General features: G+C 47.2%; 1 protein-coding gene across 3 annotated transcripts; it reads left to right on the top strand.

Annotated features, from left to right (window-relative positions):
• The first annotated feature begins 26,016 nt into the window (after positions 1–26,016).
• Positions 26,017–139,843, top strand: LOC141088386 (transmembrane emp24 domain-containing protein 11-like). Of its 3 annotated transcripts, none has more exons than XM_073574402.1 (5): positions 26,017–26,284; positions 114,310–114,410; positions 115,232–115,357; positions 128,091–128,237; positions 139,649–139,843. In XM_073574402.1, the coding sequence occupies exons 2-5, from the start codon at positions 114,336–114,338 to the stop codon at positions 139,796–139,798; spliced, it is 498 nt and encodes a 165-aa protein (XP_073430503.1). In that variant the 5' UTR covers positions 26,017–26,284; positions 114,310–114,335; the 3' UTR covers positions 139,799–139,843. The 3 variants fall into 3 exon arrangements, with proteins under 3 accessions (XP_073430503.1, XP_073430501.1, XP_073430502.1); XM_073574400.1 differs by lacking the exon at positions 26,017–26,284 and adding an exon at positions 111,597–111,820; XM_073574401.1 differs by lacking the exon at positions 26,017–26,284 and adding an exon at positions 114,050–114,170.
• The last annotated feature ends 4,336 nt before the right edge of the window (positions 139,844–144,179 follow it).

Raw genomic sequence — 144,179 nt, 5'->3', positions numbered from 1 at the left:
GGTGGATTGTTTATGGACCTTTTAGTTTTGCCTATAATAAAGGTCTTGGGATTGTTCACACTTCCCTCGCTCTGTTGATTGTGTGGTATCGGAGAAGGACCCCGTGACAACTGGTGGCAGCAGTGGGATCAACAGAGTGTAACCCAATGGAGAACCACCCACAGAGTGAGTACAGAAATTGGACTGTATCCAGTTTACAGGAGAGAGCCAGAGACCTGGGCCTGAACTACCAGGGACTGACTAAAGAAGCCTTAATTGATCTACTGGTGGGTGGTAGCCCAGCCACCTTCTTCCAGATGTCTGAAGGACAAGCATTGGAGACAGGGATCCCCACCCCAAAAAGCCAGTGGTTGATGTGGTTTGAAGAAGAGATGGCGGTTCTGGACCCAGGCATCTCTCAGGAGTATAACGAAGAGGCTGCCCACTGGGCACCGCAGAGACAAGGAGCAGTGGAGCTTTAAAGAGGGTCTAATGTAATGTGGAGTGGAAACCCAATGATCCGGGAGCCTGTACGGATCACCCGGACAGAGTTTAAGCCATTTGATGAGGCTTCCGGAGATGTGGAGGGGTTCTTCAAGGACTTTGAGCAGCAGTGTGCTGTGATGGAGGTGCCCCACTCCGACTGGATGCGTTTGTTAGTGGGACTCCTGAACGGAAGCATGGCAGAGGCTTACCGAACCATTGACTCACAGTGGAATTGGGATTATAACACTGTAAAGCGGACTATCCTGGATTACCATGCTATCACCCCAGACTCATATAGGGCCAAGTTCCGAGACCTCCCATGCACCACGGGGGATAGTTTAGTGTTATGAATAAGTCACCGAGGAGGAAAAAACAAAAAGCAAGCTAAGCCCAGAAAATCGGAGAGGTTGGTAACTAGCGGATTGCAGACCCCTGATCCTATCCACAACAACTAGCAGTAGCTGTGGAACGTGCCTACGGTGGTCCTAGATGCCTCGTCATGGCCAGAGAACTAAATAAGCCTAAAGAAAGAAAGTGAAAATCTAAACTGCCCCAGAGCAGACCCCAAAGCAATAGACAGCCCCCAACATGTATTGTCGGTGAAACAAGATGAAAACACAGACACAGGTAGAAAGATAGGCTGAGCAAACGATGGGGCCCTCGCTAACTAGAAAGGACAGGAAAGAAAAGCTGCTGTCTGCAATCACGCAAAAAACCCTGCCAAAAAGAATGTCCAACACGTCTGATAGAAAAAGGCCCTGAAGTCGCTAGACTTCAGAACACTATATCAGCACTCAGGTATATTCTGAAGACAGAGCAAAAGAGATCAACTGATCAGAGTCAAAATGGGATGGCTGGCTGAACACAAAACCTAAGTAAACCAGACAAAAACTCATATGAACAATAGCAGAGAAAACTTAGCTTTAGGAAGGCAGGAACCAAACTGGAAACCAGGAGCCACAGTCAGGAAAAATCACCAGCAAGAAACTAGGGAGTCGGCTGCCTTAAATCCAATCAGAAACTCCTGATGTCCAATCACAGTCCTCTTCCTCAGGTGGCCGGTCTCTGCCATTTAGATCAGCTTCATTACCTCCCTTCACCAACAGAGGGAGTCCAGATAGAGAACTCACTACTCCTCTGTCAGCACAGCCAGCTCCATAACTCTCACCAGAAGCCAGAGGCAAACCCGAAAATGAGCTCACAACAGTTTAGGATGTACACACATAAGATGTCCCAGGCATGTCGTTGATGGCTGGAAGCAGAAAACGCCTTTACTGTGGAAGATGTTATACAGGCGTTTCTTATAGAACATTTTCTGGTCAAGTGCCCCGCAGAGGTACGGGAATGGGTCCGGGAGCGCACGCTGTGTACCGTGGATAGAGCTGCAGCCCTGGCCGATGAAGCCCTTACTATCCAACCGCAATGGAGGAGGCTTCTGGTCAATGAACCACGGCTTGCTCCCGCGCCCCGTCCCCCTCCGATTATATCTGCCCTTCCACCTAGTCGTAAGCCGATGACAATCACGCCTCACAATCCTGGACCCCAACAGTTCTGACCATGACCTGCGGGTATCACAGAGAGGAGATGTTATGGGTGTGGGCAACCTGGACATTTGCAGTTTGGCTGTCCCTCAAGTATTCGGAGGGAGCCCCACCTCGTCCAGTGCATCTTATGCACTCCATCCCGCCTGAGGAAGAGCCACCCCCACCAGAGTGGACCACTGACCACGGCACCATAGATAACCCTCCTGGAGTGTACGGTACGGACTCCGGCCTTTGTCCTTTAGCTACCCAGAGCAACGGCAATGCCACCTGCAGGATGTCTTAATTGATGGATACAAAGTGTCAGGATTTAGAAACACTGGGGCATTCCTGACTAATTCACCAGGGTCCGGGAATTCCCATTGTCTTGGTGGGGGGTGCCCGCAAAGATATACAGCGACCTTCTGTGCATTTGGATTATGGTTATGGAGAAAAACTGTGTTGGATTGTAGTTATGGGAGGACATTCTGCAGATATCCTCCTTGGGAACGACATTGGGGAGTTACAGTGCCAATTTGTGGGAGCAGTCACTCGTCTACAGGCCCTTCAAGCACTTCGTCATCTGGACCTCACCGGGGAGCAACCACCACGAACCGCATCAGAGTTGGTAAGCGATACGTTCGCTGCTACTACATTGGGAGAGTCTTGGGACACAGAGGAGTTTAGGAGAGAAATAGAGGGCAACTACCTTAGCAGCCCTTAAGCTAAAGGCAGAAATTGGGCACATGGGAGATAATGGGGATGGCTTCACTCGAGAAAACGGACTGTATTATCGTGTAACAAAGGTCAGTGACTAGAGTTGAGCGAAACGGGTCAGTCAAACTCAAAAGTCGCCGACTTCAGCTAAAGTCGGGTTTCGCCGATCGAAACCAGACCATAGCGTGAAGTCGGCCATGAGGTCGCCGATCCGAGCGCCAAAGTCGCGTTTCAAATAATGCTTCCAGCGCCTTTTCTCAGCCAATGATGGAGGACGCACACTGTGGGCAACGCGATGACATGGGCAGCGGCCACCACCATCTTAGAGAAGGGCATTGAAGTGATTGGCTGGCTTTGTGTGGTGTCACAGTGGCTATAATAGGCCGTGAACGCCGACCGCCATCTTACTTCTGCCGATCTTAGAATAGGGAGAGGTGCTGCTGCTGATTCTGACTAGGGAGAGCGTTAGGCAGGGAAGAAGAAAAAAAAATAGCTTCTGCTGATAGCGCTTTTCACTGTACAGTTAGTGTGCAGTGAAAGGAGAGGATTTTTGTTGTGTGCAGCAGCGCTGGTGGTGATTAGGCTGCCTTTTAAGGCTACCTGATAGCTGCATTGCTGTGTGCACATTGCTGTTCAAACTGCTTTTTTCAAAGCACTTCAACTTTTATTATTTTGTTCTGCTCAGTTACCGAGCGTTCATTTCTTCACACACCGTATAGCAGTGTACGCTCCTCACACACTACCGTGTACTGGCTGGTATCATGGACAAATACAAGCTGTGTGTGACTCTGGAAAAACAAACCGAGGAGATTTTCCATTTTTCCAGACCTACACCATATAGAGCTGTCTGCTTTTCAAACAATTTCGTATATCTGCTGTTTGATCACGGTCAAAACTATACAGAGACAGTGTGTGTCACTCCGTATAAAAATGGATGGAGATTTATAATTTTCCATACAGACACCGTATAGCGCTGTACGCTCCTCACACACTACCGTGTACCGGCTGGTATCACGGACAAATACAAGCTATCTGCGTTTGACTCTGGAAAAACAAACCAAGATTTCCCATTTTTCCAGACCTACACCGTATAGAGCTGTCCGCTTTTCAAACAGTTTCGTATATCTGCTATTTGATCACGGTCAAAACTATACAGAGACAGCGTGTGTCACTCCGTATAAAAATAGACGGAGATTTACAATTTTCCATACAGACACCGTATAGAGCTGTCCGATTCTCAAACAGTATTGTATATCTGCTGTTCGTATTACAGTCACATCTATACAGAGTCAGCGTGTGACACTCCGTAAATACATATACAGACATTTCCATTTCTCCATACACTGTATTGAGCTGTCCAATTCTCAAACAGTATTGTATATCTGCTGTTCGCATTACAGTCACATCTATACAGAGTCAGCGTTTGTGTGTGACACTCCGTAAATACATATACGGAGATTGTTAGTTACACAAAAAACGTATACAGCTGTACACTTCTGATACAGTACCGTATATCTGCTTGTTGGATTACGGTCAAATACATACTGGGTGAGCGTCTGTGACTAACAAAATGTATACGTAGATTTAATTTTTTTAATACACCTTACACAGCTGGACGCTCCTCATACAGTACCATCTCTCTTCTGGTCATTTTGGTACATTTTCCTAAACATGAAGAAGTATGGTGGAAGAGGCCGCGGATGTGGGCAGGGGGGCGCGGCTGGTACTGATCGTGGTGGTGCAATGGCTGGCAAAAGGACAATAGCAGTTAAGGCAGGAGGTGTTGAGCCTGTGTCATCATCTGGCCCAAGAAGGCCTGTAAGCTTCCTTTTTCTTGGAGTAGGAAAACCGCTTTTAAAGCCGGAGCATCAGGAACAGGTTTTAGCGTACATTAGAATCATAGAATCATAGAATCGTAGAGTTGGAAGGGACCTCCTGGGCCATCTGGTCCAACCCCCTGCTCAAAGCAGGATTCGCTAAATCATCCAAGTTAGATGTCTGTCCAGCCTCTGTTTGAAGACTTCCATTGAAGGAGAACTCACCACTTCTCGTGGCAGCCTGTTCCACTCATTGATCACTCTAACTGTCAAAAAGTTTTTTCTAATATCTAATCTGTGTCTCCTCCCATTCAGCTTCATCCCATTGCTTCTAGTCTTTCCTTGTGCAAATGAGAATAAAGTTGATCCTTCTACAATGTGACAGCCCTTTAGATATTTGTAGACAGCTATTAAGTCTCCTCTCAGTCTTCTCTTTTGCAAACTAAACATTCCCAAATCCTGCAACCTTTCCTCATAAGACAGGGTTTGCAGACCGGTCACCATTCTGGTCGCTCTTTTCTGAACTTGCTCCAGTTTGTTGATGTCTTTTTTAAAATGTGGTGCCCAAAATTGGACACAATATTCCAGATGAGGTCTGACCAAAGAGGAGTAGAGGGAAATAATTACTTCACGTGATCTAGACTGTATGCTTCTGTTAATACATCCTAGAATTGCATTTGCCTTTTTTGCTGCTGCATCACACTGTTGACTCATATTCAGTCTGTGATCTATTAGTATACCCAAGTCTTTTTCACATGTGCTGTCACTTAGCCCTATTCCTCCCATTCTATATATGCTTTTTTCATTTTTATTGCCCAGATGTAGTACTTTGCATTTCTCCCTGTTAAAAACCATTCTGTTAGTTGCTGCCCACTTCTCCAGTTTATTTAAATCTTTTTGAATCCTCTCTCTCTCTTCTCTAGTATTAGCTATCCCTCCTAGCTTTGTGTCATCAGCAAATTTAATCAGTTTACCCTCAATTCCTTCATCTAAATCGTTGATAAAGATGTTGAACAATACAGGGCCCAGGACAGAGCCCTGTGGTACCCCACTTGAGACATTCTTCCAACTGGATGTGCAGCCATTTACGACCACTCTTTGGGTCCGATCACTAAGCCAGTTATGAATCCACCTAACAGTTGCCTTGTCCATTCCATACTTAGTCATTTTTTCAATAAGGATTGTATGAGAGACTTTGTCAAATGCTTTGCTGAAGTCAAGATATACTATATCTACAGCATTTCCTTGATCCACCCAATCAGTAATACCGTCATAGAAGGAAATTAAATTAGTCTGACATGACTTATTAGTTACAAACCCATGCTGACTCTGTTTAATCACTTCATTCTTATCCAGGTATTGACATACATGTTGTTTAATAATTTGTTCAAAGATCTTTCCTGGTATAGAAGTCAGACTCACCGGCCTATAGTTGCCTGGGTCCACCTTCTTCCCCTTTTTGAAGATAGGAACAACATTTGCTCTTCTCCAGTCTTCTGGCACATCTCCTGTTCTCCAAGAATTTTCAAAGATTATGGAGAGGGGTTCAAAAATTTCTTCTGCTATCTCCTTCAGTACTCTGGGGTGTAATTCATCTGGACCTGGAGACTTGAATTCATTTAGGTTAGCTAAGTGTTTCCTCACTATCTTTCTGTTTATAGATATCCTGGATTCTTCTATTCCCTTAATAGGACAGTGAATAACAGTTGATGTTACATTTCCTTTCTGAGAGAAAACAGATGCAAAATAGGAATTTAAAAGTTCAGCCTTCTCAACATCCTGTCTTACCATTTCATCATTTTCATCCTGTAAAAATCCTATAGCATCTTTGACTTTTCTTTTACTTTTGACATATCCCCAAAATCCTTTATTATTGCTTTTGACATCACTTGCAAGCCTCAATTCATTTTCAGCTTTAGCTAATCTGATTTGTGCCCTGCAGGTTCTGCAGACAGCATTATATTCTTCTTTAGATATGCCTCCCTCTTTCCATTTTATAAACATTTTTTTCTTCCTTTTTAGCATGTGCTTAAGTTCTGTGTTCATCCATCCTGGTTTCCTTAAATGCTTCCTATTCTTCCCTCTTTTCGGAATTGTTAACAACTGTGCTTTGAGAATTTCATTTTTCAAGATTTCCCATCCTTCCTGGACATTTTTGTCTTTAAGGATATCCAGCCATTGGATCCCTCCAATTCTCTTTCTGAATCCCTTAAAATCTGCCTTTCTGAAATCTAACCTTGACGTCTGAGTCTTCACAGGTCTTCCGCCTCTAGTTATCCAAAATTCTAAAATAGCATGGTCGCTACCTCCTAGGGTCCCAGCCACTTTTACCTCCTCAACCATTTCCTCCCTGTTTATAAGGATTAGATCCAAGGTAGCAGTTCCCCTTGTTTTCTCCTTTACCTTTTGGAAGATAAAGTTGTCAGCAAGAGAGGCTAAGAATTTCCTTGACCTGTTAGTTTTGCCTGAGAGAGATTCCCAACAAATGTCTGGATAGTTGAAATCTCCCATGACAACTATGTCATATTTTTTGGAGAACTTGGCCATTTGATGCATAAAGAGTTCATCCATATCTTCAGCTTGCACAGGCGGCCTGTAGTAAATGCCTACAATGGTGTCCTTTCCATTGTTCTGTCCTTGTATTCTTACCCAAACAGTTTCCACAGAACTCCCAGTCTCTGAAGCTTCAATCTCTGTGCAGATATACGCATTTCTAACATACAATGCGACACCCCCTCCTCGTTTATCAAGTCTGTTTCTTGCAAATAAGTTGTATCCTTCTAGTCTTTTATTCCAATCATGTGTATTGTCCCACCAAGTTTCAGTGATTCCAATGACATCATATTTCTTTTCCTGTGTTAGTAGTTCCAATTCTCCTTGTTTGTTGCCCATGCTTTGTGCATTAGTATAGAAACATTTTAGTTTGTGATTGGTTTCTCTTTCTCCAATATTTTTATTAATTAGATTCTTTCGTCTTTGTTCTTCCTTTCCACTTCTAATAGCAGAGTTCTCAATAGCATTTGTCAGGTGTATGGCTTTTTCTGGTCTTTTGCTTCCCTTCCCATGTTGTTCTAGTTTAAAGCTCTCCTTACAAGTGTAGCAAGGCGACTTCCAAATACCTGCTTTCCAGTCTTCGTAAGGTGCACCCCATCATCATTGCCGAAGCAGCCACCAGCTCTATTGCCTCCTCTTCTGAACGCTCAAAACCTGCAAGCACGGAGTCATCAGTGCAGGGTTCTGGTCAGGAAAAACCCCTTTCCTTGTGTCCTTCACCTCCACCAAAAGTTTAGGATGCAGCAGCCCACACTTCAGATTACTCTATGGAGCTCTTTTCACATACCATGCCTGGGTTATCCAGTTAAATCCTGAATTCCCCAGTCCAAGATGAATCTGACATGGAGTGCACTGATGCACAGCCACTGCTAGATGATTCTGCTTGTACATTGACCCAGAGCACTACATTGTCCTCGCAGTCTACTGAGCCAGAATCTGACCCTGATGAAACTGAGGTGCCCCTTCCCGCATACTATACACATGGTGACACAGAGGAAGGTAAAGAGGAAGGTGCAGATGACTTTGAAGAGGAGGTGATGGATGACCCAGTTCTTGACTCGGATTGGCATCCATTGGGGGAGGAGGGTGGTGCTGTCAATAGTTCAGATAAGGAGAAGGATCCGCAGCAGGCATTGACATCGCAGCAGCGGTTATCTGGCAGTCCCGTAGCTGTCCAAAAATGTGGACCAAAAACTAAAAGAGTTGCAGGACACCTTGGCCAGACGGTCAACTTAGCACAGCGTGCAAGGCCAGAAAATGTATACCCTAGTAGGAAGAGTGCAGTGTGGCACTTCTTTGTACAAAATCCTACTGATGAGGCAAAGGTTACCTGTAAGAAGTGCGGAAGGACCTTTAGCCGAGATAAACAACTCAGAAATTTGAATACCAGTTGCATGCTTAGACATTTAATCAACATGCACTTGCAAGCGTGGACGGACTACAAAACCTCAGGTAGCACATGTGCACCTGCTCCGACTGAAGGCAGCCAGCAACGCTCCATCACTTCCCCCACTGTAAGACCACTGCCACCGTTAAGCACACCGCCAGCACTAAATGTTGAGGTGTCGTCGCATGGCCAAAGCACTCAGGAAATCACAATGGTTTTGCAACTCAACACTGAATCTAGGCCATCACCACCAATACCATCACCAACCCCCTCTCACTCCATCCAGTCCACCGCTACTTCCCCCATATGCAGCTCTTCAGTCCAGCTCATCCTACCAGACACTGTGAGTAGGACAAGACAGTACTCATCCTCTCATCCGCATAAACTGTGTTTGAATGACTACATTGCCAAACTAATCTCATTAGAGATGATGCCCTACCATTTGGTTGAAAGCAAAACTTTCCGCGAGCTCATGGCCTACGCAGTCCCACGTTATGACCTACCCAGTCAGCATTTCTTTTCTCGAAAAGCCATCCCAGCCCTCCACCTGCATGTGAAAGACCGCATTGTCCATGCACTCAAGCAATCAGTGAGTGGAAAGGTGCACCTCACAACAGGTGCATGGTCCAGTAGGCATGGCAAGGGCCATTACGTGTCCATCACTGCGCACTGGGTTAATGTGGTGGATGCAGCTCCACAGGGGACAGCGGTGGTGGAACAGTGCTGCCTAGCCCACGATATAGGAAACAGTTGGCTGTAGGCTTTCGTCCCTCCTCCTCCATAAGCGAAAGCTCGTCCACAGAGCGCAGTCGCACGAGCACTCCATCCGCAGCTGGTAGTGTTGCACACGAGGTGTCCCACTATCGAACAGTGGTAAGCGTCAGCAGGCTGTGTTAAAGATGATGTCTTTGGGCGACAACAGACACACCGCGGAGGTACTGGCCGAATACTTGCAGCGACAAACTGTCATGGCTGGGCAGTCTACATCTTGAGCCAGGCAAGGTAGTCAGTGATAAAGGCTGTAATTTTGTGGCAGCCATAGCCCTTGCAAAACTCACACACATACCTTGCCTGGCTCACATTTTGAACCTGGTGATGCAGTGCTTCCTTAATAATTATCCAGAGTTAACATCCCTGCTCCATAAGGTGCAAAGACTGTGGTCGCACATCCGTCGCTCGCCCGTACACTCCAGTCGTATGCAGAAGTTGCAGCGATTGCTCGACCTCCCCAAGCACCGCCTACTCATAGACATTGCAACAAGGTGGAACTCCACCCTGCACATGGTTGAGAGGCTGTGCGAACAGAGGCAGGCTGTAATGCATTTGTGGGAGGACACACGGGCAGGCAGTTTGAGGGAAGACATGGAATTGTTGGGTGTGCAGTGTTTTGAGGAATGCACACGGCTGGTAAGCGCAGACGATGCCATCATAAGCATGAGCATCCCACTTATGCGGCTGCTCATGCAAAGTTTGACGCACATTAAGGATCTGGCGTCTGCAGCAGAGGAGTAGGAACAAGAGCAGGAGAGAAGCCTTGCTGACAGTCAGCCATTATCTGGTCAGGGAACTGTCCTGGATGAGGTGGAGGAAGAAGCGGAAGGAAGAGGAGGAGGGGGAGGATGAGGGGGATGATTATTTTGGGCAGGAGGATGCTTTTCAGGGGGCAAGAGAAAATGTTGGCGTTCCAAGGTCAGGTACAGTGTTTGTGCGTGACTGTAGGGATGTGGATTTGCCAGAAAGTGCTCCTTCACCCAGCAGTGGCAGTGCATTATTGACACCTGGAACATTGGCCCACATGTGCGATTATGCCTTGCGGATCCTAAAAAGGGACCCCCACATTGCCAGAGTGATGAAGGATGATAACTACTGGCTGGCCAGCATCCTCGATCCACGCTACAAAGGCAAATTGCACAACATCATGCCACAGGAGAACCTAGAGATAATATTGGCAAACAAACAAGCAACTCTTGTAAACCGTTTGTTTGAGGCTTTCCCAGCACACAGCAGTGGTGCTGGTTCTCCCACGAGCCGTAGTGGGCACAATGGAAGAGGAGTTTGTGGTGCACACAGCAGAAGTGGCGTTGGTGACAGGAGTTTCATGACCATGTTGTGGACTGATTTCTCAAGTACCGCTCACACGACTGCTAATACTGCATCGATTCAAAGTGACAGGAGACAGCAGTTGTCAACTATGGTTACAAACTACTTCTCCTCCCATATGGATGTTCTCCCTCACAGGTCATTCCCCTTTGACTATTGGGCCTCTAAACTGGACACCTGGCCTGAATTGGCACAATATGCCTTACAGGAGCTCGCTTGCCCTGCTGCTAGTGTGTTTTCTGAAAGAGTCTTCAGTGCTGCTGGATCAATCCTGACAGAAAAAAGGACGCGTCTGTCGACCCAAAATGTTGATGATCTAACCTTCATTAAAATGAACCATGTTCAAAGTATTTTGTCCCACCTTCCCCTGATGACACACAGGTTGCCAGAAAACTGCCTCGCTTTTGTCCTCCTCTTCCTCGGACTTGCCCAATTCTGCCATTTGCAGCTGCTGAATGTCCAGCCTACACATCAACATATGCCATTTTTTAAACCTCCCTAACTGGGCTGCCCACCCCCCCAAGGGCTGGGGTCAACACCTGGCGCACCCGGGCAAGTGCCGTTGCTCTGAACAGGTGGATGGGCCCACTGATGGCCGACGGCACTGGCACAGGGCCCCTCATAGTACAATACAGTGTCTCTGATGGTGGGGGGCCCACTCACCGTCAGACACACCAGCGTACTATGAGGGGCCCTGTGACAGTACCATCGCCCATGAGTTCGCCCCCCCTGCTTGGTCAGGGACACAGCACTTGCAAGTTGCAATACTTACCTCTCCCTGCTCCGCCGCTGTGTAGTCTGGGCAGTTAAATCCTTCACAGGGACGGCAACTAGAAATTTGGTGTATTGATCGATGATGGTTAAGATGTAGCTATGGCCTGTCCTGCTGGCCTCTACCTTCAGATGATCAATGGCTACCATTTTTAATGGACGTCAACTTACAAGCGGATGCAGTGGTGCTTTATGATCATCTTTCACAGTTGTGATAGTCACAGACGTGTGACATTCCTGCCACCATTTTTCAATGTCTCCTCTCATGCCAATCCAATAGAATTGCCTATGTCCTGTGGTTTCTGTCTTTTGCACTCCAAAATGACCATACACATCATGATAGGCAGTGAGGACCATATCTACATCTCTCCCTGTGATTACAATTTGATGGACAGGAGTAACAGTGATGTGATCCACGCTACTGCGATAACGCAATCCTTTCTTCACAAAGAACCGTTTTCCCTGTTTCCACAGACACAGTAATTGAGGGTCTACATCACCTCTGCAACATCTACCAGGAAGTTTTCCCGCGAAGAGTAATTCCCAAATTTCTGCTAACACTCGACTTTACGTCTGTACTTGTATCCATGTAGTTTCCAGTAGTGGAGAATCTGGACTGGCTTACTGAGTTTGAAATATATACGAAGATTTAAAAGTACCATAACAGTGTATACTGTTGTACGCTTCAAATACCTTTCCCTTTTTCTACTTTTTAAATTCTGGTGTAATACATACTGAGCCTGTGAGTGTCTGTGTCTGACTCCGGAAGTATAGACGGAAATTTACAATTACCCCTAGACTGGATACACCTAGTATGTGCTGATACAGTACCTTTGTTCAAAATTTTGTATTACGGTATCATCCATGGTGAGTGAGCGTGTGTGGTTTACGCCTTCTATATATACGGTGAATCGGAGATACCAATTTTTACCCTATACTCGATACAGCTTGTATCTTGTTATACAGTATCTTTGTTCGACATTTAGTATTACGGTCAAATCCATACTGAGTAAGCGTCTGAGAGTGACTACGGGACTATGTATACGGAGATTTCAATTGTACCCTATAATATATATACTTGCTATCTTGTTATCCAGTACCTTTTTTACAACATTTTTTATTATAGTCAAACTCAGACTGAGTGAGCGTCTGAGGGTGACTCCGGAAATATATACCGAGATTTCAAATTTTGCCAATACTGTATGCAGCTGTACGCTTCTGATACAGTAACCTTTTTTGCTATTTAGATTCTGGTGTAATCCATAATGAGCCTGTGAACGTCTCTCTGTTTCTCCGGAAATATATTTGGAGATTTAAGATTACCCCAACACTGTATACAGCTGTACGCTTGTGTTACATTACCCATTTACAGCTTTTCATATTCTTGTGTAATCCATACTGGGCCTGAGAGCGTTTGTGTCTGCCTCCTGAAATATATACGGAGATTCCTAATGTTTACACTATACTACCGTGTATCTGGTGATACTGTACCTTTTTTCAACTTTTTATTTTTTTGTGTAATCCATACTGAGCCTGTGAGCGTCTGTGTATGACTCATGAAATATATACGGAGATTTACTGTTATCCCTAGACTGTATAGAGCTGTACGCTTCTGATACAGTACCATATATCTGCTGGTATTTTGGGTCCATTTTCCAAAACATGAGGAAGTATGGTGGAAGAGGACGCGGACGTGGGCGTGGGGGGCCACCTGATACTGATGGTGGTGGTAGTGCATCTGCTGGTAGTGCCAAAAACACAATAGCAGCTAAGGTAGACTGCTTTTAAAGCCGGAACTGTTTTTGGCTTACATTGCTGAAACAGCCTCCAGCTCTATCGCCTCCCCTTCTGAAGTTTCAAAAAATGCAAGCACTGAGTCGTCAGTGCAGGCTTCTGGTCAGGAGCAACCCCTTTCCTTGTGTCCTTCCCCCACACCAAAAGTGAAGGATTCGGCAGCACACACTTCATATTATTCCATGGAGCTCTTTTCATATACCATGCCTGGGTTCATTAAAAATGGGGCCCATCATATACTGGAGCATTCCAAATGGGGGACATCAGACACTGGAGCAGCATTTACGGGACCCTTTATACACTGGAGCATTAGAAATGGAGCCCATTATATATGGAGGATTATTAGGGCCCATCATACACTGGAGAATCATTCATGAGGCCCATCATATATTGGAACATTCTAAATGGGGCAGATCAGACACTGGAGCAGCATCTATGGGGCACATTATACACTGGAGTATTAGAAATGGGGCCCAATATATATGGAGCATTAGTAGGGCCCGTAAGACACTGGAGCATCATCCATGAGGCCCATCATATACTGGAGCATTCCAAATGGGGGACATCAGACACTGGAGCAGCATTTACAGGGCCCATTATACACTGGACCATTAGAAATGGAGCCCATTATATATGGAGCATTATTTGAGCCCATAACACACTGGAGCCATGGTCCATGGGGACCATCATATACTGTAGCATTATGTGGAGCTTATCATATACTGTATTGAACATTATATGTGACCAATTATTCTGTATGGAGAAATATATGGGGCTCATTATTCTGTATGGCGCACAATGTGGTGGCCATACTGTATGGAGTAATATACTGTCCTTTTTTTGAGCTATTGTACAATTTACAATAGATATCAGTCATGTCATGTAAGCAGTGAAGCATTTGTCAATGTACTATACCTATATTTCTGTGCCGTATCGGAGCATCATGAGTTGTGGTATGTGTAAAGGGGCGCACTGACACTCTTTGGCCCAGGGCACACGAAAACCAGGAGCCAGCCCTACCCCCCCACAACTTTATCCAAATAACTCCCAGTTTTCAATGCGTAACTATTATTATGAAGTAAATTAAGGTTGCCAAACTTCAGTAATAAGAATTGATGTTTTGGCACTGAAATGGGCACTGTAGGTGTGTTTACTGTCCTCCACTCCCTGCCGACTTTGCTTCCCCATTGATTTGCATTGGGTTTCATGTTTCAGTCGGCCTCCGACTTTTCTCTATAGTCGGCCGATTTCGTTCGACCCGACTTTTGCGAAAGTCGGGTTTCATGAAACCCGACTCGACCCTAAAAAAGGCAAAGTCGCTCATCTCTATCAGTGACAATGGCAACCCTGACCCAACGACCAGGCAACTCATTGTTCCTCAGAAGTACAGGGCACAGCTACTCCAACTGGCCCATGACATCCCCTTGGCTGGACATCAAGGGAGGAAAAGGACTGAAAAGAGACTCACCCAAAGTTTTTACTGGCCTGACATTTCGCAGTCAGCAGCCCATTATTGCCGCACCTGCGATGTGTGCCAGCGAATGCGGCATCCAGGAGCTCGACATAAGGTACCCCTGCAATCCCTGCCCATAATTAAAGAACCATTTCAATGTGTAGCTGTCGACATCATAGGTCCTCTGGCCCACCCCAGCCGGTCGGGGAAAAAATATATCCTGACAGTGGTGGACTATGCCACTTCGTATCCTGAAGCTGTGGCCCTGTCCAGTATTACAGCAGTAAAGGTAGCCGAGGCCCTTGTTACCATCTTTACCCGGGTAGGGTTTCCTAGTGAAATATTATTGGATCAAGGCACTCAGTTCACGTCAGATTTGGTCCAGTCCCTATGGCATACCTGTGGTGTTTGAGCCATTTGCACCACCCCACACCACCCGCATACCAACGGACTATGTGAACGCTTTAATGGAACCCTAAAAAATATGCTGAGGGCTTTTGCTGACGTTGAAAAATCTGGGAAAAATACTTGCCACATCTCCTCTTCGCCTATCGGGAGGTTCCCCAAGAGTCCACAGGGTTTTCTCCCTTCAAACTACTGTATAGGCGGAAAGTCCGTGGGCCTCTCACTCTTCTGAAAGAACTTTTGGAGGGAGACATCTCATATACCGGAATGCCCATCGTTCCCTTTGTTCTAGAGTTCAGAGACCGTCTCGCCCAGCTAGCTACCTTGGCAAAAGAACCACAGAGAATGGCCCAGTCCAGGCAAAAAACCTGGTATTACCGTAATGCCAGGACCCGGGAATTTATGGAAGGACAACAAGTGCTCATGATTACAGCATCCCCTGCCAACAATCTTCAAGCAGTGTGGGAAGGCCCTTATCAGGTTGTCAAGAAAATTAATGACACTAACTACGTTATTGCCCTGGACTCTAGTGGTTGACGACAGAAAACCGTCCACATTAACATGCTGAAAGAATACCACGACCGATCTCTGCCTGTTTTAGCTGTGTGCCAACCACCTAGTGATACCGCCGCCGACGAGTGTCTCCCTGATCTTCTCCAGGTCGCCCAAGCGGGATCACTGGAACAAGTGCCCCTGGGCTCCCATTTATAGGATATACAAAATGACGATATTGTCGCCGTACTAAGGCCGAGGGCTGCTGCTTTCTCCTCAAAACAGGGGAAGACTACTCTCACCAGCCACCATGTGGAAACCCCCGGACAATGCCCCATCCAGCAGGCTGCATACCGGGTTCCAAAGGCTGTTCAAGGCATGAAAAAGGACGAACTGGAGGAGATGAAATGACTGGGAGTTGTTCAGCCATCTCACAGTTCTTGGGCCTCTCCTGTCGTCCTGGTCCCCAAGAAGAATGGTACAGCACAATTCTGCGTTGATTACAGACGATTAAATGATGCCACAAAGAGTGATGCTTACCCCATGCCCAGGATTGATGATCTATTGCAGGGTCAGACTGGGGTGTCTGGGGCCCACCAGGGGAATGGACTCTAGGGGCCCACCCTACACTTATATGCAAATATCTGTCAGTTGTTATCCCCATTATAGTGGAGCATCGGCTGTAAAACACAGGAGGCTCCTGCACATCTACTGTGCGCCCCCATAACTGGGATGTATAATTACAGTAGCTTACATTAATGGGGTTCTTTGGTTAAAACAAGTTATCACCGATCCATGGGCTCCACAGGATAGGTGATCGCTTAGGTCCGACCATTAGAAACTGCACTGATCAGAACAATGAGGAAGTTTTATCGTTGATAGGACACTTATCCCCATTTTAAAATGGAGCGGCAGGTGGGATATCTGACCGAAGCTCCATTCATTCTCTTTGGGGATTCTATAAAAAAACAAGTGCAGCCACAGAGGGAATGAATGGATCAGTGATCAAGTCAGACATGCCACTCCAGTCTAATGGGGATAAAAGCTCCACATTCTGCCGATTGGGTCCACATAGTACGCCATACAATATTATGGGCAACCACGTAGTCCACCATACAATATTATGGGCAACCACATAGTCCACCATACAATATTATGGGCAACCACATAGTCCACCATACAATATTATGAGCAACCACATAGTCCGCCATACAGTATTATGGGCAACCACATAGTCCATCATACAGTATTATGGGCAACCACATAGTCCGCCATACAGTATTATGGGCAACCACATAGTCTGCCATACAGTATTATGGGCAACCACATAGTCCGCCATACAGTATTATGAGCACCAACATAGTCCGCCATACAGCAATACAGCATTATGGGAAACCACATAGACCGCCATACAGTATTATGAGAACCACATAGTCCGCCATACAGTATTATGGGCAACCACATAGTCCGCTGTACAGTATTATGGGCACCACATAGTCCGCCATACAGTATTATGGGCACCTCATAGTCTGCCATAGAGTATTTTGGGCCCCATAAAATGCTCCTTCATACAGTATTATGGGGCACCTGCTCCTTCATACCTTATTATGGGCCCCCTGCTCCTCCATGCAGCACATTATGGCCCCGCTGCTCCTCATTGCAGCACATTATGGCCTCCCCTGCTCCTCCATGCAGCATACTATGGCCCTCCTGCTCCTCCATGCAGCACATTATGGCCTCACCTGCTCCTCCATGCAGCAAATTATGGCCTCCTCTTCTCCTCCATGCAGCATACTATGGCCTCCTCTGCTCCTCCAGGCAGCACATTATGAGCCCCTGCCCCCCCCTGCAGCATACTATGACCATGCAGCACATTATGGCCTCACCTGCTCCTCCATGCAAATTATGGCCCCCCTGCAGCACACTATGCCCCCCCTGCTTCTCCATGCAGCACATTATGGGCCCCCTGCATACATGAAAAAAAAAAAAATCAAGTACTCACCTCTCCCGTTCCCACCGCAGGTCTTGTTCACTCAGTGTCTCTCCAGACTCTGCAACACTCAGGACAGAGAGGCTGAGCATGCAGTGATGACATCATAGCTCCCTCTGCCCTGAGACATCGCAGAGTCACAGGGCACAGAAGACACTGCGGCTGCCGGAACGAGGAGAGGTGAGTATTAGAGGGGGCCCTGATGCCAGCACTGGTGCCGAGGGAGGGCCACAACTCACTGACGTCTGACCCCATGCTGTCTGTCCCACTCCCGTTCACCCAGGGCCCCCAACCCCTACCTGGTTCGTCGGGTGGTGGTGTTGCCTCCGGCCCTGGTCTTAGCGGTGGGTCGGGACAGTGTGCATGCGCCCGTGCGCCTCTGCCTCCTTCAGTTTTAAAGAGCCCGCGTCCTTAATTTTTTTTTCTTCCTCTTCCTCTCTGGGGCCCAGGGACCCCGGAGCCTACCGGGCATTTCACCGGTATCCCAGTGGGCCAGTCCGACCCTGATCTATTGGATCATCTGGCCAGTGCCCAATTTGTGACCACGTTAGACTTGAGCAAAGGGTACTAGCAGATACCCCTAACGGAGGACGCTCGGGAGAGCTCGGCCTTCATTACTCCATTTGGGCTTTTTGAGTTCCTGGGAATGCCCTTTGGGATGAAAACTGCCCCTGCTACTTTCCAGAGACTGGTAGATCGACTGTTAGAACAATGTCAGGACTTTGCCTGTGCTTACTTGGATGACATTGCCATTTTTAGCACAACCTGGGAGGAACATCTTAAACACTTGGGCATAGTGCTAGACTGTATACTTACTGCAGGGCTGACCACTTGCCCTGATAAATGCCAAATAGGGATGGCTGAGGTACAGTACCTCAGGCATAGAGTAGGGGGTAGGACCCTAAGGCCTGAGCCTGCCAAGGTGGAAGCAATTAGCAACTGGTGTAGACCCCAGACTAAAATGGAGGTACTTGCATTTTTAGGAACTGCTGGTTACTATCGAAAATTTGTTTCTAATTTCAGCACCTTGGCCAAGCCCCTAACCGCAAGAACATGCCTAGGAATGTGACGTGGACGACTGCATGCAAGGATGCCTTTTCAGAGTTAAAGACCGCCCTCATCACTGCTCCTATCTTGGCTGCCCCTGATTATATGCGCAGGTTCCTCGTGCAGACAGATGCATCCACCTTTGAGATTGGGGCAGTACTTAGCCAAGTGAATGCCGCTGGAGAAGAACATCCTGTTGCTTTTGCCAGTCTGAATCTACTGGACCGGGAAGTTGCCTATGCCACTATTGAAAAGGAGTGCCTTGCCATCGCATGGGCGCTAAAAAGATTGCAGCCATACTTGTATGGCAGACTCTTTACAATTGTTACAGACCACAACCCCCTCACATGGCTGTACCGTGTATTGGGGGACAATGGAAGATTGCTGCGGTGGTGCTTGTCCTTACAACCCTACAGCTTCACCATCCAATACAAGCACGAAAGCCAACACCAGAATGCCAATGGACTCTCTCGACAAGAAGAACCATAGGCTCCCCAGGCCAACCTACCCCTGCCACTGTACAAGGAACTATAAATGATTAAGAAATGTGGACTAAAGTGAGCAGGCCAGAGGTCTGTGTAGACCTCATGGCATGCTCACTTATTATGAGGGGGAAGAGATTATGATGGTATGATATGTTATGTGGGTATCATTTTGTGTCTATTTATATTTTACAGATTTCCATAGTGTTCTCCTGTTGCCCTGTATCATTCCGTGTATTCCCCATATCGTCTAGAGTGTCAATTACCTTCCAAAAGTCTGATAATTGAATTAGCTCATTTACTGTCTGCGGTCTGACTGTATCTATGCCTCTTGATGAACCCCCTGCAGTGCCTTAATCCTCAAGGCACCTTTGTCAGGACTGGGAGGCCTGAAAACCACCCCAACCTGTCTGACTACCCCTGGACATAAGAAGGGGGCTGGGGAGGATAGGAGCTGCACAAGTCAGACCCTGTGTGGTGATAATCATGTGAAGTCAGCACGTCAGAGAGAAGGGGAAGCATATGGACCCATTTTATCCTCTGTCTGCTGGATTATTGGACTCTCATCTCCTTGGACATTCACCCTGTTACTGAACTGCATTCGCGTTCTGGACTGTTGTATCTTCAGTGAGGTGGATTATTTATGGACCTTTTAGTTTTGCCTATAATAAAGGTCTTGGGATTGTTCACACTTCCCTCTGTGACGACCGTCTGGTGCGAGTCTGGACTGCAATTGAGACAGCACCCCAAGCAACCTCGAGACCCTTTACCCCTATACAGGGATCTGGATTTACAGCAGAGCCCAGGAGGTAGCTGTCTATATAAGAGCAGTGGACCAGAGCAGGACGGTCGCCAGAAAGGGATAAATTAATGGAACCGAAGTAATCAGGAGTCCAGGTCTAAACCAGGCCGGGCGGCAGAGGTACAAAATCGGCAGACAGTAGCAGAGTCAAAATCCAGGCCAAGGTCAGAGTCTTAAACCAGGAGGGCAACAGAGGTACAAAATCAGCAGGCAGTATCAGTGTCAAAATCCAGGCTAAGGTCAGAGTCAGCAATAGCAAATAACACAGTAGCACACTGGGGAAACCAAGACTATATCTGGCGGCCTGCAAGACAGGCCCCAAGATATTTGAAGGATCAGGCTATCCCTCACAGGCTCACAGTCTGATGACGTCATTTGGACCGCCCCCAGGACCAGGCCAGATGGTGATGTACCAACCCCTTCATGACTGACAGAGGAGCGGAGCCTGCGCCCACCAGATGCCTGCGCAGGAGCCCATTCTCTGTCACCACCACCTACGGGCGAACCACGGCACCTCCTAGTGGTCGAGGCAGGAACAGCCGTCCCCGAGTCTGACAGCGACGTGACAGTCCAGCGCCTCCCAGTGGCCGAGACCGGAACAGCAGTCCTCGAGTCTGACAGCAACATGACAGTCCGGTGCCTCCCAGTGGCCGAAGTAGGAACAGCTGTCCCTGTTTCTGATGGCGATGTGACAGTCCGGCGCTTCCCAGTGGCCGAGGCAGGAACAGCAGTCCCTGTGTCTGACGGCGACGTGACACCCTCGCTCTGTTGATTGTGTGGTATCGGAGAAGGACCCTATGACAGAAGACTTGACTGATAATTTTCCTGAGGGGCGGGGGGCAGGGGGTGAGCTCCACCGCAGGTAGAACATTTGTGTTTATACTTACAAAACCCAAATAAACAGCAGTGTCCCTCATTGAATAACCAGCAGGCACCAGGTCTCCGGACGGCCACTGAGTTGTGACTTGCTGCTGCTGCGGGGTGACTAGTGGCCGGAGTTGGAAAGCAGGGCTGTTTTTGAGACAACATTAACCTGATCGAAACATCAGTAGCTTTTACCCCCCCAACCTATTTCAGTCTGTAGGGCCAGCCGCCTCCGGAACTCCTCGTCGTACCGCCACCAGACCTGATAAATGAACAAATCAGAACACCGTTCTGGGTGCTTCTGGCCCATAACACAGCCGAAAACAGAAAAAGCTTGTAACCAATTGCTCATGGTTTTTGCAACCCTTTGCCTGCTCCTGTCAAACGGTACATCTCTTCATTCTCCTCTCCTTGTCAACCGTATGCTGGTCCACCGATGTTAAAGACCAGATATCAATATAACTGTTCGACCATATTTTTTCTCTAATCTCATTATCTAAATGAGAACCTAGCGGGCTAAGTCCACAGTAAAGAGAATCTTTAAATATGCTAGCTAGCGGTGGCTCATTTTTTCTTTCCAAATTCGTTGGATTCGCTTGCTGCCTGGTGTAGAAAATCGCTCAAATAATGCCTTAACCCCTTTACTCTCAAGGGTGGTTTGCATGTTAATGACCAGGCCAATTTTTACAATTCTGACCACTGTCCCTTTATGAGGTAATAACTCTGGAACGCTTCTATGGATCCTGGTGATTCTGACATTGTTTCCTCGTGACATATTGTACTTCATGTTAGTGGTAAAATTTCATTCATATAACTTGCGTTTATTTGTGAAAAAAATGGAAATGTGGCGAAAATTTTGAAAATTTTGCAATTTTCCAACTTTGAATTTTATGCTCACAGAGATATGGCACTCAAAAAACTTAATAAGTAACATTTCCCACATGTTTACTTTACATCAGCACAATTTGGAAACCAAAATTTTTTTTGTTAGCAAGTTATAAGGGTTAAAAGTTGACCAGCGATTTCTCATATTTACAACACCATTTTATTTTTACGGACCACATCACATTTGAAGCCACTTTGAAGGGTCTATATGATAGAAAATACCCAAAAGTGACACCATTCTAAAAACTGAACCCCTTAAGGTGCTCAAAACCAGATTCAAGACGTTTATTAACCCTTCAGGTGCTTCACATGAATTTTTTGAATGTTCAAAAAAAATTACTTCAGGTTCAATTTTTTTATTTCACCAAGGGTAACAGGAGAAATTGGACTGGAAAAGTTATTGTGCAATTTGTCCTGAGTACATTGATACCTGATATGTGGGGGAACCACTGTTTGGACGCATGGCAGAGCTCAGAAGGGAAGGAGCGCCGTTTGACTTTTTCACTGCAAAATTGGCTGGAATTGAGATCGGACGCCATGTCGCGTTTGGAAAGCCCCTGATGTGCCAAACCAGTGGAAACCCCCCAATTCTAACTCCAACCCTAACCCCAACACACCCCTAGCCCTAGCTCTAACCCTAACCCTAGCCCTAATGGGAAAATGGAAATAAATACATTTTATTTTATTTTATTATTTTTCCCTAACTAAGGGGGTGATAACGGGGGGTTTGATTTACTATTTATGGCGGTTTTTATATTTGGCAGCTGTCGCACGCTAAAAGACGCTTTTTATTGTAAAAATAGTTTATGCATCACCACATATTGAGAGCTATAATTTTTCCATATTTTGACCCACTGAGTCAGGTGAGGTCTTATTTTTTGTGGGACGAGTTGACATTGGTACCATTTTCGGGCATGTGACATTTTTTGATCGCTTTTTATTCCGATTTTTGGGACGCAGAATGAACAAAAACCAGCATTTCATGAATTTCTTTTGGGCGGTGCGTTTACACCGTTCCGCGTGCAGTAAAATTGATAAAGCGGTTTTATTCTTCGGGTCAGTACAGTTACAGCGATACCTCATTTATGTTGTTTTTTAATGTTTTGGCGCTTTTACACAATGAAAACAATTTAATTTTAAAAAAAAAATTATTTTTGCATCGCTTTATTCTGCAAACTATAATTTTTTTATGTTTTCGCTAATAACGCTGTGTGGCAGCGTGTTTTTTGCGGGACAAGATGACGTTTTCAACAGTACCATGGTTATTTATATCTGTCTTTTTGATCGCGCGTTATTGCACTTTTTGTTAGGCGGTATGATGATAAAGCATTATTTTTTGCTTCTTTTTTTATTTTTATTTTTTAAGGGGGTTCAATAAAGGGGTTAACTAGTGGGACAGTTTTATAGGGCAGGTCGGTACGGACGCGGCGATACCAAATATGTGCACTTTTATTGTTTTTTTTATTTCCAAAAAATGAATTTATTAGGGAATTTTTTGTTAAATTTATTTAACGATTTTTTATAAATTATTTTTACACTTTTTTTTCTTTTTGAACTTTATTACATTGTCCCAGGGGGGACATCACTGTCATGTGACATATCTCTGATCTGTCACATCACAGATCGCTGTGACAGATCAGCGATCTGACACAGGCGCTGCACAGGCTTCCTTGTGCCTGCGCTCTGCAGGCAGTGAGGAAGCCAGCTCCCTGCAGGCCCCCGAAGGTCCCCCCCACCGTATTGGATCTGGGGACCTGCAGGGAAGGAGGCCCCCAGAGCAGCGCAGCACATCGCGCTGCTCCGGGGGTCTCAGGGAAGCATGGAGGGAGCCCCCTCCCTGCGCGCTTCTCTCCTATGCCGCCGGTACACTGCGATCATGTTTGATCACAGTGTGCCAGGGGTTAATGTGTCGGTTGCGGTCCGTGACCGCCCCTGACACCTAGTGCCGTGTGTCAGCTGTGATAATCACCTGACACCCGGCCGCGATTAGCGGCGCTCTCCCCGTGAGTGCCGCTGATCGCGCTAGATGTACTTGTGGCGCCCCTGAGGGTTCCATCGCCACAGAGGTACTGTACCTCCTCCTGAGGTGTGGTACCCCACCATCCAGGTAAGGTGGAGACACCTGACCACACTCCAACACCTGCACCCCACACCACAAAGTAGTGTAGCAAAGCACCTTCGGCGGCTCCCTGCTTGGAGTGTAGCATAGCACCCCTTGGTGGCTCCCTGCTTGGAACACGAAACGTGCTGGGAGGTGGGTGGAGTTTAGTTCACGCAAAAGAGCGGGAAGAGTTGAGTGAGTCATTCAGTCAGTCATTCAGTCAGTGAGTGAGGATGTAGAAGGACAGAGTGTGAGACAGAGAAGATCCCCGGGAGAGGGATGGAAGAAGGAAGTGCTGCAGCAGGCCACAGTGATCTGGGTCTGCTGGCACAGGAAAGAGACAGAGAAAGGAAGCTTGATTCTCCTTTGGGAAGAAGGATTAGCATGGAACATAAGGAGAATAAGAGAACAAGGACCAGGGTTAGAGGAGAACCCTTTTCAAGTTCTTAGCGCAAGGCCGGGGTCCGGTCCCCGAGGTTGTATGGATACTAATGGTCCTGCAGCAGACACTGGAGGAATAGAAGTAGTGACCACTTTATTCCCACACAAGGCTTTGGGGGCACAACAGCAACAACATATTAGTGAGCCGGGACTTAGTAGCAAGGAGTCCCCGAAGCAGGCTACATCTGTCTGCCGTACAAGTAGAGTTCATAGGAACATCTGACAGGAGGAACTCCAGTGTAACTCAGTACTAGGAGTACTTCATTCAAAGGCGCTCTAAGAGGAGATGTTCAGAAAAGGCAAATATGTTGTCGGAGTGTTGGAAAGGAGTACTTCATCTTGCCTGGAAGTTGGCTGAGCTTCTGACCCGGAGGACATGACACGGATGCGGGCACCTGTACCTGCAACAGACTGAGTAAAGCTTTGGAACTACATGCCCTGGTGTCCTCCACTTATTCCTGCGCCAACCTGCCCAGCACGGCTACATCCCTTGCGCCTGACACTACACCATCTATGTGTCACTTCACCTACACTGCCCTGGGACTACAGCCCTGCCTTTGGAGGGCTATAACATCACTGCTGCACCACAACATCTGTCTCAGAGGATCTGTCTGCAGCGTCGGCTTACATCTCTATTGCCGAACACCACAGGTGCCGTCACGAATCACTCATCATAAGCACACTGAACATTCCCCTTTTACAATGGGCGCCCAGGGCCACGGCCGGGTCCCAGCTGCCGTGACAACTCCCATTGAAGCTCATCGGGCCCGGTACCGAGTACCCCACAGCCCTGGGAGGGCGACCCATACTATTCCGTCCTTGGGACTTAGGTCCCAGGTCACATGGATGGAGTAGTATGTCTAATGTAGGAAAGGGGTTAACAGCAGGTAATAGTTCCGGATTAGCATTTTTTCCTGCAAGAGAAAAATTGCATTCTCCTAAAACTGCCGCAGGAGGAGGGGCTCCGACTGATGGAGGAACTCCATCACCTGGCTCAACAGATGCGTAGGTAAGGGCCAGGCTTGAAGCCCTGGATAACTCTCTCGGTTCAGCCAGGCTGGAAGCCCTGGCTGCTGGTTCCGACTCACGTCTCTCGCCCCGAGAGCAAAGCCGATAATAGGATCTCACCGATGCGCTCGAAGACCCTGACGATGACGTAGAGTGTCATCTTGAGGACCGTGACCTACGACCCCTCCTGTGAGACCTGGACCTCTGACGTGCATGCGAGGAATGCTTGCTACATCAGTGTAAGGAGCTATATCTATGGCTATGATAACGGTATGGTGACTTTGATGAGGTTGAGCTAGAACCCCGGCGTCTACGCCTATATGGTTCAGCTTCATTGGATACATCCATGGCCAAAGCAGATGGAACCACCTGGGGCTGCGCAGAGGTTACAGTGACTCCAGATGCGTCCCTGCCAGCATCAGCAACACAGGGAACAGCAGCTGCCTGTAAAGGTGACACGCCTGTGTCCTGCTGCATCTCAACTGGCCTTGAGTCTGAGGTGTCCTCTGCCGAAGAAGCAGTATTGCCTTTGGACCCCATCTGCCCTAAAGATAGTATCTGCTGGGGTGTGTGAAATGGCTCTTGCAGGGCTAGTAATGGCGCTTTATTAACGGCACCAAATTCACTCCTTGTCCCGGAGAGGGGCTTCACTCCTTGCTAGGCCTGAATGAGGCAACGCTGGCCAGGGATTTATCAGAGCAGGGATTGTTGGCTGGGATAGAGTACGCACCGCACTACCGCCTGCACGGCGCGCCTGCAATCTCCCTGCAGACCCGGTGGGGAACAGCCACTGTTACCGGAGTCCCGGCAGCCTGAACTACAATGGATGGAGCGTCGGCCGCTGAACCGAGGGTGGGCGGAGCTACAACGCCTGCCCGGCGCTTGCGAGAGTGCCTGGCCGACACAGCAGCGGTGGGGATAGGGCTGGAGCTGTAGAGAAACCTGGTGGGAGGGCGGGTGCGCCGTGCGGACCGCCGCCGACCTGATGCCACAGCCACGAGAGAGGAAATATGTGCACTGAGCCCTGAAATTAGGGCCTGCACCCATTGCTCACCCTCCTGCGCTGCCCTGTCCCATAGCAACTCCAGCAGAGGATCTGTCACAGCTCTTCTCCAGACAGTGCTGACGAGCACCTCCGGGACCCAAAAGAGAAGAGGAGGATCTACGCAGCTGCTGCCATTAAATACCAGGTACTGGTGGGGGGGTTGAGAATAGCCCTATGGGCTATCATTGGCCAGCCTAAAACGAAGGGGCACCGCAGTCAGTGGCACATTCCTTAGATAGTGCTGTGCCATCCATTCAGTGCTGGGGTCCTGGGTTCAAATCCCATGAATGACAACATCGACAAGAAGCTCATGTGTGTTTCCTCCCACATTCCAAAGGCATACTGAGAGGGAATCTAGATGGAGAGCCTCATGGGGGAAAGTGCTCAATATCTGTGAAACACTGCAAAGTAAAATAGTGCTATTTAAGGCCTGTTTCACACTTGCTTTTTTTTGCAGCGCGTTTTTCCCGCAAAAAAAACGCATTGAAAAACGCATACAAAAGCATACAACTGCTGCGTTTTTTTCAAGCATTTTTATGAGCATGCATGAAAAAAACGCAGCGTTTTTAAGCGTTTGTATGCGTTTTTAGTGCGTTTTTACCGCGTTTGCGTTTTTTTCCAACATTAGGTGGCCACTCACACTAACCCAAACCATGACTTTACTAACCCTAACCCTGACCCTAACCCTAACCCTTAACCAAACCATACTTAACCCTAACCCTGACCCTAACCCTAACCCTAACCCTGACCCTAACCCTAACCCTAACCCTGACCCTAACCCTGACCCTAACCCTAACCCTGACCCTAACCCTTAACCAAACCATACTTAACCCTAACCCTGACCCTAACCCTAACCCTAACCCTAACCCTGACCCTAACCCTAACCCTAACCCTTAACCAAACCATACTTAACCCTAACCCTGACCCTAACCCTGACCCTAACCCTAACCCTAACCCTGACCCTAACCCTAACCCTGACCCTAACCCTAACCCTAACCCTGACCCTAACCCTTAACCAAACCATACTTAACCCTAACCCTGACCCTAACCCTTAACCAAACCATACTTAACCTTAACCCTAACCCTAACCCTGACCCTAACCCTGACCCTAACCCTAACCCTAACCCTGACCTTAACCCTTAACCAAACCATACTTAACCCTAACCCTGACCCTAACCCTAACCCTAACCCTAACCCTGACCCTAACCCTAACCCTAACCCTGACCCTAACCCTAACCCTAACCCTAACCCTTAACCATGCCATACTTAACCCTAACCCTGACCCTAACCCTTAACCAAACCATACTTAACCTTAACCCTAACCCTAACCCTGACCCTAACCCTAACCCTAACCCTAACCCTGACCCTAACCCTTAACCAAACCATACTTAACCCAACCCTGACCCTAACCCTGACCCTAACCCTAACCCTGACCCTAACCCTAACCCTAACCCTGACCCTAACCCTTAACCAAACCATACTTAACCCTAACCCTGACCCTAACCCTAACCCTAACCCTAACCCTGACCCTAACCCTAACCCTAAACCCCCTTAACTAACCCTAACTTTACCCAAACCCCTAAATTCCATTGTCTAAACTAATGGTAAAAAAAAAAAGCATGTGCAAAAAAACGCATACATAAGCATGCCAATGCGCACATATGCTCACCATAGACTTATAATGGGTGTCTTGCTGTAAAAAAACGCATTGCGCGCGCATGCGTTTTTTTGAGGCAAATCGGACGCACAAAAAATGCAACAAGTTGCATTTTGTGCGCCCGAGCGCATACCGCAAAAAAACGCATGCGCGGTAAAACGCGTACAAACGCATGTGTGTGCGCACATAAGCGCATCCCATGCAAAGTATAGGAAAAAAAAACGCATGCGCTATTTAGCGCTAAATTACCGCAAAAAAAAACGCAAATGTGAAACCAGCCTCAGCAAAGCATAATAACTAGTGATGAGCGAGCACTAAAATGCTCAGGTGCTTGCTGCTCGGGTTGACCATATTGGAATGCTCGGCTGCTTGACACGAGCAATGAGTCCAATGTAAGTCTATGGGAAACTTGAGTATTTTTCTGGTGGCCCCCCGGGGGACTTTAGAGGGACTATAAAAATTGCAGAAATCGATGGGAAAAGTGCTCAAATGACATGGGAACATCATGGAGAACACTCCTGGAAGCATTTCTGACTCCCAGGTCACTGCTGTGAAAATGTTGTCAGAGTCTTACGCCACTTTCACAGGCGCACAATAAAACATACAAAGCTAAAATGGATTTTCCTGGGAAATATGTTAAGGAACATCCCTTTCAGGGTAACGACTTGTATATAAGGCAAAAAAATAACAAAAAACAAAAATGATCCTCCACACCTTGGGCTATGCTCACACGTAGCGTTTTTATGTGTTTTTCAACTTTTAGCATCGCTTTCAACCAAGACAAATGCATTCACTGGGAAATGTCATTTTAACATTTTACAACCTTAGCTGGCCATGTGGTGTGTGACACAACATCAGACACATCCTGTTTCATTTATGGAAGAGGGACTCTGAAAGTCACAAAGCCTATTTTTATAGGGCCATCAGGAGGCCTTTACTATTTATCTATCAGCCAGCTATGCTTTGTTGTTCCCATTATTAAACAATGGGTCTCATATACTGTTATTGCCTATGTGTGGGGAGGCGGACCCCCATATAGTGATTGGGCCGGAACCAAGGGGACCGCCATCAGAGTTATTGAAGGAACCACATCAGGAGGATTACAAAGGGAGACATGCGACTGAAGTTGTCAGGGCAACAGGGGGCGGGGCTAGGGTAAAAGGAGCAGGGGGCGTGCTGCGGTGGCAGTTGAGAGAGAGCGAGAGAAAAGGCTGGAGGCAGGGTGACTTGAAGGGGCACTCAGAGGAGCCTGAGAGTAGAAAGCTGCGCATTGACCGACAAGAGAGACGTGAGAGACTGTTACCAGGGACTGCTCCCCGCCCCCGTTCTGAGAGAATTATCCCCGCTGCCCCCCGCATTGGTGGGAGAGGAACTTTACCTCAGGTTGTGTCCATGAGTACACGTAACAGGTCACAGAGGCCTGGACACTTCCCCCCAGCCTTCCCCCATCGTGCCGACCCGGCCTGAAGATGCGCCACCTTGTCACAGGTGAGATAAAAGGCCCACTACCCCGGCTTTGGGAGAGACTCCTTGATAAAGGACGGCTACAGGTGATCTGGGGAACTGCATCATCACCGCGCGCCACCATCATCGCTTACTTCAAGGCCTGTTGCGCCAAAACCGGCATCGTTTTCTTCAGGGCCTGTTGCGCCCCACCGGCATCGTTTTCTTCAGGGCCTGTTGCGCCCCACCGGCATCGCTTTCTTCAGGGCCTGTTGCGCCCCATTCCTTCCCGGAGTAGCGAGGCTTCAGGACAGCCGCCTCAGCGACCTCTACGCACCGCGCTCACGAAACTAGCAGTTCCTGGAAGGCTAAGTGGCATTATAATCTTGTTAAGATTGTTGAGTCCCTGCGTGGACTGTTTGTTTTTGTCCTTAATTTATGTTTGTTCAGCCAAGCCCAGTGACTACAGTTAGATAAAAGTTATTTCGCGAACCACCATCCGTCTAGTGTCTCGTCACTGCATCCTGCGAACCTGCTCAACCCTACACTTGGCGTAGTCGGCAGGATGCAGTCCCTGAGCACAGACAGTGGTGCCCCAGATCAGGGTAGAGTTGTAAACTCCTCAAATAAGGAGGGTCCCCGTATCAGTATATCCTTGGGGGCAGCGTCGGACTGGCCCACCGGAGAACCGGTGGATTCTCCGGTGGGCCCTGGCATCTGGTGGGCCCTGGCACCTGCTGGCATACAGGGCCAGCAGTTGCCAAGGGCCCCCGCTGCTCCAGGGGCCCCCAGCCAGTGGTGTGTCGCACACCATGCAGCTGCTATGGGGGCCCCTGCCAGCGGAGCAGCAGTGGGTGTCAGGAGGCAGGAGCCCCTGTCCCCGCTGCTAAAGAGAAATGAATATTCACTGCGAAGCAGTGAATATCATTTCAGGTCTCCACCCCCAGAGGCCCCGCCCCCAGCCCAGTAAGCTGCTCTGCAGACTACAGCTGTAAATCAGGGCCGGCGCCGCCCTCAGTCCCCTCTGCTCCTGGCTCACAGCCAGTGCGCGATGACGTCACTACATCGCGCACCCGCTGTGTGTCTGGCAGAGGGGGCAGCTCCTGACACTGAAGCCGGGATCAGCGTGGGAGCGAGGAGGAGAGGTGAGTATTGTGTTTTGTTTTTTATCTCTCTCTCTCTCTCTCTATCTGTCTCTCTCTCTCTATCTCTATATCTCTATATATCTCTCTCTATCTCTCTTATATCTATCTATCTTTCTATCTCTATCTATTATCTATATCTATCTATCTCTATATCTATCTCTATCTATTATCTATATCTATCTATTTCTATATTTATCTCTATCTATCGCTCTATCTTTATATCTATCTTTCTATCTCTACATCTATCTCTATATCTATCTATCTATCTTACTCTATCTATCGCTATATCTATTATCTCTATATTTATTATCTATCTAGCTACCATATATATCTATCTATCTTTATCTATATATATCTCTATCTAATATCTATATCTATCTATCTATCTCTATACCTATCTATCTATTTATCTATCCGTTATCTATCTCTATATCTTTTCTCTGTATCTATCTATCTCTATATCTATTTCTCTCGCTATCTATCGCTCTATCTCTATATCTATCTTTATATCTATATATATATATCTATCTCTATCTATCTCTATATCTATATCTATTTCTCTCTATATCTATCTCTATATCTCTCTCTATAGCTATCTATCTATATATCTCTATCTATCACTATATCTATCTCTCTGTATATCTATCTATCGCTCTATCTCTATATCTATCTTTCTATCTCTATATCTATATATGTATCTATCTATCTTTCTCTATCTATTTATCTCTATATCTTTATTCTGTATCTATCTCTCTCTATATCTATATCTATCTATCTCTATATATATCTATATCTATTTCTCTCTATATCTCTCTCTATATCTATCTATCTATTTATCTCTATCTCTATATCTATCTCTCTGTATATCTATCTATCTTTCTATCTCTATATCTATCTTTCTCTATCTATCTATCTATTTATCTCTATCTATTATCTATATCTATCTCTATCTATCTATCGCTCTATCTCTATATCTATCTTTCTATCTCTACATCTATCTCTATATCTGTCTTTCTATCTATCTCTATATCTATATCTATCTATTATGTCTATCTATCTAGCTATCTCTATTATCTATATCTACCTATCTCTATATCTTTCTGTCTTACTCTATCTCTATATCTATCTGTTATCTCTATATTTATTATCTATCTTTATCTATCTATCTCTATCTATTATCTATATCCATATCTATCTCTCTATCTATTTATTGATCTCTGTATCTATCTCTCTCTATATCTATCTCTCTCTATATCTACCGCTCTCTCTATCTCTATCTATCTTTATATCTATATCTATCTATCTCTATATCTATATCTATCTACCTATCTATATATCTGTTTCTCTCTATATCTATCTCTATATCTCTCTCTCTATAGCTATCTATATATTATCTCTATATCTATCTATCTATATATTATCTCTATATCTATCTATCTATCTCTATATCTATCTGTTATCTCTATATCCATATCTATCTCTATATCCATATCTATCTCTATATCTATCTATCTCTATATCTATCTTTCTATCTAACACCATATCTTTATATCTATCTCTATATCTCATTATCTATCTATCTCTATCTCTCTCTTTATCTATCTATCTATTGATCTATCCATCTATCTCTATATCTATCTATTATATCTATCTATTATCTCTATTATCTATATCTATCTATCCATCTATCTATCTAGCTATCTCTATCTATCTCTATATCTCTCTATATCTATCTTTCTAACTCTATATCTATCTATCTCTATACATATCTCTATATCTAGCTATTATCTCTATATATATCTCTATATCTATCTTTCTATATCTATCTGTCTCTATATCTATCTATCTCTATATCTATTATCTCTATATATATCTCTATATCTATCTTTCTATATCTATCTATCTCTATATCTATTATCTCTATATCTATCTATCTCTATATATATCTCTATATCTATTTTTATTTATAGCCATCTATCTATATATATTTATCTCTATATCTATCTATATATGTCTATATTATTATTATTATTATATCTGTATATCTCTGTCTATTATCTATCTCTATCTATTATCTATCTCTATATATCTCTATATATTTCTATCTATAGCTATCTATCTATCTATCTATCTATCTATCTATCTATCCATTATCTATTTTCTATCTATCTCTATATCTATCTACCTATCGATCTATCTATCTATATTTCTTTCTATATCTATCTTTATATCTATCTCTATCTATCTCTATGAATCTTTCTATCTATATCTATCCATTATCTACTTTCTATCCATTATCTACTATCTATCTCTATATCTATCTATTTCTACATCTATCTTTCTATCTATATCTATCTAACTCTATATATCTATATATCTATATAGCATTATACCCTATGAGGAGGCAGCATTATACCCTATGAGGGGGCAGCATTATACCCTATGAGGGGGCAGCATTATACCCTATGAGGAGGCAGCATTATACCCTATGAGGAGGCAGCATTATACCCTATGAGGAGGCAGCATTATACCCTATGAGGAGGGCAGCATTATTCCCTATGACGGGGTGCATTATTCCCTATGAGGGGGGTGTATTATACCCTATGAGGGGGGCAGTATTATACCCTATGAGGGGGCAGCATTATACCCTATGAGGGGGTGCATTATTCCCTATGAGGGGGGCAGTATTATACCCTATGAGGGGGGCAGTATTATACCCTATGAGGGGGGCAGTATTATACCCTATGAGGGGGTGTATTATACCCTATGAGGGGGTGCATTATACCCTATGAGGGGGTGCATTATTCCCTATGAGGGGGGCAGTATTATACCCTATGAGGGGGGCAGTATTATACCCTATGAGGGGGGCAGTATTATACCCTATGAGGGGGTGCATTATACCCTATGAGGGGGTGCATTATACCCTATGAGGGGGCAGTATTATACCCTATGAGGGGGGCAGTATTATACCCTATGAGGGGGGCAGTATTATACCCTATGAGGGGGGCAGTATTATACCCTATGAGGGGGTGCATTATACCCTATGAGGGGGTGCATTATACCCTATCATTATACCCTATGAGGGGGGCAGTATTATATTCTATGAGATGGCTGCATTATATTCTATGAGATGGCTGCATTATATTCTATGAGGGGTCTACATTATATTCTATGAGGGGGCTGCTTTATATTCTATGAGGGGGCTACCCCAACTCCTGCTACATAATTAAGACATGTACAACCTTATATTATACCCGGATATTAGTGTGTTTTACCGCACAATTGGTGGTCTGGTATTTAACTCTATGCAGCTACATAGTGGGCCCCAAGAATGATTTTCTCTGGTGGGCCCAAGGTGTTCCAGTCCGACGCTGCTTGGGGGCCATGCTGAACAACCTGCCTAGATTTTCCGGCTCCAATACTATGTTATGGAGCTGGACAGAGCGAATGCGGGGGCTCTTCCGGATGCATCCTATGACCCCTGATCTGGAGGCCGAGGTGGCAATCATGACACTGGATGGGGAGGCGCGGAGGTCTGTGATGTTGAAATCTCCGGGGCACCGCAACACGTTTGAAAAAGTGTTACAGATAGTAGAACAGACCCATGGGGACCCTACAGATGTGGGGGAGTAAAGAACCCGTTTGTCGGATGCAAGTAGAGGGGGAGACGGTCACAGAGTATATGAATCTTCTCCAAGAATTGCATACGGCTATAGAAAGGAAAGATGGAGTAGGGGTAGGACATGTTGACATTACCCTACGTGATCTACTGGTGACTGGACTGCGAGATCCACTAATAAAGCAGGCATTACAGGAGAAGATCAGAATGAATCCTCAAATAGACTTTTCAGAATTGGGAAGTCAGGCACGGGTACGAGAGCAAGAGCAAGGGATCGTGGTCCCCGTGGTGAAGGTCCGAGGTGTGGAGGCCTCCTCAAATGCAGGTGAGGAGCCTCAGTGGGTGGAGGAGATGAAGAAAGAATTGAAGAATATTAAGGGCGAGTTGGCCGAAGTAAAGAGAAGAACCGAAACTGGGACTGGGCGACCTAGCTTTAATTCCGGCCCCAGGGGGCCACGTTCCCCGCGGGGGGGAAGCCTATACCAGCTCGGTGTTATGAATGTGGAGAACCAGGCGACTTCGCCCATGAGTGTCCGCGGCGTGGGAAATACCCACCCCGGTGGCCATTAAACTAAAGGGCTCCGGGCTGGGGGAACGCCGCTCTGAGCCAAGACCACAACTAGGGGTGGTGGAAGTCCCGAAGATTTGGTAGCAAAGTGTCCGGTAGTTTGGGCAGAAGTAGAGGGCCGGGCCATCCGGTGTCTGGTGGATACGAGGTCACAAGTAACCACTATGCCCGCAGCGTACTTTCAACAAAACTTTCCGGAGGCAGCAAGGCCTCAGTGGGGGCCCATGATTAGACTAGTTGCCGCCAACCAACTGCCGGTCCCGGTTGCCGGGGTAGTGTGGGTGCAGGTGACGTTGTGCGGTAAACCCCTTGGCCGCAGAGGGGTGTTGCTGACTAAAGGAGAAGCTGATCAACGAGACCCCATCACCCTAGGCATGAATATTTTAAAAGAGTTTGGTAACTTGTTGCTTAATGATCCCACACAAAAGATACTGAAGCAGTGGGGTTCTCGCACAGCTCAGGGACAGGTATTCCAACAGCTGGTGCGAGGTGCGTGGGTGCATCAGGACTGCCAGGAGGGTGAGGCTCTGGGCAAGGTCATCGCGTCAGCGGCACCCCTGCTTGTGCTACCTCCTGGACAGACAGTGGTGGCCCTGCCAATTCGGGCCCCGATACCTTTGGAGGGTGTGGAGGTGCAGGTGGAGCCGTGTCACTCAGAGCACTTACCTCCTGGCATACTGGTGGCCCATTCCCTCGCTACGGTGCAAAAAGGAACCGTCCTGGTACGCTGCATTAACCTTGAAGACCGAGATACCATTCTGAAAGCACGGACTGTACTGGCCAAACTAGTAAAGCCTTTAGAAGAAGTGCTGCCCGCTCCTGCGGTTCAATTACGTACGAGTACACCCCGAGGATCCTTGGGAGGTAACAATACGAACCTTACAGGCCCACGAAGTCTCGGCACAAGAGAAGGGCCGAAATATTTTGGAGCAGATGCGGGCTGAGCTTTCTGGACTAACTGCAGCCCAACTTTCACATGTAAAAGCATTGCTGGGACAGTACCATGAAGTATTTGCTAGCCATGAGGACGACTTTGGGTGTACCACCGCCATCACTCATGAGATCCCCACAGCAGGAGTGGCCCCTATCCGAGAACGATATCGACAGATTCCGCCACAACTCTATCAAGAGGTGAAAACTTTGCTGGCCCAAATGCTGCGAAAAGGGGTGATACGGGAAAGTCAAAGCCCCTGGGTGGCCCCAATCGTGTTGGTCCGGAAGAAAGATGGTACACTACGATTCTGTGTGGATTTTCGTAAATTGAATGCTTGCACTATTAAAGACTCATACCCATTGCCCCGCATAGAAGAATCCCTGTCTGCATTGGGCAAGGCAACATATTTTTCGACCTTGGACTTGGCCAGTGGGTACTGGCAGGTGCTCATGTCTGAAGAGGACAGAGCTAAGACGGCGTTCATAATGCCCATGGGACTGTTTGAGTTTAATCGGATGCCATTCGGGCTGGCCAACGCCCCCGGGATCTTTGAGCGATTGATGGAGCGATGTCTAAGGGATCTCAATTTTGAGGCCACGTTGATCTACCTGGAAAACATCATTGTCTATGCCGCCTCCTTCGAGGACCACCTGAAGCGGTTGGGACAGGTACTCAGCCGCCTGCAAAAGTACGGGTTGAAGGTGAAGCCTCAGAAATGCCACCTATTTCACTCTCAGATTGAGTATCTGGGTCATGTCGTTTTGGCAGAGGGTGTGAGGCTATTCCGGGAGAAGACTGCTGCTATCCAGAAATGGCCTACCCCCGAGACGGTGAAAGACGTGCAGGCTTTTCTGGGGTTAGCTGGATATTACCGTCGCTTCGTAAAGAATTTTGCACGTCGAGCTCGAGCCCTGCATGACCTGCTGAAGGGGGCTCCCGCTGGGGCCAATGGGCAGAAAGTCCAGTGGCAACACCCTCAGGAAGAGGCCTTCCGAGACCTCAAGGCTGCACTTTCGGATGCCCCAGTGTTGGCTTATGCGGATTTCTCTCAGCCGTTCATCCTGCACACTGACGGGAGTCTTCACGGGCTGGGGGCTGTGTTGCCACAGGTTCAGGATGGCCGGGAGAGGGTGATCGCATATGGAAGCCGTTCACTCCATGACTCCGAGAGTAACCCTGACAATTACAGCTCTTTTAAGCTCGAGCTCCTCGCAGTGGTGTGGGCTATGACGGAGAGATTTGCAGAGTACCTAGCGGGCTCCGAGGTTTTAGTGCGAACCGACAACAACCCACTGGCTCATTTGGAAAATGCCAAGTTGGGGGCTTTGGAGTAGCGATGGGAGGCCCAGATGGCGAAGTACAATTACAAGATTATTTACAAAAGAGGGGCCGACAATGTTCATGCAGATGCCCTCTCCAGGATTCGACATACAACTCCCGGACAGAATCGAGACGAAGAATTAGAAGGTGAGGAAATACCGTTCGTTCTTACCGCTGCCGTGCTCACCAATGTTGATTCAAAAGTATCTTCCCCAGAGGCCCACAGGGGCATCCTGGAACAATCTCGGGATAAGTGGATACAACAGCAACAAGAAGATGAAGAAGTTGGACTTCTCCGGACATGGGTCGCCGCTGGTCAATTACCCTCTGATACTCAGCGGCAAACTTTGACCCAAGACCTGTCGCTGATGCTGCGACAATGGGAGAGACTGATTATCCAAAAGGGACTACTGTACCGTAAAATCACTTTGCAAACAACCTCAACGACTGTGTGGCAGGTGGTTACGCCCGGAGCTCAACTACACGAGCTGGCTCGAGAGGCTCACGAAAAAGGGGCCCACTTTGTAGTCAAAAAGACTTTGCAATGGTTACAACAGAAAGTTTATCACCCACGCTTGTCGGCTGTTGTGGACGAAGTTTGCCGTATCTGCCGCTTATGTGAATTGGCCAAACCGCCCGCTCAGAGAGCTGCAACACAGACGATTGTGACTTCAGCACCCCTTGAGCTCCTGACGGTGGATTACCTGAACATTGGTCCCTCATTCCAGGGATACGAACACTGCCTCGTCATGGTGGATCATTTCACCAAGTTCGCTGTGGTCACCCCTACTCGAGACCAGACCACGGAGTCGGCCGCCTCCGCAATTTGCAGAAATTTTATACAAGGCTGTCCTCAGCGTATACATTCCGACCAGGGAGCATGTTTTTTGGGGAAAGTTATGGAGGAACTACATCATCTTTTTCGGATTGACAAATCCCGGACCACACCATATCACCCGCAAGGGAATGGGGCTTGTGAGCGATTTAATCGAACATTGATTCAAATGCTACCCACTCTGGAGAGTGACAAGAAAGCTCGTTGGCCTGAATATGTTTCTGAATTAGTATGGGTTTATAATAATCGGGTACATCGAGTTACGGGCTATACTCCTTATTCCCTGCTGTTTGGACGAGAGGGTAAAGGGATCACGGAGGTAGAGTTGGACCCCGAAGAGCATTGGCCCTGGACCGGAGTGTCTTCTTGGGTCCGAAATCATCGTCACAAGCTGCAAACTCGTCATCGAATTGTACATACCAAACTTCAAGACTGGGAACACCCAGGGAAGAATACAACTTCCCCTCCTCATCTCCAAAGCGGGGACCGTGTGCTTGTACTGGATCAACGCCACCAGAACAAACTGGAGTCACGTTGGGAAGAGAGTCCTTATCGGGTACTACGCCGTATCCATCCAGAAGGACCTGTGTATGAAATACGGCCTGAGCAGGATGAAACACTGCCCAGCCGCATTGTGCATCGTAATATGTTACGCCCGTGTATTTCCACCGACCCGAAACAACTGGAACCCGTCCCGTTGACATCCGAACCGGAGTCCATATGCTGGGACTCGGACGACGAGGATTTCCATCCAGACCCCAAGGGCCCTCCACCCAATAATGAGCCAGTTGACACAATTAACCCGCCTGCATCATGCAGCCCACCGACGTTCACCACCCCAGAAGATTCCACCCCAGTCGAACTTAGACGCTCCGAGCCGTCAACAGCCGGCAAACCCCCCGAACGGTATGAACAAGACCAGTTTGTATGGCAACGAATCTTGACACCTTTACAGGCCAATCTCAATAGACTAACACCCTCGCCCGAGGACTGGTGAGCTTACAGGGTGGGAGAATGTGGGGAGGAGGACCCCCATATAGTGATTGGGCCGGAACCAAGGGGACCGCCATCAGAGTTATTGAAGGAACCACATCAGGAGGATTACAAAGGGAGACATGCGACTAAAGTTGTCAGGGCAACAGGGGGTGGGGCTAGGGTAAAAGGAGCAGGGGGCGTGCTGCGGTGGCAGTTGAGAGAGAGCGAGAGAAAAGGCAGGAGGCAGGGTGACTTGCAGGGGCACCGAAAGGAGCCTGAGAGTAGAAAGCTGCGCATTGACCGACAAGAGAGACGTGAGAGACTGTTACCAGGGACTGCTCCCTGCTCCCGTTCTGAGAGAATTATCCCCGCTGCCCCCCGCGTTGGTGGGAGAGGAACTTTACCTCAGATTGTGTCCGTGAGTACACGTAACCAGGTCACAGAGGCCTGGACACTTCCCCCCAGCCTTCCCCCATCACGCCGACCCGGCCGTCACCGGCCTGAAGATACGCCACCTCGTCACAGGCGAGATAAAAGGCCCACTGCCCCGACTTTGGGAGAGACTCCTTGATAAAGGACGGCTACAGGTGATCTGGGGAACTGCGTCATCACCGCGCGCCACCATCATCGCTTACTTCAGGGCCTGTTGCGCCCCACCGGCATCGTTTTCTTCAGAGCCTGTTGCACCCCACCGGCATCGTTTTCTTCAGGGCCTGTTGCGCCCCACCGGCATCGCTTTCTTCAGGGCCTGTTGTGCCCCACCGGCATCGCTTTCTTCAGGGCCTGTTGCACCCCACCGGCATCGCTTACTTCAGGGCCTGTTGCGCCCCACCGGCATCTCTTTCTTCAGGGCCTGTTGTGCCCCATCGGCATTGCTTTCTTCAGGGCCTGTTGCGCCCAAGCGGCATCGCTTTCTTCAGGGCCTGTTGCGCCCCACCGACATCGCTTTCTTCAGAGCCTGTTGAGCCCAATTCCTTCCCGGAGTAGCGAGGCTTCAGGACAGCCTCCTCAGCGACCTCTACGCGGCCGCGCTCACGAAATCAGCAGTCCCTGGAAGACTAAGTGGCATTATAATCTTGTTAAGATTGTTGAGTCCCTGCGTGTACTGTTTGTTTTTGTCCTTAATTTATGTTTGTTCAGCCAAGCCCAGTGGCTACAGTTAGATAAAAGTTATTTTGCGAACCACCATCCGTCTAGTGTCTCGTCACTGCATCCTGCGAACCTGCTCAACCCTACATATGCAGTGAGTGGCAGGGCTGCCAAAAATTTGGACGCACCCCAATAACCCTTTGAAGAGACATACAGGAGGCCCACCTGAAAGCAATGTTCCCATTATTAGGAAGTTGATACAATTTCAACATTTCCATTTACTTATCTAGACACGATATCTAATTGGCGGTATACCTTGTGTAGTACGGGTAGACCTGCGTAACACTGGTGTGATTGGGAATCTTACTGGTTGTCTGGCGCTAACTGCTGGTGTAGTTAAACTAGGTAGTATTCTCCTACTGACTCTTAGTCTCACCATGGGTATGACAGATTCACCATTGGCAGGGCGAGGGTTCTCTGGCTCCACTGCAGGTATGGCATCTGCAACCTGAACTTCTTGATTTTCAGAGTTCTCAGGAGTCACTTCTTCTTGTACTACCAGTTGGAGGAATGTCAACACTGGCACTATAGCATCATTTACTTTAGTCCAATTTGCAGGGAATTCTCCAAGTATGGTGCTGACCTTTTCTTCTTCTATGAGTTGGACGTTATCTTGTTCTTCCATTCTTTCTCTTAACTGGTCAGGGCATAATTTCAAATGATCCCTGGATACTGATGCTGAGGTTTCTCCTCCATCTTTACTAATAAGGCACACCTTGGTATTGTCAAAGTTTGAGGGTAGAATGGCATAAGGCTCAGCTTCCCATTGGTCATTCAATTTATGCAATCTTCTTTTCCTCTTTAAGACTTGTTCTCCTGGTGACAAGGGAACTGCCGGTGCATGCTGATTGTAGTTCCTCTCCTGCTTTTGTCTTGCCTGAACTAAACTCTTTTCCACACATTCTTGTACTCTTCTGTACTGTTGCTGCCTCTCTGTATCCCAGTCAGCATCTGGTGACGTCACCTCAGGTGTCAGAACTCCCATGTCCAAATCAATAGGCAGCTTACCAGGCCTTGCTCTCATTAGGTGGGCTGGCGTGCAGGTGGTGGAATTCACAGGAATGTGGTTGTAGAGGTCTACCAGATCTGGCAACTTTTTTGGCCACAGATTCCTCTCTTCCAAAGGCAAGGTCTTCAGTAGGTCAATCACTACCTGGTTCATCTTCTCACACATGCCATTGGTCTGTGGGTGGTATGGTGTTGTCCGGATCTTCTTACAACCATACAAGTTACAGAATTCTTGGAACACTTCTGCCTCAAAAGCTGGACCTTGATCTGTAAGCACTTGCTCAGGATATCCATGTGGTCTACAGAAGTGTTGTTGGAAAGCTCTGGCTACTGTCCTGGCTGTTTGATCTTTGACAGGCACAACTACCAGGAATCTTGAGTAGTGGTCAACGATGGTAAGAGCATAGATGTAGCCCGACTGGCTTGGGACCAACTTCACATGGTCCAGGTCAACCAACTTGAGTGGCTGCTTTGTCACTATTGGCTGTAGAGGAGCTCTCTGGCTGTTTTGATCCTTTCAGCGCAGGTTACATTGTCCACACTCCCGGCACCACTTTTCAATGGCTTTCCTCATACTAGCCCAATAGAATCTCTCCCGGAGGAATGCTTCCAACTTCTTCCATCCGAAGTGGCCAGCTCCATTGTGGTATGCTTCCATGAGCATTGATGCCTCTATCTTTGGGACTATCACCTGCCAAACCAGCTCATGAGTGCGGGCATTGATACTCCTCCGACACAGCTTTCCTGCATATATGAACAGCCGACCTCTTTCCTTCCACAACTGCAGGGTTTCTTCAGGAGCATCCGACTCTGGGCGTGAGTCAGCTTGTGACAGTAGCTCCTTCACCAGGTGGACTGCAGGGTCATTATCCTGAGTTTCTGCCCAGTCATGATGGGGCAATGGATTTAGGGTGACCTCTTTCAAGCGAGACCATCTGTTTCTCACTCCTTGGGCACGTTGGGCTGCAATTGGCCAGTGGAAGGGAAGTAACGCTATCTCTTCAAGAGCCTCAGGGTCTTCTCCTGCATCTGGCAGATTAGGCATTCTGGACAGTGCACCAGCATTGGCATTCTTGTGCCCTGCTCGGTACTTGATGGTAAACTCATAGTTAGACAGCCGAGCCATCCATCGCTGTTCCAGTGCACCTAGTTTTGCAGTGTCCAAGTGAGTCAACGGGTTGTTGTCCGTGAAGATGGTAAACTTGGCTGAAGCTAGGTAATGCTTGAATCTTTCAGTCACAGCCCAGACTATGGCGAGGAACTCCAGCTTGAAGGAACTATAGTTGTCTGGGTTCCTTTCAGTGGGACGAAGCTTCCTGCTGGCATAGGAGATCACTCTTTCTTTGCCATTCTGTACCTGTGACAGTACGGCTCCCAGTCCCACATTGCTGGCATCAGTATACAACACAAAGGGTTTGTCATAATCTGGGTAGGCCAGAACTTCATCTCCTGTGAGAGCCATCTTTAGTCTGGTGAAGGACCTCTCCAACTCCTCAGTCCATTCAAATGTGGAACTTTTCTGTTTGGCTTTCTTGGACTGTCCCACCAGGAGATTTTGCATAGGAGTGGCTATTTCAGTGAAGCCTTTGATGAACCTTCGGTAGTAGCCTACCAACCCGAGGAATTGGCGTACTTCATGGAGGTTGCTGGGCTTCGACCAGTCCCGGATGACTGTGACCTTGTCAGGATCTGGTGCCACACCTTCTGCACTCAATACATGACCGAGGTACTGTACCTTGGGCTTCAGGAGGTGGCATTTGGAAGGCTTCACCTTTAGGCCAAAGTTGGACAAGGCTTCAAACACCTCAGCCAGGTGCTCCAGATGGTCTTCATAAGTCTTGGAGAAAACAATGACATCATCAAGGTATAACAGGACTGTCTCAAAGTTCATGTGTCCCAGGCAGCACTCCATCAGCCGTTGAAATGTTCCTGGGGCGGTGCAGAGCCCAAATGGCATATAATTGAACTCACAGAGACCCATTGGGGTGGTAAATGCTGTTTTCTCCTTGTCTGCCTCTGCCACGGGAACCTGCCAATACCCACTAGTGAGATCTAAGGTGGAAAAGTAGTTAGCAGTTTTAAGTGCAGCTAATGACTCTTCAATTCTGGGTAATGGGTAGGCATCTTTATGTGTAATGCTGTTAATTTTTCTGTAATCAACACACATTCTCATGGTACCATCCTTTTTGTTTACAAAAACTATTCGAGCTGCCCAGGGGCTACAACTGTCTCTGATAACCCCTGCTTCCTTCATGTCTCTCAACATCCCTTTTGCACATTGGTATTGTGTTGGGGGTATAGGCCGGTACCTTTCTTTTATGGGTGGATGATCTCCAGTGGGGATATGATGTTGAACCCCTTTTGCCTGCCCAAAATCTAGTGGGTGTTTACTGAATACCCGCTCATATTCTTGCGTCACTCTGTAAACCCCATTTTTCTGGTATGAAGGTGTAGAGTCAGTCCCCACCTGCAGTTGCTGGCACCACTCCTCCATCTGCTTCACAGAGCCATTGTCCTCGACCTGATCGGATGAGTTCAAGGGCTCTGCTGCCTGCAAAGAGTTGTTATTAACAGTGAGCAGCTTAGCAACTGTGGCGTATCGAGGTATTGTGGCCTCCTCCTCCCCACAATTCAAAAGGCATACAGGTAATTTCCCTTTACGTACAACAACTACCCCTCTGGCTGTCAGGACAATGGGTCTGCTATCAGAGTATACTGGCTCTACCAATGCCTGGTAATCCTTTCCTCTGAGGCCTATGGCTGCCTGACACCAAATCAACATTTCACATCTGGGGGGTATTGCAATGGGGAAAGCATCACTCACTCTGACACTACCAATTTCTCCGCCAGAGAGTTCTACCTGCTGTCTTTGCATCAGGGCCTTGATCTCCTTTTGCAGGACTCGTTGCTCACTGGAACCAGCAGTCTCAGCCACCTGTTGCAACAAGACAATAACCTCGGAAAGACAATTTTCAATTACATTTGTACCAAGAGTCATCATGGGATTACATTCTCGTCGATCAATATCCACAACTATCAGACCTTGAGATTTCAACTCCACCCTCCCCACTTTAACAGTAATTTCTTTACATCCCACATGTGGTAAAGACTGACCATTACTGGCAACTACTGTTAGTTCATCAGTTGGGCCACGGGTGAGATCAGAGTCAGGCCAATACCGCTTGTAGAGAATATAGGGCATAGTGGTCACCTGGGAGCCAGTGTCCATCAAAGCGTTCATGGGGATGCCGTCATTCACCACAGGAAGGACCGGTCTCCCTCCCACATACTTGGCTCACCAGTTCCTTGGGCCTTGTGGTCCTACTCCTGGGGGTTGGCCCTCTGCCCCAGGGATTGCTCATTTAAAGGACAAAATCTTGCAAGATGACCTGCCTTGCAGCAGCGACGACAGATGGGACGTCCGTCCTGGTCATAGCAGTCGTTGTTCCTACCTCGGAGTGGTGGGGTTCTCCTCTTCCGCAGCCACGGGACATCCTCTGAACTGGAAACAAGCTGGATCTTCTCTTTGGAGGACACCTGCAGGGACTGCACGGTTTTAGTAAGTGCAGCCATACCCCTGGTCAACTCCTGGACCTGAAGACGCAGCTCTTCAGTTGGATCTTTATCCAGAGCCTGTGCATCAGCCTCCACAGGGATGGAAGGAAAAGATGTTGTTTCTTGATGGTAGGTGATAGCTGGGTGCCTAGGGGGCGCTGGACGGCTGTCAGTTGATTCCTGCAGGACCCGAATAGCCCTGTCCTTAAAATCAGCAAAGTCCAGATCAGGGTTTTGCAGGGTTATGATGTGCAACTGTCCTCTGTGGGTACTGGATAGGAGTCCTTCAATGAACTGCTCCTTTAACAGTTTATCGTCCCCTTTCACACTGTCAGGATCAACTTGCTTTACTGCTCGCAGCGCCTCCTGCAGGTTAAGAGCATAGTCCCTTATACTGTCCTGCGTTCTCTGCTTACATCCAAAGAATCGCATCTTAATTTCAGCTGCAGTGCGGGTGTCAAAGGTGCTTCTTAGCTTGGCCAAAATCTTTTTAACAGTCTCTTTGTCAGTGTCCTGCCAGGCTTTCACCTCTCTCTGTGCTGCACCCGTTAGCTGTCCAGTAAGGATGCTCACTTTCTGGCTTTCAGACAGAGGGTATACTTTAAACAAACTGCACAGTCTCTCTTTAAATTCACTCAGGGTATGTGACTCACCCGAGTAGTGCGGTAGCCAGGCCGCAACCGGAAGGTAGGGCATAGACAGCGGCATTATGGGGACCGCTGCGGCGGGCGCTACTCCTTGCGGCGCTGTGGGGTTGGCGGCGGCGTCCGCCGCTGCATTGCTGCGTGGCACAGACATTCTCTCCCCCCCTAGTTAACGTTAGCCAGGGCCGGGGGTTGAGTGAGCTTACCGGCGGCCACTTCGCAGGCCTGATGCTCCGGGCTGTAGGCCTCAGCTCCTCCCACTTCTCACACGCTGTCCTCTCTTCCAGCGCGGCTCTTCTCTTCTTCGCGCTCTGCGGCAGGCTCCGCCCATGAAGGCCTGCCCCTTTTCTTCCCGCACGCCAATCAGCGGGATAATGGCGGCAATGGCGCCAACTTCGCACACAGTTTATAGCACACAACAGTCTCTGGCATACAGGACCCGGGGATACCAGGCTCCGTAATCCTGTTCGTGACGTCAAGTTGGGTCGCCCTCCCAGGGCTGTGGGCTACTCGGTACCGGGCCGGTGTCAGCGGGATGTGTCACAGCAGTGGTGACCCGGTCCGTGTCCCTGGGCGCCCAAGTAATGGGGGAGATTGAATGGTGGAATGTAGTTGATTAGATGAATAGTTCGTGACGCCACCTGTGGTGCTCGGCAAGTGAGATGTTAAGCTGACGCTGCATGCAGATCCACTGGGACAGATGGTATGGTGCAGCAAAGATGTAAAAGCTCCCCACAGGTGAAGCTGTAGTCCCAGGACAGTGTAGATGTGGTTGGCACGGGGATGTAGCAGTGCCAGAAGGGTGGGAAGCAGACAAAGACACAGCCACAGCAAGGTGCACTTTCTGTACCTTTACTTGATAAATGCAGTCCAGGGTCCTGATTACAGATGGTACCGGAGCAGGCTAGCCTGGAAGCAGCTCAGGATTCTCTCTCAGCAGATGGGCTGTGCAATCTCCTTCCCTAGCGCTTATTTGAGTGAAGTACTCCTAGTACTGAGTTACACTGAAGTTCCTTCTAATTATCTTCTACTAGCACTCCTCGTATGGCAGACAGCTGTAGCCACTATTCCTCTCTTGACTCACTCCGTGCTGTTGTGACTCCGAGTCTTAGATGGGGGTAGGGCATTTACAGCTTCCTACTCCTCTGATGTCTGTTGCAGGACCATTAGTATCCGTACAAATGTGGAGACCAAGCTCCAGTTCATGCGCTCTCACTGGAGATGAGCCTTTCCTCTCCGCTCGATCTCTGCGCTTCCTCCTCATGTCTGCACACTTCACCCTCCTCACACTAACTGACAATTCCGGTTCAGAGTCCCCCCTGCTGGCCTGGAGTGGAACGGTGTTGCATGCATAGGTTAACTGCGAGAGAGACCCTTCACTGCTTCCAAGCCTGGCATTACCCTCCCTGGAGGAAGGCAAAGCCACTGTGGCGGCCATACTCCTGGGGGCGCCACAGAACTTCATTGTTCATGCTGAAGCATCTACAATAGAATATTGCAATGTTGATGCTTTCCCAACGGTGTTTGAAAGGGTCGCCGAGAGGGAGAAACTCCTGCCAGAGCAGTGGGAACAGGTAGTGGCGCCATACTTGGTGGGGGAACCCCAGAAAGCATACTATGATTTAGTATGGCAACTAAAAACGGAGATTCTTGAACGCTTGGGGGTAACAATGGCTCTCATGGCCTTGCGGGTTCACTGTTGGCCGTATCACTGGGACAAACCACCACACTCGCAAATGTTTGACTTGTTGCACCTGGTCCAGAAGTGGCTGCAGCGAGCGTTCTCTATGCCTGCGCAGATGGTAGAACGGGTGGTGATGGACTGGTTTTTGCACTTCCTGCCGAGGACCGTACAGACTTGGGTTGCTCAGGGTGATCCCCGGAGTGCCGATGAACTGATCGGACTGGTCGAGAGATACCAGGGGATGGAAGGTTCCGTGGGAAAGAAGCCCACTCCATACTGGGGGTCATCCCAACAGGGGGCAGAAGCCCAAAAGGGTGTGTGTCTCCCATAGTGTTTGCCTATGCAGTGAATGCTTGAGCTGGCCCAAATTTGGACGCACCCCAATACCCCTTGGAAGAGACTTGGAGGAGGGCCTCATAAAATAATTTTCCCATTATTAGAACTGGGTGTCCCATACTGATTGACTATGTAGTGATTGCAAGGGCTACCAAAAATTTGGACGCACCCCAATACCCCTTTTTCGAGATGTGGAGGAGGGCCTCATAAAAAATGTTCCCATTAGAAAGGAGCGGGTCTCCTATACTTGTAATGCTCCTGCACTAAGTGTATGGGCTGACAAACATTTACCCCTGGGGGGTATACATGAACATACTGTATAACCATTTTTTTGGTACGGGCATCATAAACACCCTTTTAAAAAATTTATGTGGGTGTTGCATCACGGACCACGGTCACCTTGGTGAACTGGTGGTGTAGGGTGAGGATGAGGAGAAGGAGGAGGGCAACATCAAATAGCAAAAATCAGCAAGCATATACCCATGTGTGGGTGTGAAGAGGTGCATGGGAATAGATCTCACAAGAAAAGGCACTGGATTTCAGTTTATGTTATGCGGCTATCATTCGGTGATGTTGAGAAGTTTGGCCAAATCAAGCCCTTGATCATTTTTATAGTCAGCTTGTCAGCATTTTCAGTTGTCAGGTGGATGCGCTTATCAGTTATAATTCCACCAGCGGCACTAAATACCCGCTCTGACAAAACACTAGCAGCAGGGCAGACCAGTACCTCCAAGGCGTGGAGAGCCAGTTCATGCTGCGTGTCCAGCTTGGAATACCCAACAATTATAAGGCACAGATGAATCACGGAGGATGTTGGAACAGTCACCAAGGTACTCCCTTAGCATCTTCCAAAACTCTGCACTCCTTGTGAGAGTACCCCGTGCCTCAGGAACCTGTGCGATGGGAGGGTCTGAGAAAATGTTATGTGCATGCCGCTAGGTTCAGATAGGGGAGGGACAGGTCTCATGAATTCTTTGAAACTCTGGGGGACCATTACTCAGGGCAACCATTTACTGCAGCTTCCTCAGTCACAAGATGGATCCACTTGCTCACATAGATACAATTGATACGAGATGAACAGTATAGTTTAATGTCACAGCACATTCAGTACAATTCACGTCTCTTAAGCATAGGCGTCATAAACAGTACAGCTGCTTCTTAGAGGCACATTGATTAACAGTCTCTTTTTATAGCACAGTTCTGCACAGATCAAGACTCTTTACTAGAGTTGAGCGACTTTTGGTTTTTTAGGGTCGCGTTTCGTTTCGTGAAACCCGACTTTTCCAAAAGTCGGGTCGAGCAAGATCGTCCGATTATAGGGAAAAGTCGGGGTCGTCCCGAAACACGAAACCCAATGTAAGTCAATGGGGAATAAAAGTCGGCAGTGAGAGGAGGACAGGAAACACACCTACAGTGCCCATTTGAATGCCAAAAGCATCAATTCTTCTTACTTAAGCTTGTCAACCTTAATTAACTTCATAATACAAGTTACGCACTGAAAAATGGGGGTTATTTGGCTAAAGTTGTGGGGGGGGAGGGCTACCTGCAGGTTTTCATGTGCCCTGGGCGAAAGAGCGCCCCTTTAACACATACCACAACTCATCATGCTCCGATACGGCAGAGAAATAGCGGTATAGTACAATGAAAAATACCTCACTTTTTACATCTCATGACGAGGCCCATCTATTTCTCCATACAGAATCATTGGTCCCATATAACGTTTGAAACAGTATATGATGAGCTCCACATAATGCTACAGTATATGTTGGTCCCCATGGTTGAAGCTCCACTGTCTTATGGGCCCAAATAATGCTCCAAACATAATGGGCCCCATTTCTAATGCTCTAGTGTATAATGGGCCCTGTAAATGCTGCTCCAGTGTCTGATGTCCACCTTTGGAATGTTCCAGTGTATGGTGGGCCCCATCTATCATTCTCCAGAGTATAGTGCTCCCCAAAAATTGCTGTCCCAACATTGAAAACAATCAAATAAGTCTCCTCGCTAGGGAATCCCTGGACTAGTCTGGACTCCTCGTCGTCCCCATCTTCCATCTCACTGCACAGTATTTCAACCTTGCAAGTGCTGTGATCCTGAGCAAGTGGGGGGGCCCACTCGTTGGCGACGGCACTGGCACAGGGCCCCTGATAGTACGGTGGTGTGTCTGATGGCGGGTGGGCCGAACCTGCACTTTCATCTGCAGCTTCCTCTTTGTCACCGTGTAAGATGGAACTGTATATGTGAAGGGTAACCTGAGTTTCATCAGGGTCAGATTCAGGCCGTGTAACGTGACAGGGGAATGTAGTGGTCTGGGTCAATGTACCAGCAGATTCATCGAGCAGTGGCTGGGCATCAGTGCACTTGTGTCGCCCCCAGGAGTACAGTCGCCACAGTGGCATTACCTTCCTCCTAGGGAGTGTGATGTCATGCTTGGGAGCAACGAAGGATCTCTCTAGCAGGTTAACTGATTGGGCGTCGTTATTCCAACGAGTCATGACCCTCCAAACAGCGTTCATGAAGGCAAAGTGTTTGTTTTACGTGGGCAGTATGGTTGCAAAGCTGAACCTTAAAGGAATGTCCAGAAGGGCACCACCAGGAGTGGAGCCTACGGTTAAATTCGACTCCACCTGGGAAACCTCAACCATGCCAGCTACAGAACAGATGCACACATTGCAAGCTTAATTCCGTTAACGAACGAGACTCCGTCATGCCCCGCGGTCCGAGTCCGGCTTACTAGAGGGACACGTGAGGCTCTGGAACATGAGATTGGCCAATAACTGGTGTGTCATGCCCTTACATGTCCGTGGCTGCATGTGCGCTACACTGAAAAGGCCAGCGTTTGTCGCTTACAGGTGCAGATAACCCGCTGAACAACGTTAGTGATGGGGATCACTGAGTGATTACAATTATTACCCGCGAACAATGATTTCCCAGTAAGTGCAGGTCAACTGCAGTTCCGGAATTAGGCCTAACCATCATTCCTGAAAAAATGAAAAACTTACGTGTGCAAACCACAGGTGCTGTAGCTTGCCAGCCGTTCTCACGCCCAGTATGGATTACACGTGATTGCACAAAGGTTAGAAAGGGTACCGTATCCCCAGATAACATGTATGGATAGCGTACACATTCAAAATATATGTCTCAGGAGGCAGGCTCAGACGGTGTTAGGCCCAGTATGGATTGCACGTGATTGCACAAAGGTTAGAAAGGGTACCGTATCCCCGGATAACATGTATGGATAGCGTACACATTCAAAATATATGTCTCAGGAGGCAGGCTCAGACGGTGTCAGGCCCAGTATGGATTGCACGTGATTGCACAAAGGTTAGAAAGGGTACCGTATCCCCGGATAACATGTATGGATAGCGTACATATTCAAAATATATGTCTCAGGAGGCAGGCTCAGACAGTGTCAGGCCCAGTATGGATTGCACGTGATTGCACAAAGGTTAGAAAGGGTACCGTATCCCCGGATAACATGTATGGATAGCGTACACATTCAAAATATATGTCTCAGGAGGCAGGCTCAGACGGTGTCAGGCCCAGTATGGATTGCACGTGATTGCACAAAGGTTAGAAAGGGTACCGTATCCCCGGATAACATGTATGGATAGCGTACACATTCAAAATATATGTCTCAGGAGGCAGGCTCAGACGGTGTCAGGCCCAGTATGGATTGCACGTGATTGCACAAAGGTTAGAAAGGGTACCGTATCCCCGGATAACATGTATGGATAGCGTACACATTCAAAATATATGTCTCAGGAGGCAGGCTCAGACGGTGTCAGGCCCAGTATGGATTGCACGTGATTGCACAAAGGTTAGAAAGGGTACCGTATCACCAGGATAACATGTATGGATAGCGTACACATTCAAAATATATGTCTCAGGAGGCAGGCTCAGACGGTGTCAGGCCCAGTATGGATTGCACGTGATTGCACAAATGTTAGAAAGGGTACCGTATCCCCGGATAACATGTATGGATAGCGTACACATTCAAAATATATGTCTCAGGAGGCAGGCTCAGACGGTGTCAGGCCCAGTATGGATTGCACGTGATTGCACAAAGGTTAGAAAGGGTACCGTATCCCCGGATAACATGTATGGATAGCGTACACATTCAAAATATATGTCTCAGGAGGCAGGCTCAGACGGTGTCAGGCCCAGTATGGATTGCACGTGATTGCACAAAGGTTAGAAAGGGTACCGTATCCCCGGATAACATGTATGGATAGCGTACACATTCAAAATATATGTCTCAGGAGGCAGGCTCAGACGGTGTCAGGCCCAGTATGGATTGCACGTGATTGCACAAAGGTTAGAAAGGGTACCGTATCCCCGGATAACATGTATGGATAGCGTACACATTCAAAATATATGTCTCAGTAGGCAGGCTCAGACGGGGTCAGGCCCAGTGTGGATTGCACGTGATTGCACAAAGGTTAGAAAGGGTACCGTATCCCCGGATAACATGTATGGATAGCGTACACATTCAAAATATATGTCTCAGGAGGCAGGCTCAGACGGTGTCAGGCACAGTATGGATTGCACGTGATTGCACAAAGGTTAGAAAGGGTACCGTATCCCCGGATAACATGTATGGATAGCGTACACATTCAAAATATATGTCTCAGGAGGCAGGCTCAGACGGTGTCAGGCACAGTATGGATTTGACGGCCCAGATTACACAGCGGAGGAGCAGGGAGAAGTAAAGATTGCAAATGCTGGGGCCCTGCCCAAGCAAGGGGGGCCCACTCGTGGTCGTCGGTACTGGCACTGGGCCCCTCATAGTACAGCGGTGTGTCTGACGGCGGGTGTGCACCACCACCGTCAGAGACACTTGATTGCACTATGAGGGACCCTGTGCCAGTGCCCGCGCCCAAGAGTCGGCCTACCCACCTGTCCAGGGCAACGGCACTCGCACGGTGTCGTGCGCTAGGTGGTGACCCCAGCCATGGGGGGGGAGGCAGCACAGTTAGGGAGTTTTAGAAAGTGGCATATGTTGATGTTGGACATTCAGCTGATGCAAAAGGCGAAATAGGTGAAGTCCCATGAAGAGGTGGACCAAAGCAAGCCATTTTTCTGTCACCCTATGTGTCATCAGGGGAAGGTGGGACAAAATCCTTGGAAACCCATGCATGGTTCATTTTAATGAAGGTTACATCATCCACATTTTGGGTTGCCAGACGGGTCCTTTTTTCTGTCAGGATTGATCCAGCTGCACTGAAGACTCTTTCCAATAGCACACTTGCAGCTGGGCAAGCGAGCTCTTGTAAGGCATATTGTGCCAATTCAGGCCAGGTGTCCAGTTTAGCGGCCCAATAGTCAAAGGGGAATGACCTGTGTGGGAGAACATCGATATGGGAGGAAAAGTAGTTTGTAACCATGGTTGACAACTGCTGTCTCCTGTCACTTTCCATCGATGCAGTATTACCAGTTGTGTGAGCGGTATTTGAAAAATCAGTCCACAACATTGTCATGAAACCCCTGTCTCCAACGCCAATTCTGCTGTGTGCACCACGAACACCTCTGCCAAGCTGCCCCCGGCCCGTACGGCTCGTGTGAGAACCATCACCGCTGCTGTGTGCTGGGAATGCCTCAAGCAACCGATTTACCAGAGTTGCTTGTTTATTAGCCAATATTAGGTCAAGGTTCTCCTGTGGCATGATGTTTTGTAATTTGCCTTTATAGCGTGGATCCAGGATGCTGGCCAACCAGTAGTCGTCATCGTTCATCATTTTGGCAATGCGGGGGTCCCTTTTTAGGATCCGCAAGGCATAATCTGACATGTGGGCCAATGTTCCCGGTGTCAATGATAAACTGCGAGTGCTGGTTGGAGGAGCACTTTCTGGCAAATCCACATCCCTCCAGTCACGCACAAACCCTGTACCAGACCTTGCCACGCCAACATTTTCACTTGCCCCATGAGATGCATCCTCCTCCCCTAAGTAATCATCCCCATCATCATCCTCCTCCTCCTCTTCTTCCTCCACCTCGTCCAGGAGAGGTCCCTGAGCAGACAATGGCTGAATGTCATCAAGGATTCCCTCCTCCTCTTCCTCCTCATCAACATTGGCTGCAGACGCCTGCTCCTTAAGGTGCGTCAAAGTTTGCATGAGCAGACGCATAAGTGGGATGCTCATGCTTAGGATGGCGTCGTCTGCGCTTACCAGCCGTGTGCATTCCTCAAAACACTGAAGGACTTTACAGAGGTCTTTCAGCTTCGACCACTGCAGACCTGTCAACTCCATGTCTGCTCTCAAAGTGCCTGGCCGTGTATCCTCCCACAAATGCATTATGGCCTGCCTCTGCTCGCACAGCCGCTCCACCATGTGCAGGGTGGAGTTCCACCTTGTTGCAATGTCGATAATGAGGCGGTGGTTGGGAAGGTGGAGCAATCGCTGCAGCTTCTGCATACGAACGGAGTGTACAGGCGACCTGCGGATGTGCGCGCACAGTCTTCGCACCTTCTGGAGCAGGGCTGTTAACTCCGGATAATTTTTGAGGAAGCACTGCACCACCAGGTTCAAGGTGTGAGCCAAGCAAGGTATGTGGCTGAGTTTTGAAAGGGCTATGGCTGCCACAAAATTACGGCCGTTATCACTAACTACCTTGCCTGCCTCAAGATGTACACTGCCCAGCCATGACTCAGTTTGTCGCTTCAAGTACTCGGCCAGCACCTCGGCGGTATGTCTGTCACCCAAACACATCATCTGCAACACAGCCTGCTGACGCTTTCCACTAGCTGCTCGATAGGGGGACACATCGTGTGCAACAGTGGCAGCTGCAGATGGAGTGCTCGTACGACTGCGCTCTGTGGACGAGCTTTCGCTTCTGGAGGAGGAGGAGGAGGAGGAGGAGGAGGAGGGTGGAACGCCTACAGCCAACTGTTTCCTATACCGTGGGCTAGGCAGCACTGTCCCACCACCGCTGTCCCCTGTGGACCCTGCATCCACCACATTAACCCAGTGCGCAGTGATGGACACGTAACGGCCCTGGCCATGCCGACTGGACCATGCATCAGTTGTGAGGTGCACCTTTCCGCTCACTGACTGCTTGAGTGCATGGACAATGCGGTCTTTCACATGATGGTGGAGGGCTGGGATGGCTTTGCGAGAGAAGAAGTGGCGACTGGGTAGGTCATAGCGTGGTACTGCATAGGCCATGAGTTCGCGGAAAGCTGTGCTTTCCACCAACCGAAAGGGCATCATCTCAAACGAGATTAGTTTGGCAATGTGGGCGTTCAAACCCAGTGTACGCGGATGAGAGACTGAGTACTTTCTTGACCTACTCATAGTGTCTGGGAGGGTGAGCTGGACTTGAGAGCTGCATATGGTGGAAGTAGCGGTGGACAGGGCGGACTGAGAGAGGGTTGATGATGGTGATGGGGTTGGTGTTCTTTCTGATGGCCTAGAATCAGTCTTTCGTTGATATAACAGTGGGATTCCCTGACTGCTGTGGCCTTGCAATGACACCTCAACATTTGCTGCTGTGCTAACCGGTGGGCTTACAGTGGGGGAAACAATGTAGCATTGCTGACTACCTTCGTTGTGATCAGTTGCACATGTGGCACTTGAGGTTTGGTGTTGTGTCCACGCTTGCAAGTGCATGCTGGTTAAATGTCTAAGCATGCAACTGGTATTCAAATTTTTCAGATTTTTCCCTTGGCTAAAGGTCTTTGCGCACTTCTTACAGATAACTTTGGCCTGATCATGAGGATTTTGTTCAAAAAAGTGCCACACTGCACTCTTCCTACTTTGGCAGACATTTTGCGGCCTAGCACGCTGTGATCTTTTGACCCTCTGGACAAGCTGTCCAGCAACTATTTTGATGTTTGGAACCTGTCTTTGGAGTGCTCCGGGCCTGCCAGATAACAGCTGTTGCGATGTCGATGTCTGCTGTGGATGCTCCTCATCTGAGCTATTGGAAGCAGCACCCTCTTCCCCCAATGGATGCCAATCTGGGTCAACAACTGGGTCATCCATCACCTCCTCTTCTATGTCATGTGCACCTTCCTCTGTGTCACCGTGTATGGTGGTATAGTGTGCGGGAAGGGGCACCTGAGTCTCATCAGGGTCAGAATCTGGCTCTGTACACTGCGAGGACAATGTAGTGCTCTGAGTGAATGTACCAGCAGAATCATCCATCAGCGGCTGTGCATCAGTGCACTCCATGTCAGATTCATCTTGGCCTGGGTAATTCACCATTTCACTTGATAATCCAGGCATGGTATGTGAAAACAGCTCCATGGAGTAACCAGTAGTATGGCCTGCGTCATCCTTCAATCTTGGTTGGGGTGAAGGACACAAGGAAAGGTGTGGTTCATGAACATGAGTCTCCAATGACGACTCAGTGCTTTTACTTTTTACAACTGAAGAAGAGGAGGCGATAGAGCTGGAGGCTGAGTCAGCATTGTAAGACAAAACTTTTTCCTGATGCTCTGGCTTTAAAAGCGGTTTGCCAACTCCTAGAAAACTAAGCGTTCGAGGCCTTATGTAGCCAGACGATGACGCAGGCTCAACACCTCCTGCATTCGGTCCTATTTTGCTCTTGCCACTACCATCAGATCCACCACCAACACCATCATTACCAGCTGCCAACCCCCGCCCAATTCCACGGCCTCTTCCACCAGCCTTTCTCATTTTTGATAGAAATGTAGACAAAATCCAACAAACTATATAGTATGTAAAACAAGGTGTCTATAGGACAGGGGAGATTTTGAATTTCTGCACACACTTTTGGACACTGGACACTTTTGGATTGTGTGAGGCCCACTGATATCTGAGCGCTATGTGACAGGCTCGATGGCACAGCTGTGACCTAAGTGACTAGAGAATAAGTGAGATTTTGAATCTCTGCACACACTTTTGGACACTGGACACTTTTGGATTGTGTGAGGCCCAATGAATATCTGAGCGCTATGTGACAAGCTCGATGGCACAGCTGTGACCTAAGTGACTAGAGAATAAGTGAGATTTTGAATCTCTGCACACACTTTTGGACACTGGACACTTTTGGATTGTGTGAGGCCCACTGATATCTGAGCGCTATGTGACAGGCTCGATGGCACAGCTGTGACCTAAGTGACTAGAGAATAAGTGAGATTTTGAATCTCTGCCCACACTTTTGGACACTGGACACTTTTGGATTGTGTGAGGCCCACTGATATCTGAGCGCTATGTGACAAGCTCGATGGCACAGCTGTGACCTAAGTGACTAGAGGATAAGTGAGAGTTTGAATCTCTGCACACACTTTTGGACATTGGACACTTTTGGATTGTGTGAGGCCCAATGAATATCTGAGCGCTATGTGACAAGCTCGATGGCACAGCTGTGACCTAAGTGACTAGAGGATAAGTGAGAGTTTGAATCTCTGCCCACACTTTTGGACACTGGACACTTTTGGATTGTGTGAGGCCCAATGAATATCTGAGCGCTATGTGACAAGCTCGATGGCACAGCTGTGACCTAAGTGACTAGAGAATAAGTGAGATTTTGAATCTCTGCACACACTTTTGGACACTGGACACTTTTGGATTGTGTGAGGCCCACTGATATCTGAGCGCTATGTGACAAGCTCAATGGCACAGCTGTGACCTAAGTGACTAGAGGATAAGTGAGAGTTTGAATCTCTGCACACACTTTTGGACACTGGACACTTTTGGATTGTGTGAGGCCCAATGAATATCTGAGCGCTATGTGACAAGCTCGATGGCACAGCTGTGACCTAAGTGACTAGAGAATAAGTGAGATTTTGAATCTCTGCACACACTTTTGGACACTGGACACTTTTGGATTGTGTGAGGCCCACTGATATCTGAGCGCTATGTGACAGGCTCGATGGCACAGCTGTGACCTAAGTGACTAGAGAATAAGTGAGATTTTGAATCTCTGCACACACTTTTGGACACTGGACACTTTTGGATTGTGTGAGGCCCACTGATATCTGAGCGCTATGTGACAAGCTCGATGGCACAGCTGTGACCTAAGTGACTAGAGGATAAGTGAGAGTTTGAATCTCTGCACACACTTTTGGACATTGGACACTTTTGGATTGTGTGAGGCCCAATGAATATCTGAGCGCTATGTGACAAGCTCGATGGCACAGCTGTGACCTAAGTGACTAGAGGATAAGTGAGAGTTTGAATCTCTGCCCACACTTTTGGACACTGGACACTTTTGGATTGTGTGAGGCCCAATGAATATCTGAGCGCTATGTGACAGGCTCGATGGCACAGCTGTGACCTAAGTGACTAGAGGATAAGTGAGAGTTTGAATCTCTGCACACACTTTTGGACACTGGACACTTTTGGATTGTGTGAGGCCCAATGAATATCTGAGCGCTATGTGACAAGCTCGATGGCACAGCTGTGACCTAAGTGACTAGAGGATAAGTGAGAGTTTGAATCTCTGCACACACTTTTGGACACTGGACACTTTTGGATTGTGTGAGGCCCAATGAATATCTGAGCGCTATGTGACAAGCTCGATGGCACAGCTGTGACCTAAGTGACTAGAGGATAAGTGAGAGTTTGAATCTCTGCACACACTTTTGGACACTGGACACTTTTGGATTGTGTGAGGCCCAATGAATATCTGAGCGCTATGTGACAAGCTCGATGGCACAGCTGTGACCTAAGTGACTAGAGGATAAGTGAGATTGGATTGCTTTTAAAAAAGCAGTTTGCGGAGCAGTGGGTAAACAGCAATGCCAGCCTGTCAGGAAGCCTTAGAAGGCAGCCCAACAACCAACACCACTGATACACCACTATATAGCCTCCCCTTGCACTGCACACACAGTGACTGGTGTGTTGTGCAGGCCAAATCGCTAGCAGCAGAAGCAGTTTTTTGGTCTTCTTCCCTGCCTAACGCTCTCCCTACAGAATCAGCAGCAACCTCTCCCTATGCTAAGATCGGCAGAAGTAAGATGGCGGTCGGCGTGCACGCCCTTTTATACCCCCTGTGACGCCCACCAAAGCAAGCCAATCACTTGCATGCCCTTCTGAAAGATGGTGGTGACCCGTGCCTATGTTATCACGTTGCCCACAGTGTCCGTGGATCCTGATTGGCTGAAAAAGAGCGCAAAACAAACTTTTGAAACCCGACTTTGCCAACTAGAGTTGAGCGAAACGGGTCGAAAAAATTCAAAAGTCGCCGACTTTTGGCAAAGTCGGGTTTCATGAAACGAAACCCGACCCTAGGATGAGGTCGGCCACGAGGTCGGCGACTTACGCGCCAAAGTCGCGTTTCAAAAGTTTGTTTTGCGCTCTTTTTCAGCCAATCAGGATCCACGGACACTGTGGGCAACGTGATGACATAGGCACGGGTCACCACCATCTTTCAGAAGGGCATGCAAGTGATTGGCTTGCTTTGGTGGGCGTCACAGGGGGTATAAAAGGGCGTGCATGCCGACCGCCATCTTACTTCTGCCGATCTTAGCATAGGGAGAGGTTGCTGCTGATTCTGTAGGGAGAGCGTTAGGCAGGGAAGAAGACCAAAAAACTGCTTCTGCTGCTAGCGATTTGGCCTGCACAACACACCAGTCACTGTGTGTGCAGTGCAAGGGGAGGCTATATAGTGGTGTATCAGTGGTGTTGGTTGTCGGGCTGCCTTCTAAGGCTTCCTGACAGGCTGGCATTGCTGTTTACCCACTGCTCCGCAAACTGCTTTTTTAAAAGCAATCCAATCTCACTTATCCTCTAGTCACTTAGGTCACAGCTGTGCCATCGAGCTTGTCACATAGCGCTCAGATATTCATTGGGCCTCACACAATCCAAAAGTGTCCAGTGTCCAAAAGTGTGTGCAGAGATTCAAACTCTCACTTATCCTCTAGTCACTTAGGTCACAGCTGTGCCATCGAGCTTGTCACATAGCACTCAGATATTCATTGGGCCTCACACAATCCAAAAGTGTCCAGTGTCCAAAAGTGTGTGCAGAGATTCAAACTCTCACTTATCCTCTAGTCACTTAGGTCACAGCTGTGCCATCGAGCTTGTCACATAGCGCTCAGATATTCATTGGGCCTCACACAATCCAAAAGTGTCCAGTGTCCAAAAGTGTGTGCAGAGATTCAAACTCTCACTTATCCTCTAGTCACTTAGGTCACAGCTGTGCCATCGAGCTTGTCACATAGCGCTCAGATGTTCATTGGGCCTCACACAATCCAAAAGTGTCCAGTGTCCAAAAGTGTGTGCAGAGATTCAAACTCTCACTTATCCTCTAGTCACTTACGTCACAGCTGTGCCATCGAGCCTGTCACATAGCGCTCAGATATTCATTGGGCCTCACACGATCCGAAAGTGTCCAGTGTCCAAAAGTGTGTGCAGAGATTCAAACTCTCACTTATCCTCTAGTCACTTAGGTCACAGCTGTGCCATCGAGCTTGTCACATAGCGCTCAGATATTCATTGAGCCTCACACAATCCAAAAGTGTCCAGTGTCCAAAAGTGTGTGCAGAGATTCAAACTCTCACTTATCCTCTAGTCACTTAGGTCACAGCTGTGCCATCGAGCTTGTCACATAGCGCTCAGATATCAGTGGGCCTCACACAATCCAAAAGTGTCCAGTGTCCAAAAGTGTGTGCAGAGATTCAAAATCTCACTTATTCTCTAGTCACGTAGGTCACAGCTGTGCCATCGAGCCTGTCACATAGCGCTCAGATATCAGTGGGCCTCACACAATCCAAAAGTGTCCAGTGTCCAAAAGTGTGTGCAGAGATTCAAAATCTCACTTATTCTCTAGTCACTTAGGTCACAGCTGTGCCATCGAGCTTGTCACATAGCGCTCAGATATTCATTGGGCCTCACACAATCCAAAAGTGTCCAGTGTCCAAAAGTGTGTGCAGAGATTCAAACTCTCACTTATCCTCTAGTCACTTAGGTCACAGCTGTGCCATCGAGCTTGTCACATAGCGCTCAGATATTCATTGGGCCTCACACAATCCAAAAGTGTCCAGTGTCCAAAAGTGTGTGCAGAGATTCAAACTCTCACTTATCCTCTAGTCACTTAGGTCACAGCTGTGCCATCGAGCTTGTCACATAGCGCTCAGATATCAGTGGGCCTCACACAATCCAAAAGTGTCCAGTGTCCAAAAGTGTGTGCAGAGATTCAAAATCTCACTTATTCTCTAGTCACTTAGGTCACAGCTGTGCCATCGAGCCTGTCACATAGCGCTCAGATATCAGTGGGCCTCACACAATCCAAAAGTGTCCAGTGCCCAAAAGTGTGTGCAGAGATTCAAAATCTCACTTATTCTCTAGTCACTTAGGTCACAGCTGTGCCATCGAGCTTGTCACATAGCGCTCACATATTCATTGGGCCTCACACAATCCAAAAGTGTCCAGTGTCCAAAAGTGTGTGCAGAGATTCAAACTCTCACTTATCCTCTAGTCACTTAGGTCACAGCTGTGCCATCGAGCTTGTCACATAGCGCTCAGATATTCATTGGGCCTCACACAATCCAAAAGTGTCCAGTGTCCAAAAGTGTGTGCAGAGATTCAAACTCTCACTTATCCTCTAGTCACTTAGGTCACAGCTGTGCCATCGAGCTTGTCACATAGCGCTCAGATATTCATTGGGCCTCACACAATCCAAAAGTGTCCAGTGTCCAAAAGTGTGTGCAGAGATTCAAACTCTCACTTATCCTCTAGTCACTTAGGTCACAGCTGTGCCATCGAGCTTGTCACATAGCGCTCAGATATCAGTGGGCCTCACACAATCCAAAAGTGTCCAGTGTCCAAAAGTGTGTGCAGAGATTCAAAATCTCACTTATTCTCTAGTCACTTAGGTCACAGCTGTGCCATCGAGCCTGTCACATAGCGCTCAGATATCAGTGGGCCTCACACAATCCAAAAGTGTCCAGTGTCCAAAAGTGTGTGCAGAGATTCAAAATCTCACTTATTCTCTAGTCACTTAGGTCACAGCTGTGCCATCGAGCTTGTCACATAGCGCTCAGATATTCATTGGGCCTCACACAATCCAAAAGTGTCCAGTGTCCAAAAGTGTGTGCAGAGATTCAAAATCTCACTTATTCTCTAGTCACTTAGGTCACAGCTGTGCCATCGAGCCTGTCACATAGCGCTCAGATATCAGTGGGCCTCACACAATCCAAAAGTGTCCAGTGTCCAAAAGTGTGTGCAGAAATTCAAAATCTCCCCTGTCCTATAGACACCTTGTTTTACATACTATATAGTTTGTTGGATTTTGTCTACATTTCTACCAAAAATGAGGAAGGCTGGTGGAAGAGGCCGTGGAATTGGGCGGGGGTTGGCAGCTGGTAATGATGGTGTTGGTGGTGGATCTGATGGTAGTGGCAAGAGCAAAATAGGACCGAATGCAGGAGGTGTTGAGCCTGCGTCATCGTCTGGCTACATAAGGCCTCGAACGCTTAGTTTTCTAGGAGTTGGCAAACCGCTTTTAAAGCCAGAGCATCAGGAAAAAGTTTTGTCTTACATTGCTGACTCAGCCTCCAGCTCTATCGCCTCCTCTTCTTCAGTTGTAAAAAGTAAAAGCACTGAGTCGTCATTGGAGGCTCATGTTCATGAACCACACCTTTCCTTGTGTCCTTCACCCCAACCAAGATTGAAGGATGACGCAGGCCATACTACTGATTACTCCATGGAGCTGTTTTCACATACCATGCCTGGATTATCAAGTGAAATGGTGAATTACCCAGGCCAAGATGAATCTGACATGGAGTGCACTGATGCACAGCCGCTGATGGATGATTCTGCTGGTACATTCACTCAGAGCACTACATTGTCCTCGCAGTGTACAGAGCCAGATTCTGACCCTGATGAGACTCAGGTGCCCCTTCCCGCACACTGTACCACCATACACGGTGACACAGAGGAAGGTGCACATGACATAGAAGAGGAGGTGATGGATGACCCAGTTGTTGACCCAGATTGGCATCCATTGGGGGAAGAGGGTGCTGCTTCCAATAGCTCAGATGAGGAGCATCCACAGCAGACATCGACATCGCAACAGCTGTTATCTGGCAGGCCCGGAGCACTCCAAAGACAGGTTCCAAACATCAAAATAGTTGCTGGACAGCTTGTCCAGAGGGTCAAAAGATCACAGCGTGCTAGGCCGCAAAATGTCTGCCAAAGTAGGAAGAGTGCAGTGTGGCACTTTTTTGAGCAAAATCCTCATGATCAGGCCAAGGTTATCTGTAAGAAGTGCGCAAAGACCTTTAGCCGAGGGAAAAATCTGAAAAATTTGAATACCAGTTGCATGCTTAGACATTTAACCAGCATGCACTTGCAAGCGTGGACACAACACCAAACCTCAAGTGCCACATGTGCAACTGATCACAACGAAGGTAGTCAGCAACGCTACATTGTTTCCCCCACTGTAAGCCCACCGGTTAGCACAGCAGCAAATGTTGAGGTGTCGTTGCAAGGCCACAGCAGTCAGGGAATCCCACTGTTATATCAACGAAAGACTGATTCTAGGCCATCAGAAAGAACACCAACTCCATCACCATCATCAACCCTCTCTCAGTCCGCCCTGTCCACCGCTACTTCCACCATATGCAGCTCTCAAGTCCAGCTCACCCTCCCAGACACTATGAGTAGGTCAAGAAAGTACTCAGTCTCTCATCCGCGTACACTGGGTTTGAACGCCCACATTGCCAAACTAATCTCGTTTGAGATGATGCCCTTTCGGTTGGTGGAAAGCACAGCTTTCCGCGAACTCATGGCCTATGCAGTACCACGCTATGACCTACCCAGTCGCCACTTCTTCTCTCGCAAAGCCATCCCAGCCCTCCACCATCATGTGAAAGACCGCATTGTCCATGCACTCAAGCAGTCAGTGAGCGGAAAGGTGCACCTCACAACTGATGCATGGTCCAGTCAGCATGGCCAGGGCCGTTACGTGTCCATCACTGCGCACTGGGTTAATGTGGTGGATGCAGGGTCCACAGGGGACAGCGGTGGTGGGACAGTGCTGCCTAGCCCACGGTATAGGAAACAGTTGGCTGTAGGCGTTCCACCCTCCTCCTCCTCCTCCTCCTCCTCCAGAAGCGAAAGCTCGTCCACAGAGCGCAGTCGTACGAGCACTGCATCTGCAGCTGCCACTGTTGCACACGATGTGTCCCCCTATCGAGCAGCTAGTGGAAAGCGTCAGCAGGCTGTGTTGCAGATGATGTGTTTGGGCGACAGACATACCGCCGAGGTGCTGGCCGAGTACTTGAAGCGACAAACTGAGTCATGGCTGGGCAGTGTACATCTTGAGGCAGGCAAGGTAGTTAGTGATAACGGCCGTAATTTTGTGGCAGCCATAGCCCTTTCAAAACTCAGCCACATACCTTGCTTGGCTCACACCTTGAACCTGGTGGTGCAGTGCTTCCTCAAAAATTATCCGGAGTTAACAGCCCTGCTCCAGAAGGTGCGAAGACTGTGCACGCACATCCGCCGGTCGCCTGTACACTCCGTTCGTATGCAGAAGCTGCAGCGATTGCTCCACCTTCCCAACCACCGCCTCATTATCGACATTGCAACAAGGTGGAACTCCACCCTGCACATGGTGGAGCGGCTGTGCGAGCAGAGGCAGGCCATAATGCATTTGTGGGAGGATACACGGCCAGGCACTTTGAGAGCAGACATGGAGTTGACAGGTGTGCAGTGGTCGAAGCTGAAAGACCTCTGTAAAGTCCTTCAGTGTTTTGAGGAATGCACACGGCTGGTAAGCGCAGACGACGCCATCCTAAGCATGAACATCCCACTTATGCGTCTGCTCATGCAAACTTTGACGCACCTTAAGGAGCAGGCGTCTGCAGCCAATGTTGATGAGGAGGAAGAGGAGGAGGGAATCCTTGATGACATTCAGCCATTGTCTGCTCAGGGACCTCTCCTGGACGAGGTGGAGGAAGAAGAGGAGGAGGAGGATGATGATGGGGATGATTACTTAGGGGAGGAGGATGCATCTCGTGGGGCAAGTGAAAATGTTGGCGTGGCAAGGTCTGGTACAGGGTTTGTGCGTGACTGGAGGGATGTGGATTTGCCAGAAAGTGCTCCTCCAACCAGCACTCGCAGTGCATCATTGACACCGGGAACATTGGCCCACATGTCAGATTATGCCTTGCGGATCCTAAAAAGGGACCCCCGCATTGCCAAAATGATGAACGATGACGACTACTGGTTGGCCAGCATCCTGGATCCACGCTATAAAGGCAAATTACAAAACATCATGCCACAGGAGAACCTTGACCTAATATTGGCTAATAAACAAGCAACTCTGGTAAATCGGTTGCTTGAGGCATTCCCAGCACACAGCAGCGGTGATGGTTCTCACACGAGCCGTACGGGCCGGGGGCAGCTTGGCAGAGGTGTTCGTGGTGCACACAGCAGAAGTGGCGTTGGAGACAGGGGTTTCATGACAATGTTGTGGACTGATTTTTCAAATACCGCTCACACAACTGGTAATACTGCATCGATGGAAAGTGACAGGAGACAGCAGTTGTCAACCATGGTTACAAACTACTTTTCCTCCCATATCGATGTTCTCCCACACAGGTCATTCCCCTTTGACTATTGGGCCGCTAAACTGGACACCTGGCCTGAATTGGCACAATATGCCTTACAGGAGCTTGCTTGCCCAGCTGCAAGTGTGCTATCAGAAAGAGTCTTCAGTGCAGCTGGATCAGTCCTGACAGAAAAAAGGACCCGTCTGTCAACCCAAAATGTGGATGATCTAACCTTCATTAAAATGAACCATGCATGGGTTTCCAAGGATTTTGTCCCACCTTCCCCTGATGACACATAGGGTGACAGAAAAATGGCTTGCTTTGGTCCACCTCTTCCTGGGACTTCACCTATTTCGCCTTTTGCATCAGCTGAATGTCCAACATCAACATATGCCACTTTCTAAAACTCCCTAACTGTGCTGCCTCCCCCCCCATGGCCGGGGTCACCACCTAGCGCACGACACCGTGCGAGTGCCGTTGCCTTGGACAGGTGGGTAGGCCGACTCTTGGGCGCGGGCACTGGCACAGGGTCCCTCATAGTGCAATCAAGTGTCTCTGACGGTGGTGGTGCACACCCGCCGTCAGACACACCGCTGTACTATGAGGGGCCTAGTGCCAGTACCGACGCCCACGAGTGGGCCCCCCTTGCTTGGGCAGGGCCCCAGCATTTGCAATCTTTACTTCTCCCTGCTCCTCCGCTGTGTAATCTGGGCCGTCAAATCCATACTGTGCCTGACACCGTCTGAGCCTGCCTCCTGAGACATATATTTTGAATGTGTACGCTATCCATACATGTTATCCGGGGATACGGTACCCTTTCTAACCTTTGTGCAATCACGTGCAATCCATACTGTGCCTGACACCGTCTGAGCCTGCCTCCTGAGACATATATTTTGAATGTGTACGCTATCCATACATGTTATCCGGGGATACGGTACCCTTTCTAACCTTTGTGCAATCACGTGCAATCCATACTGGGCCTGACACCGTCTGAGCCTGCCTCCTGAGACATATATTTTGAATGTGTACGCTATCCATACATGTTATCTGGGGATACGGTACCCTTTCTAACCTTTGTGCAATCACGTGCAATCCATACTGGGCCTGACACCGTCTGAGCCTGCCTCCTGAGACATATATTTTGAATGTGTACGCTATCCATACATGTTATCCGGGGATACGGTACCCTTTCTAACCTTTGTGCAATCACGTGCAATCCATACTGGGCCTGACACCGTCTGAGCCTGCCTCCTGAGACATATATTTTGAATGTGTACGCTATCCATACATGTTATCCGGGGATACGGTACCCTTTCTAACCTTTGTGCAATCACGTGCAATCCATACTGGGCCTGACACCGTCTGAGCCTGCCTCCTGAGACATATATTTTGAATGTGTATGCTATCCATACATGTTATCCGGGGATACGGTACCCTTTCTAACCTTTGTGCAATCACGTGCAATCCATACTGGGCCTGACACCGTCTGAGCCTGCCTCCTGAGACATATATTTTGAATGTGTACGCTATCCATACATGTTATCCGGGGATACGGTACCCTTTCTAACCTTTGTGCAATCACGTGCAATCCATACTGGGCCTGACACCGTCTGAGCCTGCCTCCTGAGACATATATTTTGAATGTGTACGCAATCCATACATGTTATCTGGGGATACGGTACCCTTTCTAACCTTTGTGCAATCACGTGCAATCCATACTGGGCCTGACACCGTCTGAGCCTGCCTCCTGAGACATATATTTTGAATGTGTACGCTATCCATACATGTTATCCGGGGATACGGTACCCTTTCTAACCTTTGTGCAATCACGTGCAATCCATACTGGGCCTGACACCGTCTGAGCCTGCCTCCTGAGACATATATTTTGAATGTGTACGCTATCCATACATGTTATCCGGGGATACGGTACCCTTTCTAACCTTTGTGCAATCGCGTACAATCCATACTGGGCCTGACACCGACTGAGCCTGCCTCCTGAGACATATATTTTGAATGTGTACGCTATCCATACATGTTATCCGGGGATACGGTACCCTTTCTAACCTTTGTGCAATCACGTGCAATCCATACTGGGCCTGACACCGTCTGAGCCTGCCTCCTGAGACATATATTTTGAATGTGTACGCTATCCATACATGTTATCCGGGGATACGGTACCCTTTCTAACCTTTGTGCAATCACGTGCAATCCATACTGGGCCTGACACCGTCTGAGCCTGCCTCCTGAGACATATATTTTGAATGTGTACGCTATCCATACATGTTATCCGGGGATACGGTACCCTTTCTAACCTTTGTGCAATCACGTGCAATCCATACTGGGCCTGACACCGTCTGAGCCTGCCTCCTGAGACATATATTTTGAATGTGTACGCTATCCATACATGTTATCCGGGGATACGGTACCCTTTCTAACCTTTGTGCAATCACGTGTAATCCATACTGGGCGTGAGAACGGCTGGCAAGCTACAGCACCTGTGGTTTGCACACGTAAGTTTTTCATTTTTTCAGGAATGACGGTTAGGCCTAATTCCGGAACTGCAGTTGACCTGCACTTACTGGGAAATCATTGTTCGCGGGTAATAATTGTAATCACTCAGTGATCCCCATCACTAACGTTGTTCAGCGGGTTATCTGCACCTGTAAGCGACAAACGCTGGCCTTTTCAGTGTAGCGCACATGCAGCCACGGACATGTAAGGGCATGACACACCAGTTATTGGCCAATCTCATGTTCCAGAGCCTCACGTGTCCCTCTAGTAAGCCGGACTCGGACCGCGGGGCATGACGGAGTCTCGTTCGTTAACGGAATTAAGCTTGCAATGTGTGCATCTGTTCTGTAGCTGGCATGGTTGAGGTTTCCCAGGTGGAGTCGAATTTAACCGTAGGCTCCACTCCTGGTGGTGCCCTTCTGGACATTCCTTTAAGGTTCAGGTTTGCAACCATACTGCCCACCTAAAACAAACACTTTGCCTTCATGAACGCTGTTTGGAGGGTCATGACTCGTGGGAATAACGCCGCCCAATCAGTTAACCTGCTAGAGAGATCCTTCGTTGCTCCCAAGCATGACATCACACTCCCTAGGAGGAAGGTAATGCCACTGTGGCGACCGTACTCCTGGGGGCGACACAAGTGCACTGATGCCCAGCGACTGCTCGATGAATCTGCTGGTACATTGACCCAGACCACTACATTCCCCTCTCACGCTACACGGCCTGAATCTGACCCTGATGAAACTCAGGTTACCCTTCCCATATACAGTTCCATCTTACACAGTGACAAAGAGGAAGCTGCAGATGAAAGTGGTGGTTCGGCCCACCCGCCATCAGACACACCACCGTACTATCAGGGGCCCTGTGCCAGTGCCGTCTCCAACGAGTGGGCCCCCCCTGCTTGCTCAGGATCACAGCACTTGCAAGGTTGAAATACTGTGCAGTGAGATGGAAGATGGGGACGACGAGGAGTCCAGACTAGTCCAGGGATTCCCTAGCGAGGAGACTTATTTGATTGTTTTCTATGTTGGGACAGCAATTTTTGGGGAGCACTATACTCTGGAGAATGATAGATGGGGCCCACCCAGTGGCGGATTATAATGAGGTCAATTTGGGCAGTTGCCCCAGGCCCAGTGGGGTTAAGGGGCCCACAGCCCAGGCCAGTAAATTGCCCCATTATAATCCGCCACCGCGCAGGGCGGGATTATAGGCAGGGCAGGCGGGGCTTCAGCCCCGGGGCCCCCACCACAAGAGCTTCTAAGGGGGCCCCCACCACATTCCTGCTGGCTGCTGCAATGGCACTCCATCTTCTCCCCACCTAAAAGTGAGTGACCGTGGGGGCGGCATTATGTGCTCTGCTACCAGCAGCATCTACAAGTAGCCTGAACGCTGATGCTGCTGGTAGCGTGCAAAGGCTTGTGATGAGATCACAGGAGGTAAGGTATCAGGGCCTGCGATCATGTGACCCCTGTCTCCTCCCCTCCTGTGACCTCATCACAGGTCCTGTGCGCACAGCACTGACAGCACTGAGAGCAGCCATGTATGTGGAGTGCGGCTCTGCGGGTGGAGGTCGGTGCTGGAGGCCCCATTATTCTCTATGTGGAGTGTAGCTCTGCGGGTGGAGGTCGGTGCTGGAGGCTCCATTATTCTCTATGTGGAGTGTGGCTCTGCGGGTGGAGGTTGGTGCTGGAGGCTCCATTATTCTCTATGTGGAGTGCGGCTCTGCGGGTGGCGGTCGGTGCTGGAGGCCCCATTATTCTCTATGTGGAGTGCGGCTCTGCGGGTGGAGGTCGGTGCTGGAGGCCCCATTATTCTCTATGTGGAGTGGGGCTCTGCGGGAGGAGGTCGGTGCTGGAGGCCCCATTATTCTCTATGTGGAGTGTGGCTCTGCGGGTGGAGGTCAGTGCCGGAGGCCCCATTATTCTCTATGTGGAGTGTGGCTCTGCGGGTGGAGGTCGGTGCCGGAGGCTCCATTATTCTCTATGTGGAGTGTGGCTCTGCGGGTGGAGGTCGGTGCCGGAGGCTCCATTATTCTCTATGAGGAGTGGGGCTCTGCGGGTGGAGGTCGGTGCTGGAGGCTCCATTATTCTCTATGAGGAGTGGGGCTCTGCGGGTGGAGGTCGGTGCTGGAGGCTACATTATTCTCTATGTGGAGTGTGGCTCTGCGGGTGGAGGTCGGTGCTGGAGGCTCCATTATTCTCTATGTGGAGTGTGGCTCTGCGGGTGGAGGTCGGTGCTGGAGGCTCCATTATTCTCTACGTGGAGTGCGGCTCTGCGGGTGGAGGTCGGTGCCGGAGGCCCCATTATTCTCTATGTGGAGTGCGGCTCTGCGGGTGGAGGTCGGTGCTGGAGGCTCCATTATTCTCTATGTGGAGTGCGGCTCTGCGGGTGGAGGTCGGTGCTGGAGGCTCCATTATTCTCTATCAGGAGTGGGGCTCTGCGGGTGGAGGTCGGTGCTGGAGGCTCCATTATTCTCTACGTGGAGTGCGGCTCTGCGGGTGGAGGTCGGTGCCGGAGGCCCCATTATTCTCTATGTGGAGTGCGGCTCTGTGGGTGGAGGTCGGTGCTGGAGGCTCCATTATTCTCTATGTGGAGTGCGGCTCTGCGGGTGGAGGTCAGTGCTGGAGGCTCCATTATTCTCTATGTGGAGTGTGGCTCTGCGGGTGGAGGTCGGTGCTGGAGGCTCCATTATTCTCTACGTGGAGTGCGGCTCTGCGGGTGGAGGTCGGTGCCGGAGGCCCCATTATTCTCTATGTGGAGTGCGGCTCTGCGGGTGGAGGTCGGTGCTGGAGGCTCCATTATTCTCTATGTGGAGTGCGGCTCTGCGGGTGGAGGTCGGTGCTGGAGGCTCCATTATTCTCTATCAGGAGTGGGGCTCTGCGGGTGGAGGTCGGTGCAGGAGGCCCCATTATTCTCTATGTGGAGTGCGGCTCTGCGGGTGGAGGTCGGTGCTGGAGGCTCCATTATTCTCTATGTGGAGTGCGGCTCTGCGGGTGGAGGTCGGTGCTGGAGGCTCCATTATCCTCTATGTAGAGTGGGGCTCTGCGGGTGGAGGTTGGTGCCGGAGGCTCCATTCTCTATGTGGAGTGTGGCTCTGCGGGTGGAGGTCGGTGCCGGAGGCTCCATTATTCTCTATGTGGAGTGTGGCTCTGCGGGTGGAGGTCGGTGCTGGAGGCTCCATTATTCTCTATGAGGAGTGGGGCTCTGCGGGTGGAGGACGGTGCTGGAGGCTCCATTATTCTCTATGTGGAGTGCGGGTCAGTGCGGGTGGAGGTCGGTGCCTGAGGCTCCATTATTCTCTATGTGGAGTGTGGCTCTGCGGGTGGAGGTCAGTGCTGGATGCTCCATTATTCTCTATGTGGAATGCGGCTCTGCGGGTGGAGGTCGGTGCCGGAGGCTCCATTATTCTCTATGTGGAGTGTGGCTCTGCGGGTGGAGGTCGGTGCTGGAGGCTCCATTATTCTGTATGTGGAGTGCGGCTCTGCGGGTGGAGGTCGGTGCTGGAGGCTCCATTATTCTCTATGTGGAGTGTGGCTCTGCGGGTGGAGGTCGGTGCCGGAGGCTCCATTATTCTCTATGTGGAGTGTGGCTCTGCGGGTGGAGGTCGGTGCTGGAGGCTCCATTATTCTCTATGTGGAGTGGGGCTCTGCGGGTGGAGGTCGGTGCCGGAGGCTCCATTATTCTCTATGTGGAGTGGGGCTCTGCGGGTGGAGGTCGGTGCCGGAGGCTCCATTATTCTCTATGTGGAGTGTGGCTCTGCGGGTGGAGGTCGGTGCCGGAGGCCCCATTATTCTCTATGTGGAGTGCGGCTCTGCGGGTGGAGGTCGGTGCTGGAGGCTCCATTATTCTCTATGTGGAGTGCGGCTCTGCGGGTGGAGGTCGGTGCTGGAGGCTCCATTATTCTCTATGAGGAGTGGGGCTCTGCGGGTGGAGGTCGGTGCTGGAGGCTCCATTATTCTCCATGTGTAGTGCGGCTCTGCGGGTGGAGGTCGGTGCTGGAGGCTCCATTATTCTCTATGAGGAGTGGGGCTCTGCGGGTGGAGGTCGGTGCTGGAGGCTCCATTATTCTCTATGTGGAGTGCGGCTCTGCGGGTGGAGGTCGGTGCTGGAGGCTCCATTATTCTCTATGAGGAGTGGGGCTCTGCGGGTGGAGGTCGGTGGTGGAGGCTCCATTATTCTATATGTGGAGTGCGGCTCTGCGGGTGGAGGTCGGTGCTGGAGGCCCCATTATTCTCTATGTGGAGTGCGGCTCTGCGGGTGGAGGTCGGTGCTGGAGGCTCCATTATTCTCTATGTGGAGTGCGGCTCTGCGGGTGGAGGTCGGTGCAGGAGGCCCCATTATTCTCTATGTGGAGTGCGGCTCTGCGGGTGGAGGTCGGTGCTGGAGGCTCCATTATTCTCTATGTGGAGTGTGGCTCTGCGGGTGGAGGTCGGTGCCGGAGGCTCCATTATTCTCTATGTGGAGTGTGGCTCTGCGGGTGGAGGTCGGTGCTGGAGGCTCCATTATTCTCTATGTGGAGTGGGGCTCTGCGGGTGGAGGTCGGTGCCGGAGGCTCCATTATTCTCTATGTGGAGTGGGGCTCTGCGGGTGGAGGTCGGTGCCGGAGGCTCCATTATTCTCTATGTGGAGTGTGGCTCTGCGGGTGGAGGTCGGTGCCGGAGGCCCCATTATTCTCTATGTGGAGTGCGGCTCTGCGGGTGGAGGTCGGTGCTGGAGGCTCCATTATTCTCTATGTGGAGTGCGGCTCTGCGGGTGGAGGTCGGTGCTGGAGGCTCCATTATTCTCTATGAGGAGTGGGGCTCTGCGGGTGGAGGTCGGTGCTGGAGGCTCCATTATTCTCCATGTGTAGTGCGGCTCTGCGGGTGGAGGTCGGTGCTGGAGGCTCCATTATTCTCTATGAGGAGTGGGGCTCTGCGGGTGGAGGTCGGTGCTGGAGGCTCCATTATTCTCTATGTGGAGTGCGGCTCTGCTGGTGGAGGTCGGTGCTGGAGGCTCCATTATTCTCTATGTGGAGTGCGGCTCTGCGGGTGGAGGTCGGTGCTGGAGGCTCCATTATTCTCTATGTGGAGTGGGGCTCTGCGGGTGGAGGTCGGTGCTGGAGGCTCCATTATTCTCTATGAGGAGTGGGGCTCTGCGGGTGGAGGTCGGTGCTGGAGGCTCCATTATTCTATATGTGGAGTGCGGCTCTGCGGGTGGAGGTCGGTGCTGGAGGCCCCATTATTCTCTATGTGGAGTGCGGCTCTGCGGGTGGAGGTCGGTGCTGGAGGCTCCATTATTCTCTATGTGGAGTGCGGCTCTGCGGGTGGAGGTCGGTGCAGGAGGCCCCATTATTCTCTATGTGGAGTGCGGCTCTGCGGGTGGAGGTCGGTGCTGGAGGCTCCATTATTCTCTATGTGGAGTGCGGGTCAGTGCGGGTGGAGGTCGGTGCCTGAGGCTCCATTATTCTCTATGTGGAGTGTGGCTCTGCGGGTGGAGGTCAGTGCCGGAGGCTCCATTATTCTCTATGTGGAGTGCGGCTCTGCGGGTGGAGGTCGGTGCCGGAGGCTCCATTATTCTCTATGTGGAGTGTGGCTCTGCGGGTGGAGGTCGGTGCCTGAGGCTCCATTATTCTCTATGTGGAGTGCGGCTCTGCGGGTGGAGGTCGGTGCCGGAGGCTCCATTATTCTCTATGTGGAGTGTGGCTCTGCGGGTGGAGGTCGGTGCTGGAGGCTCCATTATTCTCTATGTGGAGTGCGGGTCAGTGCGGGTGGAGGTCGGTGCCTGAGGCTCCATTATTCTCTATGTGGAGTGTGGCTCTGCGGGTGGAGGTCAGTGCTGGAGGCTCCATTATTCTCTATGTGGAGTGCGGCTCTGCGGGTGGAGGTCGGTGGCGGAGGCTCCATTATTCTCTATGTGGAGTGTGGCTCTGCGGGTGGAGGTCGGTGCTGGAGGCTCCATTATTCTCTATGTGGAGTGCGGCTCTGCGGGTGGAGGTCGGTGCTGGAGGCTCCATTATTCTCTATGTGGAGTGTGGCTCTGCGGGTGGAGGTCGGTGCAGGAGGCCCCATTATTTTCTATGTGGAGTGCGGCTCTGCGGGTGGAGGTCGGTGCTGGAGGCTCCATTATTCTCTATGTGGAGTGCGGCTCTGCGGGTGGAGGTTGGTGCTGGAGGCTCCATTATCCTCTATGTAGAGTGGGGCTCTGCGGGTGGAGGTCGGTGCCGGAGGCTCCATTATTCTCTATGTGGAGTGTGGCTCTGCGGGTGGAGGTCGGTGCTGGAGGCTCCATTATTCTCTATGTGGAGTGTGGCTCTGCGGGTGGAGGTCGGTGCTGGAGGCTCCATTATTCTCTATGTGGAGTGTGGCTCTGCGGGTGGAGGTCGGTGCCGGAGGCTCCATTATTCTCTATGTGGAGTGTGGCTCTGCGGGTGGAGGTCGGTGCTGGAGGCTCCATTATTCTCTATGAGGACTGGGGCTCTGCGGGTGGAGGTCGGTGCTGGAGGCTCCATTATTCTCTATGAGGAGTGGGGCTCTGCGGGTGGAGGTCGGTGCTGGAGGCTCCATTATTCTCTATGTGGAGTGTTGCTCTGCGGGTGGAGGTCGGTGCTGGAGGCTCCATTATTCTCTATGTGGAGTGTGGCTCTGCGGGTGGAGGTCGGTGCTGGAGGCTCCATTATTCTCTATGTGGAGTGCGGCTCTGCGGGTGGAGGTCGGTGCCGGAGGCCCCATTATTCTCTATGTGGAGTGCGGCTCTGCGGGTGGAGGTCGGTGCTGGAGGCTCCATTATTCTCTATGTGGAGTGCAGCTCTGCGGGTGGAGGTCGGTGCTGGAGGCTCCATTATTCTCTATCAGGAGTGGGGCTCTGCGGGTGGAGGTCGGTGCAGGAGGCCCCATTATTCTCTATGTGGAGTGCGGCTCTGCGGGTGGAGGTCGGTGCTGGAGGCTCCATTATCCTCTATGTAGAGTGGGGCTCTGCGGGTGGAGGTTGGTGCCGGAGGCTCCATTATTCTCTATGTGGAGTGTGGCTCTGCGGGTGGAGGTCGGTGCCGGAGGCTCCATTATTCTCTATGTGGAGTGTGGCTCTGCGGGTGGAGGTCGGTGCTGGAGGCTCCATTATTCTCTATGAGGAGTGGGGCTCTGCGGGTGGAGGTCGGTGCTGGAGGCTCCATTATTCTCTATGTGGAGTGCGGGTCAGTGCGGGTGGAGGTCGGTGCCTGAGGCTCCATTATTCTCTATGTGGAGTGTGGCTCTGCGGGTGGAGGTCAGTGCTGGAGGCTCCATTATTCTCTATGTGGAGTGCGGCTCTGCAGGTGGAGGTCGGTGCCGGAGGCTCCATTATTCTCTATGTGGAGTGTGGCTCTGCGGGTGGAGGTCGGTGCTGGAGGCTCCATTATTCTGTATGTGGAGTGCGGCTCTGCGGGTGGAGGTCGGTGCTGGAGGCTCCATTATTCTCTATGTGGAGTGTGGCTCTGCGGGTGGAGGTCGGTGCAGGAGGCCCCATTAGTCTCTATGTGGAGTGCGGCTCTGCGGGTGGAGGTCGGTGCTGGAGGCTCCATTATTCTCTATGTGGAGTGCGGCTCTGCGGGTGGAGGTCGGTGCTGGAGGCTCCATTATCCTCTATGTAGAGTGGGGCTCTGCGGGTCGAGCTCGGTGCCGGAGGCTCCATTATTCTCTATGTGGAGTGCGGCTCTGCGGGTGGAGGTCGGTGCTGGAGGCCCCATTATTCTCTATGTGGAGTGTAGCTCTGCGGGTGGAGGTCGGTGCTGGAGGCTCCATTATTCTCTATGTGGAGTGTGGCTCTGCGGGTGGAGGTTGGTGCTGGAGGCTCCATTATTCTCTATGTGGAGTGCGGCTCTGCGGGTGGCGGTCGGTGCTGGAGGCCCCATTATTCTCTATGTGGAGTGCGGCTCTGCGGGTGGAGGTCGGTGCTGGAGGCCCCATTATTCTCTATGTGGAGTGGGGCTCTGCGGGAGGAGGTCGGTGCTGGAGGCCCCATTATTCTCTATGTGGAGTGTGGCTCTGCGGGTGGAGGTCAGTGCCGGAGGCCCCATTATTCTCTATGTGGAGTGTGGCTCTGCGGGTGGAGGTCGGTGCCGGAGGCTCCATTATTCTCTATGTGGAGTGTGGCTCTGCGGGTGGAGGTCGGTGCCGGAGGCTCCATTATTCTCTATGAGGAGTGGGGCTCTGCGGGTGGAGGTCGGTGCTGGAGGCTCCATTATTCTCTATGAGGAGTGGGGCTCTGCGGGTGGAGGTCGGTGCTGGAGGCTACATTATTCTCTATGTGGAGTGTGGCTCTGCGGGTGGAGGTCGGTGCTGGAGGCTCCATTATTCTCTATGTGGAGTGTGGCTCTGCGGGTGGAGGTCGGTGCTGGAGGCTCCATTATTCTCTACGTGGAGTGCGGCTCTGCGGGTGGAGGTCGGTGCCGGAGGCCCCATTATTCTCTATGTGGAGTGCGGCTCTGCGGGTGGAGGTCGGTGCTGGAGGCTCCATTATTCTCTATGTGGAGTGCGGCTCTGCGGGTGGAGGTCGGTGCTGGAGGCTCCATTATTCTCTATCAGGAGTGGGGCTCTGCGGGTGGAGGTCGGTGCTGGAGGCTCCATTATTCTCTACGTGGAGTGCGGCTCTGCGGGTGGAGGTCGGTGCCGGAGGCCCCATTATTCTCTATGTGGAGTGCGGCTCTGTGGGTGGAGGTCGGTGCTGGAGGCTCCATTATTCTCTATGTGGAGTGCGGCTCTGCGGGTGGAGGTCAGTGCTGGAGGCTCCATTATTCTCTATGTGGAGTGTGGCTCTGCGGGTGGAGGTCGGTGCTGGAGGCTCCATTATTCTCTACGTGGAGTGCGGCTCTGCGGGTGGAGGTCGGTGCCGGAGGCCCCATTATTCTCTATGTGGAGTGCGGCTCTGCGGGTGGAGGTCGGTGCTGGAGGCTCCATTATTCTCTATGTGGAGTGCGGCTCTGCGGGTGGAGGTCGGTGCTGGAGGCTCCATTATTCTCTATCAGGAGTGGGGCTCTGCGGGTGGAGGTCGGTGCAGGAGGCCCCATTATTCTCTATGTGGAGTGCGGCTCTGCGGGTGGAGGTCGGTGCTGGAGGCTCCATTATTCTCTATGTGGAGTGCGGCTCTGCGGGTGGAGGTCGGTGCTGGAGGCTCCATTATCCTCTATGTAGAGTGGGGCTCTGCGGGTGGAGGTTGGTGCCGGAGGCTCCATTCTCTATGTGGAGTGTGGCTCTGCGGGTGGAGGTCGGTGCCGGAGGCTCCATTATTCTCTATGTGGAGTGTGGCTCTGCGGGTGGAGGTCGGTGCTGGAGGCTCCATTATTCTCTATGAGGAGTGGGGCTCTGCGGGTGGAGGACGGTGCTGGAGGCTCCATTATTCTCTATGTGGAGTGCGGGTCAGTGCGGGTGGAGGTCGGTGCCTGAGGCTCCATTATTCTCTATGTGGAGTGTGGCTCTGCGGGTGGAGGTCAGTGCTGGATGCTCCATTATTCTCTATGTGGAATGCGGCTCTGCGGGTGGAGGTCGGTGCCGGAGGCTCCATTATTCTCTATGTGGAGTGTGGCTCTGCGGGTGGAGGTCGGTGCTGGAGGCTCCATTATTCTGTATGTGGAGTGCGGCTCTGCGGGTGGAGGTCGGTGCTGGAGGCTCCATTATTCTCTATGTGGAGTGTGGCTCTGCGGGTGGAGGTCGGTGCCGGAGGCTCCATTATTCTCTATGTGGAGTGTGGCTCTGCGGGTGGAGGTCGGTGCTGGAGGCTCCATTATTCTCTATGTGGAGTGGGGCTCTGCGGGTGGAGGTCGGTGCCGGAGGCTCCATTATTCTCTATGTGGAGTGGGGCTCTGCGGGTGGAGGTCGGTGCCGGAGGCTCCATTATTCTCTATGTGGAGTGTGGCTCTGCGGGTGGAGGTCGGTGCCGGAGGCCCCATTATTCTCTATGTGGAGTGCGGCTCTGCGGGTGGAGGTCGGTGCTGGAGGCTCCATTATTCTCTATGTGGAGTGCGGCTCTGCGGGTGGAGGTCGGTGCTGGAGGCTCCATTATTCTCTATGAGGAGTGGGGCTCTGCGGGTGGAGGTCGGTGCTGGAGGCTCCATTATTCTCCATGTGTAGTGCGGCTCTGCGGGTGGAGGTCGGTGCTGGAGGCTCCATTATTCTCTATGAGGAGTGGGGCTCTGCGGGTGGAGGTCGGTGCTGGAGGCTCCATTATTCTCTATGTGGAGTGCGGCTCTGCGGGTGGAGGTCGGTGCTGGAGGCTCCATTATTCTCTATGAGGAGTGGGGCTCTGCGGGTGGAGGTCGGTGGTGGAGGCTCCATTATTCTATATGTGGAGTGCGGCTCTGCGGGTGGAGGTCGGTGCTGGAGGCCCCATTATTCTCTATGTGGAGTGCGGCTCTGCGGGTGGAGGTCGGTGCTGGAGGCTCCATTATTCTCTATGTGGAGTGCGGCTCTGCGGGTGGAGGTCGGTGCAGGAGGCCCCATTATTCTCTATGTGGAGTGCGGCTCTGCGGGTGGAGGTCGGTGCTGGAGGCTCCATTATTCTCTATGTGGAGTGTGGCTCTGCGGGTGGAGGTCGGTGCCGGAGGCTCCATTATTCTCTATGTGGAGTGTGGCTCTGCGGGTGGAGGTCGGTGCTGGAGGCTCCATTATTCTCTATGTGGAGTGGGGCTCTGCGGGTGGAGGTCGGTGCCGGAGGCTCCATTATTCTCTATGTGGAGTGGGGCTCTGCGGGTGGAGGTCGGTGCCGGAGGCTCCATTATTCTCTATGTGGAGTGTGGCTCTGCGGGTGGAGGTCGGTGCCGGAGGCCCCATTATTCTCTATGTGGAGTGCGGCTCTGCGGGTGGAGGTCGGTGCTGGAGGCTCCATTATTCTCTATGTGGAGTGCGGCTCTGCGGGTGGAGGTCGGTGCTGGAGGCTCCATTATTCTCTATGAGGAGTGGGGCTCTGCGGGTGGAGGTCGGTGCTGGAGGCTCCATTATTCTCCATGTGTAGTGCGGCTCTGCGGGTGGAGGTCGGTGCTGGAGGCTCCATTATTCTCTATGAGGAGTGGGGCTCTGCGGGTGGAGGTCGGTGCTGGAGGCTCCATTATTCTCTATGTGGAGTGCGGCTCTGCTGGTGGAGGTCGGTGCTGGAGGCTCCATTATTCTCTATGTGGAGTGCGGCTCTGCGGGTGGAGGTCGGTGCTGGAGGCTCCATTATTCTCTATGTGGAGTGGGGCTCTGCGGGTGGAGGTCGGTGCTGGAGGCTCCATTATTCTCTATGAGGAGTGGGGCTCTGCGGGTGGAGGTCGGTGCTGGAGGCTCCATTATTCTATATGTGGAGTGCGGCTCTGCGGGTGGAGGTCGGTGCTGGAGGCCCCATTATTCTCTATGTGGAGTGCGGCTCTGCGGGTGGAGGTCGGTGCTGGAGGCTCCATTATTCTCTATGTGGAGTGCGGCTCTGCGGGTGGAGGTCGGTGCAGGAGGCCCCATTATTCTCTATGTGGAGTGCGGCTCTGCGGGTGGAGGTCGGTGCTGGAGGCTCCATTATTCTCTATGTGGAGTGCGGGTCAGTGCGGGTGGAGGTCGGTGCCTGAGGCTCCATTATTCTCTATGTGGAGTGTGGCTCTGCGGGTGGAGGTCAGTGCCGGAGGCTCCATTATTCTCTATGTGGAGTGCGGCTCTGCGGGTGGAGGTCGGTGCCGGAGGCTCCATTATTCTCTATGTGGAGTGTGGCTCTGCGGGTGGAGGTCGGTGCCTGAGGCTCCATTATTCTCTATGTGGAGTGCGGCTCTGCGGGTGGAGGTCGGTGCCGGAGGCTCCATTATTCTCTATGTGGAGTGTGGCTCTGCGGGTGGAGGTCGGTGCTGGAGGCTCCATTATTCTCTATGTGGAGTGCGGGTCAGTGCGGGTGGAGGTCGGTGCCTGAGGCTCCATTATTCTCTATGTGGAGTGTGGCTCTGCGGGTGGAGGTCAGTGCTGGAGGCTCCATTATTCTCTATGTGGAGTGCGGCTCTGCGGGTGGAGGTCGGTGGCGGAGGCTCCATTATTCTCTATGTGGAGTGTGGCTCTGCGGGTGGAGGTCGGTGCTGGAGGCTCCATTATTCTCTATGTGGAGTGCGGCTCTGCGGGTGGAGGTCGGTGCTGGAGGCTCCATTATTCTCTATGTGGAGTGTGGCTCTGCGGGTGGAGGTCGGTGCAGGAGGCCCCATTATTTTCTATGTGGAGTGCGGCTCTGCGGGTGGAGGTCGGTGCTGGAGGCTCCATTATTCTCTATGTGGAGTGCGGCTCTGCGGGTGGAGGTTGGTGCTGGAGGCTCCATTATCCTCTATGTAGAGTGGGGCTCTGCGGGTGGAGGTCGGTGCCGGAGGCTCCATTATTCTCTATGTGGAGTGTGGCTCTGCGGGTGGAGGTCGGTGCTGGAGGCTCCATTATTCTCTATGTGGAGTGTGGCTCTGCGGGTGGAGGTCGGTGCTGGAGGCTCCATTATTCTCTATGTGGAGTGTGGCTCTGCGGGTGGAGGTCGGTGCCGGAGGCTCCATTATTCTCTATGTGGAGTGTGGCTCTGCGGGTGGAGGTCGGTGCTGGAGGCTCCATTATTCTCTATGAGGACTGGGGCTCTGCGGGTGGAGGTCGGTGCTGGAGGCTCCATTATTCTCTATGAGGAGTGGGGCTCTGCGGGTGGAGGTCGGTGCTGGAGGCTCCATTATTCTCTATGTGGAGTGTTGCTCTGCGGGTGGAGGTCGGTGCTGGAGGCTCCATTATTCTCTATGTGGAGTGTGGCTCTGCGGGTGGAGGTCGGTGCTGGAGGCTCCATTATTCTCTATGTGGAGTGCGGCTCTGCGGGTGGAGGTCGGTGCCGGAGGCCCCATTATTCTCTATGTGGAGTGCGGCTCTGCGGGTGGAGGTCGGTGCTGGAGGCTCCATTATTCTCTATGTGGAGTGCAGCTCTGCGGGTGGAGGTCGGTGCTGGAGGCTCCATTATTCTCTATCAGGAGTGGGGCTCTGCGGGTGGAGGTCGGTGCAGGAGGCCCCATTATTCTCTATGTGGAGTGCGGCTCTGCGGGTGGAGGTCGGTGCTGGAGGCTCCATTATCCTCTATGTAGAGTGGGGCTCTGCGGGTGGAGGTTGGTGCCGGAGGCTCCATTATTCTCTATGTGGAGTGTGGCTCTGCGGGTGGAGGTCGGTGCCGGAGGCTCCATTATTCTCTATGTGGAGTGTGGCTCTGCGGGTGGAGGTCGGTGCTGGAGGCTCCATTATTCTCTATGAGGAGTGGGGCTCTGCGGGTGGAGGTCGGTGCTGGAGGCTCCATTATTCTCTATGTGGAGTGCGGGTCAGTGCGGGTGGAGGTCGGTGCCTGAGGCTCCATTATTCTCTATGTGGAGTGTGGCTCTGCGGGTGGAGGTCAGTGCTGGAGGCTCCATTATTCTCTATGTGGAGTGCGGCTCTGCAGGTGGAGGTCGGTGCCGGAGGCTCCATTATTCTCTATGTGGAGTGTGGCTCTGCGGGTGGAGGTCGGTGCTGGAGGCTCCATTATTCTGTATGTGGAGTGCGGCTCTGCGGGTGGAGGTCGGTGCTGGAGGCTCCATTATTCTCTATGTGGAGTGTGGCTCTGCGGGTGGAGGTCGGTGCAGGAGGCCCCATTAGTCTCTATGTGGAGTGCGGCTCTGCGGGTGGAGGTCGGTGCTGGAGGCTCCATTATTCTCTATGTGGAGTGCGGCTCTGCGGGTGGAGGTCGGTGCTGGAGGCTCCATTATCCTCTATGTAGAGTGGGGCTCTGCGGGTCGAGCTCGGTGCCGGAGGCTCCATTATTCTCTATGTGGAGTGCGGCTCTGCGGGTGGAGGTCGGTGCTGGAGGCCCCATTATTCTCTATGTAGAGTGTGGCTCTACGATTCGTGACCCCCGTCACGTGACGAGGGGGGCCCACAGAGTCTGAACTGCCCCGGGCCCTGGCTACCCTTAATCCACCCCTGGGCCCACCATACACTGGAACATTCCAAAGGTGGACATCAGACACTGGAGCAGCATTTACAGGGCCCATTATACACTAGAGCATTAGAAATGGGGCCCATTATGTTTGGAGCATTATTTGGGCCCATAAGACAGTGGAGCTTCATCCATGGGGACCAACATATACTGTAGCATTATGTGGAGCTCATCATATACTGTTTCAAACATTATATGGGACCAATGATTCTGTATGGAGAAATAGATAGGCCTCGTCATGAGATGTAAAAAGTGAGGTATTTTTCATTGTACTATACCGCTATTTCTCTGCCGTATCGGAGCATGATGAGTTGTGGTATGTGTTAAAGGGGCGCTCTTTCGCCCAGGGCACATAAAAACCTGCAGCCAGCCCTCCCCCCCCCCACAACTTTAGCCAAATAACCCCCATTTTTCAGTGCGTAACTTGTATTATGAAGTTAATTAAGGTTGACAAGCTTAAGTAAGAAGAATTGATGCTTTTGGCATTCAAATGGGCACTGTAGGTGTGTTTCCTGTCCTCTCACTGCCGACGTTTATTCCCCATTGACTTACATTGGGTTTCGTGTTTCGGGACGACCCCGACTTTTCCCTATAATCGGACGATCTTGCTCGACCCGACTTTTGGAAAAGTCGGGTTTCACGAAACGAAATGCGACCCTAAAAAACCAAAAGTCGCTCAACTCTACTCTTTACAAAAGCACAGTAGTACACAGCATTCCTTCTAGCACAGTGTAATGGAGAAGGGAGGAGGGTTTGCTGAGGGAGATTATCCCTGTGACACATTTCCTTAGAGTACTTATCTTCCTGCTCCTGATAGACTTTCTCAGCTAGCAGTTCAGGGGTTAATCCATCTCCACTCTGTAATCGAATCCTGTGCCCCTATCCTTTACTTGCCTGAATGTTTTTGAGACAGATCACAGACAAACATCACTAATAATAATAAATTTAATAATAATAAATTTTATTTCTATAGCGCCGACATATTCCGCAGCACATTGCATTTCAGAGGGGACTTGTACAGACGATAGACATTACAGCATAACAATAATCACATAGATCATAACAGATACCAAGAGGAATGAGGGCCCTGCTCGCAAGCTTACAATCTATGAGGAAAAAAGGGAGACACGAAAGGTGGGTGTTAACAGTTGCCCTGATTGTATGGACCAGCCATAATGTTAAGTGTGTAACAGTACAGATGCAGAGGGCTAATGATGCATAAAGCATGTGGGAACATAATGCGGGGAACCTGGTTATGGCAAAAAAAACTCTTGGCTGTGCCAAACAGGGATAGATTAGGTTAATGTGTTGAGGCGGTAGGTCAGTCTGAATAAATGCGTTTTCAGGGCACGCTTAAAATTGTGGGGATTGGAGACTAATCGTATTGACCTGGGAAGTTGTTAAATATTAATAATCCGTTAATTTCTTATAAGACCCAGTTCTGTAGAATGCTTTAGCTTACATGACATAGGCTATTTTTAAGCTTGGCTCATGGTAGAAAGACAGCTCCATATATGTAGAGACCACGTGCTTTAGGAGACGTATATAATTCATGGCTAACTGTAGAGGTCGCTCCTCTTCTTCCCTCACCATCATGAGAGACAGACGCAAGATGACATGACATAACAGCTGGTATATTACTTGACGGCGATGTGAGAAGCCGAACTGAGACACAGCAGCCATTTGCTATTCAGGATCTCGGAGAGAAGAAGAATACATGCTGCTTTGCTATGAACAATGGACAATATCTCTTTCACTTATTTTTATTCACCTGTTTTTCTGTAATAACCTTTCTTTGATGGAAGAATCCAAATAAACCACTATATTTTTATCTGGTAACTAGTCCTGAGTATTTTACAGGATATGCATTATTTTACATTGGAGAGCCAGCCAGATCTGAATTTTTGTACTTTTTTGCGGATTTCCCTCAACTTGCACACACGGGGGATTGGACTTTGCTAACGTCAAATCATATGTGCAAGTTATCGGGAATTCCACTACTTACAAGAATCACATAGAACCTAGAAGTAAGAAGTACCAGATAGATTGAGAAGTACTACAAGTGCCAAAAGTACCAGACCTAAGCCAGACGTGTGAAGACAGGAACCCAGCGTTGTCCATCAAAGGAGCTGAGACATTTCAAGGTAAGATAAAATGGATGTCATTAATTGTCTTGCTAAGCAGAGTAAATTGAAATTTAAGTCTGTAGACAAATCTAATTCAGAAGTTTTATGGTTAAATTTATATGCCGAGTGTGAACTCGAGAATCAAAGGTTAGATTCTAAGTTTTTCAATAGAGAAAGAGAGAGATTAAAAAATATTCTACAGATGGTAGATATATTTCATAGATCTGTGTCAGAGAAATCCAAAAATGATTGTTGTGATGTTCTCGAGATTGGCTGTAAAGTTAGTGAGTTTGACTGTAATCAAGTGTCTGTAGCAGCCATTGAAGGTGACCTTGCAGACGTGGAACAAGATGGAGAAGTAGGAGGAGACTTCAGAACTGACGTAGAGGACGTACAAGGGAAAGACGTACCACTAAAAATAGAAGACTCACAGGCCCAAATCCGAAGTAGCGTGAGGAAGAATTTGATAAAAATATGCCAAATAATTCCTGCTTATGACAACAAAATAGATGTCTGTAGAAACTCTGAGATCTTTGAAAGTTGTTCTGATAACTTTGATTTATCTAACGAGGAGAAGAATCAGTTGTTCAAAATGTGGATCCCTGTAAATTTTGCAAGGAGATTGTCTTTAAAGTTATCTGGTGAAACACATGAGAATTTAACTGATAAAGACAGATTAAAAATTCTCATTTTTTGTTCATCAAATGAAAATCATCCAGATATTGATATTCTTCAAAAATTAAGGATTGGTCGGAAGGAATGTATTTTTACGTTCATGTCCATATATGAACGTTTGTACAAAATGCTGAGTGAGAATGTCAAAACACCGTCCCTCATAAGGAGTTTTGTAAGCAAATTTTGGTTTCTAAATCCTGCATCTCGTGTTATTGCGTCACAAAAAGATTCTTTGTTTGAATGTGCGCAATCCCTTGATTTTGCCAGAAAACACGAGAATCGTGAGAGGAAAGTAAATTGTGCTAATTTTGTAAAGACAGGCAGAGTAAAATCTTATCAGAAGCCGGTATTAGCAAAACCTTCTAAAATGAGATTTCCCCAAAATCAAATCTACGAAGAAAGAAAAAGAAAATCACATGTTTGTTATAAACCATATGGAATGATGCAAAAGAACACCGAAAAGACACAAATTGAATTAAGAAAAATGATGAGTTCTGATTTTCTTTCTGTAACAAAGATGGCCGAATTTAACAGACAGAAACAGGTGGTGAGTGACATCATGGCCTGTAAACTGAATACTCTGCTCCAAGAATCTATCAGCTTTAAAATGGCAAGAACCTTTCAGGATATTTTTTGCAGAGAAATAAGTATGGGTGTAGGAATTGGTTAGAAAAAGTAATATATATATTGTGTAACAGTGTTATACAATTAGTGAGTTATATGTAATTATTTTATAGAGTATAATCCTGTAGTTTTATGGTTTGTGGATATATACATAGTCATACAGTATATATAGAGTGTTTGTAGAAGTAGAAATAGTAGAACTGTATTTTTTAATGAAAATTAAAATCTACATCAGTAATAATATTTAGAATATGAATATGATATTAACCTTATTTTTTTATGTTTCCTTAGAATTTTCATTTCAAAGCAGGACTTAATCGAGAAAACTTCTCTTCCAAGGATTTATGCCTTTATTTACACAGGAAGTTGCAATATTGCATGATTTTATATATCTAACCCTTAAAAGGAAATAACTAATTGCTTTTTAAAATGTTCTGGGTGTGTGCTTTTTTACTGCATGGTTTGAATGACAACCACAGCAGGGGAATTTGAACCTTGTTCTAATAATACAAGTATACCAGACCAGTATACTATGTCCCTGTTCCTTAGGGAAAGAATTTTAAAGGGGGTCTCAACTTTTGCAAAGCAATGGAATTTTTTTTTCCAGGCCTAAATGTCAAGTATAGCTATACATATATTTATGTCATGTGTATTTGGGGAATATTCAAAGAAATATTAAGAGACTAAATTGAAATAGTTTACAATGCATTGATAATTAGGATAATTTGGGTTAAAATACGTGTATTCATCACACCTTCATATGTGAGGTATTTGGTTTAAAGTTAATATGTGACACAGTCTGAGTGACAGTGACTGAGTGTATGAGCAGCTGCTGAGCGAGTAATGTGATACGTTTGTATGAGGCCTCAGGATTCTGAATGAGGAAAGAAAAAAAAAAAACCCCAAAAGCTTTTATCTTTAGGAGAAATATGCAGATCAGTTAAATTATTAGAATATTAGGATATATAATGAAATATTATCTATACAACATATATTTCTGTATTTCTATAGTAATTATTTCTTGATTTAGTTAATTGTGGATAAGTGCAATCGCACAACAAAATAGAAAATAGTTTAGGAAGAAAATCTATTCTTTCCTTATCAGCTTTAGCTCTTTTAAACAGGCACCAGCACAGAGCCTGGTATTCACCAGCTGCATCTGGGAATAGTGTACCTTCCTTCTCTGTCCAAGTGTGTTAATCTTAAACTACATTTAAATTAATTTTTCCAAAGGATAATTTTATGATATTCAAATTAATTTTGATGGTTACACATCTTCAGACAAATAATGGTATAAGCAAGTATAAATTCACATAATTTATACATTAATTATTTTTAATTTTGGTTTTGATAAATGAATTATTTCATGAAACAATATTTTTTGGTATTAAGGGGGAATTATGTTTTTGATCCTGACTACATCATCACATTTGATTATGACCTCTTCTTCACACATTTTAATAGGAAAAAATATTAATAAGGTACAATGGTATAAGTATTGGGTATAATAACAAGTATTATAAAGAGTCATTTCTTTACACTAAGAGGAATTACATGCAAAGTTGCATAATTTGAATATTTTGGTAACACAAGTTTATGACAATTATGAAATAATCCAGATCATGGAAATATTAAGGGTATATGTTACTGAGGACATAACTACTCTGCATCAACATAAAGGCCTTATTCTTATTTTTATTTTTATTCTTATTTTTCATTATTTTTAATTCTTTCACCAATATTTAGTAAAGTAATATCTACTGAGAATATTGCTTCATTAAATATAGCAATTATATGGTTCTATTACTAAGAAAATGTTTCACTTCTGAGTTATATGCAACAATTCTTTTATTCATTCATTCGCTCACTCATATATTCTTATTTTGGTTCATGGCTTTACATTCCTACATATTATTAGTATAATAAATATATTCCTTATTAATAAAGATGAAAACACTGGTTACATAAAACACAGTGACACCTATGGGTTGAAAAAGGTAATTACACCTAAGACATAAAAATGTTCTATCACATGGAAAAAATGGATAATAATGTATTATCACTTATTATTGGTTTATTATTTCAAATATTGAAATCCATATACAATACAAATTCTGATAATAATTATATGGATATTACTGATCGCTATGGTACGCTGTGATATTATAGGATAGGAAAATTACCAGATTTGGTATAGAATAGGGAATGAAGACTTCAAGCAAGATACTGAAATTATGTTAATAAAGACTGTTCACATTTCTAAACTTCATTGATTTTTATCAGTTGCAAGAAGAAGAATGCCGCGATCCAGAAATCCCAGAAGGTAACAAAGCTATGATTACTGAGTAATAGACTGTGTTAATTACAAATGCAGTATCCACCACTGACAGTCACAAGTGCAGTATCCACCACTGACAGTCACAAGTGCAGTATCCACCACCGACAGTCACAATTAAAGTGTCTAACCTGACAACCCGAGGACGATGATCCTATGATGCTGAGATGAACGGTGTTATCACGTTCTTATCAAGTTCCAGAGGTTTTCAATCACCTGTAAAGCTTCGATGTAAAGCTGGTGAACAATAAGGTAATTGTCAGGAAGCTACAACCCTGACATATGTCCTGTGCATTAGGACAAGGACTGGTTATGGTGCTATGTTTAGCAAGGAAGAGTCATTTTAACCCTTGCTTTGCTGACCAAAGACGTCACACCTGTTCAAAGACCAGTACCGATGGAGGATTCCAGAATATCCAAGGCGAGCCAATGTAAGCCCAGGTTTTTAAAGATGACACTGCACAGATATTAAAGCTGCATTTCATCTATAGACTTTGTTTCTTATCAACATTTGAATTTATGGACTTTGATTTGATACACCACACAATTCCTACAACATCTATATGCTATAAGAAAACTGTATTTTTAAAAGAACCAAGAAGAAGACAGAAGACATCAAAATGAAGACCAGATGACATCAGATGATGATGACTGGACCTGAGATGCTTCAATTTAGACTTAGGGAAGTATAATTATACATATTTTATATGAATATTGTTCACGGCTTACCATAACATGAATTCACATCAATTATGTCATTGAGTACTTATAACGGTAATCTAATATTATTATTATTATTATTATTATTATTATTATTGATATTAAATTATTTTGTCAAAGAAGAAGAAAAGAAGAAAAAAGATCGTTATATTTGAGGGTTCCAATTAATGTCTGTCTCCCTCAAAAGGGGGAATTGTTAAATATTAATAATCCGTTAATTTCTTATAAGACCCAGTTCTGTAGAATGCTTTAGCTTACATGACATAGGCTATTTTTAAGCTTGGCTCATGGTAGAAAGACAGCTCCATATATGTAGAGACCACGTGCTTTAGGAGACGTATATAATTCATGGCTAACTGTAGAGGTCGCTCCTCTTCTTCCCTCACCATCATGAGAGACAGACGCAAGATGACATGACATAACAGCTGGTATATTACTTGACGGCGATGTGAGAAGCCGAACTGAGACACAGCAGCCATTTGCTATTCAGGATCTCGGAGAGAAGAAGAATACATGCTGCTTTGCTATGAACAATGGACAATATCTCTTTCACTTATTTTTATTCACCTGTTTTTCTGTAATAACCTTTCTTTGATGGAAGAATCCAAATAAACCACTATATTTTTATCTGGTAACTAGTCCTGAGTATTTTACAGGATATGCATTATTTTACAGAAGTGCATTCCAAAGAATTGGCGCAGCACGTGTATAGTCTTGGAGATAGGAGTGGGAGGTTCTGATTATTGAGGATGCTAACCTCAGGTCATCAGCAGAACGGAGGGCGCGGGTAGGATGGTATACTGAAACAAGGGAGGAGATGTAGGTTGGTGCTGAGCCATGAAGAGCTTTGTGGGTGAGGGTAATAAGTTTGTACTGGATTCTGGACTGGATGGGTAGCCAGTGTAATGACTGGCACAAGGTAGAGGCATCGGTGTAACGATCGGCGAGGAATATGATCCTGGCAGCAGCATTCAAGACACTTCAACTGCTGCCAGAACAGTAAACAAGTTTCCCACAATCCCCCTGGGGCTCTGCTAACCACTCCCTGTCTTCTGTGACTGTGTTAACCCCTCTAGTTGCTGGATGCTTTTCAAGCAACAGCAGTTAGCACTATTTCTGCATGTCACACTCTTCCCTCCTTTCTGAATGTCGTCCTCGACTTTTGCCTCAATTGATCGATCTGATCAATTCTAAGACAGTGGTGGGAATCATGTCACTTCATATACATACTGGTATATCATTCATAAACATTAATAACAACCTCTTCTTATGACATTTTACTTGTAGGACTCCTGTAAGAAATAAACAATTAAAACAAACAGCGTTTCTTCAGCTGGAGCTTTCCGTATGTCTTCAACCAGCTCTCTCACTAGGCCTTAACAGTTCTTTGTTTCTACAAAATCTTTTAAGGAAAATCACAGTGTGAAAACAGGTCTTTCCACCAGGCAGCATCTTCCATACTGTCGCTCGGTGCTGAATACCACTTAAGTGGGCTTACCTCGTTCATAGGCAGGGGATACCTGTTTCCAATCAACAGTCCTTGCACTTGACTTGGTTCACCAAGTGTCTCATACGTCATCATCACAGGCCTCCTTACTTCTCGAGTTGACATCCTCCTGATTTTGTTCCTCAGATACCACAGGTTTTTTGGTAGCAGGAGTTTCTACCGCCGCACTCATATCTTGTACTTCCTCAGATGCTCTTGGAATTGCCTCTGTATGTTCCTGTACTTCTCCTGAATCATCTGGTTCTGCACAGTCTGGTAATACCGCTCCCCGAGTGTCGATCGGTCTCTGTAGTGACTGATGTTCGATCATCAGATCTGAATTGGACTTCATCTGTACTCCTTGGTACAAACTCTGGAGCGTCTGGACTTAGTTCACTCTCCTGAGGATAGTACATCCTTCTCCTTGCTGGTCTGAGAGGTACAACAATGTGCTCTTCTTCATCAGAACTCTCAAGGTCACTATCCACCTCCGGAGCTTCAGTCTGTGGTAGTCCCGTAGTCGATCTCGATTGATGTCGGTCTACTTGTCGGGAGACTTGTGGTGGGAGATAATCACAGGGCAGTAGTAAATTCCGATGGACTATTCTGGTTTTCTTGTCCCGTTTCCAATCGGATTTCAAACACTGGACAGCCATCGGCTTTCCTCCTTACGACCACATAAACCATGTCTTCCCTGTACGAACAAAGTTTTCCTGGACCACCTTTTTCACGTATGTTCTTGACTAGCACCCGACTTCCCGGTATGAATTCTGCTCCATAACATATTCGATTATAGTACTCCTTACTCTTGCTCTGCCCTTGGGTAGCCACTTTGGAGGCTATGTTGTATGCCTCTATCATCTGTTCCTTCCATTTCCGAACATGCTCTGGATATGTTTTGTAAGTCTGACACCAGAGTATCAAACATGATGTCGATTGGCCGTCTTGGCGATTGTGTATACAGTACAATAGGATGAAAGGAGAGTAACCCTTTGCCTCCCTCTTGGTACAGTCATATGCATGTACCACTTTCGACAGAGATCTCTTCCAATCTTTCTTCTTGTCAGCTGTTAAAGTGCACAGCATTGACAAAAATGTCCAGTTCAAACGTTCCACTTGTCCATTACCCACTGGGTGATAGGGTGTTGTATGGGATCTCTGAATTCTACAGTACTTTCCTAATTTCACAATGAGCTCATATTCTCTTCCTTGGTCATCGTGTATCCTCGTAGGGAACCCAAACTTCAAAGCAAAATCATTGAGGATTTTCTCTGCTGCTGTTTGACCAGATTTATTAGTGGTGGCATATGCTTGATCAAATCGAGTAAAATGGTCCATCGCCACCAAGATGTATTCATAACCTCCCTTGCACGTCTCAAGATGTAAAAAGTCTATTGAAACCATCTCAAACAGATATGTAGTCTGGATGTTGCCCATAATGGCCCGGGTTGATGTGTTGGGATGCTTATCTTTCAGACACCCACACTCCCTGGTCACGTACCTCTCAATATCTCTCTGCATGTATGGCCAGAAGAAACGTTCACGGATCAAGTTTGTTAGTCTTTCCACTCCTAGGTGTCCCATGTTTTTATAGAGTTCTTTGAAGACCAACCTACGGAACATGCTGTGTAGCACCAACTGCTGGCTTTGTCCTCCTTTATGATACAGGATACTGTCTTCACTGAGGTAAAGCTTCATCCATTCTTTAACTAAAACAAATACTGTTGGTGACTCATTCTCTCTCTCTCTTTTATTTGGAAAACAATTTTAGTTCACATAAGAAAGTACTCTGACAATTACCTGATCTTCCTGTTGTGCTGTACGGATTGTTCTTTTTGGTAGTTGTTGAATGGACAGGGGGTGGTCTCGTTCTTTCATTTTTACGGTGGTTTCCACCGTCAACGGACACCACAATGGGGTGTCTTCCTCTTGATGAGCTTGTACTGCTTGGGTAGTGCTCTCAATAGCTTCCAGACTGACTTCCTCTGAGCATTCTTGCATGAACTCCTCAGGCTCTAGCTGCATTCTCGACAATCCATCAGCATCCGCATAACATTTCCCTGGCCTGTATTTAATACTGAAATTAAAGTCAGCTAGTTCAGCTACCCATCTCTGACCAAATACAGCTGACAGATATCATCTCTCAGTCCTTCTAAACATGTCTCCATGCTTCTCTGGAATTCTGCTGGAGCTGAAATGAGGCCAAACAGTGTGCGGATCCACTCATATAATTCCCATGATGTGATGTTATAGATGGGAACACACTTGGAGATAGTGCTGATGCAGCAGTTTTATCTCATGCGCCATTTTGGGGGTTGGTGGGATTTGGTTTTGCTTCTGGGGTCTCCTCCGTGTCGCGCTTACCAGTCGCCCCGCACTAGCAACCTCCTTTCTTTTAACCCAAGCGACCGTGATCATTGGCATTCCTTGGCATTATGTCAATCCTCACCACATCTTCTACAGTGGACACATACCGCAAGCTTCAGGAGAAGCCACGGTGTAACGCGCGTAGGGGCGACGGACCAGGACAGCTCTTTACTTGTGATGCATGTAAGTTTGCACTATTAAAGGACCTTATATTATGGAGCACTTTACATTATAATTGGGTAACTTTATAACATTGTATCACTGAAGTAGAAGTAGAAATTTAGCGCTATTTCAGTTAGTGTTTATTTCCCTTGCTTTACACCAGTTGGATCATGGCTCCAGCGATTTTTTTTTGGGCATACAGCCCGATGTTTTGTTGTGAAGGGTAGGACAAATTATATTAATGTTTTGGCATAAATATTTACTGATTATGCCTTTTTGTACTTTGTATTTTATATGTATAAATAATGCATGAAAATTAACATATAAAAAATATTGCTAATTTTGCACTTTTCTATATTGATCTGTACCCTGTGTTCTTGTAGTACTATACTCTGATTAGTAATTTAAATATCTAAAATAATAAATGCCCTAACCAGCTTCCGGTTGTAACAACTTCCGTCCAGTTGTAACCGGTGACGTCACCACACACACACGCACGTTAACCCTCAACACACCACACCGCCTCAACACACACTCCTCTCACCTTTCACCTCCACTCATGTCCACTCACGCTTTCACTCCACATACGTTCCTTTCTCTCACTCCGTTTCTCATACTCACACCGTCATCGTCGCTGCCCCGACATCTTCCTCCGCCGCCGCGATCCAGGATCCAGACGTTCTCCAGGCCGCCGACATGTTCTTGCGGGACGCCATCTTGGATTTCGTGAAATCCCGCGATATTTAAGATGGCGTCGCCGCAACAACATGTCGCTGGCGTGGACAACATCGGGATCCAAAAAGATGGCGTCGGCGAAATCTCGCGAGATTACGCCGACGCCATTTTGGATCCCGATGTCGCCCATGCCAGCGACATGTTGTTGCGGCGACGCCATCTTGAATATCGCGGGACTTCACGAAATCCAAGATGGCGTCCCGCAAGAACATGTCGCTGGCGTGGGCGACATCGGGATCCAAAATGGCGTCGGCGTAATCTCGCGAGATTTCGCCGACGCCATCTTTTTGGATCCCGATGTCGTCCACGCCAGCGACATGTTGTTGCAGCGACGCCATCTTAAATATCGCGGGATTTCACGAAATCCAAGATGGCATCCCGCAAGAACATGTCGGCGGCCTGGAGAACGTCTGGATCCTGGATCGCGGCGGCGGAGGAAGATGTCGGGGCAGCGACGATGACGGTGTGAGTATGAGAAACGGAGTGAGAGAAAGGAACGTATGTGGAGTGAAAGAGTGAGTGGACATGAGTGGAGGTGAAAGGTGAGAGGAGTGTGTGTTGAGGCGGTGTGGTGAGGGTTAACATGGCAAGAGGTGTTAACGACATCGGCGAAATCTCGCGAGATTTCGCCGACGCCATCTTGCATTCGTGAAATTGCGTCATTTACCTCACGCCGACTTGCTGTGCGGACGCTTGGCATTGCCTGTACCACCATGACTACTGCTGCCTTGGTCCTATGCCTGTTTACTGCCGGTGTCTAATTACTGGACCAATTTGCCTGTACTGCCATAACTATTGCTACCTTGCTACTCTGCCGGTGTCTAATTACAGGGCTAATTTGCCTCTACCGCCATAACTACTGCTGCCTTGCTCCTCTGCCGGTGTCTAATTACAGGGCCAATTTGCCTATACTGCCATAACTACTGCTGCCTTTGTCCTCTGCCAGTGTCTAATTACAGGGCCAATTTGCCTCTATCGCCATAACTACTGCTGCCTGTTTACTGCCGGTGTCTAATTACAAGGCCAATTTGCCTCTACCGCCATAACTACTGCTGCCTTGCTCCTCTGCCGGTGTCTATTTACAGGGCTAATTTGCCTCTACCGCCATAACTACTGCTGCCTTGCTCCTCTGCCGGTGTCTAATTACAGGGCCAATTTGCCTCTACCGCCATAACTACTGCTGCCTTGCTCCTCTGCCGGTGTCTAATTTACAGGGCCAATTTGCCTCTACCGCCATAACTACTGCTGCCTTGCTCCTCTGCCGGTGTCTAATTACAGGGCCAATTTGCCTCTACCGCCATAACTACTGCTGCCTTGCTCCTCTGCCGGTGTCTAATTTACAGGGCCAATTTGCCTCTACCGCCATAACTACTGCTGCCTTGCTCCTCTGCCGGTGTCTAATTACAGGATCAATTTGCCTCTACCGCCATAACTACTGCTGCATTGCTCCTCTGCTGGTGTCTAATTACAGGGCCAATTTGCCAATACCGCCATAACTACTGCTGCCTTGCTCCTCTGCCGGTGTCTAATTACAGGGCCAATTTGCCTCTACCGCCATAAGTACTGCTGCCTTGCTCCTCTGACTGTTCACTGCCTGTGTCTAATTACAGGGCCAATTTGCCTCTACCGCCATAACTACTGCTGCCTTGCTCCTCTGCTGGTGTCTAATTACAGGGCCAATTTGCCTCTACCGCCATAACTACTGCTGCCTTGCTCCTCTGCCGGTGTCTAATTACAGGGCCAATTTGCCTCTACCGCCATAACTACTGCTGCCTTGCTCCTCTGCCGGTGTCTAACTACAGGGCCAATTTGTCACTACCACTTCATAACTACTGCTGGGCAATTACAGGGTCAATTAGTATCTGTTTACTCTACAATACTCCAGGACACCTTCTTCACTGCCAGATAACTGCCAAATAGACTCCTTTACCTGTGCCAACATGAGTCATAACAAAAAGTATGCCAATGCCAGTGAAAGGAAAGCAGCTTTAGCACTACGACAAAAACAACGCCGTGCTAATGAGACTCCTGAGGAAAAACACCATCGCCTTGAGAAGATTAAGGCTTATAAACGCCGTCGCCTCACACACGAATCCCCTAACTCTAAATCCATAAGATTGGCTGAAGAAGCCTCTGCACGCCATCACCGCCGACAACAGACGGCCTCTTCCTCATCATTATTATTAGACTCACAACAGGATGCTTCCACATCAGCATGTGGAACAATTTACTGTTACACTTCATCCCATATGCCGTTCACTGACATAACTAATCAGCAATCTGTTTCTGCCCTATCAATACCACCATTCAATACCAATGCACAGTATGCCAATGCCAGTGAAAGGAAAGCAGCTTTAGCACTACGACAAAAACAACGCCGTGCTAATGAGACTCCTGAGGAAAAACAGCATCGACTTGACAAGATTAAGGCTTATAAATGCCGTCGTCTCACACACGAATCCCCTAACTCTAAATCTATTACATTGGCTGAAGAAGCCTCTACACGCCATCACCGCCAACAACAGACGGCTTCTTCCTCATCATTATTAGTAGACTCACAACAGGATGCTTCCACATCAGCATGTGGAACAAGTTACTACCACACTTCATCCTATATGCCGTTCACTGACATAACTAATCAGCAATCTGTTTCTGCCCTATCAATACCACCATTAGTCAATACCAACGCACAGTTTCTTCACATACAAGCTGCAGTTAGCCCGCAGAAAGTGCAACCAAGACAAATATACGTTGGTCTCAAAACTAGGCGCACCCCATCGGTTGGACATGCACTTCTACTACAACCTCACATTTTCACTAATGATGAAAATAGTATTACCGAACACAGCTGTGGTGACATGATCCATGTATGTGAGCATTGCGAAGCTTTGCATTTTGTAGCAGAGATACCTTCTGATAACAACTTTACGCTCTGCTGTCAGAAGGGTAAAGTCCATGTACCCATACTACAATATCCTGATGTCTTTACACGTTTGCTGAAAGGGCAAAGTGAATTTAGCAAAAATTTCATGGATAATATTCGAAGTATTAACAGTTCCTTTGCTTTTGCCTCCATGGGTGCAAATATTTCACCACCTCCTGGATATGGCCCATACTGTTTCCGCATACATGGCCAGATCTATCATAGAACTGGAACACTACATCCCTCAGATGACCAGCAACGCGCATTTGCCCAACTTTACATTCTCGATACCACTACCGCAAACGAACAACGCTTACGATGTAAAGAAAATCAAAAATGTCATCCTACATTGATGAACATTATTGCCCTTCAAATCCAAACTATTAATCCTTTTGTGGAAGCTTATCAAATGTTACGTGATGTGGAAGAACAAGAAAAAATTAAATCTCTACAAAACGGAACTGTCATGCCAAACATCACTATGGCTATTAAACAAGATCGTACTCAAGACCCTCGACGCTACAATAATCCCACTGTCAGTGAAGTAGCAGTCGTGTTTCAAAATGACAATGGTGAGCCACCTTTCAATAGAGACATATTAATTCATTTAAAATCTGATCCCCATAACCCTTTAGCTCCAAAAACACAACAAATTAGTATTCTCCATAGCAATTTGGATGCCCTCCTCTATCCAATATTTTTCCCTTATGGTGACCAAGGATGGCATGATGGACTCAAACAACAAGGCAAAAGTTCGAGGAGGATCACTCAACTCCAATACTATTGCTATATGTTATCTGTCAGAAATTACTTTAATCCACTCCTCAATGGTGGTAAGCTAACACAGCAATATTTAGTAGATGCTTATGTCAAAATCGAAGCTAATCGCCTACATTACATCCGCAAACACCAACAAGATTTAAAAGTGGAGGATTACTGCCTCCTTCAAGAACATCTACTCAAAAATCGGTTCAAAAGGGCATCCCTATTGGGAAAACCGTCATTTTACCATCTTCTTTTGAAGGCAGTCCAAGAAACATGCAGCAGCGCTACCAGGATGCTATGGCTATTGTTACAAAGTATGGTCGACCAGATCTATTTATCACCATGACATGTAATCCTAAGTGGAGTGAGATTACTACACATTTAGAACCGTGGCAGCGTGTTGAACACAGACCAGACTTGGTTGCACGTGTCTTTAAAATTAAACTGGAATCCCTCTTAAAAGACATTAGCAGTGGATTATTTGGAAACGTCACTGCAATGGTCCATGTCATTGAATTTCAGAAGCGTGGTCTCCCACACGCTCATATTTTAATTATTCTTGACAGCCTGTCTAAATTACGGACTGAGGCGGACATAGACAATATAGTCTGGGCTGAAATACCTGATGAAACAATCTACCCTCAGCTCCATAACATTGTTCTTCAACACATGATTCATGGTCCCTGTGGAGAACACAATCCTAATTCTCCCTGTATGGATCTTGGAAAGTGTAGCAAAGGTTTCCCAAAACAAAACCAACCATATACCATCAAAGAAAAGGATGGCTATCCCACTTACCGCAGACCCATTGGCAAAACATATGAACACCATTCTAAGACGATTGACAATTCATGGGTAGTTCCATATAACCCATTTTTACTCACCAAATACAAGTGCCATATTAATGTAGAAATATGTGCTTCCATTCAAAGTGTAAAATATTTATTTAAATACGTTTACAAAGGACATGACAAAGCCAACCTTGAAATTTCCCAAAATAACATCCAACATGATGAAACACACCAATTTACGGATACCAGATATGTTAGTGCACCTGAGGCTGCATGGCGGATATTTGCTTTTCCTATGCATAAACAATCTCATGCCATCATTCGCCTAGCCGTACATCTGCCTATTTCTCAACCACTCTATTTTCATGAGAATGACTCTGCAGACAACATCCATCAAAAGCTCAATTCCAATTCTACACTTATGGCGTATTTCAACCTTAATAAGATCGACCACAATGCACATAACTTTCTACCGCGAAATTCCAGAACACTACGTTTGGAAACAAGGCACATGGGAACAAAGAAAACGAGGGGGTCTCACAGTTATTGGAAGAATGTATACTGTTAGTGTGAAAGACCAAGAACGCTATTATTTACGTTTGTTGTTACTGCATGTAAAAGCTGCTACCAGTTTTGACAGCATTAAAACCGTCAATGGAGTTATGCATGAAACCTTTAAGGATGCTGCGTTAGCACTTGGATTATTATTCGATGATAGCATCTGGAGACATACTTTAACAGATGCTTGCATTCTTAACATGCCTTCCCAACTTAGAGACATGTTTGCTTATATCTGTATTTTTGGCCCCCCCAGTAATCCACTTGAATTGTGGAATGAATTTAAGGACCATTTTTTACAAGACTATTGTCATACATACCACAGCAACACTGAAGAGTGTATCGATTGTGAAGGATATGCTATGAAAGATGTCCAAGATGTCCTCATAGTCCATGGAAAAACTTTTGCTGATTATAATTTACCACGCCCAGCAAAAAATATTAAACAACTCCTTAAACAATATGATAAGGATTATGAGTTAAAAAAAGCTGCAGAGATGAAAGAAACTCTTAATCAGGAGCAACTTTTTGCCTATGATGTCATTACTGAAGCTTTACAAAATAGCAGTTTAATACCAAAGTGCTTTTTTCTCGATGGACCTGGTGGCAGTGGAAAAACCTACCTATACCATCTACTTACACATCATTTAAGAGGACAAGGAGAAATTGTGTCACCTGCAGCAACTACAGGAATAGCATCTAACTTGATACAAGGAGGCCGAACAATCCACTCTCTATATGGCATACCTATTCCGATCAACGAAACATCTGTTTCCAGGATTAAAAACGATACAAATGCAGGAAAACATTTACAGAGTACAAAACTTTTTATTATTGATGAGTGCACTATGGTCCAAAAGCATGCATTGAATGTGATAGATAGACTTCAACGTGACATCATGACAACAAATGTTGCTGAAAAAAATAAAACACCTTTTGAAGGTAAAGTTATTGTTCTTGGAGGAGACTTCAGACAATGTCTTCCCGTCATCGCTCATGGAACAAGAATAGACATTGTAGATTCCTGCATTAAATATTCAGAACATTGGCAACATTTTACCAGACTACCGCTAATCAACAACATGCGCTCCACTGATCCTGAATACAGCACTTGGTTGCTTAAACTTGGAAATGGTGAGCTGTCTAATGAACATAACCTTGGAGAGGATGTCATTGAAATTCCTCCAGACATGCTTTGCACTGGCTCTATAGTAACCGAGATCTTTGGAGACCATATTTGCATTGATGTTAATGACCAACAAAGCCTCGACACTGCTGCATCACATGCTATACTATGTCCGAAAAATGATGACGTCGATTTTCTGAACTGTAAAGTAATGGATCGCATTAGTGGTGATTATACTGTATATACAAGTGATGATTCTGTCGATGCTGATGAGGCAGAGGAATGTGAAAACTACCCAGTTGAATTTTTAAACTCTCTGACACCATCAGGAATGCCATCACATCTCTTAAAACTTAAAATTGGCACCATTGTGATGCTATTAAGAAACCTAAACACCAAGAAAGGTCTCTGCAATGGCACTCGCCTCATTGTCATTTCCTTACTCCGCAACATCATACAGGCTAAAGTGATTACTGGCTCAGCTGAAGGAGACATTGTGTTTATTCCACGCATCGATTTGTGTCCTTCAGAAACTGGGTTACCTTTTAAATTAAAACGTCGACAGTTTCCTCTAAAACCTGCTTTTGCTATGACCATTAACAAATCCCAAGGACAGACCCTCAATCGAGTTGGAATTTTTTTGCCTGAACCTGTATTTGCCCATGGACAATTGTATGTTGCATTCTCCCGAGTAAAGCAACGCAGCAACGTTAGGGTCAAAGTGGTGGATACACCACTTCAAGGACAATTGCTACCTAATAGCCCAAAAATCTTCACTAGAAATGTCGTTTACAAAAATGTCTTACTTTAAACTATTTAAGTTGGTCCTGGAATTGATAGATATATAGATATATAAATAATAGTTACATTCTAAATAGATATAGATAATAGACTTCTAAGACTTCTATACATAGCTTGATATATATATATATAAAAGAGAAGACTGAGAGGAGACTTAATAGCTGTCTACAAATATCTAAAGGGCTGTCACATTGTAGAAGGATCAACTTTATTCTCATTTGCACAAGGAAAGACTAGAAGCAATGGGATGAAGCTGAATGGGAGGAGACACAGATTAGATATTAGAAAAAACTTTTTGACAGTTAGAGTGATCAATGAGTGGAACAGGCTGCCACGAGAAGTGGTGAGTTCTCCTTCAATGGAAGTCTTCAAACAGAGGCTGGACAGACATCTAACTGGGATGATTTAGCGAATCCTGCTTTGAGCAGGGGGTTGGACCAGATGGCCCAGGAGGTCCCTTCCAACTCTACCATTCTATGATTCTATGATTCTATCTTATATATATAAATATTTTAAGCAGATATATATATCTTACACTAATTATCTTTTTCACATATACAGTGGGGAAAAAAAGTATTTAGTCAGTCAGCAATAGTGCAAGTTCCACCACTTAAAAAGATGAGAGGGGTCTGTAATTTACATCATAGGTAGACCTCAACTATGGGAGACAAACTGAGAAAAAAAAATCCAGAAAATCACATTGTCTGGTTTTTTTTTTCATTTTATTTGCATATTATGGTGGAAAATAAGTATTTGGTCAGAAACAAAATTTCATCTCAATACTTTGTGATATATCCTTTGTTGGCAATGACAGAGGTCAAACGTTTTCTGTAAGTCTTCACAAGGTTGCCACACACTGTTGTTGGTATGTTGGCCCATTCCTCCATGCAGATTTCCTCTAGAGCAGTGATGTTTTTGGCTTTTTGCTTGGCAACACGGACTTTCAACTCCCTCCAAAGGTTTTCTATAGGGTTGAGATCTGGAGACTGGCTAGGCCACTCCAGGACCTTGAAATGCTTCTTACGAAGCCACTCCTTCGTTGCCCTGGCGGTGTGCTTTGGATCATTGTCATGTTGAAAGACCCAGCCACGTTTCATCTTCAATGCCCTTGCTGATGGAAGGAGGTTTGCACTCAAAATCTCACGATACATGGCCCCATTCATTCTTTCATGTACCCGGATCAGTCGTCCTGGCCCCTTTGCAGAGAAACAGCCCCAAAGCATGATGTTTCCACCACCATGCTTTACAGTAGGTATGGTGTTTGATGGATGCAACTCAGTATTCTTTTTCCTCCAAACACGACAAGTTGTGTTTCTACCAAACAGTTCCAGTTTGGTTTCATCAGACCATAGGACATTCTCCCAAAACTCCTCTGGATCATCCAAATGCTCTCTAGCAAACTTCAGACGGGCCCGGACATGTACAGGCTTAAGCAGTGGGACACGTCTGGCACTGCAGGATCTGAGTCCATGGTGGCGTAGTGTGTTACTTATGGTAGGCCTTGTTACATTGGTCCCAGCTCTCTGCAGTTCATTCACTAGGTCCCCCCGCGTGGTTCTGGGATTTTTGCTCACCGTTCTTGTGATCATTCTGACCCCACGGGGTGGGATTTTGCGTGGAGCACCAGATCGAGGGAGATTATCAGTGGTCTTGTATGTCTTCCATTTTCTAATTATTGCTCCCACAGTTGATTTCTTCACTCCAAGCTGGTTGGCTATTGCAGATTCAGTCTTCCCAGCCTGGTGCAGGGCTACAATTTTGTTTCTGGTGTCCTTTGACAGCTCTTTGGTCTTCACCATAGTGGAGTTTGGAGTCAGACTGTTTGAGGGTGTGCACAGGTGTCTTTTTCTACTGATAACAAGTTTAAACAGGTGCCATTACTACAGGTAATGAGTGGAGGAAAGAGGAGACTCTTAAAGAAGAAGTTACAGGTCTGTGAGAGCCAGAAATCTTGATTGCTTGTTTCTGACCAAATACTCATTTTCCACCATAATATGCAAATAAAATGAAAAAAAAACAGACAATGTGATTTTCTGGATTTTTTTTCTCAGTTTGTCTCCCATAGTTGAGGTCTACCTATGATGTAAATTACAGACGCCTCTCATCTTTTTAAGTGGTGGAACTTGCACTATTGCTGACTGACTAAATACTTTTTTTCCCCACTGTATGTCATAGACATATTTAAATCCATAAAAATATACATAGGTATAGGTATATATAGATTAAAAAAAAAAAGGCAAAAACAAAAAAAATTTAGGCAAACATACATAGATTTCAACTACATAGCTAACACATACCTACATAACTTAGGTAATAATAATTAATTTTTTATTTATTAATAGAGTACTATTATTTCAATAGCACTTTACATACATCAGTAATACTGTCCTTCTTGAGGCTCACTATGTAAATATCTTATCCACATAAAAACATAGGTGTGATACATCTATCTACTATAATAAATGCGCTAAGCAGCTTCCGGGTTGTAACAACTTCCGTCCAGTTGTAACTGGTGATGTCACAGCACACCTCTTGCCATGCTAACCCTCAACACACCACTCCTCCTCAACACACACTCCTGTCACCTTTCACTATCTCCACTAACGTCCAGTCGCAGGATTTTAGAATACTCAAGATGGCGTGGCCGCAAGAACATGTCCCCGGCGTGGACAACGTCGGGATTTAGGATGGCGCCGGTGGAAGAAGATGTCTGGGATCGTGGAGCAGCGACGATGACGGTGTGAGTATGAGAGACGGAGTGAGAGAAAGGGTCGTATGTGGAGTGAAAGAGTGAGTGGACGTGAGTGGAGATGGTGAAAGGTGAGAGGAGTGTGTGTTGAGGCAGTGTGGTGTGTTCAGGAAGAGTGTGTGTTGAGGGTTCACATGGCAAGAGATGTGTCACTATCCTCCCGATGCGATAGCATCGGGCCTTAATCTACTATAATAAATGCGCTAAGCAGCTTCCAGGTTGTAACAACTTCCATCCAGTTGTAACTGGTGACGTCACAGCACACCTCTTGCCATGTTAACCCTCAACACACCACTCCTCAACACACACTCCTCTCACCTTTCACTATCTCCACTAATGTCCACTCGCAGGATTTCAGAATACTCAAGATGGCATGGCCGCAAGAACATGTCGCCGGCGTGGACAACGTCGGGATCCAGGATGGCGCCGGCGGTAGAAGATGTCGGGGAACGTGGAGCAGCGACGATGACGGTGTGAGTATGAGAGACGGAGTGAGAGAAAGGGTCATATGTGGAGTGAAAGAGTGAGTGGACGTGAGTGGAGATGGTGAAAGGTGAGAGGAGTGTGTGTTGAGGCGGTGTGGTGTGTTCAGGAGGAGTGTGTGTTGAGGGTTCACATGGCAAGAGGTGTGTCACTATCCTCCCGATGCAATAGCATTGGGCCTTAATCTACTATAATAAATGCGCTAAGCAGCTTCCGGGTTGTAACAACTTCCGTCCAGTTGTAACTGGTGACGTCACAGCACACCTCTTGCCATGTTAACCCTCAACACACCACTCCTCTACACACACTCCTCTCACCTTTCACTATCTCCACTAATGTCCACTCGCAGGATTTCAGAATACTCAAGATGGCATGGCCGCAAGAACATGTCGCCGGCGTGGAGAATGTCGGGATCCAGGATGGCGCCGGCGGAAGAAGATGTCGGGGATCGTGGAGCAGCGATGATGACGGTGTGAGTATGAGAGACGGAGTGAGAGAAAGGGTCATATGTGGAGTGAAAGAGTGAGTGGACGTGAGTGGAGATGGTGAAAGGTGAGAGGAGTGTGTGTTGAGGCGGTGTGGTGTGTTGAGGAGGTGTGTGTGTATTGAGGGTTAACATGGCAAGAGGTGTGTCACTATCCTCTCGATGCGATAGCATCGGGCCTTAATCTACTATAATAAATGCGCTAAGCAGCTTCCGGATTGTAACAACTTCCATCCAGTTGTAACTGGTGACGTCACAGCACACCTCTTGCCATGTTAACCCTCAACACACCACTCCTCAACACACACTCCTCTCACCTTTCACTATCTCCACTAATGTCCACTCGCAGGATTTCAGAATACTCAAGATGGCATGGCCGCAAGAACATGTCGCCGGCGTGGACAACGTCGGGATCCAGGATGGCGCCGGCGGAAGAAGATGTCGGGGATCGTGGAGCAGCGACGATGACGGTGTGAGTATGAGAGACGGAGTGAGAGAAAGGGTCACATGTGGAGTGAAAGAGTGAGTGGACGTGAGTGGAGATGGTGAAAGGTGAGAGGAGTGTGTGTTGAGGTGTTGAGGTGGTGTGGTGTGTTGAGGAGGACTGTGTGTTGAGGGTTCACATGGCAAGAGGTGTGTCACTATCCTCCTGATGCGATAGCATCGGGCCTTAATCTACTATAATAAATGCGCTAAGCAGCTTCCGAGTTGTAACAACTTCCGTCCAGTTGTAACCGGTGACGTCACAGCACACCTCTTGCCATGTTAACCCTCAACACACCACTCCTCAACACACACTCCTCTCACCTTTCACTATCTCCACTAATGTCCACTCGCAGGATTTCAGAATACTCAAGATGGCATGGCCGCAAGAACATGTCGCCGGCGTGGACAACGTCGGGATCCAGGATGGCGCCGGCGGAAGAAGATGTCGGGGATCATGGAGCAGCGACGATGACAGTGTGAGTATGAGAGACGGAGTGAGAGAAAGGGTCGTATGTGGAGTGAAAGAGTGAGTGGATGTGAGTGGAGATGGTGAAAGGTGAGAGGAGTGTGTGTTGAGGAGGTGTGTGTGTATTGAGGGTTAACATGGCAAGAGGTGTGTCACTATCCTCTCGATGCGATAGCATCGGGCCTTAATCTATGTCTAATAAAATTGATATTTTAAGCATTAAAAGCTCAGAATTTTCCTTTTCTTATTTGAATGGAAATTTGTTTGGATGATATTGTATTTATTGTTGTGCTTTCCAGTTTTAGGGAAATTGTGAACCAGGTCTGATATAGACCTGATGACGCTGTGCGGCCAGCCAATCACTGTAATGCCACAATCAACATGGCTGCGGCATTAGAGTGTGTGGTAGACAATCCCTGCATTTTCACTGGCTCTCTAAAGAGCACCAAACATGCAGGGCGGGAACCCGAGCTCCCGCCGAGCAACCCTGGAAATACTCGGCGAGCTCCGAGCATCGCAAGCAGGGAGATGCTCGGGCGAGCACCGAGTAGTGGCGAGCATGCTCGCTGATCACTAGTTCTTGAGAAAAGATTGGTGATGACCAGAGCTTTGTGTGGCGCCCCCAGGAGTATGGTTGCCACAATGGCATTGCCTTCCTCCTAGGGAGTGTGATGTCATGCTTGGAAGCAATAAGGGATCTCTCTGGCAGTTAACTACAACACACAACACAGTTCCGGTTATGAATGGGTCACCGAGGAGGAAAAAACCTAAACATGCTAATCCCTGATCCTACCACACAACTAGCAGCAGCCGTAGAGCGTGCCTACGATGAACCTAGACGCCTCATCACGGCCGGAGGACTAAATAAGCCTAAAGCAAGAAAAGGGAAAACTAACTGCCCCAGAGCAGACCCCAAAGGAATAGACAGCCCCCACACATGTATTGACGGTGAAACAAGATGAAAACACAAACACAGGTAGGAAAATAGGCTGAGCAAATGATGGGGCCCAAACTAACTAGAGAGGATAGGAAAGGAAAGACACTGTCTGCAATCTGCAAAAAAACCCTACAAAAATAATGTCCAACAGTTATGATAGCAAAACTAACCCTGAAGTCACTAGACTTCTCCCACTATATCAGCACTCTGAAATATTCTGAGACAGAGCAAAAAGAGGCCAATCTAATAGGGGACAAAAAGCAAATTGGCAAATACAGATAAATAAGAGTGGAAATTCAGCACAGCCCAAGCCGGGGCTGGCTGACCACAAAAAACTGAACAGACCAACAAAATCAAGTGTGAACATTAACAGAGAAACTTAGCTTGAGCTGACTGGAACAGAGCTGAGAACCAAGACCTGACAAGCAGAAGGAATCACCAGCAACTGAATAGGGCGTCGGCTGTCTTAAATCCAATCTGAGACTCCTGAAGTCCAATCGTCATCCTCATTCTCAGGTGGCAGATCTCCACCAATCAAATCAGCCTCACTACCTCCTGTTACCACCAGAGGGAGTCTGGAAAGAGAACTCACAACTGGTGAACCAGAGAATGAACTCACAACAGTTCCCACTCCAGGTCAGCAGAGGGAGCTCTGATCCAAATCTGGGGGAGGAGCTACTCTCTGGGGGCCAGGAGGAGAGATTAGGAGTTCGTGGCCCTCCCAGGGCTGTGGGGTACTCGGTACTGGGCCCGATGAGCTTCAGTGGGAGATGTAATGGCAGCTGGGACCCGGCCCGTGGCCCTGGGCACCCATTGTAACAAAGGGGGAAATGTTCAGTGTGCTTATGATGATTGGAATGAATAAGTCGTGACGCCAACTGTGGTGTTCGGCAATGAATGATGTTAAGCCAACACTGCAGACAGATCCTCTGGGACAGATGGTGTGGTGCAGCAATGATGTTATAGCCCTCCACAGGCAGGACTGTAGTCCCAGGGCAGAGTAGGTGAAGTGACACATAGATGGTATAGTGTCAGGCGCTGGGGGAATGTAGCCGTGTTGAGCAGGTTGACGCAGGAATAAGTGGAGGACACCAGGGCATGTAGTTCCAAAGCTTTACTCAGAGTCTGTTGTGGCACAAGAGCCCGCATCCGTGCCGTGTCCTCCGGGTCAGGAGCTCAGCTAACTTCCAGGCAAGATGAAGTACTCCTTTCCAACACTCCGCCAACTTATGTGCCTTTTCTGAACATCTCCCTCTTAGCGCCTTTAGTGAAGTACTCACAGTACTGAGTTACACTGGAGTTCCTCCTGTCAGATGTTCCTATGAACTCTACTTGTACGGCAGACAGCTGTAGCCTGCTTCGGGGACTCCTTACTACCTAGTCCCGGCTCACTATCGTTGCTGTTGTGCCCCAAGTCTTGTGTGGGAATTAATTGGTGACAACTTCTATTCCTCCGGTGTCTGCTGCAGGACCATTAGTATCCATACAACCTCGGGGACCGGACCCCGGCCTTGCGCTAAGAACTTGGGAAGGGTTCTGCTCTAACCCTAATCCTTAGTTCTCTTCTTCTCCTCACATTCTATACTATTCCTTTCATTCTTATGGAGAGTCAGGCTTTCTATCGATGTTCCTTTCCTGTGCCAGCGGACCCAGGTCACTGAGGTCGGCTGCAGCACTTCCTTCCTCCATCCCACTCCGGGGATCTCCTTTCACAGACTGACCTCGTCAGACTCCTGTGACAAACTGACTGAATCCTAACCTCTTCCCACTCTTTTGATGCAAAACTAAACTCCACCCGCTCCCAGCACGCTTCGTGTTTCAAGCAGGGAGCCACCAAAGGGTGCTTTGCTACACTATGTTGTGTGGGATGCAGGTGTTGGAGTGTAGTCAGGCGTCTCCACCTTACCTGGATGGTGGGGTACCACACCTCAGGAGGAGGTGCAGTACCTCTTTGGCGACTGAACCCTTAGGGGCGCCACATACCCCCCCGTTAAACACAGCACATCCGCAGGCTGAAAAAGAAGCAAAGATGGACAAATACAGGAACATACAAAATATTTGTAATGCTTAATAAACAGCTCTTATCTAAACTTCCCAATGTGGGAGGCACTCATTCTTGAACATTGCAAACAATTTTAACTAACTATCTATGTTCTAATACACTACATAATTCAAAAGTGCAATTGGCAGTAACTCACTACCACTTCAAGTATTCTTCATCAACACATTTCTTCATCATCTCTTCTTTCACCTTTTCTACTTCCTATTGTTAACCTTAAGTGACAACCGCTGATGCCTGGTTCACCATCTGTCAATTTTAAATCTTTATTCATATATTATGGCATTAGTCTAAACTCTATAAAGCATTCACTATTTACTTTTTCTATAAAAAATGCTAGACATTATTAATAAGTGCAATATAGACATTGATCCAGCCAAGATGTCTTGAAATGTCCTTATTCTTAATGAGGTAGGCCTTATTCTTAAAAGACTTATGTAACACCAAGAAAGGGCACCTAAAGAGGTGCAACTATTTACATTACAGTTCTGGATCATTCAGTGTCCAGGATCTCCACAGTTCAATAAGAAAAAACGCTGCCAATAAAACTGGGCAACAAAACTGGAATCAACAGGGAAACAGCATGATAACAAAAATAGAAAAATAGAAAAATAGGCACAATGGTGCACATACCCTCCTGGGTAACAGAGTTAGTTAGGGTAGTTATCTTTAGTGTTGGTGGTCCCCTCCTGGGGTGCTGGAAGCTGATGATTTGGGCTGCTTCCAGGGAAGAACTTCTGGACATCCTCTTCCTGCTGACTGGCCACAAATTGCAGGTACTCCTTTTCTCCTGGAGTGAGGTTGGCATCTGCCTGTGAGGGTAACACGTCAACTGCTGCTGGTGGTATTTCTGCTGCCTGTAATTCTGCAGGAGTTGCAGCTGGTACCAACGGATATTGTTCCTCAATTTCAGGCGGTACTGCAGTTAGGGGCACTACTGCCTTAATTTTTGGCCTGAAATATGGTGTCGCCGGCGTCTGTGGGCGCTTGTAGGGGAGATGCGGGGGTCCTGAATCTGTGGTAAAGGGAACCCATGATGCATATTAATGCTCCCCAGCCGTTCAGACTATTCTGTCAATTCTGTCAAACCCACGAGATGCCGAATGGGACGTGCCTGCTCAAGTCTCACTCTTTTCAGCAGGGACTTCTTCCACTTCACCATCGCAGTAAGCTTAGTACTTCTGAACTGAGAGCACAGCTCATCTAATTGTCCCATGAGGAGTTTAAGCATGCCGGCCTCAGTACACGAAAACTCAAGGGGCCACCCATTGGGAGGGGTGGCAGTTATACCTGGAGCCTCCTGGCGGTGTACGATGTTCACCGGCACTGTTGGACCCAAGGTCGGGGACGATGGTGGGGCAGATGGCGGCTCTGGATACGCAGGGGTCTCTGGTGGAACCTGCGCAGCAGCGCTAGGTCCAGGCGGGAGCACAGCTTCTTCCTCAGCTCCCGGGCCCTCCGGTAACTCCTCCTGGCAGGCCGCGACCAGCGGTACTTGCAGCGTGGAGGTGAAAACAGGCGCTGCCGGTAACATTGCCGTAGCCGTCGGTTCCACGGGCGCTGCCTGAGGGAAGTCCTGTGCGGCGGCAGGTACCGCAGGTGAAGGTACTAGTATGGCAGCAGCGACAGCGGGTACCAATGGGGAAGGCACCGGGAATGGAGGTGCCGATGGTGTTGGCCCCTCCCGGGCATGCTGCCAGTTCAACATCCAGAGCGCCTCCTGCCTCAGCCGTAGACGGTTTGTCAGCTGGGTGATGTCAGCCTCCAGCAGCTGGCGGTCCATCTTGGAAGTCAGATCGGAGCCTTCAGTCATTGCGCCGGGGAGGTTCAGCTCAACCTCCTTGTGCTCTTCGGGCCTCCCTCCTTCCCTCAAGGCGTTCGCTCTTTCTTCTTCTTCCTGTCTGGACTCTTTTCCCGCCACCGGCTCTCGCTCCTCCTTCTGAGGGCGGCGTCTTCTTCCTACTCCTCCATACCAAGCCAGTATACGAACCCCTCGGGGGGTGGGCCATGTTGCGGTTGCGTAGAAGTTCAGGCAGGGGAGGCCCAGGACAGTTCGCGGTCTTTTCTTAGGACCACCCATGTTGTCACGCCCTTCTTCTCCACGCCGGCGGCCATTTTTAGTGTCCATTTTACAGTCTATCAATTTGGTTATTCTGCACATTGTCAGCAATCTTTAAGTCCAATAAATCCTAGGCACACAGAACCCGGTGGCACCGGGCTTCGTCATCCTGTTTGTGACGCCAAAATTGGGTCGCCCTCCCACTGCTGTGGGGTACTCGGTACCGGGCCCGATGAGCTTCAATGGGAGGTGTCAAGGCAGCTGGGACCCAGCCCGTGGCCCTGGGCGCCCATTGTAACAAAGGGGGAAATGTTCAGTGTGCTTATGATGATTAGAATGAATGAGTCGTGACGCCACCTGTGGTGTTCAGCAATGAATGATGTTAAGCCGATGCTGCAGACAGATCCTCTGGGACAGATGGTGTGGTGCAGCAATGATGTTATAGCCCTCCACAGGCAGGGCTGTAGTCCCAGGGCAGAGTAGGTGAAGTGACACGTAGATGTATAGTGTCAGGCGCTGGGGGAATGTAGCCGTGTCAAGCAGGTTGACGCAGGAATAAGTGGAGGACACCAGGGCATGTAGTTCCAAAGCTTTACTCACAGTCTGTTGTGGCACAAGAGCCCGTATCTGTGCCGTGTCCTCCGGGTCAGGAGCTCAGCCAACTTCCAGGCAAGATGAAGTACTCCTTTCCAACACTCCACCAACTTATGTGCCTTTTCTGAACGTCTCCCTTTTAGCGCCTTTAGTGAAGTACTCACAGTACTGAGTTACACTGGAGTTCCTCCTGTCAGATGTTCCTATGATCTCTACTTGTATGGCAGACAGCTGTAGCCTGCTTCGGGGACTCCTTACTACCTAGCCCCGGCTCACTATCATTGCTGTTGTGCCCCCAAGTCTTGTGTGGGAATAAAGTGGTGACAACTTCTATTCCTCCGGTGTCTGCTGCAGGACCATTAGGATCCATACAACTCGGGGACAGGACCACGGCCTTGCGCTTAGAACTTGGGAAGGGTTCTCCTCTAACCCTAATCCTTACTTCTCTTCTTCTCCTCACGTTCCGTACTATTCCTTTCCTTCTTATGGAGAGTCAGGCTTTCTATCGATGTTCCTTTCCTGTGCCAGCGGACCCAGGTCACTGAGGTCGGCTGCAGCATTTCCTTCCTCCATCCCACTCAGGGGATCTCCTTTCACAGACTGACCGCATCAGACTCCTGTGACAAACTGACTGAATCCTAACCTCTTCCCACTCTTTTGATGCAAAACTAAACTCCACCCGCCTCCCAGCATGCTTCGTGTTCCAAGCAGGGAGCCACCAAAGGGTGCTTTGCTACACTACTATGTTGTGTGGGATGAAGGTGTTGGAGTGTGGTCAGGTGTCTCCACCTTACCTGGATGGTGGGGTACCACACCTCAGGAGGAGGTGCAGTACCTCTGTGGCGACTGAACCCTCTGGGGCACCACAAGGGTAACGTGTGTGGACGTGGAGGAGAAGAGCTGGGAGGTTGAGCAGAGAGTTCAGGCTCATTCCCAGCTATAGCGCATGATCTGGAGCCCGGTCTCCAAGGCTGTATGGACACTGATGGTCCTGCAACAGAAACTGGAGTAGGAAGCTGTAAATGCTCTATTCCCACATAAGACTCGGAGGCACAACAGCGACGTGTGAGCCAGCAGAGGAAGGCAACAGCTGTCTGCCATACGAGGGAGTTCTAAAGAGAATAAGCAAGTGAAACTTCAGTGTAACACAGTACTGCAAGTACCTAAAAATAAGCGCTAGGAAGGAGACTACACAACCCATCTGCATAGAGAGATTCCTAAGTTGCTTCCAGGCTAGCCAGCTCCTGTGCCATCTGTAATCTGGACCCTGGACTGCATTTGCCAAGCAAAGTAAAGGTAAAGAAACTGCACCATGTTGTGTCCTTGCCTTCTTCCTGCAACCCTGTCAGCACAGCTTCATCCCTGTGCCAGGCACTGCACCCTCTTCCTCAACACCTATCCTCACTGCCCTGGGATTACTGCCCTACCTGTGGAGGGCCACAACATCATAGCTGCACCACACCATCTGTCCCAGGGGATCTGTCCGCAGCGTTGGCTTAACATCTTCATTGCCGAACACCACAGGTGGCGTCACGAATCATTTACTCATAAACTTTATTCCATCACTTAATCCCTTTTACATGGGCGCCCAGGGCCACGGACTGGGTCACCGCTGCTGTGACATTCCCCTCTGAGAGACTGGCCCGGTACCGAGTACCCCCACAGCCCTGGGAGGGCGACCCATTTGTATGGAAGTCCAGCTTATCATTTTGAAATGGTATATCCAACAATTTTGAAAAGATATGAGGGTCAGGTGTCCATTTAAAAGGGAGACAAAAAAGGAGATTCTGTAACCCATAACGTATGGCCACCTTCTTACACAGCTTCCACCTTATTGCCAAACTTTATAGGGGTTGATTCTTGAAGTGTCTGCTTCATACATTTTAATCTGTAAATGAAAAGCACAAAAAATTCCCACTATATGGTAATTAGATACAAGGATTTAAAATGCGGAAGAAAGTTATATAATTTCCTTGACATATTGAGCCATTGTTTTAATTAAATCCTGGTTAATCCATGGTAATCCCATTATTATATATAGTTCTACATAAAAATATTATCAGTACAATCCCCAGAACACGATTTCATTCTAGATTCTTCTCCTACTTTTTGTACTGGAATGTGATCAATCATTAACCTAAATAAGAAGCAGATGGATTTTCCCATGATAATCAATACCCGAGTGCTATTCACTGTAGAAAATGACCTTACCAACCACCACGTGTCCTTTCATTATTTCCATATTTTTGGGAAACCTGGACCTCATGGCGATGCGACTAGTATTCATCTTCTGCTTATGGTCGGTGGTGCATTCGATGTACTATCATTCTTTTGAAAGAGAGGAGAAATGTGTCATAGAAGACCTCCCGTCCGATATGTTGGTCACAGGTAGGGTGATATTCCTCATTAACATGTAATTATCATTCTATACATTAAATTTATTTGATATACTTGATATTATTATGCTTATATTTATTATACTAATTGGTTTGGTTGTCCAAGTTTATAAATCACAAATACATACTTGAAAAAAATTTTAATTTTGCTCAAAGTTTAGAAAAGTGCCAAAGTTGGTATGAGCACCAAGCAAAAATTGGGTAGATATCTTGTCTATTAGGCTTAACCATCAATCATGATCTGGGTAAACATACTCCATGACCATCAACATGACAGACAGAGAAAAAAATGTCCGAAAGTCCAACCTAACTCTTGAGTAAGAACTAGAAAGAACAGGTAGTAAATTCAGTTGGGTCATGTTACCTGGCTCCTAATTTTACCCTCTATGTTCTACGTGACCAGACAGGTTTTTTTGCACATTTAGAGCCCAATAATTTTTTTTTAAGTCACTTGAACCTTTTTTGTGATTTTTTTTCCTTAAAAAGTCACATATATTTGGTAAAATGTTACAAAAATTGCACAAAAATTACATACAATCAATCTGATGGGGGGGGGGGGGACAAAAGAACCATTGTGCAAAAATGTTTTAAAAAATCACAATTGAAGATTCAGCTGAAATCATCTGGAAACCCCAAACTCTACCCACAATAATAAGCATATAAAAAAGGCAAGCACATGTAAAAAAAAAAAAAAAGACTTTATAAATGGTGCAAATTAAAGCACAACTCCAGTAGATTTTTTTATTTCAGCGCTGGAGTGATGCCACCAATGCAAGTTCCCTAACTCTAGCATTATACTTTCCAGCCACTATCTTCAGCTCTAGTCCCACGCTCCACTCCATCTTGTGACTACAACTTCTGATTGACCGGAAGTTAGAGATAACACTCAAAAGCTCTCAGTGTAAGGGTCCCGTTACACATAACGAAGCTCCAGCAATCCCAACAACTATACGACCTGGTAAGGATCGCTGGTACGTCACTACATGGTCGCTACAAAGCTGTCAAACAGACAGATCAACTCAACGACGCAGCAACGATACGGCGATCCGTATAACGACTTCGGCGGTCATTGGGACCTTGTCACACAGCAGCTATTCTGATGACTCAGACCTTGATAGGCGTGCTTCAGCGTTGCCTTTTCCACACCCCTCTGCTCCGATTGATGGCCACTACTGCGCTATCACTACGCAGTTTGCTTCAGCGCCCCTGTCTGAGTCGCTAGTGCGCTATTTATTCGTGGATCCATAGTTACTGACACGGGGTCGCTAGTTCGTTATTTTTCATGGATTTCACTACGTGGTTTCTTTCAGCGTCCCTGTCTGAAAACCGTATAATATGATCCACAGCGCTCAGGAACAAAGGATGGAAGCGCCACAACGTTGTCTTCTTTTATGATGAGTTCGCCCAATCAGAGAATGATAGCGCAGTAGGGCCACCAATCAGAGCTGAGGGGGCATTGAAAAGACAAAGCAAAATCACGCCTGCGTCCCTGAGTTCTGAGTCGCCAACGTTGAGTCATTGTTATGGCGGCAAACACAGCGATGCATGCTGGTCAGCGGGACACCAACAATCAAAAAATGGTCTAGGACATTCGAGCACAATCAGCGATATCGTAGTGGGGGGCCAGTCGCCGCTATGTGTCACACGTAGCGAGATCGCTGGCGAGGTCGCTGTTGTGTCACAAAACCTGTGACGTTTCAGCGATCTCGCTAACGATCTCGCTATGTGTGAAGTACCCTTAAGTCTATGAGAGACTCATTCTGACCTTGATTTGGCTCTCTTACTGACATTGAGTTGTGACTTCCGGCTTGCACGGCAAACACTGGAGCGATCCCACAGGTCACAACAGGCAGAAAACCGACAGGCGGCACAAAGCTTCTGTCCCTAAGAACCGGATACCAAATTCTAATTTTTTCCAATATTTTGCACATTTTCAAATAATTTTTCAATGCTTTAGAAATAATCTATCTACATATTGATGTAATTTTGGATATTTAGCTGCGGTATGTGTAGTTTGATCCATTCTATCTTTGTATGTTCTTGCAAGCATATGCTCAGTGATCAGCCTTGTGCACATACATGCCACATATAGTACATTCAATTTACCTGTCACACAAAATGAGTTTTCAACTAATGACAATCATTTTTTATTGCAATAGTACACTGTATTATATAGTAAAACTCAACAGGAAGTGTTAATTTTACCTACAGTGCCTCCGCAGGAAAAATAAGGTATTACATCCTTGTAAATCATGAGTCCTCCAGAACAAGAAATACTCTTTGTAGACGCCTTCTCCGGCTAATAGATTGATCCTTCTATTAATGTTTAATTCTCCAAAAAGGTAACTGAACCAATGTTTTCTAAATCAGACAGTCCGTTTAAATGACATCACCGGCTCGTGCAGAGATGTCATCAACACTTGTTGCATTTTTATGCCTAAAGATAAAAAAACAGGCTGTATATGTTTTATTTTTTTTAAGGCCGCTACAAGATACAAAAGTGGGACATGAGCAAACATGACTTCCTCTCCTCTGCTCCTGGCCTGGGAATGGTTGTGACTGTTAAAGCTCCAAATGAAGAGGTAAATAGTGCAATGTGCCCTGTGCACAGTGATTATTCTTTATTCCTAGGAAAAACGGAAATGGTTAAAAAAATTACTCTTATCTTTATGATGAAGTGTGTCTGGCATTGTACAATAGCTCATTCCCAAATGCTGCAATACCAGACAGAACTTGAAGACAAGAGTGGTGCTGTTTGTTTCTTTTTATTAGGGATATTGGATTATTTGCTATTGTAGGGATTCTAGCACTCAGGTAGGCAGTAGGTAGCATTCATGCAGGCAATGTGGTTTCTTCCAAACATGTGCAGTTTTATTGCTTTCATTAAACTCCAAGCGATTCAAAACCAAAACAGCCTCTTCTGGGCAAAAAGGTGCGAGTTCTCCCCCTGCAAACACTACACACAGAAGAGGTACGGTCCTTTAACCTGAGCTCCAGCAGCTTCCAGCGCCCAACAGAAGTGTTCAACTCCATGCGCAGATCACACTGATCAGGCTGCAGCTTCCACTTTGTTCTCTGCAACTCCAGCACACATACTGCTAAGTCTTCCAAGCTGACCCATGCAGTTTCCATTCAGAAAGAGACTCTGCCCTGTCTCTCTCCCAGCTCAAGCTCACATTTTGGCTGGCCACTCACCAGCTTCCGCACACTCCATGCTGTTCAACAACTGCAGCAGACTTAGAGCTTCCAAGTGAACACAGGCCCTGCTTCTTGTCAAAGCTAGCCATGTGTATCTAATTAACCCTGCAGTGCTAGCATTTAACCCTGTCCTACCTGGCTTTCCAACATACATATTCCACTTACTCCATATGTCTAAAATATATTTCCATTTGTTCATTTACAGGTATTACTATCAAAATTGTATGGACCGGATGGAAAATTTGTTTTCACCACACATTCCCCTGGGCTTCATTTTATCTGTCTACAGTCAAACTCTACGAATCCAATAGCATTTGCTTCAAGTAGACTGGTAAGTATCAAGAGATACGTGTCCAGAACTTGTCTCTTTTGGTCACTGACAATTAGAGTTGAGCGAATTTGGCAAAATTTGGTTCGGATTACGATTGCCGGCGAATATAGTATTTGTATTATTCACCAAACACAGCCGAATGTCATTGGAGTCAATGGGAGTAGAGTTGAGCGAATATGTTCAGAGCCAATCGTCAAAAATAAATTCGGCAAGAATAGGACGCAAACATGGTACGAATATGGCAAATTCAGATTAGGCGATTGTTACCGAACATATTTGCTCAACTCTACTGACAACATAAATATAAAAAAAATAGGAATTTATTATCTAACACCTCTTTAAATTTGGGATAGAGAGCAAATTAAGTAAAACATATGTAAAATTAAGCAACTTGTCTTACCGAAATTAAGGTAAGATTTATGTATTGGCTTTTCACATTTCAATTCTCTATGAAGATCTAAGGAATGGCATAATTTTAGATTTTTTTGCCCCCTCTAATATGACATTTTTGTATTCAGAATATTCACTGTTCTTAGCCCCATGGTGAGGCCCACTTTCATACGGTTCTGAGAGTAATTTGATTTTATTTTCAGGGATTTTTCAAATTTGGGCTAAAAGTAGTGAATGGTATGAAATTAAAAATAAGCATTAATTACCAATTGAATTCATCACCACTCCTGTGATCCCTGCTGGTGCCAAATGATTTCCTAATAATTCTTTGCTTTATAAGTAGCTGTAGTTGCACAGCCCAAAAATACATTGATAAAAATATTACAAAAATAATCATCCTTCGTGTGACCGCTAGAGCCAATCACTGGCCTCAGTGGTCACGTGGGTTTGTACAGCAAATTACGAAAGAGGTTAGTGATTGGCTACAGCGACTACGTTATTGTTGGACAGGACATTATTATTTCTAGCATTGGTGGGGACCACTATTGCAGCATCACTGGAGCGATGGCGAATTCATAGGGTAAGTATTGCTTATTTCTACATTTTATAATATTCCCTACTCTTTGCCTATTTAAGTGGGGTTGTCAAGCACTTATATACTGATAGAGATGAATCTAGGTTTTCCTGTACCTGGGGCAAAAATTCAGTTTGGCACATCCACCTATTCACAGCTGTAAGGGAAACCCTCTTTGCTGGGAGAGCTAATTTGGGGTGAGACACAAGGGATCTCTAGATTTGTCGACACTGGTCAAATTATGAAGAATGCATTAGAGACAAGAGCATACACAGCGGTCATCAATCTGTGTGACAAACTTTGTCTCATTGGTACACACAGACAGGGGGTTTTGTTGTACTAACAGGAATCCATCACCAGAACCACAATCAGCACAAGAACACATCACCAGAACCACCATCAGTACAGAAAAACAGCATCACAACCACCCTCAATAAAGGGACGCATCATCAACACCATCATCATCGGTGTTTCAATGCATCAGCAGGTCTGCCAACAGTACATGAATTCATCACCAGAACCACCATCAGTACAGAAATACATAATCAGATCCACCATCAGTGCAGGAATAAATTACCAGAACCACCAACAGCACAGGAATACAGCATCAGATCCACCACCAGTAAATGAATGCAACACCAGTAGAACAATACATCACCAGAATCAACATCGATACATGCATGCAACACCAAGCTTAGTAGAGCGATCAATTGTGATGTCAGGTCAGCACCATATATGATAGTAACATATAAACCTTGAACTCCTGGTATGACCTTAACAGTGATAAGGAGATACTAGAAGTTGTTGTTAACAGCCATCACCAGACTGTGGTCTATAGAGGAACAACAGTACTGATGAGTCATAGTATCATAAATAAACATTTACCGGTACTTTATAAATGACATGCTCTCTGATTGGGGTTATTCTCTTTTTTTCCCATCTGGTCCAGACACCATGGTGACTTTTTACATCCACAGTTCATTTCTGCAGACTTCTCTGTTCTTCTGCAGCACATCCAGATACAGTGCCCTTAGAAATATATGTCATTATAATGTTATTCAATAAAAATATCTGTCCTATGCTGTGCCTCTGAATAATTGCCCCTCATTGTGCTCCCTGCACAAAATATGACCTGAACATTGTCCTTCTTATGTTACATGGCCTTCTCACTTTCCTCTCCTTTCCATACTAGGCTCGCCCTTCACGTTATCCCCTCACACTCTGTCCTTCCCACACTGCCCAGTTACTATAATGTGCCCCCATCTCACATTCACTCTCTGTGCATAATGTCCTCTTCATACTGGGCCCTTGCACTGTCCATGATGCTGCCCCACTCTATACTATCCCCCACACTACCCAGTTTCTATATTGTACCCCCTAACACATTTATCAGCCCATACTGTCTCTTCACACATTCTTCCTCCCCAAACTGTCTCTTCAAGCATTCCCCCTTACCCAAACTGTTTCTACACGCTTTTTCTCTCTCTGTCCATACTTTGTCTGCTCACACATACACTACACCACTACTACTTACTCACACATTCTCCCCTGACCATCATCTCCTCAAACATTCTTCCCTGCCCATACTATCTCCTAAACAATCCCACTCCCCATAGTTCTCCTCACAAATTCCCCCATACTGTCTCACCACACATTGCCCCTCCCTGCAATACTGTCTCCTCACACATTCCCCTCTCTGCTAATGCTGTCTCCTCATATATTACTCCTTCTGCCCAAGCTATCTAATCACATATTCCCCCCTCTCCATACTTCTCTTCACACATTCCCCAATATTGTCTTCCAAAACATTGCCCATCCCTGCCATACTGAAACCTCAAACATTTCCTCCCGGCCCATACTTCTCCTGCTCCATACCGTCTCTACACACAATGCCCCTCCCCACCATACTGTCTCCTCAAACACTCCTCCTTGCTGCCCATACTGTTTTCTCACATATTATCCCCCTTACTCATACTATCTCCTCCCACATTGCCCCCTCCCCATACTTCTCCTCACACATTCCCCTATATTGTCTACCCACACATTACCCATTCCTGCCATACTGTCTCCTCACATATTCCCATTCTGCCCATACTGTCTCCTTCCACATTCCCCCCTCCCCTTCTTCTGTTTGGTGTCTACCGCTCTCATTTAAACCTATGTGCCCTTATAGTTACAGACCAAAACAAACCTTCTAAAGGACTAATCCAACAATCATCACCCCATCCATCTCTCCTCATACATTTACATTAGCAAGAAGTAGGAGACAGTTAGAACATAGAATGACCAAAGGAACAGGGACTGTTTGTCTACTGTCATCATCGAAACCCTATGGTCAGCCTAAGAGCCAAAAACACAAAACGATTTTTAATCAAAACTGTATGTTCATTTTTCTATTTTGGACGCAATATAATTAAAAACATGTCTATATACAAATGGATTTTTTTGTAGATTGTATCCCTTTATTTAGTAAATGACTATTAGCTGCACAGTCAGAAATGAAATGAGGAATATGCCTGAGACGCCTCACATGCGTCACCTGATCAGCCGACAATTAGCTCAGCCCCCGGATTTCATACCTCCGCTGTGTATCTGGCCCTCATTAACATTTCATCACTGTCTAAGATTTGCATTTTAGAGATGATTAAACGCCGCGAAATCCGTAACAGCTGTTAACCATCCATTATCAAATAAGGACGTATTAAAAGGAATAATTCTGAAAATTTGTATAATCGTTCTCTGAACGAACATAAAATATTAGACTGAGATTTTACCGAAACTCAAACAGTCAGGCAAACAATCCACTTAGGAGTTAGACAATTTCACACTCCATTTTCCCAGGAGCCTGTCGGAGAGACTACGCTAAAGTGGATGTGATCACGCTTCAGAAATGTAAAATTGAAGTGATTCTGTAAGACGCGTCAAAAATCGGAAAACTATCTGCCAGATTATTCTGCTTCACTGATGTGGAGAATACCAGCCCGGGCGGGAGGATAGTCATCAGTGTCAGTGTGGGTGCAGTGGAGGGTAGCCAGTGTCTGTCTCCTCATTACACTGATCAATGGCAATCCAAAAACATCTACATCAGATGCCTGTACGGATCGTTTAGAATGGCGTGTGCTCGAAATCCGATGATGCCTTCATGTTTTGTTAACGTTAAAGAGTATTTCCAGGGATGGAGCAGACGCATCGTGGCGGCTGTGAGTTCCATGGCTTGTCTGCATTAAACAACTTCTATCCATATGCTCAGAGGCGTAATCATAGGGGGTGCAAAGATGGCAGTCGCATCGGACAGTAATGCCGAAGTAGCAGCAAAATGGAAAAATCCATCATCCACAGGAACTGAGGTAACAACCTTAACGACCTTGGGGTTTTCCATTTTTTGCTTCCTGTATTCCCAGAGGCGCAACACTTTTTTTTATTTTTCACTCAATATGGCCATATGAGGGCTTGATTATTGTTGGACAGGTTGTACTTTTTAACAACACTATTGGTTTTACCATATAGTGTACGGGAAAAAAAATCTAAGTGCAAAAATTGCAAAAAAAAAGTGCAATTCCACAATTTTTGGAGGGGGATTTTGTTTACCATGTTCACTAAATGCTAAAACTGACCTGCCACTATGATTATCCAGGTCATTACGAGTTCACAGATACCAAACATGTATAAGTCCTTTTTTATTTAAAGGGAATCTGTCACCTATTTTTTGGATGGTCAGCTGCCGGCACCGCCATCAGGGGCTTATCTACAGCATTCTGTAATGCTGTAGATAAGCCCCCAATGTAACCTGAAAGATAAGAAAAATGAGTTATATTATACTCACCCAGGGGCGGTCCGGGTCCGGTTTTGGTCCGATGGGTGTCGCGGTCCGGTCCAGCGCCTCCCATCTTCTAGCGGTTACATCCTCTTTTTTGCTTCCCGTTGCCGGACCTCTCTGACCCTTCCTGGTGCCTGCGCACTGCAGGACTCTGCTCTGCCCTCAACAGGGCAGAGCAGTGCGCCGGAGCCGCGACGGGAAGCAAAGAAGAGGACGTCACCGGTACAAGATGGGAGGCGCTGGACCGGACCGCGACACCCTCCGGACCAAAACTGGACCCCGGGGTGAGTATAATACTGTATAACTCGCTTTCAGTTACATTGGGGGCTTATCTACAGCATTACAGAATGCTGTAGATAAGCCCCTGATGGCGGTGCCGACAGCTGATTGTCGAAAAAATAGTTGACAGATTCCCTTTAAGTAGTGAAAAAAATCCAAAGTTTGCACAAAAAAAGGCGCCATTTTCCGATACCCGTAGCGTCTCAATTTTTTGTGGTCTGGGGCTTGGTGAGGGATTTTTTTTGCGCACTGAGCTGACATTTTTAATGATACCATCTTGGGGTAGATATGATCTTTTGATCTCCTGTTATTGCAATGTTGCGGCGAACAAAAAAACAATTCTGGCGATTTGATTTTTTTTCTCATTACACCGTTTACCAATCAGATTGTTTCTTTTCATATTTTGATAGCTTGGACGTTCCTGAATACTGCGATGCCAAAAATGGGTATTTTTTATTTTTTCATTGTTTTATTTTGAATGGGCAAAATATGGGTGATTTGAACCTTTATATTTTTTTATTTTTATTTTTTTAATTTTTAAAATTTTTACTGGCTTCAATAGTTCCCATGGAAGACTAGAAGCTGCAATCATCTGATCGATTGTGTTACTCATATCAGGGCTTCAGGTAAAATGATCATCTGCTATGAGGGCCATGCACAGAGCGATGTTCATAGCAGATCGGCAATGGCAACCACAGGGGTCTCCTGCAGACCCCGCGTTTTCATGCCAATCCATCGGCGCCTAAGGGTCACGTGACATGGGCGCCGATGGGCAGGATTAGTGACGTACTTTAGGCACAGGCATGTTAAATGCCGCTGTTGGAGATTGACTGTGAAATTTAACATGTTAACACCTGCGGCTGTTAGGGGCACATGTCAGCGGATGAAATCAACTGACATGTGCCAGAAAACATGCGGGAGCGCTGGAACCCACATGGAGTGCGGGGACACAGCCTATGACTTATATATGTCATAGCTCATGAAGGAGTTAAAGCAATCTTACCTCATTTTCTGTGGATGCTGGATTTTTCCATTTTGCTTCTATATCTACACTGCACCTCGATTCAAGGCATTTTTCAACAGTTGGTGAGCAAATATACAACTTTTCTACTTTTTATTAGTAATGCCAAGCACGGGCAGATGCACACTAAAAAGAGCCACCGTGCAAGAACAGTATATCATAGAATCATAGAATCATAGAATCGTAGAGTTGGAAGGGACCTCCTGGGCCATCTGGTCCAACCCCCTGCTCAAAGCAGGATTTGCTAAATCATCCCAGTCAGATGTCTGTCCAGCCTCTGTTTGAAGACTTCCATTGAAGGAGAACTCACCACTTCTCGTGGCAGCCTGTTCCACTCATTGATCACTCTAACTGTCAAAAAGTTTTTTCTAATATCTAATCTGTGTCTCCTCCCATTCAGTTTCATCCCATTGCTTCTAGTCTTTCCTTGTGCAAATGAGAATAAAGTTGATCCTTCTACAATGTGACAGCCCTTTAGATATTTGTAGACAGCTATTAAGTCTCCACTCAGTCTTCTCTTTTGCAAACTAAACATTCCCAAATCCTGCAACCTTTCCTCATAAGACAGGGTTTGCAGACCGGTCACCATTCTGGTCGCTCTTTTCTGAACTTGCTCCAGTTTGTTGATGTCTTTTTTAAAATGTGGTGCCCAAAACTGGACACAATATTCCAGATGAGGTCTGACCAAAGAGGAGTAGAGGGAAATAATGACTTCACGTGATCTAGACTGTATGCTTCTGTTAATACATCCTAGAATTGCATTTGCCTTTTTTGCTGCTGCATCACACTGTTGACTCATATTAAGTCTGTGATCTATTAGTATACCCAAGTCTTTTTCACATGTGCTGTCACTTAGCCCTATTCCTCCCATTCTATATATGCTTTTTTCATTTTTATTGCCCAGATGTAGTACTTTGCATTTCTCCCTGTTAAAAACCATTCTGTTAGTTGCTGCCCACTTCTCCAGTTTTTTTTAAATCTTTTTGAATCCTCTCTCTCTCTTCTCTAGTATTAGCTATCCCTCCTAGCTTTGTGTCATCAGCAAATTTAATCAGTTTACCCTCAATTCCTTCATCTAAATCGTTGATAAAGATGTTGAACAATACAGGGCCCAGGACAGAGCCCTGTGGTACCCCACTTGAGACATTCTTCCAACTGAATGTGCAGCCATTTACGACCACTCTTTGGGTCCGATCACTAAGCCAGTTATGAATCCACCTAACAGTTGCCTTGTCCATTCCATACTTAGTCATTTTTTCAATAAGGATTGTATGAGAGACTTTGTCAAATGCTTTGCTGAAGTCAAGATATACTATATCTACAGCATTTCCTTGATCCACCCAATCAGTGATACCGTCATAGAAGGAAATTAAGTTAGTCTGACATGACTTATTAGTTACAAACCCATGCTGACTCTGTTTAATCACTTCATTCTTATCCAGGTATTGACATACATGTTGTTTAATAATTTGTTCAAAGATCTTTCCTGGTATAGAAGTCAGACTCACCGGCCTATAGTTGCCTGGGTCCACCTTCTTCCCCTTTTTGAAGATAGGAACAACATTTGCTCTTCTCCAGTCTTCTGGCACTTCTCCTGTTCTCCAAGAATTTTCAAAGATTATGGAGAGGGGTTCAAAAATTTCTTCTGCTATCTCCTTCAGTACTCTGGGGTGTAATTCATCTGGACCTGGAGACTTGAATTCATTTAGGTTAGCTAAGTGTTTCCTCACTATCTTTCTGTTTATAAATATCCTGGATTCTTCTATTCCCTTAATAGGACAGTGAATAACAGTTGATGTTACATTTCCTTTCTGAGAGAAAACAGATGCAAAATAGGAATTTAAAAGTTCAGCCTTCTCAACATCCTGTCTTACCATTTCATCATTTTCATCCTGTAAAAATCCTAAAGCATCTTTGACTTTTCTTTTACTTTTGACATATCCCCAAAATCCTTTATTATTGCTTTTGACATCTCTTGCAAGCCTCAATTCATTTTCAGCTTTAGATAATCTGATTTGTGCCCTGCAGGTTCTGCAGACAGCATTATATTCTTCTTTAGATATGCCTCCCTCTTTCCATTTTATAAACATTTTTTTCTTCCTTTTTAGCATGTGCTTAAGTTCTGTGTTCATCCATCCTGGTTTCCTTAAATGCTTCCTATTCTTCCCTCTTTTCGGAATTGTTAACAATTGTGCTTTGAGAATTTCATTTTTCAAGATTTCCCATCCTTCCTGGACATTTTTGTCTTTAAGGATATCCAGCCATTGGATCCCTCCAATTCTCTTTCTGAATCCCTTAAAATCTGCCTTTCTGAAATCTAACCTTGACGTCTGAGTCTTCACAGGTCTTCCGCCTCTAGTTATCCAAAATTCTAAAATAGCATGGTCGCTACCTCCTAGGGTCCCAGCCACTTTTACCTCCTCAACCATTTCCTCCCTGTTTATAAGGATTAGATCCAAGGTAGCAGTTCCCCTTGTTTTCTCCCTTACCTTTTGGAAGATAAAGTTGTCAGCAAGAGAGGATAAGGATTTCCTTGACCTGTTAGTTTTGCCTGAGAGAGATTCCCAACAAATGTCTGGATAGTTGAAATCTCCCATGACAACTATGTCATATTTTTTGGAGAACTTGGCCATTTGATGCATAAAGAGTTCATCCATATCTTCAGCTTGCACAGGCGGCCTGTAGTAAATGCCTACAATGGTGTCCTTTCCATTGTTCTGTCCTTGTATTCTTACCCAAACAGTTTCCACAGAACTCCCAGTCTCTGAAGCTTCAATCTCTGTGCAGATATATGCGTTTCTAACATACAATGCGACACCTCCTCCTCGTTTATCAAGTCTGTTTCTTGCAAATAAGTTGTATCCTTCTAGTCTTGTATTCCAATCATGTGTATTGTCCCACCAAGTTTCAGTGATTCCAATGACATCATATTTCTTTTCCTGTGTTAGTAGTTCCAATTCTCCTTGTTTGTTGCCCATGCTTTGTGCATTAGTATAGAAACATTTTAGTTTGTGATTGGTTTCTCTTTCTCCAATATTTTTATTAATTAGATTCTTTCGTCTTTGTTCTTCCTTTCCACTTCTAATAGCAGAGTTCTCAATAGCATTTGTCAGGTGTATGGCTTTTTCTGGTCTTTTGCTTCCCTTCCCATGTTGTTCTAGGGCCATTCACATTCCAATAACTTACCATATTGTACAATTCCATCTGCTTTGGAGGAAGAAGTGGCCTCTGTACCTATTGGGCCCCTATGCGGCTGCAGAGGTTGCACCAATAAGTCAGCCACTGTGCCGAAGGCATCTCTACCACCTATGAAGACATTACTGAGATAGCGTTATAAAGGCATTATTTCCAAAATCATAAGTTATTCCCTATTAATAAGATTTGCGATAACCTATTTATTTTTGAGGGTCCTACCGATGGGACCCCACCAATCTTGAGAACACAGCTCGAGATCCTGGAAGTCATGAATGGAGAGGACCTGTGCTTAACCTCTGCTTTGCTATTTTTCTCTGGCACTGCTGGGCTCCTCCTGTTCTCTCAGTCTCAATTCTGTGATTCTGCTTAATAAAAAAAGGCAGAATGGCATCAGTGAGTCTGTGAACTCACAATCAACCTACCCAACTCTTACTTTCCCTCCATCATGAAGTCTACTTGTTTTTCATATGGCCTCATTTACGAGTCAGGGATTTTCTCATATGGGAGAAGTCAATCCAAGTTTCATCAGTGTTTTTTTTTGTATCAGAGTTTCATCAGAGGTTGGTCACTGTTAGTTTTTAGCATCAGAGGTTGGTCAAAGTTTCATCAGGATTTCTCAGATGAGAATCAATGAGAAACAAAAAAAGCAAAAACAAAACAAAAACATTTATCTACCTTCATCACCATCACAGATCCATAGACTTGCTTTGCTGCTTCTGTTCCGACACTCGGATCATCAATATCAGACATGTATACACAATTTTGAGCTGATCGCCTAGTTTCCTAAAAAATTACGGACAAGAAAACTGGCCCAAACGGGCCGAATCGCTGCTATTGGTACGAGTGCTATCCGTGAAAAACATGAATAAAACAGGTATGGGAAAACATAATGAGTGAAAGAGCCCTAATATGAGATTTTAGGAAGATGTTAGAACAGTTGTAAACTCCCTTAGTTGTTTTTCGGTGAGTGCGGAGATTCTGAAAATTAAGGCCGGGTTCAATGAGATTTAGATGGGAAGGAGCATCTGATAAGTGCATGCAGGGCAATTTTCTTTAATAAAATAAGTTAATTATATTTGCATTAAACGTTGATTTATATATACACTCTCGCACCCCTCCAATCTATTCTAAACTCTGCTGCCCGACTAATCCACCTGTCCCCCCGCTATTCCCCAGCTTCTCCCCTCTGTCAATCACTTCACTGGCTCCCCATTGCCCAGAGACTCCAGTTCAAAACCCTAACCATGACATACAAAGCCATTCACAACCTGTCTCCTCCATACATCTGTGACCTTGTCTCCCGGTACTTTCCTGCACGCAACCTCCGATCCTCACAAGATCTCCTTCTCTACTCCCCTTTTATCTCCTCTTCCCACAATCACATACAAGATTTCTATCACGCATCACCCCTACTCTGGAACTCTCTACCACAACATATCAGACTCTCACCTACCATCGAAACCTTCAAAAAGAGCCTGAAGATCCACCTCTTCCGACAAGCCTATAACCTGCAGTAACCACCGATCGACCAAACCGCTGCACGACCAGCTCTACCCTCGCCTACTGTATTCTCACCCATCCCTTGTAGATTGTGAGCCCTCGCGGGCAGGGTCCTCTCTCCTCCTGTACCAGTTATGACTTGTATTGTTTAACATTATTGTACTTGTTTTTATTATGTATACCCCTCCTTATATGTAAAGCGCCATGGAATAAATGGCGCTATAACAATAAATAATAATAATAATAATAATAATAATAATATATAAAAAATAATTAAAATCCATATATCATAGACTATAACCATAACCTGCCCATTATCAGTTTTTAATGAGCAACGCCAGCCATTCACCATTTTATTCAACACCTTAAGCCTCTTTCACACTTCAGTTTTTTTTGCATCAGTTCAAATCCGCCAAAAAGTCAGACTAGCGGATCCGTTGTCAACTGATGTGAACGGATGGCACAGGATCCGTTGAGAGAGAGAGAATTTTTTTTTTTTTCTCCGGCACCCAGAAAGAATTACGGGTTAAATGAGTGTCTGGAGGATCCGCCAGAGAAAAAAAACGTTGCAAGCTCCGTTTTGAAATCTTTGAGGATGGTGACGGACAGCAACTTTTGGCGGATCCTCAAAAAAAACAGATGCAACGGACGGCAATCCGTCACAATCCGCCATTAATGGAAGTCAATGAGGAAAAAAAACGGATCCTCAAAAGAAAATTGAGGATCCGTTTTTTTCAAAACCTGGCGGATTGTGACTGATTGTAAAAAACTGAAGTGTGAAAGAGGCCTTACCAGTTGGGCAAAGAGTTTGTGGGACATCCATTCTGGAGATAGGTGCGGGCTCAAGAGATGGGTCCAACTTCTATCAGACATATATGGCATATCATATGGATGTTCCTTAAGGGAATACCCTGTCATTGGTCATGAAGAAAGTATTGGTGGGGGTTAGACCAAAATGACACCAGCAAATCCTGAAAGGCCTATTTTATTCTGATTTGCTGAAAAAATTAAGCAGTTTAAGAAAAGATAGTCTATACCATGTTCAGTTGGGTAAGGTTATTGGGAGAAACCCTTAAAAATAGTCTATGAAGACACACTTCCTCCATCATACCAAATTCGCTCTATGGCTCCTTTGAATCTATTGACAATAGTCTTATCGCCAATTTTCTAGGAAATTTCAAGTCACATTCAAAGAACTAAGCTTCAATATGGCAAGTGTTCATGGTGAATATTACCGAGGCGATGAATAGAGATAAGAACTGTAAACCGACTCACGGTGAATTGAATTGTGTGGAATTTTTATGAATTTGCTGAACCTGGTGAATTCAAACAATTAGGGATTGTGCAAATCGTCTAAAATAGTTTCCACTATATAACACAGTGCACAAGATTGTATCAGCCAGGGAAGGATCAATGACCTCGGGCAGGTTTTCCCATAATGCCTTGCAGGTATCACAGCACATGATGTAGCACAGCTGATTGGAGTTGCTCTAGCCAGTACAAAAGCAGAGGTAAGGAATGCAGCAGCTATATTACGGTGAATCTGGATAGTGAGAAGACGTAACAGCTCACAGCTTAGCCACAGAGATAGGGAGAAAACCATAAAAATATGTGGAAATTATAATGCTGCATTCACATGACATGGCTGCATTGCACTTTTTTTTTCTAAAATTACAACAAAAACATTGGTCATTCTACCATGATCACGTAAAAAAAAATAAACTCAACACGACTGTAAAGTGTGAACACAGCCTACAGATAGTGTGTGTGATAGCACAGCAGTGAAGAAGATTAGTATGAGAGAAAAAGAGAACAGTGTCATACATGTCTTTCAGGGCAATTTCAGGCTGGTAAACTACGGCGAATCTGGCAAATTTAAATTTTAACAGATTCATTCAACTCTAGTAACGAAGCAACTCATAAAGTCAAACAACAAAATACTAATCTTTTTCCTCAGAGGGTACACCTGGACGTTCAGGTTGGGGAGCATCCCTTAGATTATGCAAGTGTTGATCCAAAGGACAAAGTGAAGGAAGTGTCATACAGTCTGGAACATCTTCGAGGAGAAGTTGATCATATTACGAAAGACCAAGAATATCAAAGGGTAAGTGATACTGCTTTATTTGTGCGCACAGATTTAGAGAAAATCTCCTATTAACATTCACATAGCATGGGCAATTAAAGGCACGTGCTCCTTAAAGACTGACTGCAACTTTGCATACTTTATTGTTCATTTGCTGCCTTACGGTAGAATTAAACAACTTGCTAAATAGTTTTTATGAAAATTTGCTCCTGTAGATGTCTGCAAGTCATCTACATAGCTCAGCATTTTTTCAAAACTGTAACAAATCAGTCAGAGCTCCTGCTCCTAGTTCTGATGGCTCTTTCTGCTCCCATTCCCTTCTCTCAGTTGTTGAGATAGCAGACGGACAGAGATATACACAGATCTGCAAGAGAGAGGGAAGAAAGTATCTAAAGTCTTATGGAAATGAGAGATAACAGGCTATAGAGAAGGGAAAAAGCACAATGAAAGGAAATTAGTCCGGTTCTGGGGCTGTGCTAATACTTGAAAGCAAGGAAAGACAGTAAGGCCATGGATACCCACAGCACTTACATGCAGCCTGTATTACTGAGACAGAAAATCCCACAAATAAAAATCAGAAACTTGGATCAGGTTGCAAACTGCATATCGGGGTGCTTGAAGGCATGAAGATTGCAGACTGAAACTTAGAGCAACATTATTAACTAACCGTAACGGCTTACATATGTAAATACATATGTAATTTTGTCCATGTCCAAGGTGTCCATAGCCTCCACATTGGAACTATGACTTGTAGCCAGAAATCAGTCATCAGCTGTCACGCTCGCGCCTTGGCTGAATGGCACGAGCCCGAGGTTGTGGTCCCACTGTGCCACAGACCAGACTACCCTGGAAGGGGCGTGACTGCGACAGCTACCTTGGTCTTCACTGGAGCCTCTGATGGTGAGGTCAGGCTTGTGCGGCAGATAGCTGTCGGGTGCCAGGGACCTGTTCACACAGCAGGTGCAGGTATGGATGCAGGCAGGCAGGAGTGGAATATGAAGGAACAGGTCTGGACCTGTTCACACAGGAGGTGCAGGTATGGATGCAGGCAGGCAAGAGTGAAATAAGAAGGAACAGGTTTGGACCTGTTCACACAGGAGGTGTAGGTGAAGGCAGGAGTGGAGAGAGAAGCTGCAGAAAGAGGTTCTGAAGCGGCAGCAGGAGTGGAGCAAAGCTGAACCACAAGGTCTGTGGAGAGAAGCTGCATCAAGAGGTTCCGCAGCGGCAGCAGGAATGGAGCAAAGCAGAACCACAAGGTCTGTGGAGAGAAGCTGCAGTAAGAGGTTCTGCAGAGGCAGAAGGACTGGAGCAAAGCAGAACCACAAGGTATGTGGAGAGAAGCTGCTGCAAGGGGTTCTGCAGTGGCAGCAGGAATGGAGCAAAGCTGAACCACAAGGTCTGTGGAGAGAAGCTGAAGCAAGAGGTTCTGCAGCGGCAGCAGGAGCCATGCAGACAGAGCAGCTAGTGTGCAGATGCACAGATAAAGCTGCGAGAGTGCAGATGCACAGACAGGGAGGACACAAGGAAAGACACAGCAAGGAAGGGAGCCACGGACAAGGAGTAAGGGAGACTGATAGACAAAGGTAAGACTGAGTTCAGACAGAGACACAGACAAAGACACAAGGACCAGGATATTCAGCCTCCTGGCAGGCGGACAGAGAACAGACAAGGCACTGGGAACAAGACTCAAGGGCCAGGATATTCTGCCTCCTGGCAGGCGGACAGAGAAATGCTAGGCAAGGTACCAAGACACAAGAGTACGCAGTAAGAGCCTTCAGAGAAGGCAAGACATAGAACAGGGCCTGGCTGGCTCAGCAGCAAGGAGCTAACTGAGTTTAGACATTGCACAGGCAATGTTTCAGTGGGAGTGGCGAAACTAAATAGTCAAGGGCTCCAGGTGATTGGTCAGGGACAGATTACACAGGTGCACCCAGACTGCATAAAGAACCAGAGAGTTCAGGCGCTGCCCCCCTATACACACAGTCTGGAAACATGGAGAGCAGAGGCACAGAGCTGGCAACAGACAGAATTCAGAGCATGGCTTGAAGCAGAAAGTAAGTTGGTGTGCGGGGGATGGGAGACCATGCAGTGATGCCAGCAGGGTTGTTACAGTACCCCCCCCTTTACGGCCCCTCTTCCTCAAGCCTGCCAGAATGACCAGAAGAAGGAGTACGGGGCCACACACAGTCCAGGTTGACACGACATCCTTCAGGTAGGGTGGAGTATGTGTGCCATCAGGAATCACAGATTGCCCGGTTTCTTGGTGCCTAAGGGAGTCAGTTTCCAACACAGAGGGTACAAAGACTTCTTCCTCCTTATTGGCAGAGAGCAGGGACCTGGAAGCTTCAGACTTGACCCCTACATCAGCCAGCCAGCTAGAAACAGCAGACATCTTCACCAAGTCCGAGTTCAGCCCGACATGCCAGAAAAATTGGACCTCCTCCTCCCGGTTGGTGTGAAACGGAGATACGTGGGTCACTGTTCCAACCTCTTCACCCACCTGCCAAATGGAAGCTGGAGGCATACATACAGGGAGCCACTTCCGCCTGTTACCCTGAAAAAACTGGGCCTCCTCTACCAGGTTAGAGGGTGAGAAAATCTCTGTCTCAGTATCTTCACTCACTGGCCACACAGGGGTTGAAGGCATATATTTAGGACCCATCTTCAGCCCGTAATCCAGGGGAGGATAATCAAGAGACAGGGATGCTCCTGGGAGCAGATCACTGGTATAGTCGCTGGAGACGTGTGAGGAGACTGACACTGCTTCCCCTTCTTCGGAGATGTCATCACCCCTTGACTCGACGACTAGCAGACCAGATGAAGGTGACATTGCTGACCGACTCTGACGCAAGGGAACCAGACACCTCTTGTCACTTGATTGTTTCAAGCGCGGTGCCCTACTAGGTTTCCAGACATAGACGGGTACTAGAATCTCTGGATCAGAATGACCCATGGGCATACCTATTCTGACTCATGGATATGTAGAACGTATGGTACCTGGATAGACCTCTCTTTCTGGGCCCCTTCCGTATTGACCTGTACTCACGTTCATACCGATTAATCAGACAGCTTAACTCAGCCATGATCTCATGTAAGAAGACTCCAGGAAAAGAGGGATGCTTTATCTGAAATTCTTGTATTATGATGAAAGCAGCAGGTAAAAAGGAATATTCTTCAGAGGACATGTAAGAGGAAGCATACAGATGGAGGGACGATCACAAAATGGAGAATAAGGAGGGAACAAACATACATCACAGGACTACAGGGAGAGAGTTGGAACAAAATACAGGGAAAGTCAAACTTCTGCCTAGCAACAGAGATGCAACACAAACAATGCAAATATTAAATGATTTCCCAAGTCGTGGGACATGACACTCCCCGTCTGAAATCCTTGGATTTCACGATGTCCGTAATTCTTCGAAGTCGTTTGAACCTGAAAAACAAGAAAAAAGAGAAAAAAACATGTATGCAATAATAAACATCAAGCATTTTTAAAGTCCAACTCGTTGTTTTTGACCCGTAGATCACACCGGGAGATAAGTCCAAGACTATAAACCCATCTTCGGATTGGGGAAGCCAGAAACATGCCAACTCTTCCACCAACCCAGCAATCCAATGGAAAATGTCAATGTTCAATAAAAACTGGGGAATGAGGAGGAATGCTCCCCGCCGTGAGCAACGTCCAGGAGCAATGTTCAGTTCATGTGACGTCCTCCTCTGGCAGTAGCAGCACGAGATCGGTGACCGGACGGAGGAAGGTTCGGGTAGAGCCCCCTTTTGTCACCTTAACTTCTGTCTTACGAGTCTTTCCGTCCTCGCTGGGCATGACCTTGGTGATAAGACCCATTGGCCAGTCATTACGATGAGCCTCTTTGTCTTTTAAGAGAACAAGGTCTCCTTCTTGGAGATTGGGACTGTGTGTCTGCCATTTGTTGTTGTTGGTGTTGCTCGCACAGAAATCTTCGTACAGGAGACTGGGAGGCGTAAACCACATGTTGTCACCAAACTTAGAAGCAGATGTAAGTCTTGTACCTCGGTCAGCTGGGTTTAGATCGGTGGAGATGTGATGCCACTGCTCGGGGGTAGAAAAACTTCTGATGCGCTCTACTCTGTTGCTCACATACACATAGAACTGCTTTGTTTGGTTGTGTATGTACCCGAGTACCACTCTTCTGTCTGTGTAGAAGGTAAATGAATCAACTGCAATGTCCATTTCGTCTCTTACAACTTCAGCAATTTCTACTGCCAGTACTGCAGTGCAAAGTTCGAGTCTGGGTACTGAGTGTGCAGGCTTCGGAGTTAATTTGGCCTTACCCAGGACGAAACCACAATGCACCTTATCAGCTTCTAAGGTCTTCAGATAAGCTACTGCGGCTATGGCTTCTGTAGATGCATCACAGAAAATATGGACTTCTCTTCTGGTTGCAGCCAAAGATGATCTTGGAGAATAACAATATGGGACTTGGAGTTGCTCTAAGAACTTCAAGGACTTCTTCCATGTCTCCCACCTTTGCTGTTTCTGAGTCGGAAGCGGGGTGTCCCAATCAGTGTTCTCGGCAGTGAGCTGTCTTAACAGTATCTTGCCTTGAATAGTGATGGATACTACAAACCCGAGAGGATCGTAGATGCTGTTTATGACATATAGGACTCCTCGTTTGGTAAAGGGTTTGTCACAGGGCGACACTTGGAAGGTGAAGGTGTCCTGTTTGATATCCCACAGTAGACCAAGGCTGCGCTGTGTGGGAGGAACATCAGAACCCAGGTTGAGGTCCTTTAGGTTCGTGGCATGGTCTTCAGATGGAAATGCGCTCATTACTTCTTGACTGTTAGAGATAATCTTGTGGAGTCTGAGGTTTGATGTGGATAGCATTTCCTGTGTCCTGGAGAGTAGGTCATTTGCCTCTTCACTTGTGGGCAAGGACTTGAGCCCGTCGTCTATGTAGAAGTTCTTCTCTACGAATTGACGAGCATCGGATCCGTACTCTCTCTCACCTTCCTGGGCTGTCCGTCTCAGTCTGTAGATCGCCACAGCAGGTGAAGGACTGTTGCCGAAGACATGGACCTTCATCCGGTAGTCTATGACTTGATTGTTGACATTGTTGTCTTTGTGCCATAGGAACCTAAGATAGTTTCTGCTGTCTTCCTTCATGATGAAGCAATGAAACATCTGCTGGATGTCGGCCATTATAGCAACAGGTTCTTGTCTGAAGCGGATCAGTACTCCAAGGAGGCTGTTGTTCAGGTTGGGTCCAGTTAGTAACAGGTTGTTGAGAGAGAGGCCTTCATACTGAGCACTGGAGTCAAACACCACTCTGATCTGGTTAGGCTTGCGAGGGTGATAGACGCCAAAGGATGGAAGGTACCAACATTCTTCTCCTTCCTTCAGTGGTGGTGCAGGTTCAGCATGATCTTTGTCAAAGATGTTCTTCATAAAGTCAATGAAATGCTTCTCCATCTCTGGTTTCCTCTTTAGGGTACGTTTTAAGGATGAGAACCTTGCAGTTGCTTGCTGCAGGTTGTTTGGCAACCTCGCTCTTGGGAAACGAAAGGGTAAGGGAGCTACCCAACTGTTGGAGTCATCTTGAACAAATTCTTTGTCCATAACCTTTATGAATTCTTTATCTTCCCTTGTGGGTGCTAACTTGTTGTCTTCACTTGTGGAATCGAACACTGTTGACCCGAGGTTTTCGTCCCAGGGCTGGAGCATGTTCATGTTGTTGAAGGATTCCTGTTGCCTCTTGGTGTTGCTCACTTTCTCTTTCACCCAGTAATGATGTGGGCATGGCTGAAAATGAGTGCTGCGACCATTTGGCAAGATGTTTTTTTTGTAAGAGGAGATGTTATTAGGTCTCTTCATCTTATGTATGCAAACATCGCCTATAATTACCCAGCCTAGATCAAAGCGTTGGGCAAATGGTGCATCTTGTGGTCCGTTAATTTGCTGACGTACCTTGTGCAGCCGGAGAATGTCTCTGCCAAGCAGAATCAGGATATCTGCGCTGTTGAGGGCTGGTATCTTGTTTGCTATCCCCTTGAGATGTGGGTGATGAAGAGCAGCCTCTGGTGTTGGGATCTCTTCTCGATTGGATGGAATCTGGTTGCACTCAACAAGTGTGGGTAAGGGTATCTCCACGGTGTTGTCGAGGGATGTCGCTATAAGACCACTGGCCCTTCTCCCAGAGACCTCTGTAACACCGCTGCAGGTACCTAAGGTGTAAGGGTAAGCATTTCCCTTTAAGTTAAACATATCAAAGAGTTCTGACCTTGCAAGTGATCGGTTGCTCTGATCATCCAAGAGGACGTACACCTTCACGGCTTTCTCTGGGTGACCATTGGGATATACGTTCACCAGGCAAATCTTCGCACAGGACTTGTCCCAGAGACCCTCTCCGCAGACTTCTGTGCACGAAGAAGATATTGTGGTATGACTTGCAGTTTGAGCTGCGTCCTCCCCGCCATGGCTCGTGGTGGGGGAAGGAGTACGTGTAGAGTCAGGACGGTATGGGTGGAGTGCTTGTACGTGATCCTCACTGTCACACTCCATACACTTAATTGTAGTTTTACAGTCTTTAGCAAGGTGTTCAGTAGAAGCACAACATCTGTAGCATACCCCGAACTTCTTTAGAAGTTCCTTGCGTTCTTGGAGCGGTTTCTTCCTGAAGCCGATGCACTTTTTTAAGGGATGTGGCTTCTTGTGGATGGGACACTCACGATTTGGGTTCTCTATCTTTTCACCCTTGTTGCTCTTGCCTGGGGCTGATGTTGGTAAGGGAAGAATATCCGTCTTCTTCACTGACACTGGACCCCTGCGGTTTCTGTCATTCGAGCTTGTGTTCACGTATTTAGAGGGAGGTGAAACTGGGCCACTGGATTCTCCGTAGGAAAAGCTTGGGTCATTCTTACGTTCTGCAATGTCTTTTATAAACTCACAGAAGTAGGAGAATGGAGGAAATGACACTTGATGGTCTTTCTTGTATTTTGACCCTATTGCAGTCCACTTCTCTTGTACATTGTATGGTAGCTTGGAGATAATGGGGTTTACTCCACGAGCAGTGTCCAGGTAGCTAAGGCCAGGTAGGTGGGTGTCTGCCTTGGCCAGCTGGAGCTCTAACAGCAGGTCACTGAGCTCTAAGAACTTTGAACTGTCCTTGCTTGATAGCTTTGGAAAATTCTGTAGTCGCTTGAACAGTGCATCCTCTATGGCTTCTGGACTGCCAAAGTTTCTCTCTAGTTTTTCCCATGCAGCCATGAGACCAGCCGTTGGATTACTGATATGTACAGACCTGAGTCTCTTGACACGCTCTGTGGATTGTGGTCCTAACCATTTGATCAGCAGGTCCAGCTCTTCCGCAGCAGTGATGCCGAGGTCACCAGTTACGGTTCTAAAGGCACTTTTCCAACCTCTGTAATTTTCAGGTTGGTCGTCAAACCTTGTGAGACCGGTTTTAGTAAGTTCACGGCGAATCATGTACCTTGTGAAGTCGGACATGTCTGTTCTTTCTGACTTAGGATGCACAATTGTAGGCTGAGCGGTGTTGTACATAGGGGTTGAGACGTCTTGGCCTTGAAACATGGGGAAGTATGGAGTGGCAGATGCATTTAGTCCAGCAACTGGTTTGGTGGGTATAGTTTCTGCTACATGTGGAGGTGGCACTGTGTGGTTGTCGAGGGTATAATGACCTTGAATGCAGGATTCTCTAAGTGGATCGGCATCCTGGTGCTCTAGAGAAGCGTCAACACCATCAAGAGTGTTAGTGATGATCTGCAGTTCGCCATCTTGGCTTAGCACGTAGTCTCTTGTGCGTTCAATAGGGTCTTCTGCCTCCATTTCACACAAACTGACGCTGTCTCTTTGACTCCCACTGATAGCCTGCTCGAGTACCTTTAATTCTGCCACGGCTGTTGCATGCTCACATTCCTTCTGTAGAGCTTCCATTTCCGCTTTCACGCGTGCCGCTTCTGCATCCATTTCTGCTCTATTTTGTGCAGCAGCTGCGTCCATTTCTGCTCTCTTTTGTGCAAAGGCAGCTTGTACCTTAGTAGTTTCAGCCTTAGCACGTGCTCTTATAAGCTGCTCAGTAAGAGTAGAATATTTTGATGAACTTGACCTAGATGAACGTTTTGAGTGCTTACACGATTTGGATGAGCGAGTTAATGCATCTGGTGTTCGTGCGATTCTAGCCTCTATCTTGGCTTTAATGTCACGTACAGTGCAGTCTCTTTCAGAATTAAGCTGCTGGAATCCTTGCAATTCGTTTAAAGTCTCTGGGAGATTCAGTTTCTTCAGGAGAATAATGTATTGGTCACTCTTCTCCATATACATTTGGTATGCTGTGCATAATTGTTCTAGGACTCCCTCTGGTGGTAACTCATGAGAAGCAGGCCTTGATACAGTGTCTATGTGACTCAGCACTTTCTTCCATACTGAAGACACATCACTATATAATTCACATTTTGCAGTCTCTAAATTCTCCATGACTTTCCATGTGGGTTTGACTGTACGTTTTCCCCTTTCGCTAGATGGTGGATGGGGGTCTGGGTCTCTTTCCTGTGCTTGTAAGTCTGGTAGGGACATTGTATTCCTTGCTTCAGACATAATTAGATTGCAGGCAGGAAGAGTTGATGATGGGGGTTATACTTCCTACTGTTCAGCAACAGGAAATACACAGAGACTCTGCACGGAGTTGATACTTTGTATCTAATGCTGGAGCAGCTGCAGGGTCCTGTGTAATGATGGGAGTTATATTCCTCTCTGTTCAGCTGCAGTGTGTGGCTTCTATGCGCGCTTGGGTCTGGCTGGAACTGGGTTACAGTCTATCTGGGAAATGTCCTTTTCCACTGAGATTTAGCACAGACCTTGAGTTACTGTCTCTTAAGGCAGGTTATTCCTTTTTACTATTCTGACTCATGGATATGTAGAACGTATGGTGCCTGGATAGACCTCTCTTTCTGGGCCCCTTCAGTATTGACCTGTACTCACGTTCATACCGATTAATCAGACAGCTTAACTCAGCCACGATCTCATGTAAGAAGACTCCAGGAAAAGAGGGATGCTTTAACTGAAATTCTTGTATTATGATGAAAGCAGCAGGTAAAAAGGAATATTCTTCAGAGGACATGTAACAGGAAGCATACAGATGGAGGGACGATCACAAAATGGAGAATAAGGAGGGAACAAACATACATCACAGGACTACAGGGAGAGAGTTGGAACAAAATACAGGGAAAGTCAAACTTCTGCCTAGCAACAGAGATACAACACAAACAATGCAAATATTAAATGATTTCCCAAGTCGTGGGACATGACAATACCAGTCAGCAGATGGAAGATGAACTTCTTCATGTATAAAGCTCCGACCTGGAGCTGTAGTTGTCCTTGCAGGACTAGACTGTTTTCCAACAGGGCTTGGCCACCTCGAGACAACGCCCACGTCGGCTTCGGGACCTGTATGACAGAGACGACACACTGACTCCGTATGGCTGGCGGTTTATACACACCAAAGCTCCCAGAAGGCAGAGAAACAGTCATTGGCTTCACAGGACAGAGACCGTCGGGATGTTCCTTCACGAGACCAGATTGCGGCTGTAAGCTTGCCAGCCGCTTTTTCTTAGACCTCTTGGACCTTACACGGGAGGCCACCTTAGCAGGCTGAGGAACAGAAGTGTCAGGAACGGTCACAGACGGATGAGAGGATTCACCCATAGGTTCCTCTTGTCTGGTCTGTATCTGGAAGCTTGAAGATGAAGACTTTTCAAGAGCAGCTGGACGAGGCATGTCGAACACTTTACGGAAGGCCACCAGGAAGGCCCCTAGGCTCATGACGACAGGGTCCCCTGCTTCCCAAAGGGGACAGATCCATATCAAGGCATCACCAGCTAGGTAGGACATGATGTATCCCACCTTGACCCGGTCAGAGGGGAAACAAGCTGCATTCTGCAGGATGTAGTGCAGGCATTTCTTCAGGAACCCTTGGTACTCTTTAGGGTCCCCATAGAACCTAGGCGGGTCTGCTGGGTCGTGCTCTTCATAGGCCAGGAGCTGATTGTAGAGGGCATTGGAGACGATGATTGGTTCAGAGGTCTCCACAATCGGAACCACGCAGGACGGAACAAATTCCTCTGGTTGCTCAAACTGGCGGAACACAGGTTCATGACGCTCTGCGAGCGGAAGGACATGGGACTCAGCGGGGACCATGGCCTGTGCAAACTGTCACGCTCGCGCCTTGGCTGAATGGCGCGAGCCCGGGGTTGTGGCCCCACTGTGCCACAGACCAGACTACCCTGGAAGGGGCGTGACTGCGACAGCTACCTTGGTCTTCACTGGAGCCTCTGATGGTAAGGTCAGGCTTGTGCGGCAGATAGCTGTCGGTTGCCACTCCAGGGTGGTGTCTGGCTGTGGCTGCTGATCCCACTTGGAGACAAGTCACTTGGACAGATGTGACTGACAGGCAGACTGAGACACAGGGCAAGAAGGTACGACAGATACAGGGCAAGCAGGCGTGGCTTGGAGACACTGGGCAAACAGGCACGGCTTGAGACACAGGACAGGCGGGCACGGCTTGAGACACAGGACAGGTGGGCACGGCTTGAGACATAGGACAGGCGGGCACGGCTTGAGACACAGGACAAGCGGGCACGGCTTGAGACACAGGACAGGCGGGCACGGCTTGAGACACAGGACAGGCGGGCATGGCTTGAGACACAGGACAGGCGGACACGGCTTGAGACACAGGGCAGGCGGGCACGGCTTGAGAAGGAACAGGATATTCAGCCTCCTGGCAGGCGGACAGAGAACAGACAAGGCACTGGGAACAAGACTCAAGGGCCAGGATATTCTGCCTCCTGGCAGGCGGACAGAGAAATGCTAGGCATGGTACCAAGACACAAGAGTACGCAGTAAGAGCCTTCAGAGAAGGCAAGACATAGGACAGGGCCTGGCTGGCTCAGCAGCAAGGAGCTAACTGAGTTTAGACATTGCACAGGCAATGTTTCAGTGGGAGTGGCGAAACTAAATAGTCAAGGGCTCCAGGTGATTGGTCAGGGACAGATTACACAGGTGCACCCAGACTGCATAAGAACCAGAGAGTTAAGGCGCTGCACCCCTATACACACAGTCTGGAAACATGGAGAGCAGAGGCACAGATCTGGCAACAGACAGAATTCACAGCATGGCTTGAAGCAGAAAGTAAGTTGGTGTGCTGGGGATGGGAGACCATGCAGTGATGCCAGCAGGGTTGTTACATCAGCTGATTTTGATTTTCAGACTGGGATTGTTTGGGTCCACAAGAGAATATGATTCTGAGGACCCATCTTTTATAATTGTTAGAACTTTTACGACATGGTAGGTGAAGAAATCAATTTCTTACATGAATAACTAAATATTTCCATAGCATATAACATTTCACAACAGCCTTTATCTCTTTTTGCCACAGAACCGTGAGGAATACTACAGACGGAAGAGTGAAGACATGAACGGGAATGTCTTGTGGTGGGCAATCGCACAAATCGCCATTCTCACAACTGTGGGCATCTGGCAAATAAAGCACTTAAAAGATTTCCTTATTGCCAAGAAAGTTGTGTAAAATTTAACAAAGCCATGCCCAATAAAATGTTTAAGTTCTATACAACATTCCTGCTTGAATAATTTAAAGGGGAAATATCAGCGTTGCATAAATGTTTTCATAAGTAAGTATGGGATGAAACAAACAGACTCTGTCTTGTAGAGCTGCCATCCAGTGGTTATGATGTGCACTGCAGCCTTGAATTTATATGAAATTATAGGCCACGCCCTTAGCCATACTCTATAGCCACGCCCATTAACCATTTCATTCTCCCTGGCCACCTATAGACAATGTTAGAAAGTGGTGAATGACTACTCTATGGAAAAATGGATGGTGTCATTCAAAACTACACCTCATCCTGCAAAAAAAACCAAGACCTCATATGCCTATATCTATGGAAAGAATAAAAAATCTATGGCTCTTGGAAGAAAGGGAGAAGGGAAAAATGCAGACATAAAAATTAAAATTGGCTGCTTAGGCAAGAGGTTATAGGGGTGTCCATACTCGAGAAAAAAAAAGTCTGCCGTCACTATATGTTACTGAAAACTTCTGAATTGTGAGAGTGCAATATACACACTGTCATGAATCTCTGTATCAAGAGGGTGGTAACATGACAACATGGATGTAGTTTGCTGAGACTCATCCAGTTTCTCTCATTTCCCTTTTTTGGACACAAGCTGAATTCCTCTAGTTGACATGTGACCACTAGCTCAAACCAGCAATACTTAGGAATCGTGACAGTGCAATCATTTCATGACATTGCAATCCAGCAGTCTGCAGTCACATAGAGTGACTGCACACTTTTGTCCCAATCCTGGACAATCCCTTTAATATGTAATACATGTATTTTTGAGAATCAAAATCTTATTTTTTCTTACTTTTTGGGGGACACTTTAATTTTTTGAGTTTACAATATATACAGTCATCGCCGAAAGTATTGACGCCCTTGAAATTGTTCCAGAAAATTATGTTTTTCTCCCAAAAACTTATTGCAGTTACATATGTTTAGTTCTACACATGTTTATTTAATTTGTGTGTATTAGAACAACATAAAAAGCAGAAAAAAAAGCAAATTGGACATAATTACACATAAAACCCCAAAATGGGCCTGACAAAATTGTTGCCACTTTTCCAAAATTGTGGGTAAACAACTTTATTTAAAGCATGTGATGCTCATTCAAGATCACCTGTGGCAAGCAACAGGTGTGAACAATATGAAAATCACCCCTAAAATCAGATAAAAATTGGAGAAGTTGACTTAATCTTTGAATAGTGTGTCTGTGTGTGTGCCCCACTAAGCATGGGGAACAGGAAGAGGAGAAGAGAAATGTCTCAGGACTTGAGAACCAAAATTGTTTAAAATTATCAACAAGGTTACAAGTTATCTGGGAGAAATACTTCATTTTCTGGACTAATTTCAAGGGTTTCATCACTTTCTGCCATGACTTTATAGTATCTCTCTGTACCAATACAATGTGCCTATAAAGAAGAAGAACAACATTTACCTTTGGCTTTGCAGCCTGTGGCTCACAGCTAAAGCAGCTGCCTGCCATGCAAATCAGTTCAAATCCTGGAGAAGACAAAACTTCAAGAAAATTAATATTGTAGAATGGCCAGGTGAGGAATGGAGATAGTTCTCTATGTTGCAGTATTGATGTTTGAACATATCCCTGACTTCCAAGATAGTGGGACATCTCCTCCAATTTGGAATTATATCTCTGCATCCAGGATAGTAGGGAAGCATTAGACAGGTGATATCTTCCTGATCGGTGAGCGACCGACTGCTGACCGTCTACTCAGACATGGACTCATTAGAAGATTGAGATTCTTTTATCCCTGATAAAATGTAGCACATTGTGCATGCTCAACCACCACTCCATTCATTCCCTATGGAGCTACCAAGTTCTGTACTCAGCTGTTCCCTGGAAGTTCCATTGAGAATGAATGGCTCGGTGGTTGGCCATCTGTTCGTACCCCATACTTTGTAGCTGGGATATGATTTCCCTGTCAGGGTTGGACCCCACTGACCAATTTATCACCTATCCTGCGTATCCATTAATCATATATAAATATTGCAATGAGTCTCATTTGCACAAGGAAAGACTAGAAGCAATGGAATGAAACTGAAAGGGAGATGATACAGATTAGATATTAGAAAAAACTTTTTGATGGTGTGGGTGATCAATGAGTGGAACAGGCTGCCACGAGAAGTGGTGAGTTCTCCATCAATGGAAGTCTTCAAACAGAGGCTGGACAGACATCTGTCTGAAATGATTTAGTGACTCCTGCATTGAGCAGGGGGTTGGGCACGATGACCCTGGAGATCCCTTCCAACTCTAACATTCTATGTTTCTATGAATAAACAATTAGGGATTTAACTATGGTGGGTGCAGAAGTTGTAGGCACATCCAGGAACTGGAGTCTAAGAGTAGCCATATGAAAATACCAATATTATTAATAATATTAAGACCTGTGGTAGTTGGGAACCCTGATAGAGATTTTACATTGGGGTTCACAAACGTCAAGGTAGCCCACTGACACCAGCCTTCCACCACTGACGGTTAGCGCACAGGACCTGGCATTGTTGTTATCGATTTTGCCTGTATGCAGAATCAATAGTCAAGTGAGGATTGTGACCTCATTTTTATGCAGGTTTCCCACCTCCGAGCTGTATACTATACACATGAATACTGATTGGAGGAAACAGATCAGGTGATATATATTTGTGTAATGAGGAGGGTGAGGCCTAAGGATACAACCCCCTTTATCAGGGTGCACAGAATTATTAGGCAGCTCATTTACCTCAGACAAAATGGGCCAAAAAAGAAAATTACCTGACTCTGCAAAGTCACAAAAAATGTGTTGAGAAAAAAAAGACCAGGAGCCATTATCCTCCAGTTCTTCCATATTCCAGTACTGCAGCCTCCCTGGGGGGCCAGAAATACATGGTAATAAGTGCTCAGAGACATGGCCGAGGTGAGGAGGCTGAGCCCGACCACCACTGAGCGAGACACAGAAGTACAAGGTGTTCAGTGCTCAGAGACATGGCCGAGGTGAGGAGGCTGAGCCCGACCACCACTGAGCGAGACACAGAAGTACAAGGTGTTCAGTGCTCAGAGACACGGCCGAGGTAAGGAGGCTGAGCCCGACCACCACTGAGCAAGACACATAAGTACAAGGTGTTTACTGCTCAGAGACATGGCCGAGGTGAGGAGGCTGAGCCCGACCACCACTGAGCAAGACACATAAGTACAAGGTGTTTACTGCTCAGAGACATGGCCGAGGTGAGGAGGCTGAGCCCGACCACCACTGAGCAAGACACATAAGTACAAGGTGTTTACTGCTCAGAGACATGGCCGAGGTGAGGAGGCTGAGCCCGACCACCACTGAGCAAGACACAGAAGTACAAGGTGTTCAGTGCTCAGAGACATGGCCGAGGTGAGGAGGCTGACACCCAACCACCACTGAGCAAGACACAGAAGTACAAGGTGTTTAGTGCTCAGAGACATGGCCGAGGTGAGGAGGCTGAGCCCGACCACCACTGAGCAAGGCGCAGAGGTACAAGGTGTTTAGTGCTCAGAGACATGGCCAAGGTGAGGAGGCTGGGCCCGACCACCACTGAGCAAGACACAGAAGTACAAGGTGTTCAGTGCTCAGAGACATGGCCAAGGTGAGGAGGCTTTGCCCGACCACCACTGAGCAAGACGCAGAAGTACAAGGCTCATGACGAACCAGATGGATGGGCCGAGGCTGGAAAAGTAAAGGGCACAGATGACGTGAAGTTGGGGTACTGCTAAGGTTTGGGATTATTAAAGATAAGTTGGTTGGACCTTGTCAAAATGAAAATTTACTCAAAACACCACCTAATAGTGTTTAGAAGACAATTTCTTGACACAGAGGGACAGGTACAAGTCAGCATCTTATAAGAAAACCATGATTTTTCTACAGGACAAGGTTCCATCGTAGCATCAAAGTCACCACTGCTTCGTGACAGTAAAGGTCTTAAAGATGAGACAATAATGGCACAACGCCTTTTTAACCCAACCTAAACCCTAATGAGAACTGCACATTTGATTTGTATTCGGATTCCCGAGCTTTTTTCCTTAAAATCAGCAAAAGTCGGCCAAAGTTCGATAAGTGACCGAATTCACGAAAGGCTCTTTCAGACCTTAGTGTTTCCAGTAGCAGCACAGGCCGCAAAATGTCCTGCACATATGCACACTGATGATACAGGGATGACATACCAGTTCCTGGAAATCAGCAGTGCTGTTTGTGCTCTTCCCCGATGCCGGGTGTGGAAGAAGGCAGTTTACATCACGGTCCAATGCTCGCACTGCGATCAGCACTATCAGGTGACAATGTTGAGAGTTGTATTCAACTGTTAACAATGAGAGATGGTGGC

This window comes from Dendrobates tinctorius, unplaced genomic scaffold (genome assembly GCF_039654945.1).
Source record: "Dendrobates tinctorius isolate UK_male_01 unplaced genomic scaffold, ASM3965494v1 ptg000039l, whole genome shotgun sequence".
NCBI lineage: Eukaryota > Metazoa > Chordata > Amphibia > Anura > Dendrobatidae > Dendrobates > Dendrobates tinctorius.
This window is presented reverse-complemented; position numbering and strand designations above follow the sequence as displayed.

Excerpts from the sequence above, each read along its gene's own strand:
- LOC141088386 (XM_073574400.1), top strand. The coding sequence starts at position 111,634 with ATGACCTTACCAACCACCACGTGTCCTTTCATTATTTCCATATTTTTG. Across the intron at positions 114,411-115,231 it reads TTAAAGCTCCAAATGAAGAG|GTATTACTATCAAAATTGTA; the intron begins GTAAATAGTGCA and ends GTTCATTTACAG. Across the intron at positions 115,358-128,090 it reads CATTTGCTTCAAGTAGACTG|AGGGTACACCTGGACGTTCA; the intron begins GTAAGTATCAAG and ends CTTTTTCCTCAG.